At 52.5% G+C, this 114,660-nt stretch overlaps 6 protein-coding genes across 21 annotated transcripts; all 6 read left to right on the forward strand.

Moving 5' to 3' along the window:
* The first annotated feature begins 3,252 nt into the window (after positions 1 to 3,252).
* Positions 3,253 to 15,660, forward strand: LMBR1L (limb development membrane protein 1 like). 5 transcript variants are annotated; one of them, XM_081248356.1, is made up of 17 exons: positions 3,253 to 3,637; positions 6,550 to 6,634; positions 7,707 to 7,740; positions 8,770 to 8,909; positions 9,093 to 9,196; positions 9,849 to 9,975; positions 10,498 to 10,566; positions 10,719 to 10,768; positions 11,116 to 11,188; positions 11,282 to 11,365; positions 11,461 to 11,537; positions 12,100 to 12,177; positions 12,328 to 12,401; positions 12,636 to 12,726; positions 12,810 to 12,876; positions 14,531 to 14,692; positions 14,906 to 15,660. In XM_081248356.1, the coding sequence occupies exons 1-17, from the start codon at positions 3,566 to 3,568 to the stop codon at positions 15,115 to 15,117; spliced, it is 1,599 nt and encodes a 532-aa protein (XP_081104482.1). In that variant the 5' UTR covers positions 3,253 to 3,565; the 3' UTR covers positions 15,118 to 15,660. The 5 variants fall into 5 exon arrangements, with proteins under 5 accessions (XP_081104482.1, XP_081104481.1, XP_081104483.1 ...); XM_081248355.1 differs by having other exon boundaries at positions 10,704 to 10,768; positions 14,906 to 15,659; XM_081248359.1 differs by having other exon boundaries at positions 3,257 to 3,637; positions 6,519 to 6,634; positions 10,704 to 10,768; positions 14,896 to 15,048.
* Positions 15,661 to 17,486: 1,826 nt separating this feature from the next.
* On the forward strand, positions 17,487 to 21,756 carry DHH (desert hedgehog signaling molecule; the record flags this gene model as incomplete). Its single annotated transcript, XM_081248138.1, has 3 exons — positions 17,487 to 17,789; positions 20,540 to 20,801; positions 21,065 to 21,756. The coding sequence occupies 3 exons, from the start codon at positions 17,487 to 17,489 to the stop codon at positions 21,688 to 21,690; spliced, it is 1,191 nt and encodes a 396-aa protein (XP_081104264.1). The 3' UTR covers positions 21,691 to 21,756.
* A 16,803-nt stretch (positions 21,757 to 38,559) lies between these two features.
* RHEBL1 (RHEB like 1) lies at positions 38,560 to 41,806 on the forward strand. Of its 3 annotated transcripts, XM_081249515.1 has the most exons (8): positions 38,560 to 38,987; positions 39,587 to 39,658; positions 39,990 to 40,057; positions 40,334 to 40,416; positions 40,506 to 40,562; positions 40,764 to 40,811; positions 41,072 to 41,153; positions 41,312 to 41,806. In XM_081249515.1, the coding sequence occupies exons 1-8, from the start codon at positions 38,936 to 38,938 to the stop codon at positions 41,399 to 41,401; spliced, it is 552 nt and encodes a 183-aa protein (XP_081105641.1). In that variant the 5' UTR covers positions 38,560 to 38,935; the 3' UTR covers positions 41,402 to 41,806. The 3 variants fall into 3 exon arrangements, with proteins under 3 accessions (XP_081105641.1, XP_081105640.1, XP_081105642.1); XM_081249514.1 differs by having other exon boundaries at positions 41,072 to 41,392; XM_081249516.1 differs by lacking the exon at positions 40,506 to 40,562 and having other exon boundaries at positions 41,072 to 41,392.
* A 2,817-nt stretch (positions 41,807 to 44,623) lies between these two features.
* On the forward strand, positions 44,624 to 82,552 carry KMT2D (lysine methyltransferase 2D). Of its 7 annotated transcripts, none has more exons than XM_081249689.1 (56): positions 44,624 to 46,042; positions 50,277 to 50,362; positions 50,623 to 50,749; positions 50,930 to 51,153; positions 51,268 to 51,377; positions 51,553 to 51,715; positions 52,055 to 52,220; positions 52,320 to 52,434; positions 52,581 to 52,738; positions 52,946 to 53,091; positions 53,230 to 54,660; positions 54,755 to 55,863; positions 56,335 to 56,448; positions 56,799 to 56,909; positions 57,445 to 57,549; positions 58,296 to 58,477; positions 58,627 to 58,791; positions 58,888 to 58,997; positions 59,095 to 59,142; positions 59,808 to 60,029; positions 60,259 to 60,378; positions 60,468 to 60,581; positions 60,799 to 60,929; positions 61,015 to 61,162; positions 61,362 to 61,427; positions 61,606 to 61,716; positions 61,882 to 62,055; positions 62,160 to 62,244; positions 62,475 to 62,716; positions 62,815 to 62,888; positions 63,098 to 63,148; positions 63,275 to 65,086; positions 65,196 to 65,375; positions 65,453 to 65,589; positions 65,822 to 67,692; positions 69,224 to 69,347; positions 69,493 to 69,577; positions 69,687 to 69,753; positions 69,854 to 70,086; positions 70,187 to 72,949; positions 73,083 to 73,223; positions 73,347 to 73,514; positions 73,673 to 73,832; positions 74,458 to 74,533; positions 74,705 to 74,880; positions 74,989 to 75,119; positions 75,808 to 75,940; positions 76,019 to 76,146; positions 76,293 to 77,433; positions 78,300 to 78,436; positions 78,536 to 78,666; positions 79,139 to 79,186; positions 80,335 to 80,620; positions 80,860 to 80,933; positions 81,061 to 81,169; positions 81,310 to 82,552. In XM_081249689.1, the coding sequence occupies exons 2-56, from the start codon at positions 50,314 to 50,316 to the stop codon at positions 81,400 to 81,402; spliced, it is 16,575 nt and encodes a 5,524-aa protein (XP_081105815.1). In that variant the 5' UTR covers positions 44,624 to 46,042; positions 50,277 to 50,313; the 3' UTR covers positions 81,403 to 82,552. The 7 variants fall into 7 exon arrangements, with proteins under 7 accessions (XP_081105815.1, XP_081105821.1, XP_081105818.1 ...); XM_081249695.1 differs by having other exon boundaries at positions 63,368 to 65,086; XM_081249692.1 differs by having other exon boundaries at positions 61,918 to 62,055.
* Positions 82,553 to 84,408: 1,856 nt separating this feature from the next.
* On the forward strand, positions 84,409 to 98,396 carry PRKAG1 (protein kinase AMP-activated non-catalytic subunit gamma 1). Of its 4 annotated transcripts, XM_081249710.1 has the most exons (13): positions 84,424 to 84,498; positions 88,459 to 88,507; positions 93,725 to 93,897; positions 95,423 to 95,532; positions 95,732 to 95,813; positions 95,912 to 95,970; positions 96,110 to 96,155; positions 96,258 to 96,312; positions 96,763 to 96,889; positions 96,998 to 97,163; positions 97,322 to 97,359; positions 97,628 to 97,774; positions 97,910 to 98,396. In XM_081249710.1, the coding sequence occupies exons 4-13, from the start codon at positions 95,461 to 95,463 to the stop codon at positions 98,012 to 98,014; spliced, it is 897 nt and encodes a 298-aa protein (XP_081105836.1). In that variant the 5' UTR covers positions 84,424 to 84,498; positions 88,459 to 88,507; positions 93,725 to 93,897; positions 95,423 to 95,460; the 3' UTR covers positions 98,015 to 98,396. The 4 variants fall into 4 exon arrangements, with proteins under 4 accessions (XP_081105834.1, XP_081105837.1, XP_081105836.1 ...); XM_081249708.1 differs by lacking the exon at positions 93,725 to 93,897 and having other exon boundaries at positions 84,409 to 84,498; XM_081249709.1 differs by lacking the exons at positions 84,424 to 84,498; positions 93,725 to 93,897 and adding an exon at positions 87,309 to 87,577.
* Positions 98,397 to 101,552: 3,156 nt separating this feature from the next.
* Positions 101,553 to 104,519, forward strand: DDN (dendrin; the record flags this gene model as incomplete). Its single annotated transcript, XM_081249700.1, has 2 exons — positions 101,553 to 101,761; positions 102,169 to 104,519. 2 exons carry the CDS (start codon positions 101,553 to 101,555, stop codon positions 104,039 to 104,041), a joined length of 2,082 nt encoding a protein of 693 aa, XP_081105826.1. The 3' UTR covers positions 104,042 to 104,519.
* Positions 104,520 to 114,660: the final 10,141 nt, after the last annotated feature.

Here is a 114,660-nt window from a genome sequence, read left to right on the forward strand (position 1 = left end):
GTCAGGGAGTCTGATTCCTCCAGCTCCATTTTTTTCCCTCAAGACTGCTTTGGCTATTCGGGGTCTTTTGTGTCTCTATACAAATTTTAAGATTTTTTTGTTCTAGTTTTGTAAAAAATGCCATTTGATAGGGATTGCATTGAATTTGTAGATTGCTTTGGGTAGTATAGTCATTTTCACAATATTGATTCTTCCAATCCAAGAACATGGTATATCTCTCCATCTGTTTGTGTCATCTTTGATTTCTTTCATCAGGGTCTTATAGTTTTCTGAGTACAGGTCTTTTACCTCCTTAGGTAGGTTTATTCCTAGGTATTTTATTCTTTTTGTTGCAATGGTGAATGGGATTGTTTCCTTAATTTCTCTTTCTGATCTTTCGTTGTTAGTGTATAGGAATGCAAGGGATTTCTGTGCATTAATTTTGTATCCTGCAACTTTATGAGATTTGGTAAGTTTAAAAAGAGAATGTGTAGTGCCTTTTTGCATAGTGTTCTGAGTGGTAATTTAGTAAACAAAAGCTTTCACCAATTCTAAACACAGGCAATGGAAAAAAGTTATTGTGCTTCCAATGGATTTGTAAACAAGGACTCAAGGACCTGTGGGCAAATAAATCAGATTGCTGCTGGGTTCAAAACTACTTTCTCAAGGGAAGTCTTCTAGATTCTTTCTCTCAGTTCTGAGCTCAAGTTTGTCTTATACTATGAGGTTTCCAGTTTATTTGTTTATTGATATTTTGCCTCTTAAAGTTCACTTCAGTTGTACATTCTGGATGATGATAAGTCTCTAAGCAGAGTTTATGTTAGCCAACTGTTGAAAGAATCAGATGTAATAGTCTGTGACTTGGGTGATGTCACAGCACCTTGTAAACTGTAAAGGACCGTGAGCATTAGATTCATAGATTTGGAAGTAATCTTAAGGGTGTTCTAGTTTTGCAAATGAGATCAAGCATAGCCCAGGATGACAGTGCTAGAACCAGAACCCAGCTCTTCTGATAATTAGCAATGCCTGCCATCTTTCTCACTACATTTACCAATATTTGAGCACCTACATGAATTAGGCATGGGGCTAAGAGCTAAGGAAGTAACCACATTCAAAACAAATATGATTATTTTCCTTTAGGAGCCTATACGGGGGAAACAAACAAATGCAAACAAATTAAATTATGGCAACTTGTGATAAATGAAATTACAAAAATAGGTTGCTTTAGATAAGGCAGTGGGGTAACATTTAAGCTCAAACCTGAAGGAGACCAGAGCCAACCAAAAGTGAATAGGGAAGAAGCAGGGGAAGGGGAGAGCTCTTCCAGGCAGAGGAAACAGCAAGTGCAGAGCCCTGGGGAAGGAAAGAGCTTCGCAGGGTCCACCAGGAACTGACCAAAGGTCAGGATGAAGATGATGCCAAGTTGAAGCAGTGCTAGCTCACAGGTCACAAAATCAAATGCACAGCTGGGCTGACAAGGGCATATTTGTTCAAATTTATTAAAGATTCTGTGAGCCAAACAAAACACAGCATGTCTAATGCAGCCCAGAGGCCACCATTTGGTAACCCCTGAGGAACTTTTTTTTTTTTTTTGGCAGCGCCTCGAGGCTTGTGGAATCTTAGTTTCCAGACCAGGGATTGAATCTGGGCCCTCGGCAGTGAAAGTGTCGAGTTCTAACCACTTGGACCACTGGGGAATTCCCAGGGCTTGGTATTCTTACTTTAAGGCAGGTGAATTTCTAAGTGCAAATGGATTGCTTTTGAGGGATTTTGAGCAGGGACAGATCTTATTTGTGTTTTAACAAGATCGTTAAAGTACTTTGGCTTGAGATAAAGGTAAGATTTAAGCACCAGGATCATGCAATAGGCCCAAGCCACCTCCCTGTGCTCTCCTTTCCTTCCCTGCAATAGAGCCAAGGACCCAGCCAGCTATCTTCTCTTTCTATCTCTGCCCACTCTCCCCATTGGATTCTCTTCTCTCCAAGCTTGGTTGCTAAAAGGGAAATCAGCTATTCACATCCTCTCATTATCTTGCTACTACCAAAGACATATATATATATATATATATATATATATATATATATATATATATATATATATATAACACAGTTTAGTCCTTTAGAATTGCGCTCTTATTCTTCAGTGGGGGGCTTTGCAAAACTCAGCCCTTCTTTTAAGTTTCCCTGTACTGCTCCCTCCATTTTAGAGGAAGGGTTTAACTCCATGAAGGTGGGACTTCCCAAACAGTACATGTATCAAGGTCATAGGAAGGTAACTTTCATCCCTTGTGACAATCTCTCACCATTTTCTAATCTCTAAAATGCTAATCATAATACCTTTCCCTGGGTAACATGAGATAAAATCTATAAAGTGAGTGGCACATAGTAGGTGGTCAGCTAATGTTTGACTCAGCCCATGATCCCCTGTGGGCATTTCCTCACAAAGTTTCAGATGGATATTTCTGTAGTTTCTTATCCACTTTTCTTTGGTATTTGTTCTAGCACACACTAGGGCTCCCACAAAAGTGACTGAGTGAAAACTCCTTGGAGTTCCTCACCCCACAATAAACACTTTCAGAAAATGCTACTATGCAATGGAATATTACTCAGCCATAAAAAGGAACGAAATTGGGTCATTTGTAGAGACGTGGATGGATCTAGATCATACAGAGTGAAGTAAGTCAGAAAGAGAAAAACAAATATCCTATATTAACGCATATATGTGGAACCTAGAAAAATGGTACAGATGAACCGGTTTTCAGGTCAGAAATAAAGACACAGATGTAGAGAACAAACGTATGGACACCAAGGGGGGAAAGCGGGAGGGGATGGTGGTGGTGGTATGAATTGGGAGACTGGGATTGAGATATATACACTAATACGTATAAAATAGATAACTAATAAGAACCTGCTGTATAAAAAAATAAATTAAATTAAAAAAAAAGAAAATGCTACTACGGGCCTTTTGTTACTGAGCAGCGGTACCTTTCAGAACCCTATGGTACTCTCACATTCCACCTGGATGGCCTGATCCAAATGGCTTATTTAACCAAGGTCACACTCGTTGCTTATCAACTTCGGGAGGTGAAAAAGACAGTTGCTTAGTTTTACAACGAGCACCGGTAAGCCCCAAAGATCCCGCCTCTTTTCACGGGGCGAGCCTATCAGCGTTCCTCTAGCGAAGAGCGGCAGCTCCGTAGGAGCCAATGAGTTCCGCTCCCTGGAATGATCCCGCCCATCCGTTGTGTTGTCACTCTGCCTCTAGTAAAATAGAACCTGGACTTGCGCTTCCTCTTAGCGTGCCTATCGGCGGGTGTCTGCGTTGAAACTCTACGGAAGCCTGACCTTAAAGGGGAGGGAGCAGCGGGGGGCCGGGGCCCTTTAAAACGGGGCCCGCGGGTGCCTGCCCCTTTAAGGGAAGGGCGTCCAGACGCCAGAATCTGAGCCCCAGATTACCCCGAGTCTCCGTCACAGGCTGCAAGAAAAGGCTCCTTCGCTGGGTCCGGGTGCTTGGCAGCGGCGGTTTCATCCCCGCTGGTCCTCCCCGGGCCCGGAGACACCCCCGCCCCAGTCATGCTGAGAAGAGTATGGAAGCAGCTGACTACGAAGTGCTATCCGTGCGAGAGCAGCTATTCCACGAGAGGGTCCGCGAGTGCATTGTGAGTGCGGGACCCGGGCAGGAAGGGTAGGACCAAGTGGGGAACGGGAGTCGCGGGAGAGGGAGAGTCCGGGTCGGAGTGAGACCACCTGGGCTCAGAGTGCCGGCAGACGCTGCTTGGTCCAGGGGCTAACGACGAAGGGCCCTGGTCCGACCAGTGCTCGGGCTGGCGAATCCCTAGATCGGGTCGGCTGGGTAGCTGCGCGATAAACAAAGCCGATCAGTTTCCGTTCCTCCCACTCGACACGCCCCTCCCCCCCTTCCTGTCCCCCACCCCTGCCCGTGTTCGGAGTGCAGGTCTTCGCGTGTCTGGGAGTCTGGTGAGCCTGCCGGTTTTAGTCAGATGGTTGGAGAGGGATGGGTTTGGCTGGGGGGAGGCTTATTTGCACTTACCCCTCAAACCCAAATAATGTTTGATGAAGGGGAGACGAACAGTGGACTTTGGTGGGTTTCCCACTTTAGAAGAAGGTACTCTTGCTGAGGTGGATTCTACTGTGTAGAGATGGAGAACAACTAAAGTTTCCCTTTCTTTTCCTCCCCCTTATTGGTGTTTGTTAGAAATCCTGCAAGCCGAGTTTCCTAGCTTCCCAGCCATTCAGGGGTTTCCTGTTAGTGGTTTCCCCCAGTGCTACAGAGGGCACCTGGCTGCTTTCCTTACTGCCTCACTGCCACCTAGAGTAACAGCTGAAACTGCCACACAGCAAGGGACTCCTCACTTCTGGGCCAGGGGCACCCAGTGGAGTTTAGGGGATCTCAACTTTCTCAGACCTGCTCTGAACCCTCATCTCTCTCCTTTCTCCTCTGTCTCCTCCCTTGGAGCTCCCTGGGTAGCCCTCACCCCCAAATACTAAAGGGAAAGGGAAGGGTTTAGAAGAAGAGAAGTTAGTGAGTGGAGAACCCACTGATGGGGTCATCCTTCATTTTTGTCAGACTTGGCCCTAGTCTGCCCTGGGCAGCCTCAGATTGGAGGAGGGCTAAAGTAAGCCATGGCATAACTAGGTCTGCCCTCATCTGTGAGGACTGAAAAGTAGGGAGTATATCTGTGTAGAACTCCAGATCTGCTTTCAGGAAGCGCTCCTTGTGTGTTTCTTAGTGGATAGTTCCACATGACAGGGTTGGGCCTATCGTGGGCACACCCAGGCCTTGAGACAGTTTAGAGCCAGAGACCCACATTCCTAGAGAACAGGGAGGGATGAGACCTTGGACAGAGAAGCAGCCTCCTGGATGTCTCCCCCATCCTTTAGTCCCATTAGCTGAGGACATCAGTGCTGGCCAAGGGCAGCCTGAAGGCTTCTAGTACCTCCCCCACCTGGCTCCAATCCCCTGCTCTAGAAAATGACCTAGCCTCTGCTGGAACTGCATGGAACTGCGTGGAACTCCAGTCTGACCTTTTGAGCCCTCCCACCTTCCTGCTTATTAAGCAAGTCCAGGGCAGAGCACTAGACAGTAAAAATCTTGCAGTTACAACCTGAGTGGCTCATTCTACCCTACTTCCCTGATATTAAAAGCTACAGTTTTGTCCTGGACCCTTGGTTCTCCTGGGGTCTGTGGCTTCTCTCTTTGCATAGAGAGCTGTATGCAGATTCCCTGTAGGGTCAGCTCCTCTTGGGGACTGGAACACCTATGAGACTGATTCTGCCTTCTTTTTTTTTTTAAATTTATTTATTTTTGGCTCCGTTGGGTCTTCGTTGCTGCGTGAGGGCTTTCTCTAGTTGCAGCGAGTGGGGGCTACTCTTTGTTGCGGTGCACGGGCTTCTCATTGCAGTGGCTTCTCTTGTTTCGGAGCATGGGCTTTATATGCGCGGGCTTCAGTAGCTGTGGCACGTGGGCTCAGTAGTTGTGGCTTGCAGACTCTAGAGTGCAGGCTCAGTAGTTGTGGTGCACGGGCTTAGGTGCTCCATGGCACGTGGGATCTTCCTGGAGCAGGGCTCAAACTCGTGTCTCCTGCATTGGCAGGCGGATTCTTAACCACTGCGCCACCAGGGAAGTCCCTGATCCTGCCTACTTCAAACACAATAACATCTCAAGATTCTCTGGCCCTGGTTGTGGAGCCAAGATGTTCAGTGGCTCCTTCCCTGGGCAATAGCAGCTTACTTGCGGTAGAGTAGGGATGCATGCATGTGTAGAATAACCTGGCCAAGTCCTGCCATAACTGTCCATTGGAGGAATAGTCATCCAGGGGCATGGGACAGACCCTTTGAGGCCTATCCTGCAGTTGCACATCACCTTAGGTAGGGACCAGGGATTGATAGCTTTTAAAGGGGCTGATGCCAGCTCTAGAAACTTTATAGATGTGGGGCCCCAATTAAAGCCTACTGTTAAGGACAGGGCATCAAAGAGGCTCTAGTTTGGCCCAGAGCAGACCTGATCTTTCAGGGCCCCTGAATAAACAGAGTAGAAGCTCTGAGTTGGTCTAGGAACATGATTCCTACTTATTTTCTCCTAGAGCTTGGATCAAGGTGGGAGTGGAGGAAGAGGGGGGTGGAGCACCAGGACAGTGCAGACATCCCCTTCTTCCCCTCAAACCTGCTTCCTTTTCCAATAATGTGCTAGGAGTAAATTCCCTCTGGTTCTGTGGCCTGTTTCAGGTGTGTGGATATGTGCATCTCTAAGAGTCTTCTCTGACAATTTACCAAGCAGGGTTCAGTTGGAACTATTTTTTTCCTAGGAAAAAACCCTTGTAGAGCTGGGCATGGTGCTGTTTTCCCAAGTGCATGGGACAGCCCCTGTCTGATGCTTCTTGTAGGCCCCTGAGGCCTTGACTAGAAGGAAGTACTGGGGAGAAAGATGGAACCCCTGGAAGTATGGAGCCTAGTTTTGGGAAAATGCGCCTGTGGAATTAAGAGAGAGGCCATTGGGGCTGTGAAATATGTGGGGCTTAGAGCTTCTCATCTCGCTCACACTCTGCCACAGATCTCAACACTTCTGTTTGCGACACTCTACATCCTCTGCCACATCGCCCTGACCCGCTTCAAGAAGCCTGCTGAGTTCACCACAGGTACCTGTGACTTCCCTCCCTTCTGCCTGCCCTCTGCCAGTGTTCCCGTTGCCATGGCACCAGCCTCAAGGGAAGAGGCCTATGGTGCCTGCTGGGAAAGGAGAGGTGGCTGTTCCGGAGCCTCTGCCTCTTCTGCCTCCCTCCCTCCACAGGCAAAGACAAGGTGGTAGAGTGGAAAGTCTAGATGGAGGTCCCTCAACTAACAGAGCCATAGGGCAAGTAATGGAACTCTTGTGACCCTTAGTTTCATCCTCTACAAAATGAGCCTAACAGTCTCTACCCAGTCCACTGTCATTGTGTAGACCAGATATGATGGCTAATGTGAAAGCTCTCTGTGAACCTAAAGCAGGCAACTGCAGGGTGAATGTTATCATGGGCACAAGCTCTGTCATCTCCTCTCCTAGTGCTCCTATGCCCAGGACCAGAGACCTCCCTGACCACTGGGGCCCCAGGACCTGGTGATGGTGACCTTTCTCTTGGTAGAGAGTTCAGATTAAAGCTTTCTGTAGGCATTGTGTGGTTAAGGGGAGGGACACACTTACCCCAGTTCCTAGCTCCAGCCTGTCCAGATCTTCCTGTCCTGGCCTGAACCTTTCCTCCCCTCCAGACGGCTTTATGCACCCTCAGCCAAGAAGGCAGCTAGTCCTCAGTGTGATTTCCCTGAGGACTTTCTCCATGATTCTCCCTCCCCACCGTGCCCCTGCCATTTCCCTTTGCTATACCTAGCCACTGATGTAACCAACCTCACAGACCAGTCATTCATTGTATTTGCGGCTTACAAAGAGGAACCTGTGATAGAGGAGAGCTGGGGAAGGAGGGAAGTGGGGGAATTTCTGGTCCATACTCTCTCCACCTGGGACCATTGATTTTTAAGCTGCCACCCTGGCCAGAGAATAGGTTGTAGGGTTCATAGCGTGAGCTCTCTCGGGGCCTCCTGCCCAGCTCTGCCTCAGTGGGCCCAGGCCCTTCTTTCAGGAGACAGGAGGGAGCAGGAGAGTACAATGCAACACAGATGGCTCCCAGAGCTGCACACTGATGGCCTGCCTCTTCCCCACGCCTCTGTCTTTTGTAGCGGATGATGAAGATGCTACAGTCAACAAGATTGCGTAAGTGTCGTTGCCTCAGCACCTGGCACTAGTAGCCTTTAGAAGCTGGGATCTAGAGAGGCCCCCGGAGCTGGGGGAGAGTAAGGTGTCAGAAGAGAGAGTTTCTGCTTCCGCCCCATTTCTGGCTTCTTCTGGCTTTACGCTATCCCGAGGATGCTTGGAAAAGCTGCTGTTCCTGTCTCCCTGGTTAGGCCGGGAGCTTCAAGCAGCCTCTTCTGCTGGCCTAAGTCACCAGAAGTGGCTCCAGCTTGGCTTCACCTCCCAGCAGCCACTGGAGAGAGTGTGGGGTGGGGATACAGACTGATGGAAATGGTAGGGGATGGAGAAGGTGGAACTCCCAAAGGCAGGGCATGCTTAGGTCTGAGAGGATGGCCCTTACTCTAGGCTGTTATTATTCACCAGCACCTAAAGAGAAAAATATAGAGATGACCCCTCTGATTCAACAGGCAACAGATTAAAAGGCAACCCCCGCTCTCACCTCCCAGGGACCAGCTAGATAATTGTCCCTTCTTTTCAGCTGATGCAGCCCAGGGCACAGGCCTTGGCTATGAAGCTGGGTTTCAGCTCCCCTTGTCCCCCCTTGGCCTTAGTACCTTCCCATAGGGCATAGCCATACAGAGTGACACTGCTCTGTCCAGGCTGAAGAAGGCAAGCTCAGAAATCTACTTCCCTGAGATGAGCAGAGAAGTCAGGCCCCTTAGCTTGGCATCATGCCCGGCACACCCTATGGGCAAGTGCGGGAAGACCACGTTCCTGGGGACAGTCTGGGCAAGTGACATGGCAGGCGACCAGTTTCCCATAAATGCCTGAGGTGTTCCCATCGCACATGCCAAGTCTTTCCTGGAGGGAAGGGCTAGGGTGGGGAGGCAGTGGGTAGAGCCCCAGCTAGACAGCTCTTTCCCTAGGTCTGTCACGGCTACAGCTGGTTCTGGGAGAAGTCACAAGTGCCTGTGGGGACGAATGGGGCTTCTTGGGCCCAGGGAAGTGAGTGCCTGAGCTAATCAGAGGCACTCCCCCTTCTCCGCCCAGGCTCGAGCTGTGCACCTTCACCCTGGCAGTCGCCCTGGGTGCTGTCCTGCTCCTGCCCTTCTCCATCATCAGCAACGAGGTGCTGCTCTCACTGCCTCGGAACTACTACATCCAGTGGCTCAACGGCTCCCTCATCCACGGTACATCGATCCTGGTTGCAGCTGAGGGTGGGGATGGGGAGCAGATAGGGTAGGGCAGACACAGCCTGGGCTAATCAGTCATAGAGCACGCCATCCCGCCCGCCTTCCCTGCCACAGGGTCAGTCCCCAGTGGGTTGGGGTCCCCCCTTAATGACCATCTCTGCTTCTCCTTTTTTGCTCTAGGCCTCTGGAACCTTGTTTTCCTCTTCTCCAACTTGTCCCTCATCTTCCTCATGCCCTTTGCATATTTCTTCACTGAGTCTGAGGGCTTCGCTGGCTCCAAAAAGGTGAGTGGGGGAGTGTATCAATCAATCTGTGCAGACAGGAGACAGAATTCCACTGAGATGGTTCAACTGAAGAGATTTTAATGAAGAGACTTATTTGCAGAGGTTTAATCAGCACTCAGGTGCTTGAGGCACTAGTGACAACAGGAAGTCATTACCACCCCTAAGCCTGTGGGAGCCAAAGGAAGAAATAATTTCTGGAACCCACTGATAGTGGAAGCTGGGGAGGTGTGGCCACCCAGGAGAGGAGCTAGTGTCAAAGGTGCCCAAGGTGGGAGGAAACACAAAAAAATACCCTGGACTCTTTCTCTTCCTACCTTCCACTCTCCTGCCAGCCCTTCCCACTGGGCAAGGTGAACAGGAAACCAGAGGGCAAAGAGCTTATGTGACACAGACCTCGGGGTCAGCCTCCCAGGGCAAGACAAGGATGCAGAAGGGATCTGGGGAGGGGGACTGTAAATGAAGGATATCCAGTAGAGGGAATGATCCCGGACTGTGGGGTAGGAGGACAGAGTAACTTAGCAAAGTAAGAGGGAAACGCCCTCCACTGCCTCCTGAATCCGGTCCTCTCTGGTTCCCCAGCCAAGCTGCCATCTCTGCCGTCTCCTTCCTTCCCCACACTGCCCACCCCCCCACCTACTGCCTCCTCCTGTAGGGTGTCCTGGCCCGGGTCTACGAGACAGTGGTGATGCTGATGCTCCTCACTCTGCTGGTGCTGGGAATGGTGTGGGTGGCGTCAGCCATTGTGGACAACAATAAGGCCAGCACGGAGTCCCTCTGTGGTGAGAAGGCCAGCTTCCTCCCCACCCTCCAGGCTGGGTGACTCTTCAGCTGGCTGATGTTCCCTTGCCTGGACCAACTGTATCCCTCTAAAGTGGAGAAGTTTGGGACCCTTCTCCCTTAGACTGAAGTTTCAAACTGATGGATTTCAGGCCAAATCCAACCTGTAGAAGTGTTCCATTGGGCCCATGCAATGATTTTTAAAAATGTGAGTCCATTGAAACGGGGAGATTTCACATTAACATCCAGGTTTCTGGCTTTGCTTGACAAGGTTGAGGATCTGGCCACACTAGGCCCCAGTGACTTGGGCCAAATAGTGGTTGTGCCCTTTAGATAGGGCTTAGGATCTCCAGTTTGCTGGAGTCTCTGCCACTCCCTCTTCTGCTGGCCAGCTTTCCTCATTTACATTACTTTCCTAGCCCCTATAGGCTTTTGTCTTGTGCCTTTGCCTAGACTCTGAGGCCTGTCATCCCCCAGTAAGCAGGAGGAGAGAGGTGGGCTGACATACTTTTTTTTACCCTTAGACTTCTGGGAGTACTACCTCCCCTACCTCTACTCCTGCATCTCCTTCCTCGGGGTCCTGCTACTCCTGGGTGAGTGTTCAGGACCTGGGAGGGAATGGGTAAGGTCCTCAGGCCAGAGCAACCAGGGTGGAAGACGGAATGGAAGGGTGGGTGGGGGAAGCGGTAGAGAGAAGGGTCTGGCAGGTGACTGGCTCCTGTCCCCACAGTGTGTACTCCGCTAGGTCTCGCCCGCATGTTCTCGGTCACTGGGAAGCTGCTGGTCAAGCCCCGGGTATGTAGTGCTCCTTGTCCTTTGATCTTGCAGGGGGGGCTTCCTGCAAAGCTGGAGCCAAACAGTGAAGCAATCCTACAGTTGTGCAGTGCACACCTTCCAGAGGGCCACAGCCTTCGCTGGCTCCTGTATCCTTGACCCTCATCACCTGGAGCTGGTCACCAGACATACAAAGCAGAACACAAGGCAGTTGGGAGGGGACTGCATAAAGTTCCTGGCCACAGGGTGGTGAATGAGGGTAGGGGAAGGAATAGGACAAAGGAGACCTGAGATGAGCAGGGTTCTCCTGGGGCCTTTGGGCTCAGGGAGCCTCTGACAGCCCATCCCTCCCTTTCCCCCGCCCACAGCTTCTGGAGGACTTGGAGGAGCAGCTGCACTGCTCAGCCTTTGAGGAGGCAGCTTTGACCCGCAGGATTTGCAGTGAGACGCAGCTCTTCCCAGTTGGGATGGTGAGCGTGGCTTGGGCAGGGCCTGTGCAGGACTCGGGGACAGCACCATCTTCTCTGCCCTCAGATCCCACTTCCTGCTGGCTGCCCTTGGACATGGAACTGCTGCACAGACAGGTCCTAGCTTTGCAGACACAGAGGGTCCTGCTGGGTATGTGGCTTGGTAGGCACTGGGATGCCTGCTTTCCCCAAGGAGAATAGAGCCTCATTCTAGGCCCTTGCTAACTGCTTCCCATCCCTGCACAGAGAAGCGGCGGAAGGCTTCAGCCTGGCAGCGGAACCTGGGCTACCCACTGGCCATGCTGTGCTTGCTGGTACTGACGGTACGGATACCAGCCTTGGTGTGGGTGGGAGGTAGTAGGCTCTTGAGTACCTTAGACCTTCTCAGGGAGCAGGGAGGAGATGCAAGGACCTGGTTATCATCAATAATAGTAGTTGCCTCTCACTGAGTATCTACTTCGTGTCCCGCCTTATGCTGAGCACATCAGTCCCCATTTTGTAGATGACGAAACTGAGAAGTTAAGGAGTTTGCCCAAGCCCACGCAGGGCCTAAGCAGTTATGCAGGTTTGCTCTGGGGTGAAAATAAGGGTAGAAATCCAGTCCACCCCCCATTTGCTACATCCTGGACTTGAGAATAAGTCTTATTTGTTTGGAGGAAGAGGTATATTTTTCTATTTGGCCTTTTTGCAATCCTTCCATCTGGAGAGGGTGCATCTTATAATACCCTCAAAGGTGCTCTATTGCTAGCATCAGCCTTCAGGAGGTCCCACACAGCTAACTGGAAACTGAAAATGTTGGACCAGAGTGTCTGCTCTTAACATTCAACTCTGGATACAACCGTGGGCTGGGACAGGGATGGGAGTCCATGACTTTGCCTCACACAGGGTCTGTCTGTGCTGATTGTGGCCATCCACATCCTGGAGCTGCTCATCGACGAGGCTGCCATGCCCCGGGGCATGCAGGTACTGGGCTGCCCTCCCACCGTATCTTTTGGGGAGGGCCTAAGAAAGGCCGGGTGAGGGGGCAGAAGCTGAGGCCAGAGGGTAGGCTGGGTGCAGGTGGCATTGATGATGGTGGGGCGTGCTGCACAGTGACACTGCTCCATCTCTCAGGGTGCCTCCCTGGGCCAGGTCTCCTTCTCCAAGCTGGGCTCCTTTGGTGCCGTCGTTCAGGTCGTACTCATCTTGTATCTTTCTGGAAATCCACCGTTGCCTCTCTTCACCAAACCTGTCTCCTCTGGGTTGCTGGGCAGAGCTACAGTGGGAGTGATAGGCAAGGGGGCAAGACTTGGCCAACCCGGGGTTCAGAAGGAAGGGAAAGACTTGATTTGAAAGGAGTGCTGGGGGAGAGAGGTCTGTTCCCTTTGAGATGAGGCATTAATCCTTGGGAGCAGACCAGTTCTTCCCTAACCCAGTGACAGTTACCTGATGGTTTCCTCGGTCGTGGGATTCTACAGCTCTCCACTCTTCTGGGGACTGCGGCCCAGATGGCATGACACAGCCATGACGCAGGTAGCTGGCCTGGGGGGCGTGCCTGGGCACTAGGTGCTGGCAGCTCTGCTACCCTGACCTACCCTTTCCTTAATCCCACCCAGATAATTGGGAACTGTGTCTGTCTCTTGGTCCTAAGCTCAGCACTTCCTGTCTTCTCTCGAACCCTGGGTAAGTAGCAAAAGAAGGTAAGAGAATTGGCTTTTTTTGAGTACCTACTGGTACTAAGCAGACACTTTATATTCATGCTCTCTCTAATTCCCACAACCTATGAGGAGGGATTATCTCCATTATATGGATGGAGAAACAGAGGCTCTATAAAATGCTACGCTGAGCTTCAGAGGAGTGTTGCTTCAAAGCTCATACTTTTTCCATTTGCTACATCCATCCCACAGCCTCCCCTCTCCCCTACTTACTTCCTTTTTTTTTTTTTTTTTTTGGTGGAGAAGCACCACTTTCCCCCAAATCTTCTTTTGCGGTGGGTCATCTGATAAAGAGTTCTTTCTTTTTCTGTGGCATGAGGGATCAACCCTCGCCCCCTGCAGTGGAAGCACGGAGTCTTAACCACTGGACCGCCAGGGAAGTCCCAACATTCTCATTTAAAAGACGAAAAACAGGGACTTTACGGTCCAGCGGTTAAGACTCCGTACTTCTACTCCAGGGTGTGCGGGTTCCATCCCTGGTCGGGGAAATAAGATCGTGGCTTGCCGCGCTGCATGGCCAAACTAAGATTAAAAAAAGAAAAAAAAAAGAAAAAAAAATGAGAAACAGAAAAGCTAACTGATTTACCCAGAGTTATACAGCTTGTTTGAAGCAAGGCCAAGTCAGGCTAGAACCTCTGTCTCCTGAACCCCAGTCCAGTGTCCAGTGCTTTTTCTACACGCTGGTCATCAAATAACATGCTCAATTTTCCTCCCATCTTTAGCTATGATCTAGCATTACCTGGTAAAAATGTTCAAAAGTGTAACTGGTTCACCCAAGGTAGTAGGGGAGTTGCATAGGTTCCCCACCTCCCCACCATCATCATCCATATACTGTACATGATTTAGTATTTAAATCAGTTCTATTTGATTCTTAAGTTCATATTCTCTCTCTTCTACCATTTGTACTTATGCCATGGCGAATTAGGAAACTTGGCCTGTGGGTCCACCAGTTAGTTCCTTTAGGTCGGATGCTGGTAGGAATATTTTTTAAGTGGGAGGGGGCAGGGCTCCAGAATTTTAATTTATGATGTTTATATAATTATTGTCAGGAGCTCGGTAAGTATTGGAATAGTGCCTGGCACATATAGTGCTTTATGTGTGTTGTCTCATTGAATTCTCACAGTCCCATTATTTTCTCTATAGTTGAAGATACGGAGGCACAGATATGTAAGGAATTTGCTCCAGATCACACAGTTAGATAGGGTGGAGTTCGGATATGAACCAAAGCAGCCATGACCAGAGTCAGAGCTCTTAGCCTCCACACTGCTCTGTCTACTAAAAAAACCATTTGGTAACATTTGGCTTGTAGGCTCCTGGCCCAGGAACAAGTAGCAGGCCCAGGATACTCCTCAGGACTCCTGGAGCCAGAGGGGACCCCTCATGGGAGGAGAAGATGCCAAACTCTGGAAGGGAAGTTAAAGCAAGCCTAGCTGCTGACACTTTCTTCAATAGCCCTGAACTGTCCCTGAGACAGAGCTTGGGAGATAGGAATAACTAATGAATAGAAGCTAACCGATCAGTTGCAGTGTTGAGATGTGGCCACCAGGAGGCAGCAGAAAGCTGGGCTGTGAGCCAGGGAAGGGTTGGGGAGCCTACCTCCCATCCTGGCCTTTGTACTTCAGGGCTCACTCGTTTGGACCTTCTGGGTGACTTTGGACGCTTCAACTGGCTGGGCAATTTCTACATCGTGTTCCTCTACAACGCAGCCTTCGCGGGCCTCACCACTCTCGGTTTGGTGAAAACCTTCACCGCAGCTGTGCGGGCAGAGCTGATCCGGGCCTTTGGTGAGAGGGAGTGGGGGTGAGGCTGGTAGGGGGGTTGTGGGGTGGAGCCCTCTGGAACAGTGGTCATCCCAAGCAGGGGAGATGGCATGCCGTCTGCTTTGTTTGCAGCGTACCTCATCCACCCATTCTGTGGCTTGGTTGTCTTATCCCTGAGGACTGAACCTATACCCCGCTTTTGACTGCTCACCCTGCCTCTTCCGCAGGGCTGGACAGACTGCCATTGCCGGTCTCTGGTTTCCCCCGGGCATCTAGGAAGACCCAGCACCAGTGACCTCCAGCTGGGGGTGGGAGGGAGAAAACTGGACACTGCCATCTGCTGCCCAGGCCTGGAGGGGTGCCCAGGGGTGGGTGGATCTCAGGACCTGGAATCTGAGAGGGTGGGTGGCAGAGGGGAGCTGAGCTGTCTGCACTGTTGCATCATCTGAGCCAGAGTCTGGGACCAGGCCCCCCTGCTTTTCCAGATTCAACTTTGGGCCCCAGCGTGAGGTGGGGCTGGGTGACTGGGTCTGGCTCCTGGTCCCAAATTCGTTTACACATCAATCTGCCTCACTGCTGTTCCGGGCCGTGCCCATAGCCATGTTTACATGATTTGATGTGCAATAGGGTGGGGTGGGGGCAGGGGAGAGACTGAGCTGGGGGCAGACTTGGGAGGCAGATTGTCTCCCTTGCCTCTGGCCCAGCAGAGCCTAAGCCCTGTGCTATCCTGGAGGAGCTATGGACCACTGGAGAGATGGGGGCATAGGGAGGAAGAGGCCACAATCATCAGCAATAAAGTTGATCCCAGGGTTTGCTTTGTTTTTTTTAAAGGGCCTGTCTCTGTGTCTATTTGAACAGTTTTGCTCCCACCAGTCCTGAGTCTACAGAGAGAAACAGAGGGGTCCTTCCCACCATCCTTTCCCTTCCCCTCCATCCGCATCCTCAGTGACCTTTGGGGACTTGGGTCTGGTGTTAGACCATACAATTAGGCAGTGGGAAGCTCCTCCTCCCTTAGCCTTCCTTAAAGCTGGCTGGTCACCTGACTTTTCCCTGTGCCCAGGCCTTATTTCTGTGCCTGGGTTATTGGGGGTCGGTGGGCATCAGTGTAGGAATGGGATAACATCCCCCTATATAATATCCCCTTCCCCCCTACACCAGCCCTTTCCTCCTTGACCTGCCTATTGGATGTAGAGTAAAAGAAGTGGCTGCCTGACAAGGGTTTATGATTCTCAGAGAAGAGCCTAACTCCATCTTTCCTGAGGCTATCAGTGCCTTGAATACTCCGCAAGCCCCCCCTGCTATGTTGGGGGTAGAGGCAAAGTTTCCGCTCATGGTTATGTAGATTGTACATTGCACAACTGCTAGGGGCACCATTCACCTCACAGTCACTGTATATATAGTTACTATGACTTTTCTTGCAAATGGCAATCAGGTGGCTTGAGGAAGGGCTGCTTTTTTCTAATGTACACAAAGTTACTGTGAATGTTAGCCATAGAGCTGAGTGAGGAGTGAGTATGGAATACAAAAAAAAAAAAAAAAAGTGTAGTGCCACAAATACTTGCTGAGCACCCTACTACAGGCCAGGTGCTCAGCTAAGATTGTGTTTAAGTTTGTGCTTAAGAACTGCTTTGTGTAGTAGGGGTGACATAATTTTAATACCATACCACAATGGATGACAGTTAATTACTGGTTCTCAAGGAAACATAGAGGTTCAGTGTCAGAACATCAGGGAAGGCTTCTTAGAGAAAGATTTCTAAATGATAGTAGATTAATGGGTGAAGTGTTGCAGGCTGAAAGCCTCTGAGATGAGGCCCGAATGGCTCCAGCAGGGGCAGAGAAAGAGAAAGATAAAGAGGTGACTAGATGGAGGGTAAAGGGAAGAGATCATTAGCCTGTTAGAGACTATGACTCTGAGTACCCACTGCCCTCCAGCAGTTTCCAATCCACAAGTTGGGTGTTTGGCAAGGATAAGAGAGGGGACAAAAGTTTGAAGTCCTAAACCAGACTATAGGTATGAAGCTCTGTTCCTGACTCTGGGGAAGCTCCCAGCAGAAGACTGCAAAGCTACCAGGGAAAATGGTCCTCTGGTATCCAGCCCTTCCAGTCTTGGTTACTGCTAAAGAGGAGAGATGGAAGTGGGGGAGGTTGGGGGAGGACCACAGAAGGGAGGCTCTGGTTGTGTGCCCAAAGGGCTTGGCTGGCCTTGGGCAGAAATTAGATCCCATAGCTCCTAGATGATAGCGGGGTACATGGCCTGCCAGGGTAGGCTTGGGGAGAGCAAAAATCCAATTCGAGTATCAGAGGAGGGTGGTTTGGTGCCACACATAGGCTTAGAGGTAGAGGGATGCTTATCCAGGCAGCCAAGGACTGTACAGCTGTTAGAATTTCCTAGGCAGGTGCCTGCCTGGTTTCCAGGGTGGAAACGAAGTGGACCAGCGGTGGCCGACTAGAGCCCCCGCCCCGGTGGTAGGGGGCGGGACGGTCCTGGGAGAAGGGCGGGGGGCGGGGCCAGGGGCCACTTAAGGCGGAGCCCCGGCGTTCTGGCAGAGCCGGAGCCTGACGGCAGAGCCCGGCAGGATTGGCACTTACCCACGACCCCCCTTCCCTGCTATGATGGCCGGTCAGTAGCAGGTTCCAGACCCCCCGGGGGTATGTAGGCAGAGCTAGCAGCAGCCAGGTGTGCTGAGCCACAAGAGCTCTAGGGCACTCTGGGGGCAGCTCTGCCTGCTGCGCTCTCTGGTGCAGGGGGAGATGCCCAACTGACGAGCGAGCTGGTGAGGACAAGAACGTTCCCTTTTGGCCCGAGTCCGCTGCATCCATGGCGCTGCCGGCCAGTCTGGTGCCCCTGTGCTGCTTGGCACTTCTGGCGCTGCCGGCCCAGAGCTGCGGGCCGGGCCGGGGGCCGGTTGGCCGGCGCCGATACGTGCGCAAGCAGCTCGTGCCGCTGCTCTACAAGCAATTTGTGCCCAGCGTGCCCGAGCGGACCCTAGGCGCCAGTGGGCAGGCCGAGGGGAGGGTGACAAGAGGCTCTGAGCGCTTCCGGGACCTGGTGCCTAACTACAACCCCGACATCATCTTCAAGGATGAGGAGAACAGTGGTGCAGACCGCTTGATGACCGAGGTAAGGAGTGCCTCTCCCCACCTGCTCGAGGGCACCGCCAATTGCTCTCCTCTGGCAGCTGGCGGAGGGGACGGGGGATGGTGTGAGCTGGACTTCATCTATAGAGACCTTGATCTCAAGGACCTACCTACACTCCTCACCCCTCACTCGCCCCCCATCCCAAAACACACACACACACACACACACACACACACACACACCCCTCTGCTGGCTGTACTGAGTGATCAGGAGGGATCCAGGGAGAGGCTGCATGGGGAGGGGGAGAAGGGACTAGTGAGAGTGAAGCTGGGAGAGACAGGGAGGGCGGGGAAAGGAGGATGGCGGCAGGCGAGACGGGAAATGGCTGAGGCGTGGACCGGGGGTCAGCTACCGAGCCAGGCAGGAAGGGCTGGGGTGAGCTGGGGGCCAGGAGCTGGCTAGGCAGCAGACAGAAAGCTCTACCCTTAGCCTGGCTCCTGACCTGATTGTGTTAAAGCTCTGTGGGCCAAAGAGACTGAAGGGGCTGGGAAAGGGGTGACCAAGGGTCAGGTCATCAGGCCATCTACCTGAGGAGGGGCTGGGCAAGAATTGTCTTTGGCGTGGGGGAGGCATCCCAGAACCAAGGTAAAGCTATTCTAGAGTCTAAACGACTGTCCTGGAGTGAAAAGTGATCTTTGATGGGAAGAACAGATGGACCCACCTGAGAATCAAAGGGTTCCTGTGTTCCTCAAACTCAGTGTAGCTCAGGGATTCCTTGGAATTAAAGGGTTAAAATGAATTCAACTACCATGTATTAAGCATCTGCTGCAGACCAGAACCTAACCAACCTAGGGTGAGGTGTGAAGGACCACCTCTGTCCTGTGATCTCAAATGTCAGAGCTGGAAGGAACTTGGAGGTCACATTCTTCCACCCCCCCACGCCCCCACCCCCGCCTCCCATTTTTACATGAGAGCTGGGCCCCAGGAGGAAAAGTGATTTAATCAAAATCTTGAAACTAATTAGTGGCATGCCTGGGACTAGAATTCAGGACTCCTGATTCTAAGTCCTATACACTTTCCATTACACCACCTAATTGTGTATGGAGTGGGGAGGTGGGGGGAGAGGGAGGGGTACGGATTTCCTCTGATTAACTGCCATAGTTTTCCAGGTTATTTTGTTAGGAAAACCTGTCCAGGGGAGAAAGAATTCCTTCTTGCTCTTGCCCTGAAGCATTCCTCCTACCCAGAGATTGGGAAGGGGATACTCCTTCCCTCCTGGCCAGGGATGGAATATCCTGGCCCTTTCCTCTGGTTTCCACCTGCAGCAGAGGGGGCAGAACAAGGAATAGGCCCAGGAGAGGCTCTGACAGGCCTGGGAACCCCCCTCGGTCCTGCTTATCTCCCACACCCTGGCTGCAAAAGGCCTCCATTGAGTTGGCTCTGCACTGGGCTGCTGCCCCCGCAGGTCAAGGCCTCAGGGCCTCCTTAGGGGACAAAACGACAAAAAGTTGGAAGGAGTTACCACTTTTCCTGTCTTCCCCCTCCCCTCCTCTCCAACCCTGCGGAGGTGTAGAAGACTCGGGAAGAAGGGCAGGGGGAAACGTCCCTCTGGCAGTTAGGAGAAAACCAAGTCCGAGGAGAGGTCAGAGCGGGGAGAAGAAAAGGAAGCTGTCCTCTCTGTGCCTCCTCCCGCGAGGTCCGTGCTGTGGTGCGCGCCAAGGTCTCCGGCTCCCAGACAGGAGCGGCCGAGATAACCGTGGTCTCACTCCCCCGGCGCAGGCTTCCAGCCGCTGCTGCTTTTCCTCCTCTCCACTCCCACCCTGCAGGGGGCCCCCCAGATCCGCGCAAGGGCTGCTCGCGTTATTCTCAGGTGTTACTCCCACGCCTTTCTGCGCTGCCTCCGGAGCAGAGACGGAGAGATGGGGGCTCTCAGGGCTGGCGGAGCCTGAGCTGGAACTGGGAGGGCTGGCCGCGCTGGGGGAGGGGACCCGGCGGGCCGGAGCTGGGATGAGGGGCGCGGCTTTCTGCCCTTTCCTCTCCCTGAGCCGGGGCGGCTGAAAAGCGCCTTTGTGGATGGAGCTGCTGAGTCCGCTTCTCCCGGCGCGTCCCCGGCCTCGGCCCGGGATTCTCGCTCGGTTAAGTCATCCGGGAGAATGGCCATTGTACTTCGCACAGCCCCCGCCACCCCAACCCTTTTTCCAGCAGCCTAGATCCCGCACGGCTCCGCTTGGGCACCTCTGTGGGGGGCACTCGCACCACGAAAGGGTTAATGCTAGGGGCTGAAAGGAGGAGGAGGAAGGAAGGAAGGAAGCGATGCCCGGTGCCAGGGAAGGCAACGAAACAAAAGATGAATCAGGCGGAGGGAGGGCAGCCGGGGCTTGGGGCGGGGGCCAGGCCAAAACAGGGGCTCCTCTCGCGGAGCCGGGCTGCTCAACCCCTCCCTGACCGAGCTTACACCCGCTCTCTCCACTCTTGCCCTCTCCCAGGTTGAACTGAGGTCCCAGAACAACTAGGGATGAGGGGCGGAAATTAAAAGTGGGGGAAAGAACTAGGTTTGGGCGCTCCCTCTCAATCTCAGTGGTGACCCCACAGTTCGCCAACGACGCTCTGGAGAGCATTGATTAGCGACTACGCCCATTCAGATTCTCACTTCCTCAGGACACTCAAAATCTGGGAGGGACTGGAGGGGTGTCGGGAAAACAAAGAAGAAGTAACCCGCCCGTCCAGGTCGCTTTAGCCCCCATGCTGGTGGTAATGGTACTGAGGAGACTGACTCCTTTATTCCCCGCCAGCGTTGTAAAGAGCGGGTGAACGCGCTGGCTATTGCGGTGATGAACATGTGGCCCGGAGTGCGCCTACGGGTGACCGAGGGCTGGGACGAGGACGGCCACCACGCTCAGGACTCACTTCACTACGAAGGACGTGCCCTGGATATCACCACGTCCGACCGCGACCGCAATAAGTATGGGTTGCTGGCGCGCCTGGCAGTGGAAGCCGGCTTCGACTGGGTCTATTACGAGTCCCGCAACCACGTCCACGTGTCTGTCAAAGCCGGTACAGTACGGGGTGGGTGGTGAGGTCTCTCCGGGAAACTGAGGGTGCGCAGCCCTGTTGCGACTCTAGGGGACCCCAAGCGGGCGTTAGTGTTGTAAACCCCGCTTCCGTTTCTGTCCAGGTTAGGACCAGATCCGTGGGAACTTGCATGTTGTTCCGGGACTGGTGAGGTCTGCGCTGGGCTTGACCCACGTCTTTGACAATCTGTACTAACATTCTGGAACTGGTCTCCATTCAATCCTCTCTCTGCTTGTCCCCTCCAGATAACTCACTGGCGGTCAGGGCAGGCGGCTGCTTTCCGGGAAATGCCACCGTGCGCCTGCGGAGCGGCGAGCGGAAGGGGCTGCGGGAACTGCACCGCGGTGACTGGGTGCTGGCGGCAGACGCGGCAGGCCGGGTGGTGCCCACGCCCGTGCTGCTCTTCCTGGACCGGGACTTGCAGCGCCGGGCCTCTTTCGTGGCTGTGGAGACCGAGCGGCCCCCGCGCAAGCTGTTGCTCACTCCCTGGCACCTGGTGTTCGCCGCTCGAGGGCCTGCGCCCGAGCCAGGCGACTTTGCACCGGTGTTCGCGCGCCGGCTGCGCGCGGGGGACTCGGTGCTGGCGCCAGGCGGGGACGCCCTTCGGCCTGCGCGCGTGGCCCGAGTGGCGCGGGAAGAAGCCGTGGGCGTGTTCGCACCGCTCACAGCGCACGGGACGCTGCTGGTCAACGATGTCCTGGCCTCGTGCTACGCGGTTCTGGAGAGTCACCAGTGGGCGCACCGCGCCTTTGCTCCTCTGCGCCTGCTGCACGCGCTGGGGGCGCTGCTTCCGGGCGGGGCCGTCCAGCCAACTGGCATGCATTGGTACTCTCGGTTCCTCTATCGCTTGGCGGAGGAGCTGCTGGACTGAGCGCTCCAGGCATAGAAACCTCTTGGCATCGGCCTAAACGGGAGTGTGCGGGCTGAGATCTGGAGATGTGGGCAGCAGACGATGCTGATTGGGAGGGAGGGAGGGATAGGGAGAAAAATGGACGCGATGGTTTAGGGGCAACCTCTAACTGAGAGGTTGGGTCCTAGGTAGGTGGGGTTGATGATGGGTACTCGTCGCCGAGGACTATTTCTCCTCTTCTTCCCCAGTGCCTCAGCCCCACCCGATTATTTTATTTTATTTTCTATTTATAAATTGTAATATAATAATCTGCTTGCCCCACCTGGCAAGATGAGGGGCTGGGGCAAGGCGTTAACAGTTATCTGACATGGAAGCCAATCTGACATCTGACATTTTCCTACAAGTGGGCTAATAAAGGGAAGGCTTCCAGGGGCTTATTGGGAAACATCTCTATTCAGATGGTGATTTACCTCCAGATTGGGGGAGGGGGGTACGGAGAAAGGGAACCATACTTTACTTCCCATTCCCCTCTCCTTCCCCAGCAGGTCGTCCCACCCTGCTTCCTCCTCTCAGAGGAGGCATCCCAATCGAAGAGCAACAGAGACCAGAAGAGTCTGCCCTTTTCTAGGCTGCTAGTTCCTTTTCCCACCCAGAGAGGACTAGCATTCTGCCCACATGTTTGCATACCGACTGCTGGAGGGACCAGGGTTACCCAAGGAACAAGAAAACCGAAAAACGTCCTTTTTCTGTTCATAGGGGCTCCAAAGGTGGCTCAGGCCACTGTGGGTACTGATACTTAAAGAATTCTGGCCCCCAATTGTTAGCCTGCAGTCCTGGTCCCTCCCTCAAGAATCACTGTAATACCTATCCTACTGTGGTGTAAGGGATCTACATGGGGCTGATTTTTTTTTTGGGGGGGGTGGGAGATGTAACTGGACCAACTGATGACTCCTGGGAATCCCTAGCTAATTCATAACTGATAGTCCCCACACACTCTTGATCAAGAGAAAGAACCTGGACAGAGGGCTAGAACCAATCCCTCCTGATGGGCTGAACCCAGATGTATGGGGGTAGAGGGGGCATAGGCTCTCCAAGCAAGGGCACATAGGAATTAAAACCTGAGCCCCCTTCCTGATCACCTGTCCTGGTTGTTTCTACTGGCTTCCTCCACCTTTCCCCTCTCCCCTATCCCATTATTTCTAGCTCTGCTTTCCTGGCCTGGGTGTTTCTGGAACCTCTGGGTCCAACGCAGCAGACATCTGGAATCCAGGCAGGCAAGTGCCCCTGAGTTAGGAATGGAAGCTCCGAGGGAGTTGGACTGCACTGGAAGGAGAGTGTCGGGGCCTGGGGGATGGTAGGGGTTGGCGGCTGTACCACCAGCAGCCCACCCTTCCCTGTAGCGGCTATGCTCTTCCTGCACAGGGTCCCTGCTATATACTGCCCTCTAGTGGCCATCAGGATCGGTTCCCTTCCTGGCCAAAGGAAAAATGCTGCGCAGAGGGTGGACTGGATTTGTGCAGAGGAGCCTTCTCCCAGGATGCAAGAGATGGTGGATGGTACTTGTTAAGCTGCCAGGGCTTAGCCATAGGTATCAGGGGCTGGCGAGGAGCCCACCTGCCTCTCATTTGGAAAGTGACACTTTTGTATCCCTTGCGCCTGGTTTAGCTCTGTGGCTCCTGGAAGCTGGAGGTATGGTTGTAGCCTGTAGTATTCCAGATTTCCATGTGCATCCAAGGTGCCCACTCACCTCCCTCACCCTGTGACACTTTGAGTCCAGTGTCTGGAGGTGAAAGCATACTTAGGGTTCCAGGTAGTGCTTGATAAAGCCGACATTTGGAAGCAGGCTAAGTTTACCTTTAGTATCTTTCCACCTCCCATTTCCCTCAGTCCACACCAGGTGCCCATTACCACCACCCTCCCCCTTTCAGAGTGATTTCAGAAACACAGTCCAAGCTGTGGACCTTTCCTTCCTAACCTGCCCTTGTCTCATATTCTGTCAGATCCTGGGGCCCTACTGTCATGTCACTCCAGGTGACGACGAATCTGATAAACGGATTAGTATTTCTCTGTTGATAGGCCTGTTTTCACTATTCTTTTCATGTAATGCATATATCTTAAAGGCCTGCTGAAAATAAGGCCTTAAACCATAAGACCATAACGGTGCTGATTCCTAGCACCTTAATATGTTGGGCAGGAGATATCTGGGGACAAGGAGAACTAATTGGTTTCCCTTAAACTACATCCTGTAGATTACTCCCCAGGCCTGAGGCTCACCTCTCACCCCCAACTTCCATCCCTCTTTATTCTTGTCCCCTTGAGGCCCTCCCAACTTCCTGAAATAAAATCCATTCCCTTCCCTCAAGCAGCAAAAAGTACCATCTCTATGAAGATGGCCAGGAAGGCATACTTACCTGGCCACACAACATCTCCAAATGCAGCACCCCTTCTCATTAACAGAATTGGCAAGGAGGATGAGGGAAAGAAAGGGCATGGCTCGGAAGTCACGCAGATCTGGAGATAATGATCCCCCCCTGACACGATTGTTGACAATATCAATGCATGTGCCCAATGTGGAATAGACACCATTGAGCTTTATATGCTCTGCACCCATTTCTCACTGCCTTTGCTGCTGTCTGCTGTCTGTCTGCTTCTGTCCTTACCACTCTACCAGATGCAGCATTATCAATGGTTCCCAGACCTTTGGGGATTGTGTTGTCCCTATAATTGTTTGATTTCATAACACTCCGTTCTTCAGAAGGTGCTGTGTGACAGATTTAGGTTTGCTTTAGAACTAAAGTATAATTAAAAGTAATCTTGTTGTGAGAATTGCAGAGCATTTTGTGATCATCCTGGCAAGACCTCTCCGCATACTGGGAAACCGGAGTGGAGAAGCAATGCTTTAAGGTTCAGGTGACCTTTTTATTGCCCAGAATGCAGATTTTTCTCCCCTTCCTTTCTTCAAGCAGGAGTTGGGCTTCCCTGGTGGCACAGTGGTTGAGAGTCCGCCTGCCGATGCAGGGGACACGGGTTCATGCCCCGGTCAGGGAAGATCCCACATGCCACGGAGCGGCTGGGCCTGTGAGCCATGGCCGCTGAGCCTGCGTGTCCGGAGCCTGTGCTCCGCAACGGGAGAGGCTACAACAGTGAGAGGCCCGCGTACCACAAAAAAAAAAAAGAAAAAGCAGGAGTTACTGAACATCTACAGTGTAGCACCGTATTAGGCACTGAAAAACACACCAAAATTAAGAAATAGCTTCTTAAAGGTATAATATTGTTAGCTGCCAAAGCAACACTGTTACTTAATCAAGATGAGTTGAACGGGTGCTAAATGTCATATTTGTACGTAGAAGGACTTGTGGAGAAAGTAGGGCCTGAATAGGATGTTGTAGCCTGTGTAAGTGGAGGAGACTAGAAAGGCCATTCCAGACAGAAGTACCAACATGAACAAGGACTTGGAATCTGGGATGAAGATGTGCAGGCTGGTTAGAGTAGGAAATTGGGAAGTGTAACTATATGTAGCTAAAATTTCCCGAGAACTTACTGCAGGCCAGGCCCTGTTTTAGCACTTTACATACTTTCTCATTTGGTCCTCACAATAACCCTATGAGATTGCATTATAGATGAGGAAAATTGGGGCAGGCATAATGAAATAAGAATGCCTTGATGGATGGGGCCACATCCTATGGGACCTTAAGCTGGTTTTGACTCTTCCTCATTCCCTTCATTGGGTCACTAGTAAGTCTAGCTTTCTGACAGTTATTTCTCTCTCATTTTCATTGGCTCTTCTTCCTCCTGCCTGGATGACTGGCTTCCTTAACCAAAGCTACCTAGCTACCAGTTAAGGAAATACAGACGTGGGTGCAGCTTTCTGGCAGTCATCCATAGCAGGTTGGTACACCAAGCCAGAAAGCATGAGAAGACTCTCAGCTCTTTTTGAATTAGAGGAGGGGAATGTTGCGCTTTGTTATGGACTGAATGCATGTGTCTCCCCCAAACTCTTATGTTGAAGCCCTCATGCCCATGTGGCTGTATTCGGAGATGGGCTCTCTAAGGAAGTAATTACGGTTAAATGACGTCATAAGAGTGGGCCTTGATCTGACAGGATTAGTGTCCTTACAAGAAGACATAGGAGAGAGCTTGCTTTCTCCCTTCACATGTGCAACCAAAGGCCATGTGAGGCCATAGTGGGAAGGCAGCCGTCTGCAGGCCAGGAAGAGAGCTCTCACCAGAAACCAAATTGGCTGGAACCTTGATCTTGGATTTTTCTAGCTTCTAAAACTATGAGAAAATAAATGTTTGATGTCTAAGCCACCCAGTCTGTGATATTTTGTTATGGCAGCTCTGGCAGAATAATATAAGCTTCCAGAAATGTTTGAAATAAGAAGAGGCCAGTGCTAAGACGGGGTCCTTAGTGAAGATAATCAACTCTGCTTGGAAAATTAGCATTTCTGACCTAGAGCCTTGAGATGTTTATCCCTGACTGTGCTTTTGTGGTCCGTGCTATATTGGAGGAAACTTTCTTCCCTGTCTGGGTAACTGAGGCAGCTGTCTATGGGAAGCAGCCTATGGCTGGTTAGGGTATTCTCCTGTGGGGGATTTTGTGGCCAATTATCACATTTAAAACTTCCTCTCCCTGTTATTGTCTCCCTGTTATTGTCTCCCTGTTATTGTCTCCCTGTTATATGTGACTTGGTTAATGATGAACATCTCCCATGAGAAAGTGCTATCTTTAATAAGGGTTTACTGAGTGCCTACTATGTGTCAAATATTGTGTTGTGCCTTGGGCATAGGACAATAAAATCAGGCATCGCTCTTACAGGTCATCTGGTGAGACAGGCATAAGTGGTTAGAAGGTTGTTGAGTGTGGTAAAGAGATGAGAAGTGGCATTTAAGCTGAGACCTGTACGATAGGTAAGAGCTGTTCAAGCCGAGGGAGCAGCATGTGCAAAGGCCTGGAGTTGGGGAGCAACAGTAAGATGAATCTGAGGAGCATCGACAAGTTCAGTATAGTGAGCCGGAGATGGGGTCGACTTTAAGGATTTTCAATCCTGTCTGGAAGTTGGAAAGCAATTGCAGGATTTGAAGCAGGTGAGGGGAAAAGTCAAACTTGCATTTTAAAAAAAAGGAAATTGCTGGGCTTTCCTGGTGGTGCAGTGGTTGGGGGTCCGCCTGCCGATGCAGGGGACATGGGTTCGTGCCCCGGTCTGGGAGGATCCCACATGCCGCGGAGCAGCTGGGCCCGTGAGCCATGGCCGCTGGGCCTGCGCGTCCGGAGCCTGTGCTCCGCATCGGGAGAGGCCGCGGCAGTGAGAGGCCCGCGTACCGAGAAGAAAAAAAAAATAAAAATAAAAATAAAAATAAAAAAAGGAAATTGCTGGGACTTCCCTGGTGGCCCAGCGGTTAGGACTCTGTGCTTCCACGCCAGAGGGCAAGGGTTCCATCCCTGGTCAGGGAACTAAGATCCCACATGCCATAAATAAATAAAAAAGGAAATTGCCAATTGGATGGGCTTTTTGGGTCATCTTTATCCCTAAGTAGGTTGGTTCTCATCTGAGCATATGAGTATCGCTAATTCTGACCACAAGTAGGAAATGCCCCCGTCCCTACACAGAGCGTGTTATGGGAACAGATGGAGGTGGGGGCAGCGTAGGGAAACTGGAGCAGGACAGGATAAGATAGGAACAGAACTGAAAGTGGTACCTCAAGCCCTGGCTTTGCTTCTCTCTGAAACCTGAACCCCAACTGTCTCTCAACTTCCCTCCTTGAGACCACATAACCTAAGAACACAGTGGTCTGCTTTCAAACCACATGGTGTCCAAACAGGATTTACTGGAACTAAGGACTCTTTTTCTGCTATTCTCTTTTGCTTTCCAGCGATTCTTTCCACGGAGGCTTGACTTTGCTTGGAGCTGATGGCCCTAAGCTGAGACAGAGCTGCCACCCTGAGAGCCAGGTCTGGGCTGAACATTGCAGCTGCCCAGGGAACAGCTGGTTAAGCCCTCAGCAGCTGCAGCAGCTGGGATTCCACCCAACATGTGAGCTGGGATTAATCCCATTTCCTCCACACACATCCTTTCCTTGTTCTAGTCCCTGGCTAGTCTATAGTAGCTCGTAGAATCTTTGAGGCTAGATATCATGAATCTCTCCCTGAACTAAGCTGGAGTCAAAGTCACCCACCTTCCTCTTCTCTTGGAGGCAGCTGGCCCAAAGCACCTTAGCACCACCACATGAGGGAGGGTGTGGGTCTCTCTCTCACACACAGCCTCCTTTCCCTCCTTATCTCTATCCTTTGATAAACTGGCTAGGATGGATTATTCTTTGAAAAGTCTCATTTTCAGTAACTTGTAGAATTGTCTAAAGATGAAGGGGCTTCTTTGGTGGGGTAAGACGGTGGATTTCCTTTATCTCTGAAAGACTCTATACTGAGGCCTAGAAACTTGGTGGTGTGCAGGAGGATCAAGCATGCTACTGGTGGTTGTCACTTTTCAACTGTGATTGCTTCTCACATAACGGTGGCTCCACAGTGAAGAATAATAGGGCTGTATATTCTATTTGGTGCCTATGCACCAGCTGTGTGACCTTGAGGAAAATCACTTTGTAAGAGATGCCAGAGGCTACTACAATGAGGTGTTTCCAAGAGGTTGGAAACAAGGAGATACTTTGAGATTTAAACAAGTCAAATTAACACACAAAGGGACAAGGCAGTTCCTCTCAGGTCCAGAGACTTGACTCCGTCCCTTCAACAAATATTTATTAAAGCCCCTGCAAATACTATTAGGCATTGTACTATGCTGGGGATTTCTGACAGTTTTCTGGAGAAACAAGCAGTCATTTTAATGGATTAAATTAATTAGGTTTTAGCTTAGAGGAGTGGCCTGATCAAATTTGGGTTTTAAAAAGATCACTCTAGCTCCTAAGTGGAGAATGGAGTTAGAAGGGAGTTGGCCCAGGGAGGAGAGCAAGCAAAAAGGATAATGAGATAATGAGAGATGATGTTGGTTGAGATAAAGAGGTGGCAATGGAGATGGAAAGGACAGTTTCAGGAAATATTTGTATTTGTGGGATTGATAGGATTTGGTGGTTGATTGGACAAAGAGGAAGTGAAGAGTAAGGTAGAAGAAGAAAAAGATTTCTCTCAACTTCATCGGCTTGATATTAATGTATCTAAAATGAAAGAAAAAGTCATTGATCAACGAATATCAATCTATTGATCCAAAACGGAATGTGGCAAATGGGCAACTCAGTCAGTCAGAATTGTTACCATGTGCCCAGAATTATCTTGGGGAGAGAAGTGCCGAATGTGGTCACTGGTGGGGCAGGGATGGTTCTTTGGGCCTCCACGTGTCCTGGCCAAAATACCTTCACAGAGTTAGTCCTCTTCTTTTATCCTAATGTTTTGCTCCTCAGGCAACAAATTGGTACCTCGCTGAAAAGGGAGTGCCCTAGATAGAGGATGCACAGACTTCCTCAGTAGTGGAAAGGGAAAGCAACAGATACACACACTGGCGTGGTGGGAACCCAAATCAGGCGTTCATGAATTATTGTGAGGCCTCCCTAGCACATGAGCCTTTGGAGGTCCTGAGCAAGTCCAGTTCCCAAGTTGGCTAGACTGAGTGCTCTTCCCAGCATCATCTTTCTCAGTGATGTCCAGGGAGGGATCCAGACCATCTGCCTCTGGGCATACCTCTCTGGCCAAACTGCGAATTCATTTTCAAACTAATAACGATAATTACTATGATGGCTTCAATGTAATGAGTACCAACTATTTTTTAACAGAGTGATAGGGATATCACATACATTATCTCATTTACTTCTCACAACAGTTGTGCAAAATAAGTATTTGATTCCAGAAAGATTTAAGCAGGTCACAGGAGGGCTGGGGGTCTGGGTTCCAAGGTTGTACAGACAGAAACAATGCCTCAAATCATAGAACCAAGCCAACAGGGGCACTGTGGCAACTGCCACTAAACACTAGACAGTGCAATTTGCAGACCAATGCCCTGACTGGATGCTGGAGGGCACTGCTGACACCACGGCCACTATCCACCCTGGAACTCGATCTTTCTGTGGCAGCCAGAAAGAATGACAAACATCTACTATCTTATTGTTCTAACCATTTCATAGAAGAGAAACTGAGGCTCAGAGCAGTTAAGTACCTGCCTGAGATCACATAGTGAGCCAGCCAGGATTTGAAACCAGGTCTGATTGACTGCAAAGTCCGTGTTCTTTCCAATATGTTTTGCTGCTATGACGCACTTTACCTCTCCAGGCTGCAGTTTCTCAGCCTGTAGTCTGGAGAAGTTGTGTTACATCAGTGGTTCTCAAAGTGTAGTCCCCAGACCAGCAACCTCAGTATAACCTGGAAATTGCTCAAAATGCAGATTCTTGGGCCCTACCCAGACCTACTGAATCAAAAACTTCTGGTGTAGGTCCCAGCAATCTGTGCATTAACAAACCCTCCAGGTGACTCTTATGTGTCCTCACCCTTTAGAATAACTGTACCAGATGATCACTAAGGTCCTCCAGCTCTAATATGTTATAATTCACTTATTTTGGAAGTTGCTGGTTGTGATCCCTGGATCGAGCAAGGTCCCCTGAGAGGAGCTAAGTATTTCTCATTTTCCTGAAATGGGTTGGTGTTTATCAAACTCCATGATAACAGAATTCAAGAATAGGTGTAAGAGTGAGGAAAGAACCAGACATATGGAACATGTAGGGAACATGCCTGCACGTGTATCCTGGCTATTTTTCTGGGCAGTGCCTAGAGACACATATCCTTAAGTGGCCCATCGACATGTGAACATCTGGGAGGTGCCCCAAAATCCACATGTCAAAAATAAGTGCACTGGGCTTCCCTGGTGGCGCAGTGGTTGAGAGTCCACCTGCCGATGCAGGGGACACGGGTTCATGCCCCGGTCCCGGAAGATCCCACGTGCCGCGGAGCGGCTGGGCCCATGAGCCATGGCCGCTGAGCCTGCGTGTCCGGAGCCTGTGCTCTGCAACAGGAGAGGCCACGACAGTGAGAGGCCCACGTACCGCAAAAAAGAAACACACAAAAAACCCAGTGCATTAATTCAGTACTCTCCCCATGCCCCCACTAAGCAATTCCCGTTCTTCCCCTGTCCTCCAAATCTATAAATGGAATTTTGTCTCTATTAATCAGGTCATCAACTTTTTAACTTGAATCTGGAGTGCACTTTGTGTGAGTCCTCACCATCCTCTCTGTTGCTACTGTGGTCCAGGGCCTCATCTTTCTCCTCTTGGGTATCAGCTTCCTAACAGTGCTCCTGCCTCCAGCCCCAGTCTCTCTCGGTGCATTCTCCTCCACAGGGTCGCCAGCATGATCCTTACAAAGCACAGCTGTCTTCATGGTACTGCCCTCCCCATAACACTCCCACCAAGGAAACATCAAAGGTCCCTTTGCTTATTGCAGTGCTTCCCAAACCTTGTACTATTTTCATGACTATGTCCATATAGACCCATTCCACCCATATAATTGTTTAATATTTTTCTCTAATTTCACTGTCTTCTCTTTCTACCAATTTCAGCCTCTTCTAAGCAACAATATTTGTGAAGTCAGCGTTTGGGCATTATAGCTCTTGTTTTTCCTACCACACATTACAAATTACATAGCAAAAAAAATTTCTTTTGTGTATTACCTAAGTCATCTTACATAGCACTAGTTGTATATTTTGAAAACCCTGGGGTACAGAATAAAGACCAAATTCTTTTTTTCTAATTTTTTTTTTTTTTGCGGTACGCGGTTCTCTCACTGCTGTGACCTCTCCCGTTGAGGAGCACAGGCTCCGAACACGCAGCCTCAGCGGCCATGGCTCACGGGCCCAGCCGCTCCGCGGCATGTGAGATCTTCCCGGACCGGGGCACGAACCCGTGTGCCCTGCATCGGCAGGCGGACTTTCAACCACTGCGCCACCAGGGAAGCCCTTAAATTTTAAATTATTTATTTATTTATTTTTGGCTTTGTCGGGTCTTCATGGCTGCGCGCGGGCTTTCTCTAGTCGCGGCGAGCGGGGGCTACTCTTCGTTGCAGTGCGTGGGCTTCTCACTGTGGTGGCTTCTCTTGTTGCGGAGCACGGGTTCTAGGCACGTGGGCTTCAGTAGTTGTGGCACGCGGGCTCAGTAGTTGTGGTTCGTGGGCTCCAGAGCACACAGGCTCAGTAGTTGTGGCACACGGGCTTAGCCGCTCCTCGGCATGTGGGATCTTCCTGGACCAGGGCTCGAACCTGTGTTCCCTGCACTGGCAGGTGGATTCTTAACCACTTCGCCACCAAGGAAGTCCCAAGACCAAATTCTTAAAGCTGGCATTCATAGCCCTCCCTGATGTGATCCCAGTCAAATTTCCAGCCTGAATTTCCACACATAGCTCCCCTCCACAGAATGCTCCAGGTACAGGGTCCACTCTGTATCTCCAGACACACTGTGCTTTCACTCTTTTCTGAGCATTTTGCCTTAAAAATTTTTTTTTATTGAAGTATAGTTGATTTACAATGTTGTGTTAGTTTCAGGAAATCACAGCAAAGTGATTCAGTTGTGTGTGTATATACATCCATATATATATATATACATCCATATATATATATATATATATATATATATATATATATATATATATATACTGATTCACTTTTTCAGATTCTTTTCCATTATAGGTTACTACAAGATATTGAGTGTAGGGACTTCCCTGGTGGCTCAGTGGTTAAGAATCCCCCTGCCAATGCAGGAGACATGGGCTCGAGCTCTGGTCCGGGAAGATCCCACATGCTGCAGAGCAACTAAGCCCATGCGCCACAACTACTGAGCCTGCGCTCTAGAGCCCATGAGAGACAACTACTGAAACCCATGCGCCTAGAGCCCGTGCTCCGCCAAAAGAGAAGCCACCACAATGAGAAGCCCGCGCACCACAAGGAAGAGTAGCCCCCACTCGCCACAAATAGAGAAAGCCCGCAGGCAACAATAAAGACCCAACACAGCCAAAAAAAAAATTTATAAAAAGAAATACACAAGTTATTGAGTATAGTTCACTGTGCTATACTGTAGGTCCTTGTTGGTTATCTATTTTATATATAGTAGTGTGTATATGTTAATCCCAAACTCCTAATTTATTCCTCACCATCCCAGCATTTTGCATTTTTGCTTAGGGCCTTCTTGAGCTTTAAGGCTCAGCTCAGTTATCATGTGGAATCTCTGATCCTTCCAGACAGAATCAATCAACTTTTCTTTTCTTTCTTCCTTAATTCCTTTCTTCCTTCCTCTCTCTCTCTCTCTCTCTCTTTTTTGAAGAAAAATTTCTTCCATGCTTCTAGCTACTTATACTGTAATGTGAGATGATATAATTTTGCCTTCTAATCTTTTGCCTGATAATTTTCCCTACTATAACATTCAGAGGTGTATCATCCAGAATCCTTGGAGGAAACAGATTGCATACTCAAATGGGAAACTGAAGATCATATAATGAAAGGGATATTCATAAAGGTGTGGACAGAGTAATGAAGTATCTACAAGCATGGTGAAGCATTCAGTCTGGCATCAGTGGGGAGTCCTCAGAGGTGCTCACCCCTAGGCCTGAAGGGACAAGGGAAGGAAGGATTACAAGAACTCAAGAGAGCTGCAACTGTGTCTAGTTGAAAGAGAGGGCTACCCAACAGGGTCTGTGGCCTCTGGTAGCCCCATGAGTGAGTCCAGGAGAGACGACAGAAGAACTGCCAATTTAATCCACAAAATCATGAGAAATAACACATTGTTATTGTTTTAAACCACCAAGTTTTGATATAGTTTGCTATGCAACAGTCGATAACATACATCAGCAGGGAGGTGAAGCCTTTCTCTACCAAAACTGTGGAAAATCAAGACTCTCTGAAGAGCTGTAAAGCGGAACCCATCATTTCAATGGAACAGAGTAAAAATGTTTTCGCTTTTCATAGAGATGCTGAAAATGGTTTTCTGGGAGCATCTCGTCTTTACTTTACCTCAGTGGTTTGAGACAGAGCGATGTATGCTGTTGTCACTAGAAAGTTCATTCTAAGCGTATCTACCTAACATTAGGATAGTTTGCTTCCTTTATTTTATCCTATATTGGTGATCTTTGCATATCTGTGATTTTTAAAAATTAACTGGGCCTCCCTGGTGGCGCAGTGGTTGAGAGTCCGCCTGCCGATGCAGGGGATACGGGTTCGTGCCCCGGTCTGGGAGGATCCCATATGCCGCGGAGTGGCTGGGCCCGTGAGCCATGGCCGCTGGGCCTGCGCCTCCGGAGCCTGTGCTCCGCAGCGGGAGAGGCCACAACAGTGAGAGGGCCGCATACCGCAAAAAAAAAAAAAAAAAATTAATTTATTATTTATTTATTTATTTTTGGCTGCGTTGGGTCTTCGTTGCTACAGGCAGGCTTTCTCTAGTTGTGGCGAACGGGGGCTACTCTTCATTGCGGTGCGCAGGCTTCTCATTGCGGTGGCTTCTCTTGCTGTGGAGCATGGCCTCTAGGCTCACAGGCTTCATTAGTTGTGGCACACAGGCTCAGTAGTTGTGGCTCACGGGCTGTAGAACTCAGGCTCAGTAGTTGTGGTGCACGGGCTTAGTTGCTCTGTGGCATGTGGGATCTTCCCAGGCCAGGGCTCCAATCCGTGTCCCCTGCATTGGCAGGGGGATTCTTAACCACTGCACCACCAGGGAAGTCCCTACCTCTGATCTTGACAAAGTAACCGTTTATGCCCTACCTTTTACGGTGACATATTTAACAAACAAATATCTTGGTCCCAAGATATGCAGGTCTTGTAGAATGGCTCAGTAAACATTTGTTCCTATTCTCTTTTACCTTCCTATACTGTAGAGGGTGGTAAAGAAAATGCTAAAATTTCCAGGCTCTTTTGCAGGTAGAGATGGCCATATGATACAGTTTTGTTCAAGAAGACATAGGTGAAAACCTTCTGTGAGATCTTCTCATCCAGAAAAAACTACAAGAGAAAGCCCTTTGCCTTAGTCCTTTTGCCTTCTTCTTGATTGAAAACAAGAGTTTGAGGATGATTTAATAAAGAGATTATTTACAAAGGTGTGGGCAAGGTGTAGGGAAGCAAAAGGGATAGAACAACACCTCCGGGTGAGTATCAGAGAGGCTGTTATTACTGTAGGCCTGAAGGGTAAGGGGAGGGAATTACTGGAAACAGAACACTGAGAGCTGTCTGTGTTAGGGTTGGGGGAGTGCTTTGAGAGGTGCTGTGACCTTCAGTGTGGGAACAGACCTTCTCTTCCTTCCATTTGATCTTCTGTGAGTACTCCTCTTTGGCTGAACCCCACTGGAATCCAAGGGGCAAGGTCTACCTCTGGACACAGATCTGCGTAGAAAAGAGTAGAGAGTTAATGTGGAAAGACAAACAGCATAAAAATCATCTATCAATATTATTTATCTTTATATCCCTAGTGTGCAAAACATGGTCAGACTGCCTGGTACAAAGTAGGAGATGAATAAACTTTTATTGAATTGAATCCAGTTCTTTGTTTTATCCTACAGTGCTTAAAACCTAACCTGGAACTACCACCAACATCATTCAAGCCCAATAATCCAGCATAAAATTGCTGGTCTGCAGGGAACTTCCTTTACCCAGTAGAAAAGGTATTTGGGTTCCTTTCTGAGGCCAGATTAAGAAGTGGCTCTTTAGGGCTTCCCTGGTGGCGCAGTGGTTGAGAATCTGCCTGCTAATGCAGGGGACACGGGTTCGAGCCCTGGTCTGGGAGGATCCCACATGCCGCGGAGCAACTAGGCCCGTGAGTCACAACTACTGAGCCTGCGCATCTGGAGCCTGTGCTCCTCAACAAGAGAGGCTGCGATAGTGAGAGGCCCGCGCACCGCGATGAAGAGTAGCCCCTGATTGCCACAACTAGAGAAAGCCCTCACACGGAAACGAAGACCCAACACAGCAAAAATAAATAAATAAATAAATAAATAAACTCCTACCCCCAACATTAAAAAAAAAAAAAAGAAGTGGCTCTTTGGGGATTTCACTGGTGGCGCAGTGGTTAAGAATCCACCTGCCAATGCAGGGGACATGGGTTCGAGCCCTGGTCTGGAAAGATCCCACATGCCACGGAGCAAATAAGCCTGTGAGCCACAACTACTGAGCCTGCACTCTAGAGCCCACGTTCCACAACTACTGAGCCTGTGAGCCACAACTACTGAAGCCCGTGTGCCTAGAGCCTGGCTTCGCAGCAAGAGAAACCTCCGCAATAAGAAGCCTGCGCACCAAGGAAGAGTAGCCCCAGCTTGCCGCAACTAGAGAAAGCCTGCGCGCAGCAATGAAGACCCAATGCAGCCAAAAATAAATAAATAAATAAATAAATAAATAAATAAAAATTTTTAAAAAGGTGGCTCTTTGAAACAACTTTTGTAGATCTGGACATTGTTTAAAAATTAATAATTTTATTTTGGCTGTGTTGGGTCTTCATTGTTGTATGTGGGCTTTCTCTAGTTGTGACGAGCAGGGGCTACTCTTCGTTGTCGTGCTCAGGCTTCTCATTGCGGTGGATTCTCTTGTTGTGCAGCATGGGCTCTAAGCGCGCGGGCTTCAGTAGTTGTGGCACGTGGGCTCAGTAGTTGTGGCTCATGGGCTCTAGAGCGCAGGCTCAGTAGTTGTGGCGCCCAGGCTTAGTTGCTCTACGGCATGTGGGATCTTCCCGGACCAAGGCTCCAACCTGTGCCCCTGCATTGGCAGGCGGATTCTCAACCACTGCACCACCAGGGAAGCCCCAATCTGGACATTTTAAAGCATGAGTTGGTTCTATAGTTTTATAAAGCCTGTCCTCTAATCCAGTCTAACTCCTACACACCCACCTCATCGGGGCCTTCCAAAAGAAACAACTTCTGTGTGCTACCTGTATGACTCTCAGTTTCCACAACTGAAAGAGAACAGTGATAATAGCTACCCATTACCCAAGTCTCAGGCACAAATGTTACCTCGTCAGCTTCCTAGGATATAATATAAAAAAAGAGGTGTAACACCCCAGGTTACTCTCAGTGGGTTAGCCCATTAATGTCTTGTTTATTTTTCTCATTGCAGTTATTACTTTTTTCTTTCCTTCCCTCTCTCTTTCGCTGCACTGGGTCTTAGTTGCAGCACGCAGGATCTTCATTGCGGCACACGGGGTCTTTTTTAGTTGTGGCATGCGGGATCTAGTTCCCTGACCAGGGATCAAACTGGGGCCCCCTGCATTGGGAGCATGGAGTCTTAACCACTGAACCACCAGGGAGGTCCCTGCAGTTATTACTTTTTTTTTTTTTTTTTTTTTTTTGCGGTACACAGGCCTGTAACTGTTGTGGCCTCTCCCATTGCGGAGCACAGGCTCCGGACGCGCAGGCTCAGCGGCCATGGCTCACGGGCCCAGCCGCTCTGCGGCATGTGGGGTCCTCCCGGACCGGGGCACGAACCCGTGTCCCCTGCATCGGCAGGCAGACTCTCAACCACTGCGCCACCAGGGAAGCCCATGCAGTTATTACTTTTTAACTGTAACTCATTTATTGTTTGCTTGTAGATTGTTGGTCTTCTCCCCCAAAATACTTGCTCCTTGTAAGCAAAGACCTTGTCCCTGTTGTTCACGGCTCTATTTTAAGCACCTGGAAGGGTGCCTGGGACATGGTGGTTGTGTGATAAATATTTGTTGATGAATGAATTAATAATGCCAATTAACACCTCAGGCCGTGGAGAATATTAAATGAGATGACAATGAAATGCACCTGGCACAAAGTAGCACTCTAAATCTAGGTTTCTTTCCTCTTTATCCTCCCTCACCTCCTGTATCCAATCCTTCAGCAAGCAAGCCAGCTTAACCTCAGCCTCAGTTTTGAGGCTGAATTCTCAGCTTCATTCATCTCTACCACTCTAGTCAAGCCACCCTCACCTCTCACCTGGACTACAAGTAACAGTCTCCTAGCTGATCTTCCTGCTTGCTCCACTTGCTCCTGTTTCTCTCAAACCCCAATCCATTCTCTACAGCCAGGGAGATCTTTTAGAAACACAATTCAGATCATGTCATGACCCAACTTACTTAGTAACATAATCAACAGCTTTCTAGGTACTTAGAATTAGTCCAAACTACTCTACATGGCCTGGCCCCTGCCATCCTCTTAGATTTCATCTGCTTTAGGCTAACTGGCTTTCTCTCTCTCTCTCTTTTCTAGATTTTAACAAATTTATTTCCACCCTAGCACCATAGCACTGATGGATTCTTCTGTCTGAATCTTTTGCTAGCTGGCTGCTTACTGTCATTCAGACTTCAGCTTAAATGGGGCTTCTTTTGAAAGAAAGTGTCACTGATCTAAACTGGTTATTTCTTATCACATTGCTCTATATAGCACTTAATACTATCTAATGCTTACTTGTTTAAGTTTGTTTCTTCCCAACTAGGTTTTAAGCTTTGTGAGTTCAGAGACCTCATTTGTCATGTTCTTCGCTCTATCTTCAAAGATAGAGAAATGCCTAAAACATATAGTATACGCTTAATAAATATTTGTTGAATAAATAAAACACTGATAATGATGACAGCTAAACCTCAGAGGACTTGGCCACAAATTCTAACAATTTTCCCAGGAATAAGATTTGCAGTTCCGAAGTTAAATCCTGGAAGACTGTGGAAACCCGACAATAAAATATCTGGGGCTGAAGTCTGGGGGAATCGGAGGGAATATATTGCAACTTTGGCCTTTTTTTCCCTACCCAAGGACGCCGGAGACCTTGCAAAAGGAAGACCTAGAATCTTTTGACCAGAAATTCCAGCCCAGCCACAACGGATATTATCCATCCATGATTCTTTGCAGCTGCTTTTACTAGGTTGCAAAGGCGCAAACACCTCTAGGACCCCGGGTTCCTTTCTGTTTCTTTATGAATGAACCGGGTCTAGGGTGCGCACGCGCAGCTCCTGGTTCTCCCGCTCCACGTGAGGCCCGCCCTTTGCTTCTGCCAACGGCCCCGCCCCTATCCTTTCTAGTGGACCAATGGCGAGCGGTCTGGTGGGCGGAGCCCTGAGCGGCGCGGCAGTGTGGTTCCCCGGTCGCCCGGCTCCCTCGCCTTAGTCTTGCTGTGTTGTGATCACGTGGCCAGCTCCGGGCGCGGCGCTTGTTTTGGTTTCCCTCTATCTTGCCCCTGGCAGCTTCAGGGTGAGCGGCTTTCCTGTGCCGGTTGCTACATCTGCCTGCACTCGACTTTCTCTTCTTGGGGCTCTCTCAGCCCCAAGTTCTGCAAGCCCCTCGGGGCCGGCTCCTGCCATGCCGTTAGTTCGCTACAGGAAGGTGGTCATCCTCGGATACCGCTCCGTAGGTGAGTCTCGGTCTTGGGGAGAGCACGGATGCACCGCGGCTTTTTGGCCAGAGGAGGCGCACTGCCGCGGGTAGGCGACCCAGGGAGGAATGGTGGCATCCTTAGAATCAGCTTGTAGAGCGAGGATTGAAAGGTTGGAGTTGGAAAGGCTGGAGTGGTGGTAGTGTGGAAGGCTGCAGGAAGCTGGAGCATGTAAGAGTTAACGTGGGCTTTACTGCTGGATCACCGCGGTGGTCCTCAGCGTTTCTCTGGGGGGTGGAGGTGGGGTCAGGATTTGATGGCGGGGGCGCGGTCTGGGTGGGGCAAGTCTCAGGTGTCCGGTGCAGGACTGCCTGGGTCCTAAGGAATCCCGGATCTTCCCAGGGGTGGGGTGGGGTGGGGAAAGGCGGCGGGAAAGGCTTCCTGCGGCGCTACTGTATGCATCCGGTGGCCAAGGTGCAGCGACCCAGGGCGAAAAGAGGATGAAGGTAGCCTAAGGGAAAGCATTGCATGGGGCATGCTAATTTGGAGTCCCCTTTAGTTCAGGGCCACAGCCCGAAAGGACAGAGGATGTGAATATGGATGGGTGATTTGGATAAAATTACCTCTGCTTCCCACAGGGAAGACATCTTTAGCACATCAATTTGTGGAGGGCGAGTTCCTGGAAGGCTATGATCCTACTGTGGAGAATAGTGAGTAGACTTCTCCCCTAGGGATTGGGTAGGGAAGGCTTGGGTGCCCCATCCAAGTCCATAGTTTGGGATTTTCCTGGTGCCAGAGGGATGATTTAATTAGACATTAAATCTAATCTCCTCTAGCAATCCTGTTCTGAGTGGAGCTAGAGTGTGGATTTTCCGAGATACTGAGTCCAGGATGGTGTGTATGTAGACAATAAGAAGCCTAACATTGTCTCTCCAGTTTCCTGGAGAGCTCTCTAGACCTGGCCCATCTATGTCAATATATAGGGGCACAGATTGCTAGTCCTACAAGGCACCTCACAGTCAAGTTTTCTTTTCTTTTCAGCTTACAGCAAGATAGTGACTCTTGGCAAAGATGAGTTTCACCTACACCTGGTGGACACAGCAGGGCAGGTACCAGTTTGGGGTAGGGTATCTAAATGTGGCGGTTCAGTCCTGGGAGATGAAGTCCGGTAGCCTCTGAGGCTCATCTGTAAAGTAGGATTAAAAGAAAAACATTTTAGCAGCATTTCAGTGTGCAGCGCTGATTGGAGCTACTCTATCAATACTTGTTGAACAGAAGTGACTGGAGTAGGGAGTGCCACAGGGAGGGTCCCCAGGATACAGCCCACCAACCTTGGCTATCTGAGTGCTGTGGATCTAGGTATTGATGTTTCTATTTCTTGTCAGGATGAGTACAGCATTCTGCCCTATTCATTCATCATTGGGGTCCATGGTTATGTGCTTGTGTATTCTGTCACCTCTATGCATAGGTAAGTGACCAAGGTTGTGAGTGGGGGACTTGGGAGGATCTGAGGGCTGTCCCAGAATAAAGTTATAGATTCATTTCTTGTGTTTAAAGTTTCCAAGTCATTGAGAGTCTGTACCAAAAGCTACATGAAGGCCACGGGAAAACCCGGTATGTGGCTCTGGGGGATAAAGACATAGTGTGGACCCTAGGGGAGAGGGAGGACAGAGGGGCGTATTGATCCAAATTAAGGAGAAAGTCAGGACATAGATCCTGTCTGTTTTGATGGGGAGTTGTCCAGCTCTGACGTGAAGGACGTTGGGGTCCATGGGGAACAGAGGGGATCCTGTAGTAACTGCTGTTTCCTCCCAGGCTGCCAGTGGTGCTGGTGGGGAACAAGGCAGATCTCTCTCCAGACAGGTATGGAAATCTCTGTAGCTTAAGGCGAAGGAAAGTGAGCTGGACTAGGAATGAGCCAGGCTCTTGTCGTGGCTCTGCCACTGATTTGAACCAATCATTTTACCTCTTAATTTCTAACTTGAAGGGTAAGACAAAACAACCCTTCTATTTCAAAAACTATCATTTCATATTTCAAGCCTCAGTCCTAGGCTCCTGTAGATTTTGCAGAGAACATGGGGCCATTGCTGTCCTTCATTTTCACGTCCCAAATTTGCTTCTAGGGAGGTCCAGGCTGTCGAGGGGAAGAAGCTGGCAGAGTCCTGGGGAGCGACATTTATGGAGTCATCTGCTCGAGATAAGCAGGTGCTGGGCCTGAAGATTAGGAAGGTGGTGGCAGTAGCAGTCTTATGGCACTGCTTGGTGGTGGGGATGGTGGGGGAGTGGGGTATTCACCTCAGAGTTGGGTGGTATTGGCAGTGAACTAAACAATTTTTTTTGCCCTGAATCCTTATCCCTTGCAGCTGACTCAAGGCATCTTCACCAAAGTCATCCAGGAGATTGCTCGGGTAGAGAATTCATATGGGCAAGAGCGCCGCTGCCATCTCATGTGAGCCCTTGAGCATGGGGTAGCTGCCTTGATTCTGCCCCTGGCACTTGCCAGGCTCCAGTGAGGGCTTGGGGGGGCAGGCCCTCAGGACTTCACGGGTTTGTTTGGTTGCCAGCTGTGTCCCTGGCCCTCTGGGCACACAGTGTGGTACCCTCATGTTTGCACACTTACCTGGGCTCCAGTGGCCTGGTTGTCGATGTTTACAAAGAGGCAAGGACGTCTCATGGGCACTGTCCTCTAGCTCTGTTTTTGCTAAATAAATGAATTGTTATAACCTATGGAGTTGGGATATGAGTCCTGGGCATTGTTTATTCAGGACCCAGTCTCCTATGCAGGTTTTGGGTGTTGGCTGGGTGAGGGGAGCTGCGGACTCCTGAAGTGGAGCTGGCTCCCTGGAGTGACAATGTATATATGCAAATAAACTGATTAATCTTTTTGTAGTTGACTTCTCTGTATCTGGGGAGGGCTCAGGGCCAATATCTCCTTTTCTAAGGAGTGATGACTATGGCCTTTGGTAGAGAATCAGGGTTAACTCTTTCCTCCTACCTTGTTCCTATTCCTTACCCCTCACTCATTCAGGACCATTACCCTAAGACTTACTACTTATCTTTCCCACCTTTCTTTTCGACTCTTCTCCTATACAGGTAACCTGTTGACTGCCACTCCCATCCAAATTTGTAGGCTCTCACAATCCCCTTAACTACAGAAACACCACCCTCTAGTGGCCGGCTGCCACATGCTGACATAGCTTCCCTTGCGGGGGCCTTGGCATTTGCTGGAACTCAGAGAGGACAGGGTTTGGGTGGAGGAAGAAAGACCCTTGTTCCTAACGATGTAAGAATTGTGAAGTAGTGTGAAGGCAGGGACTAAAGTGTTATGATGATTTCAGCTTTTTAAGAGTTGAATAAAGTAAGAAATAATGCCCTTGCTCAATCCCCACTCCCCGCTCTCCATCTCCCCAAGTGCCTTTCATTAAAATGGATGTTCTTTGCTCCTTTCATACCTTTCACACCTTTGGAGTTGTGCTACCTTTTTTGGTGTCAAAGGCTATTGCTTCTGCTCTTTCTTGTTGACCCGCCAGCTCGGTAGGAGGATGGGTTTGGCTAGGAAAATTTGGTCCTACCTGCCTCTACCCCCCACCCCTCCCCAGCAGCCCTAGGGCCTAACTGGCCTAATACCTCCTCCAAGGACTTATAAGGGTTACCTGAATGGCATCCTTCACAGGAAGGGCATAGAGTTCTCCTGCCAGCTGGGGATGCACTCCTGCCAACTCTGTCAATGCACTTAGTTGGGGAAAATGGACAAAACTTAGGTGTGATTTTTAGCTGTGACCTTGTTATTGCCTGGCTCCAGGCTAGTTGGGCTTACAGTTGGGGATGACGGTTTGTCATGCTGGTTTTCAAAAGTCCTGCCAGCTGCTTTTGCATCTCTGATCTAGAATCTAAAAAGAATTAAGGGCTGCAGGAAGGACCATATTCCAAAGAGCAATCTCTTGGGGGCTTAGGAGTCTCTTTAGGGTTGTAAACACCCTCTCTCCCTACACTAAAATTAGGCCCTTTTGTACATCTGACTTGGAATTCTCATTAAGGGTACCTACACTCCTGCTGTTATTTCCATGAGGTCTGAGATAGAATAACAAATGTCTGAGGTTTTCTAGAAGTGTATCAAATAATCTCAAGGCCTGATAGTAGTAAAGAATAGTGGTTAATGGCTGGGTTAAAAGAGTTACTCTTCCACTTAGCTGTGTGCTTGGGCAGACACTTAACCTCTCTGAGCCTCTGAACCTCTCTGTTTCTCATTTATGAACTGTAGTTAAACCTTCCTCATAGGACTGATGTGAGAATTAAACTGAAGTGATTTATGAAATACTTAGCATAGGTCCTCATACATAATAAACCCTTAAGAGATAGTGGCTATTGTGTTATTTGAGGTCTTTCTGGTGAGGGTCTGCCTTTCTGCCTCTGGGTGCAGAGTAGCGAGAGCCCTTCCATTTTCCAACTTCTGACTCTTGGTGAACTTATTCCACTATAGGTGGGACAGGTGTGGGGTCACTGCTGGACTTTTTTGCTGAAATAGACCTGGTCAGTGAAGAGCATATGTCAGCGTGTGGCTAGCGCAGGACATATCTGATCCCTCCTGTGACTCTGGCCAGTAGGGATTTAGGTCTCCTGCACTGTCCAACATGAAAGCCGCAAGTCACATATTACTATTTAATTTAGTTTTAAAATTAACTAAAATTAAAAGTTCCTCAGTTGCACCACCTACATTTCAAAGTGCTCAATAGCTACATGTGGCTAAACCATATTAGATAGTGTATAGTGCATTTCTATCATTGCAGAGAGTTCTATTGGACAGCACTGTAAACCCCTTCCCACAAAACTAGCCCTGCACCTGACTTGCCTGCCTCTTTCTCCACATCTTAAAAATAATAATAATAATAAATACATATATATGAATACACACACATATCTCAGAAAAAACATGGCCATTGTTTTGCATCATGCATGGCTCTACTTCTCACTTCATGTGGTTTGTTGAGCAATTTTACCTATTTCAGTCTCAATCTCTTCATCTGTAACATGGACATAATTACATGTAATTCATAACGAGGGTGAGGAATAACTAAGAATATATAAAGTATCTAGCACATTTGCTAATTTGTCTCCTCCTGTCCATCCCGTGGATAGAGTTAATGCAGAGAAGTCATTTCCAATCCCTTCTCATTCAGACTAATGGCGGGGGGGGGAGTGCCTGTATGCTGGGATCTTGTCCAGAATAACAGTACTCCGGCCAGGTAGCAGCCAGGCTACAAGTTACATGCTCTCTAAAAAGGGGTTACATGTTTACTAAGAAGGGGGACACAGGCCCTGAAGATTAGGAAAGAAGGACTGGGGCTGGGGGTGGGAGCACCGGCAAAGGAGGGGAAACTCTACATTTATGTTTTGATGGGGAAGGTGATTGTGGGGGCACTAACAGCCCTCTTTCCTCTCGAGGGGATTTGAGAGTCAGAAGGAACGACTAGGGACTCGTTCCGTTTTTCTTCAGGCCCCCGAACGTGGCAGGAACCCACCCTTTGCAGCTCCAGGCGCCGTGCCTCACTTTCTCCATTTGCGGACTCCAGTTCCCAGGATGCAGAGCAGCGGCCAACCTCCTGGCTCTTCTTCCATCCCCCTCCCGGGAAAGATTGCTCCTGGTCAAGGCAAGGGGCAGCTGGAGTTTCAGGGGCCGATAACTCCAGGGAAACGGAATTAGAAAGTGCCCGGAGTCCTAGTTTTACTAGCCGGGCGGTAAAGGAGGCAGTTCTAGGGCCGGAGCGAAGAGGAGGGGGGCTTCTTTCCCACGTGTCTGCACAGCGGCTGGCCCGGCGCAGTCGGGGTTAACCCGTGGCGGAGGGATCCCTTAGCGTGTGCGTAGAACTGCAGAGTCACAGCCTTTCCTCCGAGAGGGCCGGATCCCTCCGCCGCTCCGCTCCAACACAAAATAGGGCCGCGTCTTCTCCTTTCTCCCCCTTCTGGAGTGGGGTTCACCAGGCAAATGGGCCACCCGGATCTCGCGCCGGAGGCTTCCTGAATCTCCACGACCACTGCCGAGATCTCGGGCCAGGAAATAGCCCCTTCGCAGGAACCACCCTACCGGCCGAACAGGAGGCGGAGGGGGGGGAGGCGGAGCGGCGCCGCGCTGCACTACTTTCCTCTCCGGTTGCAAATGGCTGCCTCGTTCCCCACTTTCCGCTCAGTTTCCTGACCCCCCGGCGCCGGGAGCCGGGGTTGGGCCATGCACCTCTAGGCCCCCCGCGATCGCAGCCAGCCGGGGGTCGAGGGGGTGCCGCCGATCAGAGCCGGCCAGGCCGGGGGCGGGGCAGCTCCCAAGGCCAGAGGGGAAGGGAGGCGAGCGCAGGGCCTGGAGCGGCCGGAGGGGAGCGGGCAGAGGGCTCGCACCGCCCGCCCCTTCCTCTTCCTCGCCCACCTACCCTCCTCCCTTCCCCGGGGGGAGCAGAAGGTGGGGGGCTCGAAGCCGCTGAGGGCGAGCGCTCGGGGTCGAGGAGCCCGGCGCTGGGGTGTGTGTCAGGTTCAGCTCCGCGGCCCCGCCGGCTCCGTGTCGCCGTAGCTCGCGCGGCCCCGGGGCGCCGGCCCGAGCGGGGAGAGGGACTCGGCGCTCCTGCGAGGGTCTCACGTTCCATCCGGGCCCGGCGCGGGGCGGCGCGGCATTCCTTCCGGGCTGCTGGGGAGGCGCCTCGACGTTCCATCTGGAGAGCTTCGACGTTCCGCCCGAGCCCGGTACGGGCGGCCGGGGCGCTGGCCCAGCCCTAGGACTGAGAGGCCGCCCGGCGACGCGGATGCGGATCCTGCTCGCCCAAGATCAAAGCCACCGGTGCTCTCTTTGTGTCCGCTCGGGATTCGCCGCCCAGGGGCTGTCCATGGAAACCTAAACTGCTGGAACCCGAGGCAGAGAACCCTTCCTTGGCTTCTTGCTTTTTTTTGGGCGGGGGAGGGTGGCCACTCCGACCTGGATTTACCGTTCTTGGCCCCCCTAAGCCCCCCCGTGCGGGGGGCGGCTGTGATCGTTCTGGCGGTTGGAGGTCGGGGAGCGGCCCGGGCTCTGGCCATGTTCTCGAATGAGGATTTCTGGATCGCCCTGTGAAGAGGTGAGTGAAGTCCGCCCGGCCAGGGCCCAGAAAGGGTTGGACTGGGGGCATAGCCAGATGGACTATCTTGGCCGGAGCTGGCCTGTAGGTTGGAGAAAGGGGTGCCAGAGCTGAAGAGGGTTCCTTTGGCAGGGTCTGTCAAGGGAACCCGAGCCAGTCGCCAGAGCACAACCGAGGCCTGGTGTCCTGGGGTGTGCCTCTTTAAAGACTGGGGGGTTCAGGGAACCACGGGAGTTTGGGAACCTGGCCAGAAAGCCTCTCTGCCTGTTTATTTTTGTGTTGGGGGGAGCTCTACCAAACTAGGACCCAAGCCCTGATGCCAGCACCAATCCCAGTCAGCTGCTTCTCCTTCAGGGTTCCTTGTGGGCCTTGGGAATAGAACAACTTGGGAGCGGGGATAGGGTGGCACTGCCAGGTCCGATTTACTGCCAGGTTGGACTTTAAGGTTGCTCTTGCCCATCCGGGCACCCAGAGCAGTCTTTGGGAGACTCAGGGAACCCTGGGTCCTTCACTAGGCCTTATTTCACTGTGCAAAGGGGAGAGTGTGTGGAAACTCACCATTGTGATGAAGGGGTGGCCGGGGCAAGAAGGAGGCGGGGCTGGGGGCAGCTGTGGCCTTGCTGTTCAACTTTCAACTACCCCTGCCTGGCAGAGTGACCCTAGCGAGGCCTAGTGCTGTCTTAGCCTGCTTTGCCTCCCCTCCTCTCCGGATGGACATAATCTCTAGGGGATTATAGAGGAGGCCGTTGAGATTTGCTCCCTGCGAATGTGGGCTGCAAAAAAATGGCTTTTGTCTCCCGCTTTCTCTGGGCCTGGTGTGGAGAGCTGGTTGCCCATAAGTCCCTGGCCAATCTTGCAGGCCCCTCCCAGACCTCTCCAACCTTTTTCAATCAGGGAATGTTAACTGGTCCTGTGATCCTGTCCCAACTCTGCAGAATAGGGGGGCCTATATCTCTTTGGAGGAGAAGTGACCTGATCAGAGCTGTGTCTGCTGAAGCCAGTGTTTTCAGCCCTGGCAGGAGGTGTTGGGGAGAAGTGGTGTGTATGTGACTGCACGAAGGGTGCAGCATGAGCCTCATGCCTCTGACCCTGGGCTGGGACAGCCCCTCTCACAGCTGTCATGCTGCCCAGCAGGGATTTGGCTGGTGTATTTTGCTCCTTCACTCTCCTCCCTCCACCATACATAGGCTAGACCTCTTTGAGCCTGGTCTTGGAAAGGAGAAAATAGGGATTTGCCCTTGAAAGATTTCTGGGTGGTAATCCTGAGGTGAGAGGTGGCACAGGGGTGCCAGAATGAGGCTAGCTGTTGCCCATGCTGTCTGTACTTGCCTCCTGTGGAGGGCCTCTCCTGTCCTCTGTCCCTGAAGAACTTCCTTGGGAGACACCTCTCCTTGTTAGCTGTGGCTGACCCTAGGATGACCCAGGGGGTAGTCCGGAGGGTCTGCAGGGCCACTGTTGCCATTTGGATTCTTCCCTGGAGGGCCAACCCAAAATGGGGGTGGGGAGAGGTGTGGTTTGAGTCTCAGGCTGGGAACCAGGAAGTCCTGAGTCCTACAGAAGAGCTGTTCACTCAAGGGCCTGCTTCAGCCTTTCACCTCTCCAAGTCTCCATTTCCCCTTTGGCTGGGAAGATGGAGTTAAAGCTTTTGGTCTGGGATGGAGGCAGGGAGGAAAGTGGGTTGAGATGAATCCCTGCTTTTTTTCCTTGCTGTTCTGGGCCTCTTCGGCCTAGGGTTAAGGGGACCCACCACGGTTTTACTCCCTAGATCTGTATTTCTCTGGGATCCCTAGTTCCCCTGAGGAAGCCTGGCCAGACATTACCCCAGTTTAGATCCAGGGAAGAAACCCTTGGTGTGTATGTGTGGTTTCTGGCTGTGAATGATGGGACAGGGGAACCTATGGTCTTTATTTGTTTAGATCTGTTTAAGGAGGGGCCTGACAACTGGCACTCAGCATTGGGGTGCAGGCGCTAGACTGCAGGGTAGTGAAATGGGGCTTCTTGGAAGTGCCCCTAGATTCTTTTTCCTCAGCTTGGAGGACACTCAACCCTTTGCTTATCTCTCATCTTCCATGGTGCCATGAATGAGGCTGCAGCTTTGGAGGATGTTGCTACTGTTGCCCAAGGCTAGACGAAGGTGGTTTCTGTAGCTCCCCAGGCAGTGCCAGCATTACCAGCTTGAGAGGGCTGCGCTTGGGGGAGGGCGGAGGAATTTGTCCCTCTGGCCTTGTGTGAGGCAGTCCTCCTCCCACCCACTGTACTATCACTGTTGCTTTTCATTTCTTGATGTTTGTGACTCCTTTAGCCTTAACTTTGAGAGCACAACGGTTGGAAGATCTTGGCAGCATTTAGTGGTAAGGTACAGCAAAAGTTGCACACACTTAGGACACTTTGAAGCCTTCCGGGTGTGGTCAGGCCTTGAATGACTGAATAGGAAGAGGAGCCTGGCTGGTGCCCTGACCTCCAACCCCTAATTCACATAGGAGGCTTCTCGGCGGCCCCTTGAAGTTCCAGAGCAGCTTTTCTGTGGGCTGGCTAGATGACCACCCAGCTTTCCCTCAGGGGTGATTGTGTGGGTGGCAGGTTTGGTAAAGAGGTGATCTGGGAATAGAGGTAACGGGTATCGGGTGATATTTCACTTTCCCAATCTAGTAGAATCTAATAGTGTGAGGGGAAAAAAGTAAAGTAAAATTTCCCTTCCTGTGACATGTTACATGAGACCCACTGCCAGTCTCTGGAAATGGAGTGTTAGCTCAGGGAAAGAGGACTAGTAATGTGGTTCTTAGGTAATTGATTTATGGATCCTGGGCACCTTTGAGGGTTCCCCACTGTCTCATCTGCCCCAGTCCCTCAACCCCAAGTGGCTGACTGGGGTATTTGGTTTGGGAAGAGAGGCTTGTCCTTACTAAGGTTGGTGTGGTCCCTCTGGTTAAACAAGCGGAGTGGAGAAGGTGAGAGATACAGTTCTCAAACTTTTATTTAGAGTTTTGTTTTAGGGATTCCCCTCTACCTTCTGTAGGAAAACTATACTCTGTTTCTCTGCTTAAGCCCCTACCCTTCCCACTAAGAGCTGTTTATACCTGTCCTTTTCTCCCTTCTTCTATGGGACCTCTTGCCTCTTCCTCAACTCTGTAATTCTTATTCTTTACTTTTCTCTTTTTTGTACTGTGTTTAGTTTTATCTGAGGTTTAGGAGAATATACCCAAAGGTGTGGGTCTTGACCTTCTTAGGTATAACTTTAATGTGTTTCATTTGGCTCTGGGATAGGCAGGCATATCTTAGAAGAGGGGACCGTTACCCGCCACCCCCATAGTGTGTGTTGAAACCCCGCTTGACGGAAGAGGAAGGAAGCTACTTTGCTCTGTCCTGCCCCGCTTAGAACAGCTCCAAGTGGTGGTGTGCTTCCTGAGACTACAACTCCCAGCATGCCTAGCCTCAGGCCTGGCTACACATGCTCAGTAACTCTTAAGGCCCACTTCTGTTAACTACTGGGGACATCTGAGGAGGAAGGGCTGTTGGTGTTGCTAAGGGCAACGACCTGAGGCCTTCAGGCTGGATGAGATCCTGAGCTCAGTCATGGCAAGGGTCAGGGGGTGGGCCTGAGTTGGATTTAGATGGGCAGTGGGTGGAAATTGGGGAGTTTCTTCTGTTGTGATTGGGATGTTCTGGTTGAAACCAGTGGAGATGGGGGAGATCCATTCAGAGATGGGCTTTAGCTCCAGTATTGTGTTTTATGTCCTGCAAGACCCCAGGGAGAGGGATTTCAGCTGGACTCAGACTTCTTGTTATGACTGCCCCTAGAGGCACTGAAAGGCCTCTAGGATGGTAGCTGACTTAAGACCTGAGGAAAAAGTCCAAGGGATAGGGCCCACCAGAAGCCAAGAACTCAGTCATGAGGCAAAGAGTGATACTAGATGTGGATTGTATGTGCTTCTAGTTGGATGCTATTGTCCTGGGAACTCTTAGACAGGAGGTGGGAAGTGGGAAAGGGGACTGGATCCTCTCAGAATTCAGAGTAGGAGAAGATGGTATGTGTTTATCTGGGGAGGAAGCAGGCAGTGGGACAACAGTTGGGGAGAGGGACTTGCCTTGTCATGAGTGCAGGAATTTGTAGGTATGGCTTTGCTCTGATTTCTGTAGGGTCTAGATAACATTAGATGCCTTCTTCCTAGGATTTGGGGGAAAGTGTTTAGTGGGAAGACTTACTAGACAAATAGATATCTCTTGGGTCTGACAGGTCTCCCCGAGAGGGCCCTGCCCAGTCGGAGAGAGGGATGGACAGCCCGAAGCCGCCTGGTGAGGATAAAGATTCAGAACCAGCAGGTGAGTAGGGCACATTCTGGGTTTGCTTGGCAGCTTTCTGTTCTACCCAGACAATCTTAGATTTCTGGTCCTAGCACAAGGACAGGAGCTAAGTGTGTCTCCTAGACAGGTAATTGAAGGACTTTGTTCTTTGGGACAAAAGTTGAAATGCCATCACTGTTCTCCACCGAGGGTTTTGGATAATCTCACGGGTCTGATGAGTGGACTCGTATTAAGTGGAGGATAATGGCTGATGCGCACTTCTCTGTCTGTTCATTCAGCTGATGGACCTGCAGCCTCCGAGGAGCCAGGTGCCACTGAGCCAGACCTTCCCAAACCACATGTGGGGGAGGGCTCTGTGCCCAGTTCTGGGGGCCCCAGGCTTCAGGAGCCTCCCCAGGACTGCAGGTAACTAGCTTGGGGAAATGAGGATGTAAGGACATACGAGGATTTGATGTGAGAGTCTGGGGCTTTCAAGGTGGAAAATTGAGGACAATGAGTGGGAAGCATAGGTGTGCAAGTCATGGGGTTGTTTAGGGGTACCTGTGGGCAGGGGCCAGCATGGTGCTGATGCTTGTGTGTTCACAGTGGGGGTCCAATGCGGCGTTGTGCTCTCTGTAACTGCGGGGAGCCCAGTCTACATGGGCAGCGGGAGCTACGGCGCTTTGAGTTGCCATTTGACTGGCCGCGGTGTTCCGTGGTGTCCCCTGGGGGGAACCCAGGGCCCAGTGAGGCAGCGCTGCCCAGTGAGGACCTATCACAGATTGGTTTCCCTGAGGGCCTGACACCTGCCCACCTAGGAGAACCTGGAGGTAAGTGAAGGGAAGTGGGGTAGCTGACTTGGGCAGGAAACAGGGAAGGGGCTGAGTGGTCCTGAAGCAGTGATGACGTTCTTGTTAACTCTTTCCCCCTTTCCCCCTATGAAGGGTCCTGCTGGGCTCACCATTGGTGTGCTGCGTGGTCGGCAGGCGTGTGGGGGCAGGAGGGCCCAGAACTATGTGGTGTGGACAAGGCCATCTTCTCAGGGATCTCACAGGTGGGGCCGGGCCAGGGGATTGAGTAGGCCCAGGGCAGGGTGGGCAGGGCTGGTGGGCTTCCGAGAGTCAGGGTGGAATGAGAAGGGCAGGGGGCATACTGGGACAGAGCCAGTGCCTGACGTGTTGCTCTGGAGAGAGCTGGCTAGCCCTGAGGCTTTGTCTCCACCCTGGCAGCGCTGTTCCCACTGCACCAGACTCGGTGCCTCCATCCCTTGCCGCTCGCCTGGATGTCCACGTCTTTACCACTTCCCCTGTGCAACTGCCAGCGGTTCCTTCTTATCCATGAAAACACTGCAGCTGCTATGCCCGGAGCACAGTGAGGGGGCCACACATCTGGGTGAGAAGTCCTGCCCTTTGGACGTAGGGCAAATGAGGGTCCAAGGGTGCTGGGGGTTTTGTACTCTGTAGCGCACTCAGAAGTCTACAATGACATACTGTCAGTCTGCCCCACTAAAATGTGTGTGGACTCTGTGAGGGCAGGGGCTTTGCCTGTCTTGTTTAGCATGGTGTCTGCAGTGCCTAGAGCAGTGCCTGGCATATATTAGGCAGACGCTTAGTAACTATTTCTTATTCGTTCACCCTGTGTCTGTGGCGTGCCTGTCATGTAGACAGCACTGTGCCGAGTCCTGTAAGGAATCCACAGCTGACCTGTGTCCTCCGTCCCTTCCCACTGCAGAGGAGGCTCGCTGTGCAGTATGTGAGGGGCCAGGGGAATTGTGTGACCTGTTCTTCTGTACCAGCTGTGGGCATCACTATCACGGGGCCTGCCTGGACACTGCTCTGACTGCCCGCAAGCGTGCTGGCTGGCAGTGCCCTGAATGCAAAGTGTGCCAAGCTTGCAGGTAAGAGTGGGAGGGCAGGAGAGAACCTTAGGTGAAGCACAGGTTGAGGTTGAAAATGAGGGCAAGGAGGACCCTGTTATGTGCCCTGTGCCCCTGTAGGAAACCTGGGAATGACTCTAAGATGTTGGTCTGTGAGACATGTGACAAAGGATACCATACCTTCTGCCTGAAACCACCTATGGAGGAACTGCCTGCTCACTCTTGGAAGTGCAAGGTGAGTGTCCCCTGATCCTCCTGCCTTACTTTCCCTAAGTCTGCCTCCTACAGCATCCTGAGTTTCTCTGTTGTGACGAGTCCCGTGTTCTCCTCCAGTCTCTGGCTGTCTGACAAGTGCCCGTTTTGCCCGTTCCCTTCCCCTAGGCATGCCGGGTATGCCGGGCCTGTGGGGCAGGCTCAGCAGAGCTGAACCCCAACTCTGAGTGGTTTGAGAACTACTCGCTCTGTCACCGCTGTCACAAAGCCCAGGGAGGACAGCCTGTCAGTTCTGTTGCTGAGCAGCACCCCCCGGTCTGTAGCAGGTAAGTGGTGTGGACTGGCAGAGATCAGTCTGGGGGATCGGAAGTACTGAGATTGGCAGGGCTCGTGTTAAAGCAAGCTGACTTTGAGAGGAGGGCCCTCAGGTGGGCAGTACAATCCATAGCATTCGTGCCTCACCCCAGTGTGCTCTCGTGAGGAGCTGATAGCTGATGAGAGCCATGGTGCCTGCTCCCCTGTACCCTCTGCAGATTCTCACCCCCAGAGCCTGGCGATACCCCCACTGATGAGCCCGATGCTCTGTACGTTGCATGCCAAGGGCAGCCAAAGGGTGGGCACGTGACCTCTATGCAACCCAAGGAACCGGGGCCCCTGCAATGTGAAGCCAAACCACTAGGTGAGTAGGGTTTGAGGGTCCCTGAAAGTAATCCCCTTCTATCGTGTGGCAAGGGACAGTTTCTGCTTTGCCCCAGACCCTGTACTTTCTGTGGAGTGCCGCTGAACTAGGTAGGAACATAGTGTGTTATGTCTGCAGGTAGAGAAGGGGCCCAACTTGAGCCCCAGTTGGAGGCCTCCCTAAATGAGGAGATGCCACTGCTGCCCCCACCTGAGGAGTCGCCCCTGTCCCCACCACCTGAGGAATCACCCACATCCCCGCCGCCTGAGGCATCGCGCCTGTCCCCACCGCCTGAGGACTCACCCCTCTCTCCACCGCCTGAGGAGTCTCCTCTGTCTCCCCCACCTGAGGCATCACCTTTTTCTCCACTGGAGGAGTCACCCTTCTCTCCCCCAGAGGAGTCCCCCCCATCTCCCCCGCTTGAGACACCCTTATCCCCACCGCCTGAAGCATCACCTCTGTCACCACCATTTGAGGAGTCTCCCCTGTCCCCCCCACCGGAGGAATTGCCTACCTCCCCACCACCCGAAGCATCGCGCCTGTTCCCACCACCTGAGGAGTCACCCATGTCCCCTCCACCTGAAGAGTCACCCATGTCTCCACCACCTGAGGCATCTTGTCTGTTTCCACCATTTGAAGAATCGCCCCTGTCCCCTCCACCAGAGGAGTCTCCTCTCTCCCCACCACCTGAGGCATCACGCCTGTCCCCACCACCTGAGGACTCACCCATGTCTCCGCCACCTGAAGACTCGCCTATGTCCCCCCCGCCTGAGGTATCACGCCTGTCTCCCCTGCCCGAGGTGTCACGCCTGTCCCCACCACCTGAGGAATCTCCCCTGTCCCCACCACCTGAGGAGTCTCCCACATCCCCCCCACCCGAGGCTTCACGCCTGTCCCCACCGCCTGAGGACTCACCCACGTCCCCGCCACCTGAAGACTCACCTGCTTCCCCGCCACCGGAGGACTTGCTTATGTCCCTACCCGTGGAGGAGTCACCCCTATCGCCACGGCCTGAGGAACTGCGACTCTGCCCCCAGCCCGGGGAGCCGCGCCCGTCCCCTGCGCACCAGGAGCCGCATCTGTCCCCTGCGCCCCAGGAGCCGCGTCTGTCCCCTGTGCCCCAGGAGCCGCGACCGTCCCCTGCGCCCCAGGAGCCGCGCCCGTCCCCTGCGTCCGAGGAGCCGCGTCTGTCCCCTGCACCTGAGGAGCTGCATCTGTCCTCCCAGCCTGAGGAGCCGCACCTGTCCCCTCGCCCTGAGGAGCTGTGCCTGTCCCCCACGCCTGAGGAGCCGCAGTTGTCCCCAGTGCCCAAGGAGCCGCAGTTGTCCCCAGTGCCCGAGGAGCCGCGCCTATCCCCTCGACCTGAAGAGCCCTCTGAGGAGCCAGGCCTATGCCCTGCACCTGAGGAATTGCCCTCGTTCCTCCCACCTGGGGAGCCACCCTTATCCCCTTTGCTTGGAGAGCCGGCCCTGTCTGAGCCTGGGGAGCCACCTCTGTCCCCTCTGCCCGAGGAGCTGCCGTTGTCCCCATCTGGGGAGCCATCTTTGTCACCTCAGCTGATGCCACCAGGTACGGGGATGTTAGTACCCTCTTACTCTGGGACAGTCTTAACTCTTTATGGCATATCTAATCTAAGAGCCTCTCTTTTTTTCTTTCTCTCCAGATCCTCTTCCTCCTCCGCTCTCACCCATTATCACAGCAGTGGCCCCGCCGGCCCTGTCTCCTTTGGGAGAGTTAGAGTACCCCTTTGGTGCCAAAGGGGACAGTGACCCTGAGTCGCCATTGGCTGCCCCCATCCTAGAGACACCTATCAGCCCTCCACCAGAAGCTAACTGCACTGACCCTGAGCCTGTACCCCCTATGATCCTTCCCCCATCTCCAGGCTCCCCGGTAGGACCGGCCTCTCCCATGCTGATGGAGCCCCTTCCCCCTCGTTGTTCCCCACTCCTCCAGCATTCCCTGCCTCCCCCAAACTCCCCTCCTTCCCAGTGCTCTCCCCCTGCTCTGCCACTGTCTATTCCTTCCCCACTGAGTCCCATGCAGAAGGCAGTGCAGGTCTCAGATGAGGCTGAGCCACATGAGATGGAGACTGAGAAAGCCCCAGAACCTGAGTGCCCAGCCTTGGAACCCAGCCCTACTAGTCCTCTCCCCTCTCCCATGGGGAACCTTTCCTGCCCTGCACCCAGCCCTGCCCCAGCCCTGGATGACTTCTCTGGCCTGGGGGAAGATACAGCCCCTCTGGATGGGACTGACACTCCTGGATCACATCCAGAGGCCGGACAGACCCCTGGCAGTTTGGCTAGTGAACTTAAGGGTTCCCCTGTGCTCCTGGACCCCGAGGAGCTGGCCCCTGTGACCCCTATGGAGGTCTATGGCCCAGAATGCAAGCAGGCAGGGCAGGGCTCACCCTGTGAAGAGCAAGAGGAGCCACGTGCACCAGTGGCCCCTACCCCACCTACTCTCATCAAATCTGACATCGTTAATGAGATCTCCAATCTGAGCCAGGGCGATGCCAGTGCCAGTTTTCCGGGCTCAGAGCCCCTGCTGGGCTCTCCCGACCCCGAGGGGGGTGGCTCCTTGTCCATGGAGCTGGGGGTATCTACAGACGTTAGTCCAGCCCGAGATGAGGGCTCCCTGCGACTTTGTACGGATTCACTGCCAGAGACTGATGACTCGCTGTTGTGTGATGCTGGGACAGCTATCGGAGGAGGCAAAGCGGAGGGGGACAAGGGGAGGCGGCGCAGCTCCCCGGCTCGTTCCCGCATCAAACAGGTAAGGGGCTATCCAGCCACTGGATGCGCTTGGTGTCATGCCACTGTCAGAGGTATAGTCCTGTGTCACTGATACCTTCCTGCCTGGCTTATTGAATCCTGGACTGTCAGAGATCCTTGAGTGCATCGTCTTCTTTTATCAAGGAGAATACTGATACATAGGGGGACGTGACTTGCCCAGGTTCATGGTAACTCAGCCATAGAATCGGGACTAGAAACTCAGGTCTCTCAAGCCAGTATTTTTTCTTGTTGTACCACGTTGACCACTCTTGGAAGATGTGGAGTGGTTTGGACCAGAGTTACCTACCTGTTGCTATCTGAGAGCTTGGCTTTTTCCCTGGCCCTGACTGGGGCTTTTGGGCTTTGTTACCTGCCATACTCTGTCCCTTCGTCTCGTCTCTTCCCTCCAAGCCTGTGGATGCAGCATATTAGCCCTCGACTTTTCCTGTAATCGTCCCCTTTCCTCACTCAGGGTCGCAGCAGTAGTTTCCCAGGGAGACGCCGGCCACGTGGAGGAGCACACGGAGGACGTGGGAGAGGACGGGCCCGGCTAAAATCAACTACTTCTTCCATTGAGACTCTGGTAGTAAGGAGAGGCCTCCCATCCCCCAAACATGCTTCAGCTGGCCCCTTCAAGATTAAACACCCTTTAAATTTTGCCAGTCCCCTGCACGCTCACCTGCCTGCCTGCTAGCCTAGGGTCCGTCCAGCTATGTCCGTGCTCCTTCTGTGCTCTTGGCCCCCAGGCTTCTCTGAAATCTGATGTTGGGCTGAGGCCCAGTTTGGGAGCTGGGGTGTTCTTCTGCTTCTTAGTCCTGGCTCCTGGCTTTCATCTTAGCCAGGGGTTTATGCCGCCTTCCCCCAACACCAAAGAGGAAAGCAGCTTAGTTGGGGCAGATTTAGCTGCCTCACTTTCCACAACTCTCTGCCTATAAGGTTGCTGATATCGATAGCTCTCCCAGCAAGGAGGAAGAAGATGATGATGATGACACCATGCAAAATACTGTGGTTCTCTTCTCCAACACAGACAAGTTTGTCCTAATGCAGGTATCATACTTGACTTTTGTAGTCCCATCTTCAGCAGTGAGACCTGGCAGACTGAACAGTTGGATATGTGTGTTTCGGTGGGAGGGTAAATGGGGAGAACCAGGGACCTACTTCTGGCATTCCAGAGAATGAGCTTGACACTGAGCTAGCAGCTAGGGATGTAGCAGTGAAAAAGGCAGAAATGGTTTCTGCCCTATCGAAGCTTAGCGTCTAGGGAACACGAGTAATCTGGAAGCTGTAGAATTTTGTCACATACATTACTGTCTCATCCTGACCAGTCTTTACCCATCTTATCTTCTCACTTCTCATTAGCGTTACCCATGTCAGGCTGTATCATTTCAAATTACCTGATCAGATGAGCAAGGCATGCTAGGAAGGAATGGGGTCCCGTGATGGCTCACCGTGTCCTAATGCTGGGGATGGGCTTCTGCTTCTTTGACTCCCTCCTCTCAGATTAGTGGTGTGGTCAGTTACTGGGACTGAGTGGCATTGAGGATGTGAGGTTGGACATTTGGGTTTCTGTGTGTTTCCCCAGGACATGTGTGTGGTATGTGGCAGCTTTGGCCGGGGGGCAGAGGGCCACCTCCTTGCCTGTTCCCAGTGCTCTCAGTGCTATCACCCTTACTGTGTCAACAGCAAGGTGAGTTCAGGGCCCAAGAGGTCTGGCCTGGAGGGTGGAGTCATTAGTGCTTATCCTGGTTCCCCGTCCTGGCCACTCTACTTAAAGTGGCCATTGGTCATGGAAGTTGTTTATCAGTTTCCAGTGGTTGTCAAATTCATCTTGGGAAAAAATACTTTGGAAACCATAGTGGTCTTTACGAGTTTCTTTGTGGTAGACCATGACTTGCTAGTGTAATTCAGTCCATCATATAAACTGTGAGAACTTTACTTAGTAGAAAACATGTGACGGTCTGGATATAAAATGTAAAATCAGAATCAAACACATGTCCACAAAGAGAAAGCAATGTTTTTGACTCAAGTATGATCAGTCATTTTGGGGTTTTCATTAGTGTTAATTTAGAACTTGTCCACTGCTAACACTCACTAACTTGCAGCAGTAGCAGGTCCTACATGTTCAAGAAAAACTGGGGGAAATACAACCTAATTCTATCCACAGTCTTTCTGGGGACTTAGCTAGTGAAAGATCGTAATGAGGCAGTGGCCGGGTGAGGCTGTTCTCTGATCAGCAGAGATCCCTGGAAGCCCAAGTTTAAGATCCACTATTTTTGGGGTGAGGGTGCTCTGTGTAGCTTCCCTGTGCTCAAGTGGAGGTCTGGCCTGGGTACTGGGGTCCTCCAGCCTCACCTGTGTAAGTCCCCCCCTCCCCTGAGATATCTGCCCTGCCCTCCGCATCACCTCCTGAGGAATTGCCATCTTCTGCACCAGATCACCAAGGTGATGCTGCTGAAGGGCTGGCGTTGCGTGGAGTGCATCGTGTGTGAGGTATGCGGCCAGGCCTCAGACCCCTCCCGCCTGCTGCTCTGTGATGACTGTGACATTAGCTACCACACGTACTGCCTGGACCCCCCGCTGCTCACCGTGCCCAAGGGTGGCTGGAAGTGCAAGTGGTAAGGAGACTGGGATCTTCAGAGGGGCCTGAAATGTTTGAGTGGGTGTGATGTTGAATACATGGCAGAGGCGGGGTTTAGAAGGCCGGGCGGCTTTGGGTGCTTTGGGTAGGTTAGGTGCTGAGGGTCTGTCTTTCTGCCCCCACCAGGTGTGTGTCCTGTATGCAGTGTGGGGCCGCCTCCCCTGGCTTCCACTGTGAGTGGCAGAACAGTTACACGCACTGCGGGCCCTGCGCCAGCCTGGTGACCTGCCCGATCTGTCATGCCCCGTATGTGGAAGAGGACCTCCTGATCCAGTGCCGTCACTGTGAACGGTGAGGGTGCCCCTTTCCCCTCATATAAGCCCCCCCATTCGCTGTTCTCAGCCTTGCGTTGTCTCAGTTTATCCCCTCCTGTCTCCCTTCTCCCAGGTGGATGCATGCTGGTTGCGAGAGCCTCTTCACAGAGGATGACGTGGAGCAGGCGGCTGATGAGGGCTTTGACTGTGTCTCCTGCCAGCCTTACGTGGTAAAGCCTGCTGGTGAGTACCAGGAGCGGGGGAGAGGGGAGGAGGGGTCGGGCAGGGTGCCTTGCTTTGGGACAGGGCCTCTAGCTGCCTTGCTTTGTCCTCTCCACAGTGCCTGTTGCGCCTCCAGAGTTGGTGCCTATGAAGGTGAAAGAGCCGGGTGAGTCACAGAAATTCTGAATGCCAAAGCCAGCGGAGACCTTAGACACTTAGTCCAGCTCCAGCCCCGCAACTTTATCTCGTCATTTTCAGAGAAGGAAACTAAGACCCAGGGGGGTTGAGTGGCCTGCCCAAGGTCACCCCATAGGTCAGTGGTGAAGTTATGACGAGAACCAAGGCATCCAGTTTCCCAGGCAGAGTTCCTTCCACCAGGCAACACGGCCTTTGTACGGCTAGAATCTCACCTCCAGAGAGCACAGGACACAGCTTTCTCCTTAATGAAGGAGCTGGGGCTCTCCCACCTCCATCATGATGTGGGCACTGCTCCTGGCATCTGGGGCACTGTGAGCTGGCATTCGGCAAGGAGGGGCCCTCCTGGCCGCAGACAGCTAGAGAATATATTTGGTGAACTGAGGGTTAACCATGAGCAAAGTCCGGCTTCGGCAGGAGCGGTCTCTCTGGTCCCCCTGGTTACCTGAGGGAGCGCTCGGGCCTTAGCTGGCGCCCACTGGTGGTCTCTCCTCTCCAGCCCTCAGACCCCAGTCTGGACGTCAGTCTGTCTCTCTCTCGCTGCTGTTGTCCCAGCCAGGGACTTAGGTGGAAACTTGGAGTTCTGCGCTCCTTGGGGCCTCCGTCAGGGCTCACACGCTCTTCCCCCTTGTGCAGAGCCCCAGTACTTCCGCTTCGAGGGTGTGTGGCTGACAGAAACTGGCATGGCTGTGCTGCGTAACCTGACCATGTCACCCCTGCACAAGCGGCGCCAGCGGCGGGGACGGCTTGGCCTCCCAGGCGAGGCAGGGCTGGAGGGTTCTGAGCCTTCAGATGCCCTTGGCCCTGATGACAAGAAGGATGGAGACCTGGACACTGATGAGCTGCTCAAGGGTGAAGGTCAGGCTGAGGAATCTCAGGGAGTGCCAAAGTAATGGGAGCATGCCTGTGAGAGTTGAATGTTGGGTAGGAGCTGCATTATCACTCCCAGTCACCCTGAAGCCACTGTTGGTCTTGTCCAGATGGGTCTGTGGCAGGGCACTCAGCTCTGTTCTTAGGTGGCAGGATGACAGGGTTAAAAGGGTCCATGCCTCTGACCTGCTTCCATCTCGTCTGTCCCTGTACACAGGTGGTGTGGAGCACATGGAATGCGAAATTAAACTAGAGGGCCCCGTCAGCCCTGATGGAGAGCCTGGCAAAGAGGAGACCGAGGAAAGCAAAAAACGCAAACGCAAACCCTATCGGCCTGGTGAGGCCCTGGGATGCAGAGTTGGGGTGGTGAGTGGCAGCTCCCCAGGTCCCCAGCGGCTTCTCAGCCTCAGCTCTGTCTCCTTATAGGCATTGGTGGTTTCATGGTGCGACAGCGGAAATCCCACACACGTGTGAAAAAGGGGCCGGCTGCACAGGCGGAGGTGTTGAGTGGGGATGGGCAGCCCGACGAGGGTGAGACGGGTGAGGGCTCCAGTGGGGCCTGGGAGAAGGTGGGGATCACAGGACCTGTGGGACATTGCCAGGGAGGCCTGGGGAGGGGAGTTCACTCAGAGGGCCAAGAGAGTAGTGGGCCCAACTGGTGCTGGGGAGAGAGTAGGCAGAAAGCTTCCCCAGGCCAAGTTGGGAGCAGCATGCCCACTGTCCTCAGAGAGGCAGACACCTCCCATTCGGTCCCCAGTGTTGCCTGCCGACCTGCCTGCAGAGGGCTCTGTGGACCAGAGCTTAGCTGACGGGGATGAGAAGAAGAAGCAGCAGCGGCGAGGGCGCAAGAAGAGCAAACTAGAGGACATGTTCCCTGCTTATCTGCAGGTGGGTATTAGGCTCCGAGGGGCAAGGGCAGTGTCGGTCCTGCAGGGCATTGAAGAAGCCTGTTTCTCCCTGACTCCTCCCACAGGAAGCCTTCTTTGGGAAGGAGCTGCTGGACCTGAGCCGGAAGGCCCTTTTTGCAGTTGGGGTGGGCCGGCCAAGCTTTGGACTAGGAATCCCAAAAGCCAAGGGGGATGGAGGCTCAGATAGGAAGGAGCTCCCAACCTCACAGAAAGGTCAGTCGTGTGGCGGTAAGGTGGTCTGAAGGGGTCCAATTTCACTCTGTGCTTAGAAGCTGGTAAGAGATTTTAGTGGGAAATGGGCTGGTCTCCCGGAGTTGAGGGTGGGCCAAGGGCCCTGGCCTTGGAGCTGGGGTCCTATTCGGGGCATCACGTGTAGGGCATCTCTGATTGGAATGGTGACTGTTGCTCATAGGAGATGATGGTCCGGATGTTGCAGATGAAGAATCCCGTGGTCCTGAGGGCAAGGCTGATACATCAGGTGAGGGCTGCTGGGAGGACTGTGTGCCGTCTTGGTTTTGCTTCTGTCAACCTGTTCTGCCACTGAGCACTATCAGGGATGGAGGCTGGAAAGTGTTCCATGCCTTCTGTGGTTCAGGGTGGCCAGTGTGGTACCTCCATACTGGCCTTGGCTGATGGGTTTCTCCTGCCAATTGCAGGACCTGAGGATGGCGGCGTAAAGGCATCCCCAGTGCCTAGTGACCCTGAGAAGCCAGGCACCCCGGGTGAAGGGATGCTTAGCTCTGACTTAGACAGGATTCCCACAGAAGGTGAGGCTGTGACCCGCACTCCTTGCGTATAAGGGTCCTCTGTGGGAGAAGGAGAGCATCCTACATGTGAGACTCTCATCTCTACAGCTTCTCTAGTGGGGAGTCGTGGGCACCTTCCCTGGCCGTGACCATGTGTAGCCCTGTGGTGTCCCTTCAACTCCCCAGTCTTCCTCAGCAGCATCCTTCATCGATCCCTCACAGAACTGCCCAAGATGGAGTCCAAGGACCTGCAGCAGCTTTTCAAGGATGTTCTGGGTTCTGAACGAGAGCAGCATCTGGGTTGTGGAACCCCTGGCCTCGACGGCAGCCGTACACCGCTACAGAGGCCCTTTCTTCAAGGTGATCTGGATAGGAGTGGTTTGAAAACTGGGTGGGCAGGTATGGCCAAGCCTGCCCCCAGGATGGGCCACTTACTCCTTTCGCTGATCCTGTGCCTCTTGTAGGTGGACTCCCTTTGGGCAATCTCCCCTCCAGCAGCCCAATGGACTCCTACCCGGGCCTTTGCCAGTCCCCATTCCTGGATTCTAGGTTGGTATTTATGCTTAACCCCCGTGGGCAGTCTCTTCCCTCCAACTGGGGCCATGCCAAGGGAGGGAACCTTGGACTCTTGGGTGCTGCTGTAGCAACACCTCCCTTTGCTCCTTTGTTAGTGACTGTCCTCTGTTGGGGCAGGGCAGTGGCCTGGGGACTCTGGGCAGTTTGTCTGGGGTTGGGCTTGGCGTCCCTGCCCTCTGTGACTCTCTGCCCCTGCGCCCCAGGGAGCGCGGGGGCTTCTTTAGCCCGGAGCCCGGTGAGCCAGACAGCCCCTGGACAGGCTCGGGGGGCACCACGCCCTCCACCCCGACCACGCCCACCACAGAGGGTGAGGGCGACGGGCTCTCCTACAACCAGCGGAGTCTTCAGCGCTGGGAGAAGGATGAGGAGTTGGGCCAGCTCTCTACCATCTCACCTGTGCTCTATGCCAACATTAACTTCCCCAATCTCAAGCAAGATTACCCAGGTACCCGTGGGATGAGGGCAAGGGAGACAACCTGTAACATGGCACGTGCAGGGGTCACCTGCCAGGTCACCTCTAACACATTTCTCTCTGCCCTCCAGACTGGTCTAGCCGCTGCAAACAAATCATGAAGCTCTGGAGAAAAGTTCCAGCTGCTGATAAAGCCCCCTACCTGGTGAGACAGAGGGAGCCTGGGTCAGCGTGGGAGCTGAGGGTGCGGGGTGACTTTGGGAAGGTCGCCTCAGTTCCTTCCATTCCCCACTCCCAAAGCAGCTGGGCCAGTAGGGATCAGCTTCTGGGTAGGCAGTGTGAGTGACATTGCGAGGGCTGGGGGCTGAGCGTGAGGTTGCGTCCTAGCCTAAGGTTGTGTCCTCTATTCCTCAGCAAAAGGCCAAAGATAACCGGGCAGCCCACCGCATCAACAAGGTGCAAAAGGTGAGTGGGGTCCAGGCTGGGCCGTGCCATCCAAGGCCTGTAGTGGGGCGGGCTCTCTAAGGGTAGCGGGGACATAGGGGCTGCCCACAGCAGCCTGACTGCTCTGTGCCTGGTCTCCCCCTGTAGCAGGCTGAGAGCCAGATCAACAAGCAGACCAAGGTGGGCGACATGGCCCGTAAGACTGACCGACCGGCCCTACATCTCCGCATTCCCCCCCAGCCAGGGGCACTGGGCAGCCCGCCTCCTGCTGCTGCCCCCACCATTTTCATTGGCAGCCCCACTACCCCCGCCGGCTTGTCTACCTCTGCGGATGGGTTCCTGAAGCCGCCGGCGGGCACGGTGCCCGGCCCCGACTCGCCCGGTGAGCTCTTCCTCAAGCTCCCACCCCAGGTGCCCGCCCAAGTGCCTTCGCAGGACCCCTTTGGACTGGCCCCCGCCTACGCTCTGGAGCCCCGCTTCCCCACGGCACCACCCACCTATCCTCCCTATCCTAGTCCGACCGGGGCCCCCGTGCAGCCCGCGACGCTGGGCGCCTCATCTCGTCCTGGGACCGGCCAGCCAGGGGAGTTCCACACCACCCCACCTGGCACCCCCCGACACCAGCCCTCCACACCTGACCCCTTCCTCAAACCCCGCTGCCCCTCACTGGACAACCTGGCTGTGCCTGAGAGCCCAGGGGTAGGGGGAGGCAAGGCTTCTGAGCCTCTGCTGTCGCCCCTGCCTTTCGGGGAGTCTCGGAAGGCCCTAGAGGTGAAGAAGGAAGAGCTTGGGGCATCCTCTCCCAGCTATGGGCCCCCAAACCTGGGCTTTGTTGACTCACCCTCCTCAGGCCCCCATCTGGGTGGCCTGGAGTTAAAGGCACCCGATGTCTTCAAAGCCCCCCTGACCCCTCGGGCATCTCAGGTAGAGCCCCAGAGCCCAGGCTTGGGCCTAAGGCCCCAGGAGCCGCCCCCTGCCCAGGCTTTGGCCCCTTCTCCTCCCAGCCACTCGGACATCTTTCGCCCTGGCCCCTACCCTGACCCCTATGCCCAACCCCCATTGACCCCTCGGCCCCCACCCCCACCCCCTGAGAGCTGCTGTGCCCTGCCTCCTCGCTCACTGCCCTCTGACCCTTTCTCCCGAGTGCCCGCCAGTCCCCAGTCCCAGTCCAGCTCCCAGTCCCCGTTGACACCCCGTCCTCTGTCTGCTGAGGCTTTCTGCCCATCCCCTGTTACCCCTCGCTTCCAGTCCCCTGACCCTTATTCCCGCCCGCCCTCACGCCCTCAGTCCCGGGACCCGTTTGCCCCACTGCATAAGCCACCCCGCCCCCAGCCCCCTGAAGTTGCCTTCAAGGCTGGGCCTCTAGCCCACACTCCGTTGGGGGCTGGGGGTTTCCCAGCAGCCCTGCCCTCAGGGCCAGCAGGTGAGCTCCATGCCAAGGTCCCAAGTGTGCAGCCGCCCAATTTTGCCCGGTCCCCTGGGACTGGTGCATTTGTAGGCACCCCTTCTCCCATGCGTTTCACTTTCCCTCAGGCAGTAGGGGAGCCTTCGCTAAAGCCCCCTGTCCCTCAGCCTGGTCTCCCTCCACCCCATGGGATCAACAGCCATTTTGGGCCCGGCCCTACCTTGGGCAAGCCTCAAAGCACAAACTATACAGTAGCCACAGGGAACTTCCACCCATCGGGCAGCCCTCTGGGACCCAGCAGTGGGTCCACAGGCGAGGGCTATGGGCTGTCCCCACTGCGCCCCCCATCAGTCCTTCCACCACCTGCACCCGATGGATCCCTCCCCTACCTGTCCCATGGAGCCTCACAGCGGGCAGGCATCACCTCTCCAGTTGAGAAGCGAGAAGACCCAGGGGCTGGGATGGGCAGCTCTTTGGCGGCACCTGAACTTCCAGGTACCCAGGACGCAGGCATGTCCAGCCTCAGTCAGACAGAGCTGGAGAAGCAACGACAGGTGAGTCGACATCCTGGACCTGAGCCCCCGCCACGTCTCCTCTGTTTCTGTGCCAGCCCTTTGGTTTGAGTAGAATGGACTTAACCCCTCTTCTCTGTTCTCTGCGCAGCGCCAACGACTACGGGAGCTGCTGATTCGGCAGCAGATCCAGCGCAACACCCTCCGGCAGGAGAAGGAAACCGCGGCAGCTGCCGGAGCAGTGGGGCCCCCGGGCAGCTGGGGTGCCGAGCCTAGTAGCCCTGCCTTTGAGCAGCTGGGTCGAGGCCAGACCCCCTTTGCTGGCACCCAGGTAGGTAGAGTGGCAAGGGGTAGTGGATCCAAGATACTGAAGGTGGCCCCAACCTCGTCTGCCCTCATCTCTCCTAGGACAAGAGCAGCCTTGTGGGGCTGCCCCCAAGTAAGCTGAGTGGCCCCATCCTGGGGCCAGGGGCTTTCCCCAGTGATGACCGACTCTCCCGGCCACCTCCACCAGCCACCCCTTCCTCTATGGATGTGAACAGCCGGTGAGGCTCCAGGGGGTGCCCTGGGGGAAAATCAAGGGAACATGGTGTACCTCCATTGTGTGCTGCCTCTGATTTTCCTGTCTCTCTAATCCTTCTTTTGTATCGCTTAACTTCTCTTCCCCATTGCTTCCCCCTCACTGCATGAACTCCATCCTTCCTTCCTTAGGGCAGCCCGTGTTCTAGCTCTTTTTCATCCTGCTTCCGCCTTACTGACTACTGCATATTCTTCCAGGCAATTGGTGGGAGGCTCCCAAGCCTTCTATCAGCGAGCACCGTATCCTGGGTCCCTGCCCTTGCAGCAGCAGCAGCAGCAGCAGCAGCAGCAACTGTGGCAGCAGCAGCAACAACAGGCAACAGCAGCAACTTCCATGCGACTTGCCATGTCGACACGCTTTCCGTCAACTCCTGGGCCTGAACTTGGCCGCCAAGCCATAGGTGCCCCCTTGGCGGGAATTCCCACCCGCCTGCCTGGCCCTGGTGAGCCAGTGCCTGGTCCAGCTGGTCCTGCCCAGTTCATTGAGTTGCGGCACAATGTACAGAAAGGACTGGGACCGGGGGTGCCTCCGTTTCCTGGTCAGGGCCCCCCTCAGAGACCCCGTTTTTTCCCTGTAACTGAGGATTCTCACCGACTGGCCCCTGAAGGGCTTCGTGGCCTAGCAGTGTCAGGCCTTCCTCCTCAGAAACCCTCAGCCCCGCCGGCCCCTGAACTGAACAACGGCCTCCATCCAACGCCCCATACCAAGGGTCCCAACACGCCCGCTGGCTTGGAGCTAGTCAGCCGGCCCCCCTCAGGCACTGAGCTTGGCCGCCCTCCTCTGGCCCTGGAAGCTGGGAAGTTACCCTGTGAGGATCCTGAGTTGGATGACGACTTTGATGCCCACAAGGCCCTGGAGGATGATGAGGAGCTTGCTCACCTGGGCCTGGGTGTGGATGTGGCCAAGGGAGATGATGAGCTGGGCACCCTGGAAAACCTGGAGACCAATGATCCCCACCTGGACGACCTGCTCAACGGGGATGAGTTTGACCTGTTGGCCTATACTGACCCTGAGCTGGACACCGGGGACAAGAAGGACATCTTCAATGAGCATCTGAGGCTGGTGGAGTCGGCCAATGAAAAGGCTGAGCGGGAGGCTCTCTTGCGGGGGGTGGAGCCAGGACCCTTGGGCCCTGAGGAGCGCCCTCCCCCCGCTGCTGATGCCTCTGAGCCCCGCCTGGCGTCAGTGCTCCCCGAGGTGAAGCCCAAGTTGGAGGAGGGTGGGCGCCACCCTTCCCCTTGCCAGTTTACCATTACCACCCCCAAGGTAGAGCCAGCTCCAGCCACCACTTCCCTAGGCCTGGGGCTGAAGCCAGGACAGAGTGTGGTGGGCAGCCGGGACACTCGAATGGGCACAGGACCTTTTCCCAGTAGTGGGCACCCAGCTGAGAAGGTCCCCTTTGGGACCACAGGAGGACCACCAGCTCACCTGCTGACCCCCAGCCCACTGAGTGGCCCAGGAGGGTCCTCCCTGCTGGAGAAGTTTGAGCTGGAGAGTGGGGCCCTGACCTTGCCCGGTGGACATGCATCTGGGGATGAGCTGGACAAGATGGAGAGCTCACTGGTAGCCAGTGAGTTGCCCCTGCTCATCGAGGACCTGTTGGAACATGAGAAGAAGGAGCTGCAGAAGAAGCAGCAGCTCTCAGCACAGCTGCAGCCTGCCCAGCAGCAGCAGCAACAGCAGCATTCCCTACTGTCCACCCCAGGCCCTGCCCAGGCTGTGTCTTTGCCACATGAGGGCTCTTCTCCCAGTTTGGCTGGCGCCCAGCAGCAGCTTGCCCTGGGACTTGGAGGTTCCCGACAGCCAGGCTTGGCCCAGCCACTGATGCCCACCCAGCCACCAGCTCATGCCCTCCAGCAGCGCCTGGCCCCATCCATGACCATGGTGTCCAACCAAGGGCATATGCTAAGTGGGCAGCATGGGGGACAGGCAGGCTTGGTGCCCCAGCAGAGCCCACAGCCAGTGCTGGCACAGAAGCCCATGGGTACTATGCCACCTTCCATGTGCATGAAACCACAGCAGCTGGCAATGCAGCAGCAGCTGGCTAACAGCTTCTTCCCGGATACAGGTAACCTCATCTGGGGGCGCTGGCTTATCACTGTTACCACTAAATGCTCACTGAGGCTGCAGACCCAAGATCCTCCCTAGTTAAAGGGGATGGGACACAAAGAGCTTTGGCCAAATTCCATACGAGTGGTGTAAGCAGAAGCACTGTAGCTTTTAAGGGAGAATAGTGCCTGGCATACAGCAGGCATTCAGATGTTGAATGAATGAATGGAATAGGTGCATGAAGTCTGATTACCAAAGGCTTTGTAGCTGTGGTGAGACCCAAAGATTAGGACTTGGAGAGAAGTGGTGCAAGAAAAAGCAACCGGGTTGGTGAAAAGACTTAGTGAGACTTAGCAGCAGGAAAGCCGTTGGGGTGTATTTGGAGACAATGAGTGGAGACAATGGTTAGCCTGGAGCAGGCTTTGCGGAGGGAAGTGAGGGGGCGCTACCGTAGCTATGGAGAGGTAAGAAGAGGGCGCAGATGGAAGAAGACCTCAAATTGTAATAGCATCTATTGAATAATGGTTGTTTGCCATGCCAAACACGGTGCTGAGCACTTTACATTTGTTGTATAATTTAATCATCACAACAAACACATTAAATGGGTACTGTTATTACCTTGGATTATAGAAAAGGAAACTGAGGCAGAAGAGGTTAAGTTAACTTGCCCAAGGTCACACAACTAACAGAGCTGGAATTTGAACCCTGGCCCTCATATCCTCTTAACTGTTTTACTGCCTCAAAATAACCAGGAGAGGGAGGTGGGTTAGTCCTCTTAATAGTAGGGGGTCAGGGGACTTCCCTGGCAGTCCAGTGGTTAAGACTGTGCTTCCAATACAGGGCACGAGGGTTCGATCCCTGATTGGGGAACTAAGATCCCACATGCCGCTCAGCGGGGCCAAGAAAAGAAAAAAAAGAAGGGAGTCAGTTAAGCTTTCTGAGCAGTGGAGAAATATACAGTGTACAGGATTTTAGGAAGATTTAAGTTTTTGGTGGCTGCTGGTTTCTCTTTTCCTACCCAGCATCCTGGACAGGCAGAAGAATGGTCTGTAGGTGATGCGTGTTGTGCCAAAACAGCTCTGGCATTGGGCTTTGGCACAGTGCCCACATCTTGGGTTCTTGGGCTGCGCTTAGTTGCCGTTAAGAACACTACTTTTGAAGAATGCTTTCTAGGTCATAAAGTGTACTCGTATTCTGGTCACATTTGATCCTCTCAGTAGCTCCATGAGGTGAGCAGAATAAGGAATCGTGATCTCTATCAAATAGAAGAGTAAACTGAGGCCCATAGAGGTGAAATGACATTGATATATTGGCTCAACAGATATTTACTGAGTACCTTTTCCTAGCACTGTGCAAGTAAAAACGGAGCCACATGTCCTGTGAATAATAGAACTGAGTCACCTATGCTGCCTGGCTCCTAGTCCAGTGGGCTTTCCACCATGCCATACCATTGTTCTGCTTGGCTTAGTGGAGGTCAAGGTGTTGGAACAGCAGACATGGAATGGGACATTGACCTCAGTGCCCAGCTCACTTGGCTCCTCCCTCTCCAGACCTGGACAAATTTGCTGCAGAAGATATCATTGATCCTATTGCAAAGGCCAAGATGGTTGCTTTGAAAGGCATCAAGAAGGTGATGGCTCAGGGCAGCATTGGAGTGGCACCTGGTATGAACAGGTAAGACTTGCAGGGTGGGAGCGTTGGCCCTTTCTTTTTCCAGTCCTTCCCCTGTTCTTCCTGATCTACTTCCTTCTTGTCCCACCTCTTTGCCCTTCAACTTTCCCCATCACCGACACATCCTCTTTGCTTTGGTGGACTCCAGGCAGCAAGTGTCCCTGCTAGCCCAGAGACTCTCAGGGGGGCCCGGCAGTGACCTGCAGAACCACGTGGCAGCTGGGAGTGGCCAGGTAAATAAACGGTCAGGTGGGAGTGGGAGCTTGGGTCCTATGCCATCAGGCCACCCTTCTTAGGGCCTGGTACAGAACAGTGACCCTTTAGCTGTCTCTCTCGTCACAGGAGCGGAGTGCCGGTGACCCCTCCCAGCCTCGTCCCAATCCACCCACTTTTGCCCAGGGAGTGATCAGTGAGTACGGGGATGGGGAGGAGTGTGCAAGGAAGGGGCTTGGGGTGCGCGGGGAAAGAGGGATTGGGATCACCTGACACCCGCCCGCTTCCTTTCCCAGATGAGGCTGACCAGCGGCAGTATGAGGAGTGGCTGTTCCACACCCAGCAGCTCCTGCAGATGCAACTGAAGGTGCTAGAGGAGCAGATTGGGGTGCACCGCAAGTCCCGGAAAGCTCTGTGCGCCAAGCAGCGCACTGCCAAAAAGGCTGGCCGTGAGTTCCCAGAGGCTGATGCTGAGAAGCTCAAGCTGGTGACAGAACAACAGAGCAAGATCCAGAAACAGCTGGATCAGGTGGGCAAGGCAGACTTCAGCCTAGCAACCAGGAGCCTGGGAAGAGGGATGGCATGGGTGGGCAGGCTCCAGGCTGACCTTCCTGACCCTCCCACGTTAGGTCCGGAAGCAGCAGAAGGAGCACACTAATCTCATGGCAGAATATCGGAATAAGCAGCAGCAGCAACAGCAGCAGCAGCAGCAGCAGCACTCAGCTGTATTGGCCCTTAGCCCTTCCCAGAGTCCCCGGCTACTCACCAAGCTTCCTGGTCAGCTGCTCCCTGGCCACGGGCTGCAGCCACCGCAGGGGCCCCCTGGTGGGCAAGCTGCAGGTCTTCGCCTGCCCCCTGGGGGCATGGCACTACCTGGACAGCCTGGTGGCCCCTTCCTCAACACCACCCTGGCCCAGCAGCAGCAACAGCAACATTCTGGTGGGGCTGGGGCCCTGGCTGGCCCCTCAGGGGGCTTTTTCCCTGGCAACCTTGCTCTTCGAGGCCTAGGACCTGACTCGAGGCTTTTACAGGAGAGGCAGCTGCAGCTACAGCAGCAACGCCTGCAGCTTGCGCAGAAACTGCAACAGCAGCAGCAGCACCTCCTAGGACAGGTGGCAATCCAGCAGCAACAGCAACAGGGCCCAGGGGTACCGGCAAACCAGGGTCTGGGTCCCAAGCCCCAAGGGCTTCTGCCTCCCAGCAGCCATCAGGGCCTCTTGGTCCAGCAGCTGTCCCCCCAGCCACCCCAGGGGCCCCAGGGCATGCTGGGCCCTGCCCAGGTGGCAGTGTTGCAGCAGCAGCAGCAGCAGCAACAGCACCCTGGAGCTCTGGGCCCCCAGGGCCCTCACAGACAGGTGATCCTGACCCAGCCCCGGGTGCTAAGTTCCCCCCAGCTGGCACAGCAGGGTCAAGGCCTTATGGGACACCGGCTGGTCACATCCCAGCAGCAGCACCAACAGCAGGGATCCATGGCAGGGCTTTCCCACCTTCAGCAGGGTCTGATGCCACACAGTGGGCAGCCCAAACTGAGTGCTCAGCCCATGGCCGCCTTGCAGCAGCAACAGCTGCAGCAGCAGCAGCTACAACAGCAGCAGCAGCTACAACAACAGCAGCAGCAGCTACAACAACAGCAGCAGCAGCAGCAGCTACAGCAGCAGCAGCAGCAGCTACAGCAACAGCAGCAGCAGCAGCAGCTTCAACAACAGCAGCAGCAGATGGGCCTCTTGAACCAGAGTCGAACTTTACTGTCTCCTCAACAGCAGCAGCAGCAGCAACAGCAACAGCAGCAGCAGCAGCAGCAGCAGCAGCAGCAGCAACAGCAACAGCAACAGCAGCAAGTGACACTCGGCCCTGGCATGCCAGCCAAGCCTCTGCAACACTTTTCTAGCCCCGGAGCCCTGGGCCCAACCCTCATCCTAACGGGCAAGGAGCAAAACATTGTAGAGGCGGCTCTTCCTCCAGAGGCCACTGAGGGGCCCTCCACGCATCAGGGAGGGCCGTTAGCAGTAGGGACTGTACCAGAGTCAGTGGCCACTGAACCAGGGGAGGTAAAGCCCTCACTCTCTGGGGACTCACAACTCCTCCTTGTCCAACCCCAGGCCCAGCCTCAGCCCAACTCTGTGCAGCTGCAGCCACCTCTGAGGCTCCCAGGACAACAGCAGCAGCAAGTTAACTTGCTCCACACAGCGGGTGTGGGAAGCCATGGGCAACCAGGCAGTGGATCATCTTCTGAGGCCTCATCTATGCCCCACGTGCTGGCCCAGTCTTCTGTTTCCTTAGGGGAACAGCCTGGACCCGTGACCCAGAACCTTCTGAGCTCCCAACAGCCCCTTGGACTAGAGCGGCCCATGCAAAATAATGCAGGGCCACAGCCTGCCAAACCAGGATCTGTCCCCCAGTCTGGGCAGAGCCTGCCTGGGGCTGGGGTCATGCCTACAGTGGGTCAGCTTCGAGCACAGCTTCAAGGAGTCCTGGCCAAAAACCCACAGCTGCGGCACTTGAGTCCTCAGCAGCAGCAGCAGCTACAGGCACTCCTCATGCAGCGGCAGCTACAGCAGAGTCAGGCAGTACGCCAGGCCCCACCCTACCAGGAGCCTGGGACCCAGCCCTCTCCCCTCCAGGGCCTCCTGGGCCGCCAACCCCAACTTGGGGGCTTCCCTGGATCCCAGACAGGCCCTCTTCAGGAGCTGGGGGCAGGGCTTCGACCTCAGGGCCCACCCCGGCTCCCCGCCCCACAAGGAGCCTTATCCACAGGACCAGTCCTTGGCCCTGTCCTTCCCACACCTCCACCATCCAGCCCCCAAGAGCCAAAGAGACCTTCCTCACAGTTACCTTCCCCCAGCTCCCAGCTTCCCTCTGAGGCCCAGCTCCCTACCACCCAACCAGGAACCCCAAAACCCCAGGGGCCACCCTTGGAGCTGCCTCCTGGGAGGGTCTCACCTGCTGCTGCCCAGCTTGCAGATACCTTCTTTGGCAAGGGGCTGGGACCTTGGGACCCCCCAGACAACCTAGCAGAAGCCCAGAAGCCGGACCAAAGCAGCCTGGTACCTGGGCATCTGGAGCAGGTGAATGGGCAGGTGGTACCCGAGCCACCCCATCTCAGCATCAAGCAGGAGCCTCGGGAAGAGCCATGTGCCCTGGGAGCCCAGGCAGTGAAGAGGGAGGCCAACGGGGAGCCAATAGGGGCACCAGGTACCAGCAACCACCTCCTGCTGGCAGGCCCTCGCTCAGAGGCCGGGCATCTGCTCTTGCAGAAGCTTCTACGAGCAAAGAATGTGCAACTCAGCACTGGGCGGGGGCCCGAGGGGCTGCGAGCTGAGATCAACGGGCACATTGACAGCAAGCTGGCTGGGCTGGAGCAGAAACTACAGGGTACCCCCAGCAACAAGGAGGTGAGTACTGTAGCTGGAGTGGAGCAGACAGTGCAGGGCCTGGAGCCCGGGGGCAGAGTGAACAGGTCTGGGTGAAATGAGGTGAGGACTCCGAGGGGGACAGCGGCCTTCACTGTGGGTTTATCTGGTTTAGGATACAGCAGCAAGGAAGCCTTTGACACCGAAGCCCAAGAGGGTACAGAAGGCAAGCGACAGGTTGGTGAGCTCCCGAAAGAAGATGCGGAAGGAGGACGGGGTCAGGGCCAGCGAGGCCTTGCTGAAACAGCTGAAACAGGTGACCCCCAGGAGCCAGTCCCCTGGTCCCGTCCCAGGATAGGGGGCAGCCTGGCCCCCAACTGTGCAGTAGCAGAGATGTACACGCTGCAGGTTTCCAACCTTGTCGTCTTGCCCCTCCTAGGAGCTGTCCCTGCTGCCCCTCACGGAGCCCACCATCACCGCCAATTTTAGCCTCTTTGCTCCCTTTGGCAGCGGCTGCCCAGTCAATGGGCAGTGCCAGCTGAGGGGGGCCTTTGGAAGTGGGGCACTGCCCACAGGCCCTGACTACTATTCCCAGCTGCTTACCAAGGTCAGAAAAATGGCAATACCTTTTGGGGACGATAAGGTTCCTGGGGAGGTGGAGATGGGGGTGGCAGACTTGTGGAAATGGCTGGTATAGTGTAGGGCCAGGAGATCATGTCAGTCTCCCTATGCCATCTTGCACACAACACCCCACCCCACCCCCAGAATAACCTGAGTAACCCGCCGACACCACCCTCGTCGCTGCCCCCCACCCCACCCCCATCGGTGCAGCAGAAGATGGTGAATGGCGTCACCCCATCTGAAGAGCTGGGGGAGCACCCCAAGGATGCCACCTCTGCCCGAGATACTGAAGGGACGCTGAGGGGTAAGTCAGGAACGGAGTGAGCTTCTCCTTCTCTGCTAGGTCTGGGTGGCTGGGGTCATGTGGTACAGTTTAAGACAGGAGTGGGTTATGTGTTGCTCTGCGTGCATACACTACAGGGTCCTTGAGATAAGAAGGGCCTCTTCAGGACTGATGTGTTGGAGGCAAGGGTTGCCTTCTGGAGTCTAGAGCAAAGGCAGCAGGACAGGGAGAGTATTTATGCAGCTTTCGCTTGCAGGGAATAGCCCAGCTTCCTTACCCAGTGGGTACGAACTACAGTCAGATCTGGATTTGAATTCTGGCTCCTGCTTTGATTTAGCTGTGTTACTGCAGCCAAGTTGATTGACTTGTGTGAGCCTCAGTTTTCTCACGATGGAATAAAAATAGTGTTCGCCTAATGGAGTCGCTAAAAAACTATAAACAAAGAAGGTACTTACAGAGTACCTCTTTAGAAAGGCTCAATAAATATAGGTTGTCTGCCCTAAACTGGTAGGTGGGTGGATGGGTAGACAGTGGTCATGATAGCTAAGCTAGGTCTTGTACTAGTTAGGCCTGAAACATGTGGGAGAAAGCACCATTGGCTCTGGCCACCCTCAGCCTGACTTTTCTTCTCCCACCTACCCCTCAGATGCTTCAGAGGTGAAGAGTCTAGACCTGCTGGCCGCCTTGCCTACGCCCCCTCACAATCAGACTGAGGATGTCAGGTGCGGGTGGGGCCAGAAATGGGGATGAGGAATTGGGGTGCGGGCAGGTCGCCTTATTTTTCCCTTGGACAGTGACAGATTTCAAGCAGGGCTGTGACATCTACTAATCTCTAGATTTGGGAGGTGGCATCTGTAGGGCCTGAGCAAAGGATGTCTGCTTTTGGCCCACAGGATGGAGAGTGACGAGGACAGCGATTCTCCTGACAGCATTGTGCCAGCTTCGTCCCCCGAGAGCATCCTGGGGGAGGAAGCCCCTCGTTTCCCTCAGCTGGGCTCAGGCCGGTGGGAGCAGGACGACCGGGCTCTCTCCCCCGTCATCCCCATCATTCCTCGGGCCAGCATCCCAGGTAGAGGTTGCTCTGGGCATGAACCAGTCCTGGCCAGGCCGGGCTGCATTGTCAGAGGTTGGGGAGAGAGGCAGCTGGAGCTTACACAGGTCCCTCTTTCTCATTCAGTCTTCCCAGATAGCAAACCTTATGGGGCCCTGGAGCTGGAGGCCCCTGGGAAGCTGCCTGCCACAACTTGGGAAAAGGGCAAAGGAAGCGAGGTGTCAGTCATGCTGACAGTTTCTGCCGCTGCTGCCAAGGTACGTTCCTGGGGGTGCCTCGGAGGCCAAGGGGATGCTGGTCAGTGGGCAGTCCCGGGAGCTTCTCTGGATAAATACAATCATTTAAAACTATGTATTGAGGACCTACTGTGTATGAAAGCCTGAGCTGGACTGTGGGATTAGGAAAAATGTAGCACAAGGGGTCGCTGCCCTCAAGGGGCTCACAGTTCAGTGGTAAAGGCACAAGTCAACAAATAGGAGAGCGTGTATAATGTGACGAGCGCTACGAAACAGCATGTCGCCAGTCACACTGAGTGGAATTCTGGTTTTTTGAAAATGTTATCAGGGTTTTGTGGTCAAAGGAAACTGGAAATCCCAGTTAAAATAGCAAAACAGGTTTCTTTATTACAAGGCTCTTCAGATCCTTTACTTTGCTAATGTGTATTGTGAATTTCCAGGTAGTGGATGTAGTGTGTGTCATTTCCCAAACCCAGCAGACACAGGTCTCTTTCTGTGGAGCTCCCGTTAGTACCCACAGCGGTTTGGGAGAGGCTGCCCATAAAGGAAATGCATGAGAAGAGCTGGATGGCACAGGGGCAAGACTGATGGCACATGGCCACCTGGGGAGTTGCCTTCTGAGTGTCCTTGTCCCTACCAAGCTGGTGGTGGTTCTCACTCCACACACACTGCTGACACGGCTGTCCCATCCCCTTTCCTGCCCTGGCAGAACCTGAATGGTGTGATGGTGGCAGTGGCAGAGCTACTAAGCATGAAGATCCCCAACTCCTATGAGGTGCTGTTCCCAGAGAGCCCTGCCCGGGCAGGCCTTGAGCCTAAGAAGGGGGAAGCTGAGGGCCCTGGTGAGTTTGGCAGGAAAACTCCTTGGGACCTGCAGGGAATGATTCTGGTGGGAGGCTCTGACCCCTTCCTTCCTGCAGGTGGGAAAGAAAAGGGTCTGGGAGGCAAGAGCCCAGAAGCTGGCCCTGATTGGCTGAAGCAGTTTGATGCTGTGTTGCCCGGCTATACCCTCAAGAGCCAGTTAGACATCTTGAGTCTCCTCAAACAGGTGGGTCTGTTGGCGGGAAAGGGGTGGGTGTCTGGCTAGGACTGAGAAGGCACAGGGCTTTTGGGCGAGTGGAATCTGGCTGGGAGGAGAGAGGTGACTCGTTCAGCGAGGAGCTGGCAGTAATGGTACAGGGCGTCTTCCCATAGGAGAGCCCCGCCCCAGAGCCACCCACCCAGCACAGCTACACCTACAACGTCTCCAACCTGGACGTGCGGCAGCTCTCGGCCCCGCCTCCTGAAGCACCCTCCCCACCCCCTTCCCCTTTGGCACCCTCTCCTGCCAGCCCCCCTGCTGAACCCTTGGCTGAACTTCCAGCTGAACCCTCAGCTGAGCCACCAGTCCCCTCGCCTCTGCCACTTGCCTCGTCCCCTGAATCAGCCCGGCCCAAGCCCCGAGCCCGGCCTTCTGAAGAAGGCGAAGATTCCCGGCCCCCTCGCCTCAAGAAGTGGAAGGGGGTGCGCTGGAAGCGTCTCCGGCTGCTGCTGACCATCCAGAAGGGTGGCGTGCGGCAGGAGGATGAGCGGGAAGTGGCAGAGTTTATGGAGCAGCTTGGCACAGCCCTGCGACCTGACAAGGTGCCTCGAGACATGCGGCGCTGCTGCTTCTGTCATGAGGAGGGGGATGGGGCCACGGATGGGCCCGCTCGCCTACTGAACCTGGACCTGGACTTGTGGGTGCACCTCAACTGTGCCCTGTGGTCCACGGAGGTATATGAGACCCAGGGTGGGGCACTGATGAACGTGGAGGTTGCCCTGCACCGAGGACTGCTCACCAAGTGCTCCCTGTGCCAGCGCACTGGTGCCACCAGCAGCTGCAATCGCATGCGTTGCCCCAACGTCTACCATTTTGCCTGCGCCATCCGCGCCAAGTGCATGTTCTTTAAGGACAAGACCATGCTGTGTCCGATGCATAAGATCAAGGGGCCCTGCGAGCAGGAGCTGAGCTCTTTTGCTGTCTTCCGGCGGGTCTACATTGAGCGAGATGAGGTGAAGCAAATCGCCAGCATCATCCAGCGGGGGGAGCGGCTGCACATGTTCCGTGTGGGGGGCCTTGTGTTCCACGCCATCGGACAGCTGCTCCCCCACCAGATGGCCGACTTCCACAGTGCCACCGCCCTCTACCCCGTGGGCTACGAGGCCACGCGCATCTACTGGAGCCTCCGTACTAGCAACCGCCGCTGCTGCTACCGCTGCTCCATCGGCGAGAACAACGGGCGGCCGGAGTTTGTGATCAAAGTCATGGAGCAGGGCCTGGAGGACCTGGTCTTCACTGACGCCTCTCCCCAGGGTGAGCACGGGGCCCTTGAAGTGGTAATACGGAATTGGGCAAGTGTCTCCCAGCGTCCCCTTTACGATGTTGAGAAGAGACCTGCAGGCTCCTCATGAGTGATCTTTCTCCGCCACTGAGGGCAGGCAGAGGTCTCTTGAAGATCTCCAGAGAAAGTGTTTTGACTGCTCAGTCACTTTGAATTCCCTTGTGATTGAGGATATTTTGCTTGTCTGACTACACATATGTCAGCTCCTTTTCCTAACTCAGTGGATCTAAAGGATACAGTTCTGGGGCTCTGTCTTCCAGCTCACCCAATCTGATTCTAGCCTTGAGTTCCTTATGGTTGCTTTTCCCTGGATAAAAACTTGATCTTAGTTTCAGTGTTACTGATAAAAGTAACAGTAAGAGTTACATTGTAGTGAGCATGTGCTATGTGCCATAAACTAAGCTGAGCAATTTATATAGGTTATTTTGTTCACACAAAACCCTGCAAGCTGAGTACTATTACTATGCCAAGTTTTACACATAGAGAAACTGAGTAGTGGAGAGATTTAAGTATTTGCCTTAAGGTCCCATGGCCAGTATTAGAACTTGAACCCAAGTCTTCTCAACTCCAAAACATGCCTGTGCTGGGTATCCTGGGCCCTGGGTTCATGTTTCTGTGTCACAAGGCTCTCTGATGCCCCTCCAGGGTGGGAAGCCTCCTGGCTTGTTGAGGGAGACTGAGATTGGGAGGCCAAGAGGGGCTCCTGAAGAACCACACACCCTCTTAACAGCAAGGTGGGCAGGCTACAGGAAACAAATGTAGCTTCAGATGGAGGTTAGGGCTGAGGTCAGTGAGCAGAAGTTGCCTCTGAGGGCTGCTCTCTTTCCTTGCCTCTTAGCTGTGTGGAATCGCATCATTGAGCCTGTGGCTGCCATGAGAAAAGAGGCTGACATGCTGCGGCTCTTCCCTGAGTACCTGAAAGGCGAGGAGCTCTTTGGGCTGACAGTGCACGCCGTGCTGCGCATAGCTGAATCAGTAAGGAAGGGGCCAGGGGTGGGGCCAGGTGGGCACGGGGAAGGTTGGTTCTGCCCCACAAGTGCTCAGGCTAAAGTGAGCATGACCTGTGCCCAACAGCTGCCTGGAGTGGAAAGCTGTCAAAATTATTTATTCCGCTATGGACGCCACCCCCTGATGGAGCTGCCACTCATGATCAACCCCACTGGTTGTGCTCGATCAGAGCCTAAAATCCTCACACACTACAAACGGTGAGCTTGTGGGGGGTTGGTAGGGACCCTCTGGCCAATTACAAGTGTTTGGGGTTACAGATCAGAGTTCCCTTGGAGAGACTGGGGGTTCACTCTAGGCCTGATTAGAGGGTGTGCAGGTATCACTAGGGTATCCCTTTCCTCCCCCAGCCTACTCAGGTATTCTGGGTTGACCTGCCGTCTAGAGATAGACTTATCTTGGGCACCCTGGGAATGGCCGTTGGGGAGGTTCTGGGTAGACAGTGGTGAAATCATATGAAATGTATAAACGACCCAGTCACCACCTTCCTTTCCTGTTTTGCTTCCAGGGGGCCTGTGATTCTCCCAAGCCTCAGACAGATGCCCCCTGAGTGCTAGGTTCGCCTTCCCTTCCCCAGGCTGAGTTGGTGTCAAAAATAAATAATTAGGAATATAATAGGAAAAATAATAAAACCTTACATTTGTATAGCACTTTATACTTTTTTTTTCAAAGCGTTTTCACATCCATTATCTCATTTGATCCTCACAACAACCTTATGAGGTAGGTAGGGCAGGTGGTATGATCCCCATTTTCCAGCTGAGAAAACTGAGACCCAGAAAGATGAAGTGACTAGACCAAGGTCACAGCTGGGACCAGAGCCTTATCTCTTGACTTGTGGTCCACTGTTCTTGCTGTGTACCGCAGTAGGCTGACCTTGGTCCCTGGGTAGAGGGAGGCAAAATCCACGCTAGGAGGGCTTTCTTGAAGACCTTCGGTTGCTCCTCAGGCTGTCGTAGAGCGTCAAACTCTACCCCAGCCAGCCCTGGTCCTTGATGCTCTACAACAGTGGTTTTCAAACTGTGTGTGTTCCAGAAAGCCCTGGAACACATAAACTGAGTAGGCAGAACTTGGCCCTCTCCATGCATAACTCCCCCTTCCCCAAATTGGATTCAACCAGTAGAGTTCCGTTTCTATCTAGTTTATGTATGGGAGTTCCGGTAATGTTTTGTTAAAGAAAAAAACAAAAAGATTTCTGCTGTATAAAAAAGAACCAGTTTGAAAACCACTGCTCTGGGATGGGCAAGAATTTGGCTGGTGCCCTAGGGTGGTGAAAAGGCATCCTCCTAGGCAGCAGTCATTCCCCTGCACTGAGCCATCTGCACAGAGCCCAATGTTACGTCAGAGAAGAGGACAGTCTAAAGAAAGGAAAGGATACTACCTTTTGGCTATGAATTCAGAGCCAATTTTAATTAAAATCCAGCCCAATGTGGTAGACATGGCCCCCATTTTCAGAGCTTCCAGTATGAGCAGGAAGTAGGACTCAGATATTTGAACAAATCATGAGCTTAAATTCCAGGCCCGGGCTGCTTGGGGAAGACCTCCCAGAGGTCTTGAGCATGGCCTTGAGTCTGGTTTGGCAGGAGGGTGGTAGAAGGTGGGGAGATGGGAGAGCGGGCTCAGTGTAGGGGAATCAGTGCCCCTTCCCTTCCTCCGTGCCCACCCCCCCCCCATCCTGGGCTTTCTTTGCCACCCAGGCTGTTGGAAGGGTCCCCGTAGCGACTTGCTGCCTCACCAAAGCCAAGACTCTACTCCATTCCCAAGGCAGCACATGCCCCTAACTGGAGCGTTGCACATCCCAGGGAGGAAGCGGGTGGCGTGTGCCTGGTCTGGGGGAGAGCTGTCTTGTCATGGACTATATCACCTCCCAGGCCCCACACTCTGAACAGCACCAGCATGTCCAAGGCATATCAGAGCACCTTCACAGGCGAGACCAACACCCCGTACAGCAAGCAGTTTGTGCACTCGAAGTCATCTCAGTACCGGCGGCTCCGCACTGAGTGGAAGAACAATGTATACCTGGCTCGCTCCCGTATCCAGGGCCTGGGGCTCTATGCAGCCAAGGACCTAGAAAAGCACACAATGGTCATTGAGTACATTGGCACCATCATTCGCAATGAGGTGGCCAACCGGCGGGAGAAAATCTATGAGGAGCAGGTATGGGCTGGCAGAGGGGCCATCATGGTGCATGGTCCACACTTAGCCAAGGGGCAGGGGGCAGGATTGGGGCCAGAGGAGCAGGTGGAAAGCTGTGGGAAGAGGAGGGGAGAGGCAGGAGAACGGAAGAATAAGAGATGAAGATAAGCCCACTGCCCAAGTCCACTCCTTGATCTCGCCACCACCGCTGCCATTCTCTGATATTCTTGCCCCTTCCTCTGCAACCTCTGCCTTTCTAGAATCGAGGCATCTACATGTTTCGAATAAACAATGAACATGTCATTGATGCTACGTTGACTGGAGGCCCTGCCAGGTAAGAGAGGGATGAGTAAGAAGGGATTTACGAGTCCCTGAGGGTGGCATTCTGAGGGTGGGCCAACAAGGAACCAGAATCATCCAACCCAGTTGCTCGGCGTTTCTGACTTTGTCCCACTGCCTAGGTACATTAACCATTCCTGTGCCCCTAACTGTGTGGCGGAAGTTGTGACATTTGACAAGGAGGACAAAATCATCATCATCTCCAGCCGGCGAATCCCCAAAGGAGAGGAGGTAAGAGGAAGCATCCCTCATTGAGTGACAAAGCAAGCTCCCTCTTCTCTGCCATTTGCCGGAAGTCAAAATCCAAGGCCGCTGCCCTCCCCCACTTCCTCTCGGGGACTGGCATTGATTCTGCCCTCTTCTCTTTCCAGCTGACATATGACTATCAGTTTGATTTTGAGGACGATCAGCACAAGATCCCCTGCCACTGTGGAGCCTGGAATTGTCGGAAATGGATGAACTAAGAAGCTTTGAGGCTACCAGGCAGGGGAGTCCCCCACCCCAACCTCTTCCCTGAAAGGGATGAGGGGGAAGAGAGGTAGCAGCCAGAGCCAGGACCCAGGGCTGGGGCTGCCGGCTGACCGGAGCCCCTGGAGCAGGAGGCTGGGGCAGAGGGCCCTAGGCCAAGCCCACCCTGGGCACCAGGGATGACCCTCTTCCCCGCCACTGGCCCCCAGGCTGGCATCTCTGCCCCCAGCTCCAGGAGGGGTCAGACAGAAGCAGCCATTGGGCATCTCAGGTTTGAGGGGGATATGGGCTGGGAACTACCCAGAAGCATCTGGGAGGCAGCAGGGAGCGGGGAGGAGGATGTGCGGCCGGGCCTCACAGCCCTGCTGCTCCCACCGACCTCTCTGGCCCAACTCGAGGCTGCAAAGAGACTTGACTAAGCTTGACAATCCCAAAGGCCGGGTCCCACACCTGGCCCTGCCTGCCGGGTCCTGCCCCCACCCTCACCCCCATCCCCTTCCCCTTCCCTCCCAATCTGTCTCTGTCTCCCTCTTCTCCTCTGTGTTTCTGTCTCTCTATGGGTTGTGTTTCCTTGTTTTCCACTCTGACAAATGCAACATGAACGGGAAAGAGGCGCCCCGCTGCCCAGGAGGGCAAGCCAGGCAAGCCGGGCAAGGAGACCCCGCACCCACACCTACCTCATTTAAGTGTTGGATTTTTTGCTGTTTTGAAATGTGAGACCCTCTCCAAGCCCCCTACTGCCCCAACCCTCTCCCCCACCTCACTGCCCTCTTCTGAGTGGGTGGAAGGGGGGGTAGGAGGAAGAAGAAAAAACAACAACAAAAAATCCATCTTTGTTTTTAATTACGGGCATGGGATGGTGGTTGAGACTAATGGTGATGAAGATTGGGGATGACTGGCCCCTAGTTGCTCTAGGACTTCCTTCTCCATCTGGACATGGGGGCAGGAGGGGTGTGCTAAACTTAGGACCAGGATATCTCCCTCCGGTTTTCCCAACCCCATCATGAGCCCATTTGCCCTCCAGCCCCTGGATAGGGTGGGTGGGTGGTAGGGTGAGGGCTATCCCTGAGTGGCATGCCCATACCCAGTGAGGCAGGGTGTGGCCCGGAGCTCCCACTTTCCCTCCGTCACCAAACTGCTGCTGGTCTGGTGGGAAGGGGTGGTGATGTGGGGCTGGGGGAGCTTAGTGTCAGCGCGGGGAGGGTGGGGGGTATTTATCTATTTATACATGGGATTGTACATAGTCTTGTGGGGCATGGGGGAGCCGGCTGGAGGTGAGAACCCTCCCCTCTCCCCCCACCCCCGGGGAGAGCAAATGTAAAACTACTAATTTTTGTGCTTTATATATTCTATATAAATATATCTATTTTCTTTTTACAAAACCAGTTTATAAATGGTAGGGGGGCGTGGGGCGGACACATGGAGCTCCCCTTGTGGGGGAGCCCCCTCCATTACCCAACCTACCGCCCTTTTCCTCACCCCCTCCTCCCCACCCCCTGGCTGTGACTGCTGTAAGGGGGGGTATAGAGGCTGGGCGATTCCCACCCCCTTTTGTATAGTTGGACTATGTTATAACGCACAAAAGTGAGCTGGCCCCAGGGGGAGCCAGAGGGTAATGGGTTCCCCTGCCTCCTCCCTTGTCCTTCCCCTTTCTGCCCAAGCTTGTGCTGCAGTTGAACCTCTTCCTGGGGGTAGGGTTAGGTCAGGGGGTGGGTGAGGCCCCAGACCCCTCTCTGGTAGGGAGCCATGGGAATGAAGATGAAGCTTATATGCAGTTCTCTCCTAGGGGCTGTGGGCAAAGGGCATTTTGTAATTAATATTTTCAAGAATCAAATGTCTGGAGTGTAGGGGTGGGCTTGGTGGTGGTGTATGGGCGGGCCTGCTGGAGGGGGAGCACGGTTGCTGTTGTGATTTTAGGTTTGTTTTTGTTTGTTTTCGAATTTGGGGGGTTGCGGATTGATGGGGGTAGGGAGATTTTTTTTTTTTTTAAGCTGCTTCCTCAACTGTTTCAAGCTGCAAATGTTTAAGAGAATAACATCCCCTCACCCCCACAGAAACCACTGTAATTAAATCAGACAGTGGGGAGACTGGGCTGCTGCCCCCCAAAGCCATTGGATGTTCCTTTTCCAAGAGCAAAGAAGGTCTAGGCTACAGGGAGGGGGAGATTGGCTCCTGCGAGTCAGGCTCTGGTTGGGGCTTGGGCCCTGGGATTGGGAAAAGGGGATGGGGCAGACTTTGTAAGCATATGCTAGGTATCTGATAGTCCTGTAGAATTTAGTGAAGAAACCTTATACAGTTTTTAATTTTTATATAAACTAACTCAGACCCAAGCTACAAGGTTGGAATTTTGGTTGTTGGTTTTTTTTTTTTTTTTTTTTTTTAAAGTACCCCGCCTGTATAATTGCATCAGAATTCCCTCTCCCCCGCCCCGCCCTTCCCCGTGCCCCATGTTTGTATTTTGGGTTGGTTTACACTTGCACATATTCAATTTTCAGTTTTTCCCCTTTACGGTCTTCTCCCCTCACCTCCAGGACCCACCCTCCCCCCTTTTTAAAAAATAAATCTGACAAGTGTGAATCCCGTGAAGACTTTATTTTGTGTTGTGTGTATCCTGTACAGCAAGGTTGGTCCTTCGTAACAACGGATGAAATGATTCCCTTTTTTAAAGCGCCCTCTCTCCCTCCACCCCCAGCGCCCCTGTCCTTGGCATGTTTTGTATCAGCGATCATTCTGAACTGTACATAATTTATGTTGCAAGAGGCAAAGGGCAAGTTTTGGATTTTGCTTCTTCCAAGTTTGTTTTTAAACGACAAATAAAAAAAGAACATTTTAAATACAAGCGGCTCCGTCCCGTCACCCTCGCCGTCGGTGGGATCCGTGAGGTGCGGGAGGACCGCGGGGAGGGCGCTTTCGGAGGCCGGGCCACGCCGGAAGGGTCAGCTCTCGGCCTTCCGCCCTTGGCTTGCGTCAGTTCTGACGTAGCGGAAGTGGCGTCGCGGTACCGGACGTGGGGCGGGACCTTCCCCGCCTCCCGACCCGGGCAAGCTTCCTAAAGCGAACGAACCCAGCCGGCGTCTCTCGCGATGGAGGCGGTGAGGAGCGCGGGAGGGCTGCGGGAGGGCGCCGTGGAGCTTGAGACCCCCGTCAGGGGACGGGGAGGCCGGGGCCGGCGCTGGTCCCCAGTAAACGAGAAGCAGGGTGTCTGTCCTATCCCGTGACCCTGCCCCTCCGCTCCTTCGCCGAGTGCATCTCCTAGGACTGGGCCGCGCCCGTGCCTGCCTTCGGTCTGTGGTACTTTTCGCCCGAGCGGGCAGTGACTCCTAGCTCCCTCCTTGGAACCTACGCACGCCTTGGCGATATCGGGCCTCCTTTCCTTTTAGCGCCTTGAGCCCTTCAGAGGTTTGCCTGAGAGAGAAGGGTTGTGAGCCAGCTTTCCTGGGTGAAGCAGGGGGTTCCGAGGGACCCCCGCTTGCAGGTAGCACCTGGTCCCCAGTTGTGTGAGGGTGATTCATGCAGTCCTTGGCAGGAGGGACGTCTGAAAGACTTTTATACTGCATTGAGGTGTCCAGCGAGGTAACATACCCTTAATGAGACTGAAAAGTGGGGTTTCCCTGAAGGAGGGAATCTTTCAGTGTTCGAGGCCACTGTGTCCCTGATCTAGTTTAGGTCACTCCCTGCTCTGCGATTCTAAGCAGGGGTGTTGGCAAAGCTCCTTCTTGGCAGGCAGGCATTGACGGTTTGTGGCAGGTCCCTGTCATCCTCCCAGAGTTGCTGCAGGTCGCCTACTACCTGTTTGGACCCATCCTCACTCTCAGGAGCCTTTGTCTAGTACTCTGGAACCCTTCCCATTCACTTCCCTCCATGTATCCTTTGTCGGGCAGAGTAACTCTAACTACCTTGGTTTTTATCATCTGCTACTGTAGTTGTGTGAGGGCTGCAGGTTCACCTTTCTTTGGATCAGTTACATGCCCAGGGTCATTCCCTTGCTGTACCCTTTGTTTGCCTGCAGAGAGGTCAGGTCCCTAAGGTTATAAAGAAGAAACCAGACCAAAGTGGTAAAATGATTTGCAGCTGGTCACCCAGGCAAGGGAGTAAGTTCTTACAGATTAAGAGAATTTTGAGCAAGAATAAAAGGTCTGATTCCATTAAATTCAAAATAACATTATTTTTTACTTACTTACAAATGTATTAAGGTTTAAAAAGCATTTTAATATAGGTTTTCTAATTTAGCCCTCATACTTTATGTAGTGGATTAGGTTTTTGGAATAGAAATAGTTTTGAAAAGAAAAAAAAGGGAGTTCCCTGGCGGTCCAGTGGTTAGGACTCAGCCTTTTCACTGCCAGGCCTGGGTTTGATCCCTGGTGGGGGGACTAAGATACCGCAGACCACGCGTCTTGGCCAATAAATAAATTAGTTAATTGAATAAAATAAAGAAAAAAGAAAACTCCTGCTTTGAAAATGCTTAACCTAACTGGAGTGGGGGTGAGGGCAAGTCAGTGACAGCTGTTATTTAAGGTAGGCTGTAATAAATGCTAGCGTCAAGGTGTAGAAGAAGGACCGTGGCAGCATAGAGGAGGGAGAAATTGCTGTCAGCCCACGAGAGGGCATTGCAGGTTGAGAGAACAGTGCGAGCAAGGGCGTAGAAACTGGGGCATGTAGAGATTAATTGGGGTGAGCCAGTGGCTTGATGTTGCTGGAGCTTTGGATTTTGGTCACAGTTGGAGAAATGACTGGAAACTGGAAAAGTAAGCTGGGGTCAGGCTGAAGATATTGCATACCACAGTAAGTTTGAACTTTGTTTTGTAATAAGAGGACCCATGGAAGATTCATGAGCAAGGTAGTGAGTGTACTTTAGGAATATTCCTAACGGCTTTCTGTAAATGGATGAAGCTGCTTCAGAAAGTAGTGAGTTCTTGGTTGCTGGAGTTGAAAGTCCCTTCCAAACCTGAGATGCTTGGTGAGAGAACTTGGTGACAGCATGAAAGACAAATGGAAGAGGAAATAGACTTCCTCTTCTCTAAACTGGCAGGGAGACCAGCTTAGAGAATGCTATAGAAGTGGGATGTAAAAGGCTAAGTTAAAGCTGTGAAAGTGGAAAGGAGAGAGATGGCTTTGAGGCATTTCTAACTTAGCAACTTAGCTGATAGATGTTAAGGACAAGTTTAGGTCATGCCCTGCTCTGTCATTCTAAGCAGACATGTTGGCATAGCTCGTTCTTGGAGGAATCAAGACCACAGTTCCAGGCATCAGGGAAGACAGCAGTGCAAAAAAAAAAGGTGGGACCCACAGTAAGAATAATAGTATTGGGGGGACAGATGCTGTTCTGTTTTGTATTGAAGCATTTGAGGAGTCTCTGTGACATCTGGGGTGGTCCAGCAAACAACTGAAAATGTGGATCAGGAGTTTGGAAGAAATTGTGAGTCTATGTGTCAGATCTAGGGTGTGTCTCTGAAAACAGTATTTTGCACAAGTCCCCTATGTTATTAAATGTAGAGAGAGTGGACATAATTACCCCACTCCTGTGTGGAGAAACAGGCAGAAAGATAAAGTCATATTCAATTGTGTCTGACTCTCATGTAGGTATCTGTGTCTCTGTTTAGCTGTATGTCTCTTTTCTGTTTCTGTAACTTAATCTTAGGTCTCTCTGTTCATATCAGTGTGCATCATTATCAATTTGAGAGTTAAAAAACAAAACAGTTGAGAGTTATATGCAAACCCCCATGCTATGTGGTATGAGGGAGTGATACAAAGAAGTATAAGATAGTTCCAGGCTTCCAGGAATTTACAGTCTGTTTGGATAGATAACGAACAAAATAACTGTAGCACAGTGCAGTAAATAAGTATCATACGCTGGGTACAGTAATTTCTACAGAAGTAGCTGTTTCTGTGTCTTTGTATAGATCTTTGTAAGACTGCTTTACTGCTGAACAGACCTCTTTCCCGCTTAGAAGTGATGAGGCTGTTGTTCCGATAGTTTTGCCAAAATGCCAGGCCATGCTGATAGCCTTATGCTGCCCAGACAGAAGAGAGGGAGATTATCCCCTGCCCACACCCTGGCCCATTAGAGGAGGGAAGTTTAGGGCTGTCCTGCCAACTTGACCCTGTTTACCAGCCAACCTCCCAGGTTCAAGCCAAGGCCTTTAACTTCATGTTACTACAGCAGCTGTGGAGGTAAAGTATGACTTTAAGTTAGTTTGGGGATATTACCCAGACAGAGCAAAATAGAGCCAAAACTGTTGATTCCAGCCGCCAAAAATTATCATGATCTCTCCTGGGTTCCTAGATAACAATGAAATTTCCAAATGTTCCCACTTGAGGGAGCACAGAGATGGTTCTGAAGGTTTCTCTATATTCAAAGCACTTTCTAATCTCAGACTGTCATGAACAAGGAAACTTGGAAAACCAGCACCCTCTGGGCTGTAGCAGCCTTTGACTCACAAGGGTGCTGAGAGGACTCAGTTCCCTAGTTTCAGAACATTTATCCTTCTTATCTACCCCTCAGTCATTCAAACTTTGACTCTCTCTGGTAGTCAGCTACTGGGATCTTCCCCAGATGTGGCCCCCTCTTATGGTAAGGGGTACGTCAGTGACTCAGGCGCCCACAACTACACCTAGTGACTGTTTGGGGGAAAGCAGTATTGTCTCTCTGGCTTCCATATTTTTATAAAATAGGTCTGTGAGAGTCTTTTGGGGCCAACCTTAAGCTCACATTTTCTAGTCTCAGCTTTTAAGACCTAATGCTTCATTAGGCAAGGTAGTATATAAGGGCATGAGCTTTGGAACAGCACAGATCTGTATTCAAATCCCCATTCCACCCTTTGCCAGCCATGCAACCTTGGGCAGGTTGCTTAATATTTCTTGAACCTAAGTTTCCTAATCTGTGAAAATAAGGCTATAATAGTATTCATCTTAGGGTTATTATAAAGATTAAATGAGATAATATTTCTGAAGGACAAGGAAGTCATTAGTTAACCAGCCCTTTCCCTAATGTTGCTAGGCTCAAATGGATGGAGCCTAAGATAAGCTGAATCTTTGTTCCTCTGTCTCTCCAGGTCACTTCTTCAGATAACTACTCAGCTCTGGAAAATGAGCATCCTCAAGGTAAGTTTACTGAAGAAAGGAAACTTGTGTGAAAACCAGTTTCATACCAGTAGCCCAATCCTAATTTGTCTTCAGCAGTGCTTTTGAATTTCTCCCAGAGTCTTCCCTGGGAAGATCAAAGCTGGGCCAGATAATGTGCCAAACCACATAAATCAGGAACAATGATTTGGCAAGATCACCTAGGAATAAATCTTGGGCAGGGTGAGGATGATTAATATCTTCAGTTGTCAAACCACTTGAGAGAAACTTTTGAGGTACAGGGAGAACTTCCATAGGCAACTCTGGGCTGGCTAACCATGGTTTAGAAGTCCCTGGTAGGGACTTCCCTGGTGGTCCAGTGATTAAGACTCTGTGCTTCCAATGCAGGGGGTGCAGGTTCCATCCCTGGTTGGGGAACTAAGGTCCCACATGCTGTGCGGCCAAAAAAGAAAGAAAGAAAGAAAGAATAGTGAATGAATAAATGAGTTGATACTGGGAAGGAAAAAAAAAAAAAAGTCCCTGGTATGTTCTGAGTAGCCCAGAAACAAAGCCACTAGGATTTTATCATACAGCGATCTCACTAAAACCACTGAGTATACACAATAAATTATAGAAGAGACTTGAAACCCTTAGAACTAATCTAGAAATAGAGGCACTAAACCCTAAAATTCAGGGCACAGGAGAAGAAATTCCAGCACCTGCCCAAATACTTGGTTAGAATGGAATGGTCCAACCCTAGGTCATCTAAAAAGCAAAATTTATAGGCATGTCTGGTAAAGAATTTTGCCCAGGAACACTCCTAGTCTTCCTAGGATATGTTTATGGCATTAGGAGTACACACTTTCTCAGAGGATTGAAATATGGGATGAGATCCTAGGACATATTATTAAACGTCCGTGAGTTCTCCACAAGAATTTTTTAAATGTTCTGTTTTCATGTTGTTGGTATCCAAAAAAGTTAATATAGTCATATTTTGAATTACCTAGATGATTCTTCATAATTGAGTACTGCCCCATGATATCAGTGCTTATTTTGTGTTTCTGAGTGCATTCACATTAGCACCAACTGAGGCAGGGGTAAGAAGCTCAAATTGTCTCCATGGGTCAAGCAGTGACGTGAGCTGCGTATGACTACAATAACCTGTAGGTCTCGTTGCATCTAAAAGGAGGCAGCAACTATCCAGGTCTGGTCAATTGCAACTATTTGGGAATTCACAACCTACTTTTGTCAGATCTTCTGATTATGAAAAGAAACTGCGAGTTTGGATTTTTATGTAAATCTCCAGATTTTTTTAAATTGGGCAACTGATTTAAATTATTTTAAAAATCCTGGGAAAACCAAGTCAAATATGTTTGTAGGCCTGTAGCCTGGAATGATAGTATTTAACTATCAGTGTAGCATGTCTTAAACTGGTGTCAAAAGACATGTTCTTGGGAGTCTGTGAGTTTTCAAATCTGAGGAACAATGGTGGCCTTCCAGTTAAAGATGGTGGATTGAATACATGCATCTACTTTCGCTCCTTCGCAAAAAGCCACTAAAACCATGAAGGAATTTTTTTAAAAAGGTACAAACCCACCAGAATAGGGAGAACAAGAGAGGAGATAATAGCAATGAATTTTTGGAAGCTGGAAAGCAGACAGAAGTGTGGTAAGTGACTTAGCAGACCTGAGAAAACTGAATTATAAACTAGCAGTGAGGAAAGCCCAAAAGCATTGAAGGTCCAAGAAGCAGTCAGATCCCAAGACTCCCTACCCCACTGAGTAGAGCTGGGAAACTCCCATCCCAACTTTGGCAAAGACTGGAGGTATGCAAAGGGGCGCCGGCCCAGTTGAAGGCAGAGGTACTGTGCTGAAAACAGGAGCATGAAGTGAACTATACTGGATGCTGAGACCCCAGCCCTTTTCCCCCATTCGGTTTTCAGAGTGCTAATAGAAAAGACTTCATCCTCCAAGCACAAAATTGCATGAATAATCCTTCTCTTCAGAATCCCATTGAGGGGAAAGCCCTAAAAATGTAAGTATTGAGTGTTCGCCATCTAAATGGTTCACCGTCAACAAGGTTCATTTACAGACATAGAGCTTCTAATCAGCTTTAAAGACTCCACTCTTAAAATATGGTTTGAATCCTCCTTTAAACCAAGGATTACCAGACATCTAAAGAAAGCCTGTAACATGAAAAAAGTGATCCAAACTGCCCCCCACAAATGGAAAAAAACAAACAGGAAAAAAAGCAACAGAAGGGAAAAGTCAATGCATAGAGAAGAGAACTTTAAAAATCAATGTTAATGGACTTCCCTGGTGGCACAGTGATTAAGAATCTGCCTGTTGGGCTTCCCTGGTGGCACAGTGGCTGAGAGTCCGCCTGCCGATGCAGGGGACACGGGTTCGTGCCCCGGTCGGGGACGATCCCACATGCCGCGGAGCAGCTGGGCCCGTGAGCCATGGCCGCTGAGCCTGCACGTCCGGAGCCTATGCTCCGCAACGGGAGAGGCCACAACAGTGAGAGGCCCGCGTACCGCAAAAAAAAAAAAAAAAAAAAAATCTGCCTGCCAGTGCAGGGGACATGAGTTCGATCCCTGGTCCGGGAAGATCCCACATGCCGCAGAGCAGATGAGCCCGTGCACCACAACTACTGAGCCGGCATGCCGCAACTACTGAAGCCCATGTGCCTAGAGCCCATGCTTTGCAACAAGAGAAGCCACTACAATGAGAAGCTTGTGCACTGTAACGAAGAGTAGCCCTTGCTCACCACGACTAGAGAAAGCCCGCACGCAGCAACAAAGACCCAATGCAGCCAAAAATAAATAAATAAATAAATAAATTTATTAAAAATAAATTTAAAAAATTAACATTAACACATACTCAGATAAAGAATATTTCTACCATGAAACAAGTACAGGAAGTAATTTTTTAAAGAAAAGCAGTTTTCAGAAAACAAAAAAGGAGCTCTTGGAAATTAAAAATATAATAGCAAAAATTTTAAACTAAGTAGGAGGTATGGAAAATCAAGTTGAAGAAATCTCTCATAAAGTAGAATTTAAAAAATCAAAGAAGTGGGGCTTCCCTGGTGGCGCAGTGGTTGAGAGTCCGCCTGCCGATGCAGGGGACACGGGTTTGTGCCCCGATCCGGGAAGATGCCACATGCCGCGGAGCGGCTGGGCCCGTGAGCCATGGCCGCTGAGCCTGCGCGTCTGGAGCCTGTGCTCCGCAATGGGAGAGGCCACGACAGTGAGAGGCCTGCGTACTGCAAAAAAAAAAAAAAAAAAATCAAAGAAGTGGACTCACAGACATAGAAAACAAACTTATGGTTACCAAAGGAGAAAGGAGGGGGATAAATTAGGAGTATGGGATTAACAGATATAAACAACAAAGTCCTACTGTATAGCACAAGGAACTGTATTCAATATCTTGTAATAAACTATAATGGAAAAGAAAAAAAAATCAAAGAAGAGGAAAGTAGGAGAGAAAAGATACAGTAGTTAGTACCTCCTTATCCTTGGGATATACATTCCACGACTCCCAGTGAATGCCTGAAACCGCAGATACTATGAAACCCTGTATGTATTATGTTTTTTCCTGTACATACATATATACCTATGAAAGTTTAATTTACAAATTAGGCACAGTAAGAGATTAACAACAGTAATTAATAATAGAACAGTTATATATTAAGAGTTATGTGAATGGGGTTGGTCGGTCTGTCTGCCTCTAAATATCTTATTGTACAAATTTAATGCCTTTTCCATCTTGACTAAGCCCTTATCACACACTGACCCCATAACTTTTGCAGTTGGAGGTGCAACAGCAAAACTAGCATGAATTCCTTTTTCATTCTTCACAGTTTCACAGATAGAAGATTCATTCTTTTTTTTTTAATCAGTGAATTGTGTTTATGCTGATTGTTTTTTTTTATTTAACATTTTTATTTATTTATTTTTGGCTGCGTTGGGTCTTCGTTGCTGCATGCAGGCTTTCTCTAGTTGTGGCGAGCGGGGGCTACTCTTCGTTGCAGTATGTGGGCTTCTCATTGCGGTGGCTTGTCTTGGTGCTGAGCACAGGCTCTAGGCGCGCGGGCTTCAGTAGTTGTGGTGCATGGGCTCGGTAGTTGTGGCTCACGGGCTCTAGAGCTCAGGCTCAGTAGTTGTGGCACACAGGCTTAGTTGCTCCGTGGCATGCGGGATCTTCCCAGACCAGGGATTGAACCCATGTCCCTGCCTTGGCAGGTGGATTCTTAGCCACTGCGCCATCAGGGAAGTCCAGAAGGTTCATTCTTATCATAGATCTCAGCATGTGATTTTTTTTTTTCTTTCCCTTATTAAGTCAAGAACTTTCACCTTTTCACTTACAGGAAGCACTTTGGGGCTTCAGTTTTACATATCCGAATTGCCACCGTCACTATTCTTGTGCTCTGTGGCCATTATCAAGTAAAATAAGGGTTACTTGAACACAAACACTGTGATACAGCGACAGTCAATCTGATAACTGAGAGGGCTACTAAGTGACTAACGGGCGGGATATGCTGGACAAAGGGACGATTGACGCCCAGGGCTGGAACTGAGCTTAATGGCAAGAGATTTCATCATGTTGCTCAGAATGCCGTGCAATTTAAAACTTATGAATTGTTTATTTCTGGAATTTTCCATTTAATATTCAGACTAGGGTTGACCACGGGTAACTGAGACCGTGGAAAGTGAAACCTTGGATAAGTGGGGGACTACTGTATTTTTAAAAGAACAACAACAAGAAAAACAAACCTTAAAGGGTCAGTTTTGGAAGTCCAATATCTAAATAATAGGAGTTACAGAAAGAGAAAAATGACAACACAGAGGGAAGGAAACAATCAAGGAAGTAATTCAAGAACATTTCCTGGAACTGAAGAACATTAGTTTTCATGTTGAAAGGACTCATTGAATATTCAGAACAATGGGTGAAATTGTCCCATCCAAAGCACAATCATCATGAGATTTCAGAATACTGGGAACAAAGAGAAGATCCTAAGTTTCCAAAGAGAAAAAAACAAGTCACATACAAAGAATCAGAATTGCCTGGGACTCCGGACTCTCAACAGCACCAGAAGCTGGAAGGCAATGAAGCAGTGCCTTCAATATTCTGCAGAAAAACAAATTCCAACCTAGAATTCTATATCCAGCCAAACTATAATTCAAAGATGAGGGTAAAATAAAGATATCTGCAGGCTACAAGGTCTCAAAAAATTTACTTCCCATGCACCCTTTCTCAGGAAGCTACTGGAAGATGTGCTCCACCAAAACAAGGGAGTAATCAAAAAAGATGAAAACATGGGATACAGGACACAGGAGTGCCAGTACAGGAGAGACGTGAAAGGGCTCCCCTGGATGGTGATGAAGGAAGATCTAAGGATGACAGCAGGCACACCAGCCCAGATCTGAGCAGGTCAGAAGGCTCCAGAGAGACTTCTTTGGGTAGTTTAAATTGTTAGACTATCTCATGCTTCTGAACTTCTTGAAAGGAGATGTAAACAATTGGTAAAGAGTTTGGGGATTGAATTAGTTATAAGTACTATGCATAGAGAACTAAGCAAACAAAAAGACAAGACAGTTATTAACTCCCAGGAAAACAAAAAGTTGTGAAAGAAAAAAAAATCAGACTTTACTACTTGACGTAGCTCTGAATAATGAATATTTAGTCAAAATTATTTAAATACTGATGTAACCAACCTTACAGTTTAACTTCTGGGAGAACGGAGTGATGGGAGGTGCATGTTTATAATGGGGTCCTGGCAGTAAAGAGAATTGAAAATTCTCATCTTCCTTGCATGTTAATAGATAATGCCTCTCATCTTCCTTGCATGATAATAGTTAATGCCTAAAAGTGAACGAAAAAAGTAGCAATATAAGCATGTTATTTATAGACATAAAAATAAGTACCAAAATACTCAGCTAAAAGAGGTCTCATCTCTGGGGAGGGGTAGTACAGGGAGGTGGGTGCTAGGGACTGCAGTTTTTCTTAACAAAATTTGTAGAACTGTTTGACTCTTTAAACTGTGTACCTGTATAACTTTGGTAAAAAATTAAAAACAAACAACTGGCATAGGATTTAAGAGCGTGAACTTTGGAATCAGGTAGATCCGTGTTTGAGTCTTTCTTGTTACTAATGGTATGACCTTGAGCAGTTTTGTTTGTTTGTTTGCTGCTTTCCACCTGTTTTCTCAGCTGAAAAATGAGGGCAATATTTATTTGCCTTGCAGATTAAATGGTGTAATATTTTAAAGTACACATAGCATACTATGTAGCACATTTGGGCTGTTATTTTGGGGCTTGCTTCTCCAGTTGAGAGCAAGCAGTTAAAATCAGGGGAATGGAAAGGTAAACCCAGCCAGGGTCTCTCATTTGTCTAGAGTAGGTGGGATGATTTCTGATTCACAGGGTCATCCCAAGATGGACTCTCAGGTTGTTTTGGGCCAGGTTGGTTGAGCACTGGGCTTTAACTTAGTGTTGTTCTGAAATGGCCCAACTTGGACCATGACTTTCTCATCTGTGGGTCTTAGAAGAATTTTAAGAAGTTTACTTGGATTTTAAGAAGCTTAATTACATCTTAATTGAGAAAAGAGAACAAGTGAAAATGTGCTAAATATATGAAAAGGAAAATGAGTTAAAGATGAGAAAAAAAGCTTTTAGACTAGAATAGGTTAGTGAAAGTATTACAGACTTTCTGTTTTAGTCAGCCATCTTTTGGCTAAGGAGCCAATAGATATAGTTCTACCTGGGGGTGGGGTTGGATGAAATGGTTTCTAAGGGGTTTTCCAGGTTTTGTGGGAACAATAGGAACAAAACAGAATAGGGGGCCTTATAAAATCATGCTGTAAATATTTGAGCAACTACAATACTTTTATTTTCTGCCTCTTTTGATTGTGAGTTGTTGCATGGAAGGAAGCTACTAACTATCCCACCCTATGCAGAGACTCCAGAATCCAACAATAGCGTGTATACTTCCTTCATGAAGTCTCATCGCTGCTATGACCTGATTCCCACAAGCTCAAAATTGGTTGTATTTGATACTTCCCTTCAGGTAGGTGAAATCCTCTTTTCCCTTCCCCCTTCCTTGGAGCCTCTGGTTCAATACCTCTCATCCTACCTCATCCCAAGGGTAATACCCTTGTCCTTCTATGGGGTTAGGCTCATGTTTTCCTCAGCATACCCAATTCCTATTCTTTTAAAGTCCTGCCCCCTGGGAATTTTCCTTTGTGACTGTTACTCTTTCACTGCAGGTGAAGAAAGCTTTCTTTGCTTTGGTGACTAATGGTGTCCGAGCTGCCCCTTTGTGGGATAGTAAGAAGCAAAGTTTTGTGGGTAAGCAGGAGTTGTTGGAACACAGTTTTACTGGCATCTTGTGCTGGGCAGGGAGAGAAGCTTTGAGCAGTGCTGAGGGCTCTTATCTTGGCCTCTAGGCATGCTGACCATCACTGATTTCATCAATATTCTGCACCGCTACTATAAATCAGCCCTGGTAAGGAGCCTTAGCTCAATGACCAAAACCACTTTCCCTGCCCAGAGTCCCTCATTCTCATTTCCTTTCTTCCAAACAAACTACAAGAGGTTAATGAAGCAGGGAGATCAAGTCTCAAGTTCTGTTGCTCTGCTTTCAGGTACAGATCTATGAGCTGGAAGAACACAAGATAGAAACTTGGAGAGGTATGTAGAGAACTGGGGGTTGTAAAAGGATAAAGGGATGGAAAGTTTCCTGGGAAACAGTTTTACATGGTGGTATTTTGTGAACCTCCCTTTTCCCTTCAGAGGTGTACCTACAGGACTCCTTTAAACCACTTGTCTGCATTTCTCCTAATGCCAGGTGAGTTCCAGCTAACCATTTGTCCAGAGGGGAAAGGGCCTTACCTTCATCATAGCTAAGGCTCTAGATACCCAAAGATCCAAGGGCAGAAGAGAGGCAAGACACTCCTCTCTCTCTCTCTCTCTCTCTCTCTCTCTCTCTCTCTCTCTCTCTCTCTCTCTCTCTCTCTCCCTCTCCCTCTCCCTCTCCCTCTCCCTCTCCCTCTCCCTCTCCCTCTCCCTCTCCCTCTCCCTCTCCCTCTCCCTCTCCCTCTCCCTCTCCCTCTCCCTCTCCCTCTCCCTCTCCCTCTCCCTCTCTTTCACACACACACACACACACACATATTTAGGTCTAGTCTGAACACTGCTCCTCTCCCCCAACCACCTGTTTATAAACAAACTCTAAGGAGCTATTTAACCACCCTAAGGCCCAGCACTGTGGAACTTATCATTATCCCCTACCTTCCCACAGCTTGTTTGATGCTGTTTCTTCATTAATTCGAAACAAGATCCACAGGCTGCCAGTGATTGACCCGGAATCAGGCAACACCTTGTACATCCTCACCCACAAGCGCATCCTCAAATTCCTCAAGTTGTTTGTAAGTGCTCTTCAGCCCAGTTTTTACTTCTTACATACTTGTCGGAGGGGTATCCAAAGGTGGTTTGAGGGGCCTTGAAAAAAATCAAGATGATGGTTATTTCCTCAGATCACTGAGTTCCCCAAGCCAGAGTTCATGTCTAAGTCTCTGGAAGAGCTACAGATTGGCACCTATGCTAACATTGCTATGGTCCGCACTACTACCCCCGTCTATGTGGCTCTGGGCATCTTTGTACAGCACCGAGTCTCAGCCCTGCCAGTGGTGGATGAGAAAGGTGAGAGATTGGGCAAAAGGAGAGGGAGGGCTCCAGGGAAGCCAGGGAGGCTGTGGGAAAACCTGCTGTCCCCTCAGCTCAGCCCGGAGGGTGATTCTATAGGCAGGGGGGGCCTTGGATGCCAGATCCTCCTTGCTGAGCTGCCTCTGTCCCCCTAGGGCGTGTGGTGGACATCTACTCCAAGTTTGATGTTATCGTGAGTGATTGTGGAGGTGCTGGGAGGCAGGGAAAGGGGTGGGGTGTTGGATGTGGAGAGGGAGAAGAAGAGAGTCTCTTCTGGGACCTGAGGGTTTTAGAAGCTTCCAAGCTTTCAAATCCTATTTGAAAAGGAATTGAATGAGCTGGGTATGGCTTGTGGGCATGGCTGACAGCTACCCTAAGTCACTCTGGTGAGGCTGGGTGGGCTCGGAGTTTGCGGGCTGGCTCCCTTGCTTCCCTGCATGAATGTTTCTCTCTCTCCCCAGAATCTGGCAGCAGAAAAGACCTACAACAACCTAGATGTGTCAGTGACCAAAGCCCTGCAACATCGATCGCATCACTTTGAGGGTGTCCTCAAGTGCTACCTGCATGAGACTCTGGAAACCATCATCAACAGGCTGGTAGAAGCAGAGGTAGGGGAGCCAGCAACCCAAAAGGTGCTGGGGGTAGCAGCTTTGGTTTGGCATGGAGGGTAGGGGCTGAAGGGCTCACCTTAACTGAGGCTGGCACTAAACATCCCTTTCTCCCTTCCTTATTGCTCTGTGCAGGTTCACCGACTTGTAGTGGTGGATGAGAATGATGTGGTCAAGGGAATTGTATCACTGTCTGACATCTTGCAGGCCCTGGTGCTCACAGGCGGAGAGAAGCCCTGAGCCGGGGGAAGGGGTCATGCAGCACCAGGGGTTATGCCCCACTCACTGCCTGCCCAAAGCTCTGGGAACCAGAGACGAGAACTTTAGAGAATTGTGACTCTGTTCCCTGCCCGGGAGCCCCCTACCCTTCTACGTGGGAGTGAGGGAAGGTGTGGGGGAGGAAGGAGAATGGATTTTTAGCTGTCCTTATCCTCACCCTTGAGGAAAACTTTCAGCCTAGTCCCCGTCCACTTAGACATAGCCCCCTTTCTGTGCTCCTCAGGCAAATTCTGATCTCTGAGAGATCCCCAGACCTCACCCAGCCTTTGCCTCTATCTCTGTCCCTGACTCCACCCTAAGATAATGGACACAACAAAACTCTTCATAAAGATATTTTTATTCATCCTGTTTCATGCTGTATGGAGGAGGCTGAGTCCATTTAATGGCATTTCTTCCCATAATGGGAGTGGGGAGGATCATGGGGAGGAGGGCCTTTGGGTTCCTGTGCTGTATGCGTATGAAGGGAGGTGAGACTTGGGTGGAGGGGGAGGACAGAGTGGTTAGCTGAGGTTATTGCTTTTTGTGGCAAACCTAATTAAAATGACAGGAGCCTCTTCATGGTATTTCAGTGTTTGATTTTTGTAGTTGATAGGCACTACTACTCCAGCCTTCCTGCTTCACATGGCTTCTTCAGCTCATTAATAACAACAGTAATAGCACACACACACATACATATAAAGCTGTGTGCCAGGCACCATTCTCAGTGCTTTACATATATTACTTCAACTAATCCTCAGAACAATAGTAGATACTATTTCAGTTTTACAGATTTTTTTTTCTTTTAACTGAGGCACAGAGAGGCCAAGTAACTAGCCTAGGGCCACACCGTTAATAAAAAGTAGAGCTAGGATTTGAGCCGAAATAGTCTTGCTTTAGAGCTCATGCACTTCACCACTACAGTAGACTTACTGCCTTTCTAATTCTCTGTTCGTAACTATTCCCCACCCTATTCCCTGCAGTCTCCTTAACACCTCACTTTCTCCTCTGCCTGGAAAATCCCATAACAGACTGAGGATCTCCTTTAGGTAGGCAGAGAGACCTGCCACTATCAACTTTTCTTAGAGAAGGTGGGACTCTTTGGGTTTTGCTGAGCTGGCACTGTCTTTGAACTCACAAATCCCTTTCTTTCAAGGTAGATATGAGCTGGAGAGTGGGGGGTGGGGAGCAGCAGGATTATGGTCACCCCATCAGACCCTTTCCCTGTGCTGAAACCATGTGGACCAAAACAATAGCACCGAGCACCGTAAGGACTGCTAGGTTGTTGGCTATGAACCAAATTCTGGGTACCATCTCACCACTGCCTTACAGGTATGATAACCATTTCCTGTCCAAGATTTGAAAGAATTTCAGAGTAACTCCTGTGTGTATCCCTACCCACACGGTGCCTAAGAACTCGGATGAACCCAGCCGTACCATACTGGTTCCTCCAGACCAGGCTTCTTGATGGAACACAGAGAAGCATCAGGGCACTGGTCAGAGGTCAGCTTTCAGTGCTGCATCATGGCTTTGGAGAAGCCCCTGCTTCTGCATTCACCCCTTCACAGCTCTCATAGCACATTCCCAGATTTGAGGGAGGGAGGCTTCCAAGTTATTAGAATTAGGGTATGTTTGTGTGGGGGTGGGTGAATGATGGAAAGGACAGATGTCTCCTTATGTCACATTCCATCATGTCTAGGGAGGAGGCAAGGACTTTTAAAGCCTTAGGGCTCTGTTGGGACCTGGGTGGAAGGAAGCACCTTCAAGCAAAGAGACATCGGTGCACCTGGTAGGTTTAAAGTGGGGTCGACTGGATGGGATAGGGGATGTTTGGGTTCTCTCTAAAGGTCCATGTTAGGGAGCAGGAGGCCTGGGTTTTGTTTCTCTGGTTCTCAGTAAGTCAGTCTCTGTCCTAAAACAACCCTCCTGGCTCATCACCTTAAAAGGAAGGGTCTGTGCCCAAGGGCTGCATATACTTTGGTGGAAAACAAATTGGGATCTGCGTCTCCCGTTGCCCCCTGAAAACCCAACCAGCCAGTCTCAGAGTTTGAGGATGGAGCAGAAAGAAAGACAAGGGACAAAATTTGGGAGCCTCATAGCCGCCTATTCTTACCTGTTCCTCTCAGGAGAGGCGAATTATCCCTTCTTCAGGAACCATTGCCATACACACTCTTTTCTCCCACCTCCCTGCACCCCTCCTCTCCACTGGAACTGCTGCCATGGTTGCCAGGCATGGTTGCTAAGTCTCTGCATGGAAGGGTTGGCGTGGGCTGTGCTGCCACTAACATTACCATGGTGAATCGGGACACCTGGTATAGGCTTGCGGGGAGGGATCATGTAGATGTAAGCAACAACCCCCCACCCCGGGACAGAATGAGCCTAAAAGGTGATGGTCTTGAGCACCACTTCAGGTGGGGGTTGAGTCAGCCAGGCATTGTGGTAGTGGTGATGGAGATATCTACGCTGGGAAATAGGGGCCACTTTTATCATTTCAGTTGCTAGGGGATTAGTTTTGCCAAGGGAGCACACCATTCCTCCTCTATACCCTCTGAGAGGGTGCAAGTGGGTACGCACCCTAGTCTGTCCTCCATAAAGCTGAGCAGAGCTCAGGCTGAGAACATTATGACCCCCCAAATCCAGGCTTCTGGACTGGGGGAGAGAGCCTGCCTCAGGGAGAGGGCTCCACGGGTGCCCAAGGACAAACATCTTAGAATGAGAGTGTGGGCAGCTTCGATGGGTAAGACAGACTCCTGTCCTGCTGCACCAGCAGCCCTGAGCACAGCACTGAGAGGGTAAGGAGTTAAGGGTGTGTATATGCGGGGGGTGGGGGGGTGACCCTTTTTGAGCTTGGAGGCAGCTCTCCCCCCAGAGTCGCACAAAGGCTGCGTGAAAGCCACCGCCTCCTCCCTCCACCGCGTGGAAGCTGGTTACTCATCTCCTCTCTGCGCCCGAACGCCACTGCCGCTAAAAATAACCCCCCCAGCCGTGGGCCAACCCCTCCTGCACCCCAACCCCATGGAAACCAGCAGAGAGTGGCAGGCGGAGACCTTGATTTCCATTCCCATCACCTCCCTGTCGGAGAAAACGAAGTCCGAGGCAGGAAGTCAGGGGCAGAACGCTGCTGGTCAGGCACCCTGACAAGCAGGAGAATGAAGGGTTAAAACGGCGGGAAGCTTGAAGAAATGGGGGCGGGGGTGCAGGCGCTGTCAGCTTGGCAAGAATAAGAAATCCCCTGCCCACTCGTGCAGGTCCCATCAGGCTTGGGGGACAAGAGCAGTGGGAAGGGGCGCCCAATCCCGGGCCCCAGGAGGCGGTCGTGCACGTGGGGGAGGTAGCAGCGCAGAGCCGTCCGCGCCGTGTCACATGCGCGCGCACACACACAGACAGGCACACACGTGTGCCTGGGTATATATAGTCCCCAGTCGCTGGGCCTGCCGCTCTGCAGTGGGCGCCGGCTCCCCGGGCTGGGAGGGGGCTTTCGGGGCGGGTGGGAGGGTGGGGGGCCGGGGTGGGGTGGGGCAGGATGCTGGATGGCCAGCTATTCTCCGAGGGGCCCGATAGCCCCCGGGAGCTCCAGGATGAGGAGTCTGGCAGCTGCCTCTGGGTGCAGAAATCAAAGCTGCTGGTGATCGAAGTGAAGACTATTTCCTGTCATTATAGTCGCCGCGCCCCTCCTCGACAGCTCATGGACTTCCAGGCCAGCCACTGGGCCCGCGGGCCCCAGAGCCGCACGTGAGTGAAGGAGGGGTAAGGGGAAGAGAGTGGTGGGGCAGGGATTGGGGTCCGGACCTTCCCGGGGGCACCAGCCAGGGCTGCTGTTCCCCCTTCTCTTTCCCTCGCCTCCCCCCACCCCATCCCGAGGGCTGGGGCTTGACTCATCCCGTTTGTTTGGGGGGACAGGAGTGGGCGTGAGAAAGGGCAGGTGAGATGGGGCAGACGCTATTAAAGTGTGTATGGAGAGATGGTGAGGAGTCCCGCTTCGACTTCAACCCTAACATATACGCACGTGCACACGCGCACACACTCACACACTCCCCTCCACAAGGCGGCCCCAAGTGGTCTGCAGCGCTCCCAGCTCCCCGGACCTCGGCTCCCTTCCCCCACAAACTGCTCACCTGGGTTCCTGCTCATTGTCCCAGGTGTGGGCCGCGCCCGGGATCCCCTGAGCCGCCGCCCCGCCGGCCCTGGGCCTCCAGGGTGCTGCAGGAGGCGACCAACTGGCGGGCGGGGCCCCCGGCCGAGGCCCGAGCCCGGGAGCAAGAGAAAAGGAAAGCGGCATCGCAGGAGCGGGAGGCCAAGGAGACTGAGCGAAAAAGGCGCAAGGCTGGTGGGGCCCGAAGGAGTCCCCCTGGTCGGCCCCGCCCGGAGCCTCGGAACGCCCTTCGGGTGGCCCAGCCTGCAGGGCTCCCAGCTCCCTCAAGGCCGGAGCGCCTGGGGTCCGTGGGGCGACCGCCCCGTCCATCCGCGCAGCCGCAGAGCAATCCAGGGGCGGCGTGGGCGGGGCCCTGGGGAGGTCGGCGGCCAGGGCCCCCCAGCTACGAAGCTCACCTGCTGCTGAGAGGTGCTGCCGGAATGGCCCCGCGACGCCGCTGGGACCGGCCGCCACCCTACGTGGCTCCACCCTCTTACGAAGGCCCCCACAGGACCCTGGGGACTAAGCGAGGACCCGAGCCCTCGCAGGCGCCCGCCTCTTCAACCTCTGCTCCGACCAGGACAGAGGGAGGGTGCACAAAGAAGAGGCTAGATCCTCGGATCTACCGAGACATCCTAGGGGCCTGGGGTCTCCGTCAGGGCCGGGGTCTCCTGGGGGGATCCCCAGGCTGTGGAACAGCCAGGCCAAGGCTGGAGTCCGGTAAGGTGGCCGCGGAGAGAAGCCTGAGGCTGGTTGCTGCTGGCCTGAAGAGTGGTAGCGACGGCCATCCCCAAGCCAAAGCTGCTGGGAACCCAGGCACGGAGACAGTTCCTGCGGGGTCTGCACCTGCCACTCCCAGCCCCCCGCGTCCTGCTCCCAGGTCCAAGCCCCATCCCAAGGGCTCCGGGGAAGGGAGAGAAGGGAGAGAACAGAGCTGGCTCCCCAAGTGCTGGATGCCCTCCGTTAAAAAGCAGCCGCCCCGACATAGCCAGACCCTCCCCAGACCCTGGGCTCCGGGAGGCACGGGATGGAGGGAGTCCCTGGGTCATAGAGAGGAGGCCGGACCCGAGACCTTGGAGGGTTGGAAGGCGACCCGCCGCCCCCACACCCTGCCCCGAAGTTCCCGTGGCCCGGCTCGTGGGGAAGGCGTCTTTGTCATTGACGCCACTTGCGTGGTGATACGGTCCCAGTATGTTCCGACCCCTCGAACCCAGCATGTGCAGCTTTTGCCCGCTGGGGTGCCGCGCCTTGTGGGGAATGACCCCAACCAACTGAAGCCCAACAAGGAGGAGGGAGAGGGGGCCGCGGTCCTTCCCTCCCCTTGCCAAAAGCTGCTGTTGAGCAGTCGCCCTTCACAGCAGCCCGGTGGGGGACGTGGGCTCGAAGCTGAGGGCGGGAAGTCCGCGGACTCCTCGCTGGAGGAGCGCGCCTCCCGCATCTTGGGGCTCCCGGTCGGCGAAGTAAACCTGCAGGATGCCCCCACGCAGCCAGGTAGCCCAGAGCACTCAGCCTTAGGCCCAGCGGCCTCGGGAGGCGCGCGCCGTGCCGAGGGCTCGGAGGAAGTGGCTGCGGTCCCGCGGCGCGCAGGCCGGGGCTGGGCGCGGACCCCGGGGCCCTATGCCGGGGCCCTGCGGGAAGCCGTGTCCCGCATCCGCCGCCACACCGCCCCGGACTCCGACTCCGACGAAGCTGCGGAGCTCAGCGTCCATAGCAGCTCTTCTGATGGAAGCGACACAGAAGCCTCGGGCGCCTCCTGGCGGAACGAGCGGACCGGGCCCCCGGAAGGCGGGAAGGCAGCTGAGCTGAGCGACAATATCCGAGAGATTCTAGATGTCATCAGCCGAACCGAGGAGGTCCTCTTCGGGGGCGAGGGACACTAAGGGGACCCCACAGGGAAATAGGGAGCGACAGTGAGAGGCCCTTTATTGTATTTGTGTCCCCTTTCTTCCTCACAGACTTCCTTGTACCTCTTACCTGTACCCGTTCCTATACTCAGAACAGAAGGTGCACAGATGAAAGGAAAGGGAGCATATGTCAATTCATGATTTTTTTTTTTTCAGGAGAGATGAGGGTGCGCAGTAGACTTTAACGTTTGGTAAGGTCTTCAGGGCACTCGGGTAAGGTCTTCAGCAGGGGCCGACGCACTAGGCATGGAGCTGAGCAGAGAGGCCTAGCCAGGATAAGGCTGGAGGACAGGGATGGGATAGTCATAGGGCAACTTCAGGGCAGGGCCTCTGGGTAGGAGGGGGAAGTGATGGAGAGGCTTCGGACTGAGGTGACCAGGTGACAGAGAGGCCCTTGGCAGAAGAGGAGGGGCTCTTGGCAGAAGCCACCAGCAAAGCAGGAAGAAGACTCACTTTGGTGCCACAGGTTTTGGCTTCCAGTCCCAACTCTGACACTGGTTTGCTGGGTGACCTTAGGCAAGTCGCCCCCCCCCCCTCCAGGCCCTGTAATATGTAAAACAAGGGAGTTCTAACGTCCATCCCTGATGTTTTGGAGTCCTTGGGAAGGCATTTATCTACTCTTCCCCTGCACAAGCCAAGACAGTTAGGAATAAGTGAACAGAGTCTGAGCGTCCCTGGGTGGCTTCTTTGACACCTGCATTCACTCTCAATTCAAGAGACTGTGCAGTGTTTGCAGAAGAGCCGACTAAGTGGGCAAGGGCTCCTATTCCAGTCTCAGGTTTAGGCGTAGGATCCCCAAGGCAATGCAGGGTGGTGGCCTTGTCACTGTCCCTGGTTTGTGGTGGTCTGAGCTGAGCAGCTTGGGACTTTTTTAGGCCTTCCCCTTTTCCTCCTCCCCAGTGTTCCTTAGTGATGCTCTGAATAGTTACCACGATTTCCCACTCAGGTGGTATCACCCATCTGAAAGAACCCTGAGAATGTCTTGCATGTCTGCCTCTTCCAGAAACCAGCCAGGGAAGGAAGAGGGAGGCTGATCCCCAAAAACCTGTAGGTGGGGGTGTAATACTCGCTGTAGCCACTATGGGGCGCGCGCAGGTCGCGGATTTCCCTGGTAGCTAGTCCGCGAGTCCCTCCAACGCCGGCACTGCCAGTTAATCAGTTGCTCCCTAGTTACTGCGCGCGTGTCCCCCGCCTTGCTGTCTCCAGTCTTGCGAGATCGGGAGCAGGCCTCTGGCCTTGCAGACCTCTGGAGCGCGCGGAGCCCCTCTTTGTACTACTATCCACACCAAACGGCTTGGGACCCAGACATTGAAGTATTTTTTTTTCTTCGATCTCGGGCACCTCTTCTGTCTCTATTTACTAGCCATGTGAACTTGGCCAAATCACTTCACCTCCCTGAGCCTCAGTTTCCTCATCCGTCAAATGGGGGTTTATAAACACCTACCTCGCAGGGTTGTTGTGAGGACTTAATGCGATAATGTATGTAAAGCGCCTTGCACAGTGCCCGGTACACAGTAGGCGCTCAATAAATCTAAGCTTCCCTTTGTCCAGCCTTGGCATCTTCTTCCTTTCACCAACCCATTCCCCATAGTGTCCCTTCCCCAGGGCTCCTGCGCTCCCTCCCACCTGGTGGGCGGTGGAGGAGACTCCTTTATTGGATGGAAACTGCCTGCCCACCCCTGTCTCCCCCAGGCCGGACTCTCTGTTCCTTGCCCCCCACCCCACCCCCGCTGGCTCTTCCCATTGCCCCGATGCCCTCCCCCCACCCCCCATTCCGGGCAAGGGCTGAGTCAGCCTGGGTAAATTTAGCCGCCGACTCGGCAGGCGCGGGGGCTTCACTCAGACTCAGTCTCTGAGTCCTGGCCCGGCCCTCGGCCCCGCCTCTGCCCCCCACCCCCACGGAGTCCTGCCAACTCCAACTCAGGCTCAGCGTTCAGATCCCCAGCCCCGCTCTCAAACCGCGTATAGTTTTGGTCTCCAATTATCTCAGTGTCACTCCCCACCCGCACCAGGAGAGGCTGGGCAGGATGGGGAGGGGGCAGGGTAGGGAGGCCGCTGGACTGGACCCTAAGCCAGGCCTTGGTTCAGTGGAATGGGGCGGTGGGGGAGATGTCCTCTTTGGGCTTTGAACCTAAATGGAGAACCTCGGTCAGAGTCACCCAGGAAGGTCCTTCCATCCCAGAAGCTGCCTGGAACCCACACTGCCAGGTTTCAAGTTAGCTCTTACTGGAGGAAGTAAAGTAATTGGGGTTCACCTTGGGCAGAGATCAAAGGTTCCTGAGTTCTGTCTCCCTTCCACCTACAATTCTAACTTCTGCCGATTATAACTACTGAGCATTTAATGAGCACCTGAGGGGAACCAGGCACTAAGCTGGGCCCCAGGAAAGAGATGAGTAAGACCTGCCTGACAATGGGGTGAAGAGGAAAACACACAAATAATGATAGATTGAGCAGTGGGTGTTAAATAGTCTAAGGAATCAAACAAGGCAGATTGTATGGATTTTATGAGATCAGGAAAGGCTCCATGGAGGAGGTGGCATCTGAGATAGAATGCGGGGAAAGGGGTTCCAAGTAGAGGGGAGAGCAAAAATAGAGGCATGGATATAGGGAAACAGAGTATGTTTAGGAAATTATCAAATGGTCTGGTTTGACCGGAGTTGAGGATACATTCAGAGGAGTTGTAGAAGATGAAGGCAGGAGTGAAAACTGAGGCCAGGCTGGGGTGAGCCTGCTCTAGCTGAGGGGTGTGTACCTTTGACCTCTGGGCCTGAGAAGAGGATGGACTTCAGGCTAGGAGGAAGACTGAGGAAGACCAGGGCAGTGGTGAGAGCATCTGCCTGGATTTTGCTGTAGCCCAAGGGCTCCGGGGCTCTGGGGCTGGCAGCAGAGGTGAGCTGCATGGGAAAGTGGAGGGGCTGGCCTTGTGGAGGTGGGCTCCACTATGCTGCCTGGGCCTCTTTGAGGCTGAGCACACAGGAGGCCAGTTTCTAAGAGCTTACCCACACTGCTATCATTGTTAGAGAACTATGGTAGTGTTGTGTTCAGAACACGGGCTCTGGGACCTGGCAGCCTGGGTTTAAATCTTGTACCTACCTCATACTAGCTGTGTGACCTTGGGCGATTACTCAACCTCTCTGTGCCTTGGTAGCCTCAGTTATAAAATGAGGTCATTAATAGTGCTTTTTCATAGGCTTGTTGGGAGGATGAAATGATTCAATATGTAAAGCACTTAGAACAATGCCTGGTACATAGTAAGTGATATATGTGTTAAGCTCTGATTATTATTTCTCTCTAGGGCTATGTCATTAGTGTTGGAGTATCGGGCTAGGAGATGGGAAGAGAGAAGTAGAGGTAAGGGAAGGGGAGGAGCAGGCAGCAGAGGCGGAGAGGAGAGGTGATCCCTGGGGTGCAGACAAACAGCCCCTTGAACGGGTGAATGGTGTACTGGGAGCACTTGGGTGGTTAAGATGCCAGTGCACTAGCCCCCGCCCCCCCGCCCAGGACTCCCTTTATCTTTGCCTAAGGGTGGAATCAGCACCAGCTACTAAAGATCTGGGGAGAAAGGGAGAGAGAGGAGAAGAGGAGGAGCTAGTGCAGGTCTCGGGGCCTTGGTGAGCCATATCTCAGACTGGCCCTGCAGGGCCCTGTGGGTGGAAGGCTGGAGACTCCCTGCTGTGAAAATGACTTCTAAATCTGGCTGTGTCTGCCAGCCAGCCAGCCTCAAGACAGAGGCCACAACTACCTCTCTCCTCCCACCCCCACCTTGGGACAGCCTCACAGGTCAGGAGTAGGGATGGCAAAGCTGGAGGGTGTGGTCAGGTAGGAGCAGCAGCCCTCAGGTTAGCACAGGATGCTCCTACCCTCCCAATAGCCAGGTTCTTCTCAGGGAAGCCCTTTTCTGAATGGGTCCCAGGTAATATGGCCTTAGAGGAGCTAAGAGCCCCCTCCCCCTTCAGACTTTCAGGAGAGCCCTGGGACTTCCCTAGATCGGCCACAAATGGGTAATGAAACAAAGAACCAGGCCATAACTGTGGCGTGTGTGGAAGTGTGTGAGGAGGAGAGGGCAAGCAAAGATGGCTGAACATGAATAGTAGTGGTAGTGTGCAAAATGTGTCTGTGGGGAAGAGAGTCGGCATTCACTCAGTTATTCATTTGTTCACACACCCATTAAACCTGTATGCCAGGCCCTAGGGACACACAAGAGACTCAGACATGTTACCTATCTTCAGAGAGCTTACAAATCTAGGGCGTGTGTGAGACAGGGTACGGGATGTGGAAGAGGAAACTACAGAGTCATCACCGTGCAGGCGGTACAATATAATATATGCTGATGAAGACATTCCAGAGGGTCTATGTGAGCATGACGGAAGGAACAGCTCCCAAACTATGACTTCTGGGGAGTCAGAATATACCCAGGCCTCTGGGAGACCAGTCACTGAGGGTGCACCTGTTAGTGAAGGAAGGCTCGGCCTGGACACTCTTCTCTCCTCTGTGTGTCCTGGCATGGGGTAGCCTCCCTCCCTTGAAGCCCCTGGTACTACATAGCCTTTTGTGAATCTTTTTTAGAGAAGACTTGCTTCCTCCATCCATCTATCTATGCATGCATGCATCCATCCTTTTGTTCATTCATCCATGCATCCATGCATGCACGCGTCCCTCTATACACCCCACCCATCCATTTATCCATTCATCCACCAACTCATCTGTCATCCTTCCATCCATTTATCCATCTATCCATTCATTCATCTATCCATCCATCCATCTATCCTAACGAGGGCATATGATGTGCCTAGCTCAGTGTTGCAAGAGATGCCAAGGTGAACAAAACACAGAGTCCATGTCCTCAGAAAGCTAGAAGCCAATAGGAACATGAATAACATACACAGATCACCACCCATGGAACAGCCACTATGTGCTGTTAATGAAAGCCCTGCCAAGAAGGTGCTTCAGGAGGCAGGGCCACTTTGCCAAGGGAAATTAGAAGAGCTTCCAGAGGAAGGAAGCTTTGAGGTGGATTTCAGCAGGGGGAGATGGGGAAGAGGTTCATTCCAGGGTGTGGGTGAAGGTAGAGGGGTGGGAAAGCGCACGGATTTCACTGGGAGCAAAGGCACTGGGGAAGGCAGAGCTGCAGAGGGATGGGAACCTGGAATGATGTGTGGGAGCCAAATCATGAAGTGTCCCTGGGAAGCAAGGATAAAACATTTGAGCTTTAGTGAGAGGAATTGACGGAGAGGTGAGGGGCAGAGAGTTTCTGTAGAATTCCCCACTGGACCATGAGCTACTCAAGAGTAGTGCCTTTGATTTAGCTCCATATCACCTACAAGCTTGGCCTGGAGCAGGCTCTCAGCAAATGCTGGCAGAAGGAAGGAACAAATGATAAAACTGTGCCACAGGAACACTGGCACAGCAATTCAGGGTCAATATATAGGGGGAGGGGTGGCTGCTGCCTGATGTGACCACCCCCCGCCCCCATCCCCCTGCTGGGAGGGATGACCCTGTTTCCTTTGCTGGGGTCTCGAGAAGCTCTCCCAAGAGGCACCACAAGGTGGCGCTGTTCCAACTGTAGCACTGAGTTCTGCCAAGGTCCTTGACACCGGCAGCTGGTGAAGTGCCCATTCAAGAACTGTCCGGGGATGGTCAGAACTTCTTTTCAGCAAGTCCTGAGGCAGAATGAAGAGTCTGTGTGCAGCTATGGAAGAGAAGAGTCGACAGATCTTAACCCCAATGAAAGTACAGGCCTCACCCATCCATTCATCTGACAGGATCTACTATGTGCCAGGTACAACGTTAGGCTCTTGGAAAACAACAGTGACAAACACACAGTCTCTGCCCACCAGGAGCTCACTATCCAGTCCTGTCCAAATCTTCCTTCGCTATCTTTCTCTATCTGTCTCTTTTACACACACACAGACACACACACACCTGTTCCCCAGGGCCAATCCCCTTGACCTGGGAGGCCATCTCCATGTGAAATCTACTCTTTGGCACTGCTCACCCCTTCAAATCCAAGTTTCTCCCCAAGGTTACCGCATGGCCACATTAGCGTGAGCCCTGGATGCTCCTTCCGGGGATGGCCCCTCTTCCTCTTCCCCTGAGCTCCCGCACGAGCCCTTTCCTATTCTTTCTCCCCACCTCCCCCATCATACCCACACTACTCTGCCAGCCCTGAAAGCTTTAGGGACCTCCCTAAAGTACACCTGGTATGGGATGGGGCCTCCTAATGCCCTAGAGCTCTGGAGGCTACAGGGACATGAAGGTGGATCCACAGAAGGGCCCTGGGAGACCCTGGCGCCAGAAACCCAGAGATGAGGCGTTGGAGAGTCCAGAAAACCAAAGACCTCAAGACATGACCCTCTGTGGCTTGAGGACTCTGCCAGCCAAACCTGTCCCCAGACAGGCTGCCTTCTTTTCTCGCCTGCTTTGGAGGCACCAGGCCTCTCCCTGGCTGCAACTCCATACTGGTGGGGAGGTGAAGCATTATGGGACATTGTCCACTTTCCCATCATGCTCCAGGGCTCCACTCAGCCCTTGGCGGGTTTGGGAGAGGAGAGGAGGGAGGGTTGGTGCTGAGAGTGGGAGCCAGGCCCATCGAGGTCCCGGGAGTGAATGCCGCATTGTTGGCCAGGCCAGAGTCACAGATAATTACCTCAATTAGTGACAATGGGAGAGTAATAAATACAGGCTTAGTGTCTCCTACCCCACCAGGGCTCCAAAGATTAATCCAGGCTGACGGGCGGGCCCTGAAAGGCGTGATGGACAATTCATTAAACTCCCCAAATGCCGCACAACCTGGGCGTGAAGGCTGAGTTAGCCCCCTGGGGGCTGCGCCTTTGTCCCGATTGTGTGTCTCCGCCACAGCAGAGCCGGGCAGCCCCCAGAGAGCGGGGAGGTGAGTGGGGCTCCCCGAGCCGGGCCAGGCGGCGGGGGGATTAGGCCTCGGTCCGGCCTTGGTTGCCCTGGCACACCAGCCCGGCCGGGCTGGAATGTCCGTGGGGGGGAGCTGGCCGAGCGGAGGGGCGGGGCCGACAAGGTGGGGTAAGGGGGGCGCACAAAACCGGGGGCAGGAGGAGTTAATTAGACGCCAGCCGAGGAGGGCGAGGGGCCACAATAGGGCTGAGGGTCCGCCAGGGCCGGCCCCTTCACTTCCGAGGATTAATAGGGAGGAGAGAAAAGGGAGGGGTTTGGCTCTGGTGGGGGGAGAGCTGGGAGCTTTCCAGGATGGCACTGCCCCCTCTTGCCCAGCTTGCTACCTACTTGGCAAGTGACTGGGAAGCAGGAGGCTCTGGCAGCCTGGGCAGGTGCCCCCCAGCATCCTACAGAGTGGCTCTTTCTTCCTTGCGTGGCCCCTACATTGGTAAGATCATTGGACAGGGAGGAGAGAAAGGACCCTCTCATTTATCAGGGAGGTAGTAGAAGCAGGAATGTCTAGGGGCCCTCTTCTCAATGTCCCCCCTTCCCCTTGCCCAACCTGCTCTGAGACAGGACCAGGAGCCTGAAGCTTCACCCTTCCTGATGAGGCTGCCAGGTTAAAGCCAAGAAGTCTGTAGGAGGGGCTGGAGCTGGTGTGAGTGCATGGGAGTAGGGGCTGCTGTGTGCATGTACATACACGGGCATATGCTTGTCTGTGCAGACACGCTTGTGCACAAGGCATTCAGCAGGCCCTCTGTTCATATCTGTCGAGAGAATGAATGAATTTTGGTGTTGGGTGTGAGGGGGAGCACTGTGACACACAGTGAATGGACTTGGGCCCTTTCGTTCAGAGCTGCCAGCCATGGCCCAAGGAGGCTGGGGACCCCACCTCTGAGCAGATGAGCAAATGTCCAGGAAAAATGAAGTGGCAGTGGCTACTTCCCTTTGAAAAGGGCAAAAAAAAAAAAAAAAAAAAAAAAAGCAGTAGCCTCTTGGAAGCCCCACTTCCTCCTGGGCCCCAGGGAACAGGGCAGTCCTGGCTCCTCCCTAGGAGCTACCCCACCCTATACCCTCCCAGGGGATGACAAGGGAGCGAGTTGGCGGCAGTTCCCTGGGCATATTTATAACCTGCTGCTCGCTCACCAGCGTCTGCTTTTAGCCCAGACGGGGGAGGGGGCAGGGGGGTGGTCTGTCTCATGCTGGGCGCCCTGGCTGGGTGTGGAAAGAGTGAGTAAGGGTGAGTGGTGGGCAGCTCTGCATGGATATTCCTGCTCACACCACAGCCAAACAGCTTATTTTCTCCTCATTTTGTTATTTTTCTCCCTCTGGCCTGGAGAGGACTGAGCCAGCCTGAGGTTGGGGGGTGGGTGCTAGACCCTGGGGTATTTGCAGCCCCACTGACAGGATTTTTCCAGGGTGCGTGTGGCAGGGTGTGTGTGGTGCCAGCTTGCTGACCCTCCGGGGACTGTGCAGGCTCAGTCCTCTCAGCTTTTCCGCCCTCCCCCCGCCCAGGATATTTCAGGACAAGTGCCTCCCTCACTCACTGAGGACGACCCTGTGTCCGGGGTCCCTGCCAGTCTCAGATACCACCAGAAGTTCAGAGGTGGGCAGGAGGATAGCCTGGGTAGGTAGGGCTAGCTGGGGCATCAGGCCCATTCCTGATAGCACTAGCCTATGGTGACCCCCCTGAGCCCTCTCTGGGCCCTAAGACCTTTGTGAGGGCTCTCTCTAGGCACAGCTGCTTTCCTCCCCAGGATTTACCTGCCCGGTGTGAGGATGGCACAGATGATCCTAGTAAATAATTAGCTCCTATGTAGTGCTTTGCAGATCCTACAGCCCTTTTGCTTGCGTTTTTCCTTTTTATCGTTGCACGCCCCCTTGAGGGCCCAGCCCCATTCTGTACTTCCCTACCCCCTCCCTTGAAGTCCCAGTGCCTGGAAGTGAAGGGCCTCCACGCTGAGGACTTGAGTATGGGAGTCTGTCCTTAAACTTCATGCATGTGCAGAGGGCGTTACACTTCACTGAGCCCTCACTGCACTGCCCCCGTTATCGTGACAACATCTGTTGATGTGCTTGATTCCCTGGCCAGACTGTAAACTTCTCCAGGCAGGCTCTATGGCTCACATATCACTGTATGCCCAACATTTGGCATATATGCCTGGCACAGAAGAGGTGTCAGCAAGTGTTCAAATGACACAAGGTTTCATGTACACAATCTCATCTCAACTTTAGCACCTTCCTGAAGAAGACTAAGTACCATTAACCATCCCTGTTGAATAGACAAAGCCACTGAAGCTGAGAAAGGAACGGAATTTTTGAAAGTCTAGTTAGGACCAGAACAGGATTCACTTTTTCCCTTGCTCTTCTTCCAGCTCCTATGTGTCAGCTCAGCTCAGAGCCTCCCAGCTTCCAGGCCTGAAAGCAGATACCGATTCTGGTTTTTAGAGTTAGAAATTAGGCAAGAGTGGTTGGGTACAGCCGCGGACCCTTCGACTCCCCACCCTGCAGCTCCTCCCCGAATCTGGGTATTGTCTAGCAGGGTCCCAAGCCCCCCTCCTGCCTCTGGCAGCCCATTAACTTCGTGCTTTGGGATCTGGGGGATCTAATAACTCGTTGGATTATAGATTGGACATTCTTTGCCGGAGGTTCTTTACTGGAAACCAAGGCCTGTCAGGTGCCTTCTACCCAGGATCAATAAGATTTCTATTCCTCCCCCTCAACTGCCCATCAGAGCTGAGCTGATGCTAGCTTGCTGGATGGAGAGAAAGGAAAAGGGATGTCATTGCAGGGTTGAGCAGCTCCTGGCTCCACTTCCCTACCCCCACACATATCCCAAAGGCCAACAGGGGTCAGAGTTCACAGACCCAGGGAGAGGTGGGAGGCAGCAACAACAGCAAGAGTCCTGGGGAGAGGGGAATATTCTCTAGTAGGCTGGGATCAGTTGTTGCCCTTGGGGGTGCGGTGCTTCATAGCTCCCCCCTGCTCTTTGGGTCCTCCCCTAGGGGGACGTGTTAGGATGAGGGACAGGCATTAGAGCTTAGGAAGCGGTTGGTGTTTGTCTGAAGTAAGGTTAAGCCTAAGGGTGGGCCTAGACCTAGGGAAAGGGAGTGGATTAGAGTTAGAGGTAGGTTTCCGGCTGTGGGAGGGATTAGTCCTCCCCTCCAATCTGGTGAAATGCACACAGAGGTATCATACTGCTGTTGTTAGTAACAGAATCCTCATTTGGGCTCTTTATGGGAATGGCTAGCTTCATGGTTTAGTTATGGACCACACTTGGGTTTCCTTTCGGTTACACTGGTTTAAGTCTAGCCTCTATTTGAATTCTAACCCTCCTGCTCCTTTCTTCTCCCCCATCATCATCTCTGAGCTTTTGGGTCCAGGAATAGAGCCTATCACCTGTTACCTGGATCCTACTTAGCCCAAGGTTTGGAAGCTGGCATCCTAATATGCCATTTCCTTGTCTTGGGAAGGGGAGTGGCTTCCCCATTGCCCAACACCCTGACCACAGCTGGCCCAGATGGGATTTGGGGACCAAAAGCTCTACACCAGGAGCAGCAGCACCCTTTCTGTTTGGGATTTCTCTTTCTCTTTGTTCTTTGGTTTCTTTTCAGAACACCGTCATAGCTTTCACTCAGTTATAGCAATTTTCACAACAGCTCATCTACATAGGAAAGGCAGGCTCCAGG

The sequence above is a fragment of the Mesoplodon bidens genome (genome assembly GCF_964165515.1).
Source record: "Mesoplodon bidens genome assembly, chromosome: 11".
NCBI lineage: Eukaryota > Metazoa > Chordata > Mammalia > Artiodactyla > Ziphiidae > Mesoplodon > Mesoplodon bidens.

What these genes read in the sequence shown, in the direction of transcription:
- LMBR1L (XM_081248355.1), top strand. Translation starts at nt 3,566, where the DNA reads ATGGAAGCAGCTGACTACGAAGTGCTATCCGTGCGAGAGCAGCTATTC. An exon ending in CAGCACGGAGTCCCTCTGTG is followed by an intron (nt 9,976 to 10,497) that starts GTGAGAAGGCCA and finishes TTTTACCCTTAG; the next exon opens with ACTTCTGGGAGTACTACCTC. An exon ending in TGTCTTCTCTCGAACCCTGG is followed by an intron (nt 12,877 to 14,530) that starts GTAAGTAGCAAA and finishes TTTGTACTTCAG; the next exon opens with GGCTCACTCGTTTGGACCTT.
- RHEBL1 (XM_081249514.1), top strand. Translation starts at nt 38,936, where the DNA reads ATGCCGTTAGTTCGCTACAGGAAGGTGGTCATCCTCGGATACCGCTCC. An exon ending in TGATCCTACTGTGGAGAATA is followed by an intron (nt 39,659 to 39,989) that starts GTGAGTAGACTT and finishes TTTTCTTTTCAG; the next exon opens with CTTACAGCAAGATAGTGACT. An exon ending in TCTGTCACCTCTATGCATAG is followed by an intron (nt 40,417 to 40,505) that starts GTAAGTGACCAA and finishes TTGTGTTTAAAG; the next exon opens with TTTCCAAGTCATTGAGAGTC.
- KMT2D (XM_081249689.1), top strand. Translation starts at nt 50,314, where the DNA reads ATGGACAGCCCGAAGCCGCCTGGTGAGGATAAAGATTCAGAACCAGCA. An exon ending in TAAAGATTCAGAACCAGCAG is followed by an intron (nt 50,363 to 50,622) that starts GTGAGTAGGGCA and finishes CTGTTCATTCAG; the next exon opens with CTGATGGACCTGCAGCCTCC. An exon ending in TCTCAAGCAAGATTACCCAG is followed by an intron (nt 62,717 to 62,814) that starts GTACCCGTGGGA and finishes TCTGCCCTCCAG; the next exon opens with ACTGGTCTAGCCGCTGCAAA.
- PRKAG1 (XM_081249708.1), top strand. An exon ending in GGAAAATGAGCATCCTCAAG is followed by an intron (nt 88,508 to 95,422) that starts GTAAGTTTACTG and finishes CACCCTATGCAG; the next exon opens with AGACTCCAGAATCCAACAAT. An exon ending in TATTTGATACTTCCCTTCAG is followed by an intron (nt 95,533 to 95,731) that starts GTAGGTGAAATC and finishes CTTTCACTGCAG; the next exon opens with GTGAAGAAAGCTTTCTTTGC.